General features: G+C 39.3%; 1 protein-coding gene and 1 pseudogene across 1 annotated transcript; one reads left to right on the top strand and one right to left on the bottom strand.

Moving 5' to 3' along the window:
• Window positions 1–19,260: 19,260 nt before the first annotated feature.
• Window positions 19,261–19,695, bottom strand: LOC136147869 (small ribosomal subunit protein eS26 pseudogene; annotated as a pseudogene).
• Window positions 19,696–28,688: 8,993 nt separating this feature from the next.
• On the top strand, window positions 28,689–117,878 carry EGF (epidermal growth factor). The gene is given in 32 exon segments (XM_065907230.1): window positions 28,689–28,815; window positions 47,013–47,212; window positions 49,253–49,434; window positions 49,848–50,075; window positions 50,167–50,231; window positions 52,552–52,656; window positions 52,659–52,757; window positions 63,038–63,163; window positions 64,213–64,293; window positions 64,296–64,334; window positions 72,143–72,265; window positions 73,257–73,382; window positions 74,493–74,629; window positions 78,010–78,158; window positions 83,687–83,753; window positions 83,756–83,793; window positions 84,995–85,218; window positions 89,130–89,297; window positions 89,997–90,131; window positions 90,134–90,160; window positions 93,217–93,336; window positions 99,007–99,123; window positions 100,163–100,288; window positions 102,292–102,333; window positions 102,336–102,413; window positions 103,741–103,885; window positions 108,759–108,841; window positions 108,844–108,918; window positions 111,874–112,019; window positions 115,557–115,650; window positions 115,653–115,661; window positions 117,637–117,878. Coding segments are annotated over 32 exon segments (3,723 nt in total).
• The last annotated feature ends 1,002 nt before the right edge of the window (window positions 117,879–118,880 follow it).

Genomic DNA, 118,880 nt, shown 5'->3' with positions numbered 1-118,880 from the left:
CGACTCTTCACGACCCCATGGACTGTAACCCACCTGGCTCCTCCATCCATGGGATTCTCCAGGCAAGAGCACTGGAGTGGATTGCCATTTCATTCTCCAAAGTCGTTTGATGAGAGTCACTTTAATTTTTCTTTTCCTTGATATAGGTTATAACACAGATGACTCATTCCTTAACTGTTCAGAAAAAAAGCCCAATATTTTTATGAATTAATTTGATATAATTTATAAACACAGTTAAGTCCTTACAGCAAAGCAGCAATTTTCCAATCATTGGCATTATTTTAATATACCATTTATTAAGTGTGCTAGTTTTTATCTTAAGGAATTTCCAAAGTATTTAACACTGTGACAATAGTAAGGAGTTAAATTCTTGAAGTAATTACCTAGATATTCACTGATGCTGGGTTTCTTATCATATTCTCTGTGATTCCTAGGGACAAAGAAAGAAGGGTAAAAGTACAGAAGAATTTTGAAAGAAAGCATCTCAAAAAACAAGATAGCAATCTAGGGGATAACAGTAGCCACCTGAATCCTGTTGTTTTCATGCATTCGTCCCTCAAAAGAATCTATTAGTTTAACTAAAAATTCAAAACCCCTTCATATAACCACATTTTTAGCATTAATAGGAGCTAGAGAATACCATGAAATTTGCAGTGTTTGTAAGAGAAATAAACATCAAATTCCAAAGATGTCTTGCCATTGCTGCAAGCCTGGAAAGCAAGAGAAGAAAGAGAAGGAAGGTGAGAGCCAAAGGACGCCATTTAAGAATTATAGATCAGATTTATGTTTGCTCAGTCACTTCAGTTGTGTCTGACTCTGTGACCCTACAGACTGTAGCCCTCCAGGCTCCCCCGTGCATGGGATTCTCCAGGAAGAATACTGAAGTGGGTTCTCCAGGGGAACTTCCTGACCCAGGGATCAAATGTCTCTTGTCTCCTGCATTGGCAGGTGGGTTCTTTACCACTAGCACCACTTGGAAAGCCTATAGATCAGATAGTAAAATGTTAAGCAGTGGGGGGAACAGAGAAGGCAATGGCACCCTACTCCAGTACTCCTGCCTGGAAAATCCCATGGATGGAGGAGCCTGGTAGGCTGTGGTCCACAGGGTCACTAAGAGTCGACACGACTGAGAGATTTCACTTTGACTTTTCACTTTCACGCATTGGAGAAGGAAATGGCAACCCACTCCAGTGTTCTTGCCTGGAGAATCCCAGGGACAGGGGAGCCTGGTGGGCTGCTGTCTATGGGATCACACAGAGTCAGACACGACTGAAGTGACTTAGCAGTAGTGGGGGGAAAGATTTAAAGGCAGTTTAAAAGATTCTTTAAAGGAACAAAAACAAAATGCATGCCTTCCTTAAAAAACAAGGGAAATTAAGACAAACAAAAAGGCAAGCAAGCCACCAAGTGCAGAAAGATTAAAACCATTACTCTTTAAAGACAATGAAAAACATCCTCAGGGCCTCCAAGCAAAAAAAAAAAAAAAAAAAAGAAAGAAAAAATCAAATTAGTTATAAGGTTAAGGAAATTAGGCTGCCATTGGACTTCTAAAAAGCCACATATAAAACAAACTGCAGCAGAACTGTATTTTCAGAAAATTCAAGGAAAGAAGATACAGTCTACTACTATACCATCTTGAATGCGCCCGATCTCATCTAATCTCAAATGCTAAGCAGGGTCAAGCCTGGTTAGTACTTAGACCAGAGAAAATGCAAGCCAAAACTCTTCTATACAGCTATGCTGCCTTTTAAGACTAGAAGAGATAAAAAAAAAACAAAACTGTTTTCTCTATTTCCTAAGAGGTTTAAACTTTGTGACTCGAAATTTAGTGGTTTAAAGCATTATATTTTGCACATGATTTTGTGGGTGAAGAATTTGGAAAAAGCTCTGCTGGTTGGTTCATTTCTGATCCTATGGTGTCAGCTGGGATAGATTGGTTGGATGATACACTTCAAAGATGGCTTATTCAAGCATGTCCGGTGCCTTGGTGGGAATGAGGTGTGGAAGCTGAGTCCCTTCCCTTCTCTGTGGTTTCAGGGCTCTGCACATGGTCTGTCGTGGTCAGACTCCTATGAGGTGGTTTGTCATATCAATGGTATTTGACATTTCCTAATCAATGATCTGTGATATCAGAATATTGTACATAAAGGCAATATTCACCAATTTTTATTTTCCTCAATGTTTTTATTAGAAATGAATGTTGAAATTTTTCAGAGGCTTTTTCAGAAAAATGAATGCATTAATATATTTGTATTAATAGATTTTCTAACATTGAGTCATCTTTGCATTTCTTTATAAACTCTTCTCATTTTGAGATAATTATGGATTTACATGTAGTTGTAATTGGGGAAGTGTGGGGATATCTCTGTTCAGCCCAGAAAGGGTGAAAATCCAGGGTCCCCAGTTGGTCTTTGCTGGCATGGGGCAGGGGTGGGACCCAGGTTTTTCTGTGATTTTTGTTGGAGGAGGGCACTTATTATCCAGATGATTTCCATCTTGCTAGGCTATGATTTCTAGTTCTTTGGCTAAGAGAGTCGGTTTTTGTTCTTATGTGTTTATCTATGCCTATTGAAATTTCTGGATTGCCAGCTTCTTCAGTTCCAAGTGTGGGATACAGAAGGTAAAAAGAAAACCCAGGGAACTCACCATCATGTCATTCCTTGGGTCTTCTCTCCACCTTTCAGTTTTCTTATGTTTGATTTATATGTAAAGTCCAGGGTTTTTAATTGTACTGAACAGAAGAAATAAAGATAAGTGTGTTTATCCTATCTTTCTAGAAGTGAAATTTCCCCTCAAATGTCTTTTGAATATAGCCCTTTATATATACTCTGTCTAGGGGGAGAAAATGACCCGCAAATGAATGTTGAATTCTTTTTTTTTCCCTCAGATTTGCTTTTCAGAGTATTAGAGGAGTAGCAATTCTAAAGTTATTTCTTATGAGTTGTAGGAATAAGTAAATGAGTGAATGGGTTCATATTCTTGGAAACCAGGATTTTTACTGTGCAGAAAGATACAAATACAGGATAGGGACAGGCAAGAAACAACCTTGTGAGGTGGATTAAAATTTGAAATTGAAGGTATGATCTGATTATTTCACATCTATCTATCAATATCGTCTATCTGTGTACGTATGTTTTTCCTCTCTTAGCACTATCTTTTGAATAGCTAGAAGCAATTACACTCCAGTAATAATGAGCACACCCAGCACCAAAGTCTCATTTTCTGATATTATGCCACATTCAGAGAAACCCATGTTTCCTTGGAGAAATAGCTGATTTCAAGACTGTAATGGGGAAGATGACATCTTTTAGTGCCCGAATATTAGGAGGTACTCAAAAGATAGGTCAATCTAGCTTGAAGGCTCTCCTGGCTAAAACTTGAAAAATTTAAGCAAACAGAAATAAAGACAGTGATAGTTTATAAGCCACTGAATAAAATAGAAGTCCATGAGTCATTACTGATAGTTTATAGTAGACAGTAGGTAAGTATTAGGTAGATAGATAGATAGGTAGACAGAGGTGTGAAGTGAAAACTCCTCCTTATAGCAGAAAGTTGACTGATAAATCAGGAGTCACCATTTTGTAATCATTATGGTAGAGATGGTTTGGGTGAGAATCATCAATGGGTAATAAATCCAGGGGAACTTTTTGAGGAGGATCAGGATATTTTCATGGTCTCTAAATGCCTCCCCACAGCCTGCTCACTGCTGCAATGGGAAAAAATACTATACAGTGGATGAGCAGAATCCTTTGACTGGATAGCAAAATGAATGTCACTGATGGGAGACACCAGACATAACCTGCCCCTATATCATTTCATGAGAAGGACACAATATCACTTATATAGTGTTTCTGGATGGGGATGCAATAGACTGAATCTAATCATGAGAAAATAGCAGATAAACCCCAATTGAAGAACATTCTCCAAAATAATAAGAATTATTCCAGATTAAAGGAGAACAAATAAATGCAATAAATGAATAACAACTAAATGCAATATATTATCCTGGACTGGATCCTGGACTCTGAAGAGTAAAAGTATGTAGGACATTATTGAGATAATTGATGAAACTGGGATAAGGAAGATTGATTAGGTAAAAGCAATATGTTAATATTAAATTCTCTGAATTTAATAGCTATACTAAGGTTATAAAAGAGAAAAAGGTCAATATTTGTGTTCCTTGTTTAGTAACTAAGTCATGTCTGACTCTTTTGGAGACCCCATGGACTGTAGCCCACCAGGCTCCTCTGTCCATGGGATTTTCCAGGCAAGAATACTAGAGTAGATTGCCTTTAGCTTCTCCAGGGGATCTTCTCAACCTAGGAATTGAACTCCGGTCTCCTGCATTGGCAGGCGTATCTTTGCCACTGAACTACCTAGGAAGCCCATTTGTGTTCTTAGGAGATGCGTATATACTATTGAAGAGTAGAGGAGGGTGCTGTGTTATTCTTTATGCGGGCCAGATTTCAACATTTGTTTGGAGGAAACAAGAGATTGGTAGTGCACACGTGGCAAAATGCCAGCAACTGGTGAGTGTGGACACAGGATCTTTTGGAGTTCATTTGCAACCTTTTTGTGTGTTTGAAATTGTTTCCAAAAACAAGAAAAATTATTTTTAAAAAAAGGAAAAAAAGAAATACAGGCTAGTTGATCAAAGATTAGAATGAAATAGGAAATAGAAACCCAGCTAAAGCTTCACCTCTGAATTACAGACAGAAATCTGTTATGAAACTATTTTTTCATCTTGGCAGAGCTTATGATTATCATTTTTCATACGTTCAACCTGAACTAGAAAATACACCAGAGCTTAAATGAACGTAGGCGATTAGATCAGGTTCCTAAGCTTAAGGAAAGATGAACATTTAAGGAAAAGTAGTGAACATTGACTCTGATATCAGTGCAATTAAGGTGAATCTTCAGATAGAATTCATGGTACATATATATTATTAGAATATGACTGCTTTATACAGGCATTTTTTTGGTATTTGTTTTAATATGATCTTTGCCATATGTTAGGGCCCAAACACAGCAACTGATTCTCTTTCTTCTGGACAAATGGAGTAGTTTTCTTATCCCAAGGGAATACTTACAAATTCAACATTCATTGAATTCTCTTTCCTTAGGACTGCTTCACCTCCCTTCCCACGCACCACTGCCAATCCTGATATCTTTTTACTTTTAGCAGAATCTTATTTCACTTTAGCAATTTGCACATTTGTAAAATTGGACACCTAGGGTTTTAGTGTTCAAAACATTGCTCAAGTGGTGTATCCCAGCTTCTTGACTTCTTTAAATATGCATGTGCATCTGTGTGTTCGTGCTTATGTGCATACATGATAGTCTGCTCCTAGATAAACTGGCCCTGTGCTACTCTCTTGGAATTCAAATAAAGTTCTTGATGTATGGATACAAGTTTCTTCACTGTGGTCATGTTTTAGAGGTCAAACTCTCTGAAGGAAACAACCATGTCTGTCCATTTGCCAGGCGTTTAATGAGTGTTATGATGACCAACGAAATTCTTCTGGAGAATAGTTTTGTGATTCTGATATCCACTAATATATTTACTAAGTATGAACTAGATTATTATCTTTTTCTCAATGGCAGTAAACAAAATCCTTACAAAGAATGCCTGTGTAGTGGAGTACTCAGTAGTACTGAGCAGTGGAGGGTGTGATGTATTATGATGTATGCAGTCTATTCTTCAATATATATTTCAAGAGAGCAAGAGATTAATGATGTACATGTGGCAAAATGTTAACAACTGGTGAATGTGAATAAAGACTATTTGAGGAGTTATCTCCCTGCCAAGATAATCAGGTCTCCTTACAGTCCTATAAATGGCCAAACATTTCTTTATAATTTCAATTTGAAGTAATTTTTTCCTCACTGAGATTGCACATCTGTCTATATATTTTGGTTGTCTATGTTTCTTTTGTGAATAGCTTATTATTTTGATTTTTACATTTTTCTAATGTGGATTGGTGGTCTTTGCCTTTTTAATTTGCCCAAGAATAGTTAAATATTGAAGATATTAACTGTCTATCTGCTATATGTATATATTAGAAATATTCTTACCTGGCTTTTTATATATGTCTTTTAGCTTTATTTATGGTGTTTTGCATAGAGGTTTGTCACATAGTTAAATCAGTCATATTCACACTATTTTTAAATTTCTGGCCTTATTGTGATTAAAAAGCACCCCCATCCCCAAATTGCATATATATTTTCAAACTGCTCTCCTGCACTTATTATAGCTATATTTTACTTTCAAGTTTTTAAAATTTATTTATTTTTAATTGAAGGATAGTTGCTTTACAGTGTTACGTTGGTTTCTGCCAAACATCAGCATGAATCAGCCTTAGCTATACACATGCCCCTCTCTTTAACCTCCCTCTCACCACTCGCCCCACCCACCCCTCGAGGTGTCACAGAGCCCCAGTTTATGTTCCCTGAGTCATACTGCAGATTCCCATTGGCTATCTCTTTTACACATGGTAATGTGTGTTTCCATGGTACCATCTCCATACCTCCTACCCTTTACTTCCTCCCCCTACTTTGAGTTTTTAATTTCTAGACAATTTTAATGTATGTATGATGTGAAGTAGAGAACAGATACAATACAAATTTTCAGTGAATTAATATTAATTTAGTTTTGACTGCAAGGAGATCCAACCAGTCCATCCTAAAGGAAATTAGTCCTGGGTGTTCATTGGAAGGACTGATGTTGAAGCTGAAACTCCAATATTTTGGCCACCTGATGCAAAGAACTGACTCATTTGAAAAGACCCTGATCCTGGGAAAGATTTTAGGCAGGAGGAGAAGGGGCGATAGAGGATAAGATGGTTAGATGGCATCACCGACTCAATGGACATGAGTTTGAGTAAACTCCAGGAGTTGATGATGGACAGGGAGGCCTGGCGTGCTGCCATTTCATGGGGTTGCAAAGAGTTGGACATGACTGAGCAACTGAACTGAACTGAGCTAGTTTTGAAAATTAAAAAAAACTCCTTGTAAGTTTATAATAAGAGAATCAGACTATATATGTTTGAAATATAATATATTTATAATAAAAATTAGGAGAAAAAAATATAATTGGAAAACCAAAAAATGCACTTCATCTCTGGTTATCTCTACCCCATGGGACAAGTGTGCAATATATTTTGCCATTTAGATGAAAGACATTCTATACATTTCTAAGCACTACTGGGGGTAAAGATGCAATGTTTTTTTTCCCTTCAGCAGTGTTCCCAACCTTGAATGTACATTTTTTCCCCTCTTGTTTTTTTTCTTTTCTATTTTCCAAGTTTTCTACCATAATCATATATTGCTTCTATAAGGGGATAATAATATTTATTTAAACTAATTAAAAACTCATAATGGACCTATATAAATTTGAATCAGCTGCTTTTAAATGTGCTGCTACCAGACCCCAGAGATTTTTATTTCACTGGACTGGGCCTACCTATCTGAGATTTTAAAAACTTCCTGGGTAATTTTACAATGCAAAGCTGAGGTTGAGACCACTGCCTTAGAGCTGCTAATGATGCCTAAGTGGTATTATTTGCTAAATACTTAGCTGTGATTTAACTAAAGTTGTGTCTTTTCATTTTAGTTTAAAGCCCTACATCTCTGGGTTTTAATCAGTTCAGATTACCCAGAAAAAACACTAGGACTTGTTATTGGGTTGACTGTAATCTTCATTTACTTCTAGGTGCATTATGTAGACAATGGGTTTAAGAAATTTGAGAGTGATGTGCTAAAAAGTTTTCAGAATAATTTCCCACAAAAGAGAGAATTTAGAAGCTATAAATTTACCTTAGAAGTATAACTATAGAAGCTCATCTTAGAACTATAACCTTCTACTACTACTTTCTTTTCAGATTCAAAATCAGAGACATTTGTGAGAACTTTGTAAAGTAAAACTTTGGCATAGATGTGGTCCTTTTTCATTTTCCTTTTAATAAAGTACTATGCTAACTGTGGATTTTAGAGTGACTTGGGGGGGTTCCCTGATAGCTCAGTGGTAACGAATCCATCTGCAATGCAGGAGACACAGCAGACGCAGGTTCGATCTCTGGGTCAGGAAGATCCCCTGGAGAAGGGCATGGCAACCCACTTCAGTATTCTTGCTTGCAGAATCCTGTGGACAGAGGAGCCTGAAGGGCTACAGTACATGGGGATGCAAAGAGTCGGACGCAACTGAAGTGATTGAACACACACACAGAGTGATTTTTATTTTTTATATTTGTCAAGAAGTTTTTTTATAATGAATACATATTACTTTTATCATTGAAAATATACATGCTATTTTTTAAGTTAAAATTTGCATTTATATCATACGACTGCAACTCTAAAAAAATATTCTGAAAGAATGCATTTGTTATAAGTTGTTGTCTCCAGATGGTTAGGACCTTAGGTAACTAATTTTTTTCCTTCTTGCTGTTTTTTTCCTCTTTTCCAAGTTTTCTAGCATAATCATGTATTACTTCTATAGGGGGAAAGTAATATATAAACTAATTAAAAATTCATAATGGACCTCTATAAATCAGCCAAATATTCTTAATGACTTTCATTTTGTAAAGCCAATATGGCCATTTAAGTAGTATTCTATTAAAAAGGATTTTATTTTAAAAATTTTATTTGATTTTAATTCTTCACAACTTAATAATGGCCTCTCAAGTGGAGAAAATATATTTTTCCATGTTGGTATTTTCATTCAAAGAGGTATAAAAATGAGCTCTTTAGTTGTTTTTTGTCTTTGTGTTTGTTATTTCCCTCTAAGCCTTTTCTTCAAAGGAAGAGGGGCTGCTAATGTGACTGGGGAAAGTCAGGCATCAGCTGGTCCCGGGTTCCAGCAGCAGCTTCACAAACCTGAGCCCCCATCCCTGCTCCCGTACAGCCAACCTTGTGGATTGGTCGGGACCAAACATCTCGCATGGTATCTGGTCTCCTGTGGTGGTCAGATCCAGGCTGGGACAGAAGACAGGTCTACTTGTCTGCGCTGTGGGTGCCTGGGTGGCTGCTGAGGCAGCTTGTGGTCTCCCTCTAGCTCATTCTCTTTGTGGATCCAGTTCTTTGTCTGGGTGGCTTCCAAGGCTAGAAGGGAGGAAGCATAAAGCGTCTTTTTGGCTTGAGTCCACTTGGTGTTTGCTAATCCACCTCTGCCAGGGCACCCTGTATGCTGAGATTTATTTAGCCTTGAATAGTAAGACTCACTGTTATCTCCACGTGAGACTTCCCAGGTGGTGCTAGTGGTAACTTTCTGATGGTTGCTCCTAACTGATGGCAAGTAAAGATAGCTAATGTTTGAAGGAAAAAAAAACACACATGATTTTGTTCACATTTTAAATTTTACCTCCAGTCTTATGAGTAAAACATTAGGGTTTGGACTCAATGAAAAAACTACTCATGTATGAAATGTTTAGTATGGTAACAGGACCAAGTCCATATATAAAATTCAGTTTTATCTCTATAAAAGAGCAACAAACATATATATGCATTAGTATACTGTACTGGTCTTTATCTTTCTGGCTTACTTCACTCTGTATAATGGGCTCCAGTTTCATCCATCTCATTAGAACTGATTCAAATGAATTCTTTTTAGTGGCTGAGTAATATTCCAGAACAGCATCGAAACAAGTATACTATCAAGTGTGAAACAGACCACCAGCCCAGGTTGGATGCATGAGACAAGTGCTCGGGGCTGGTGCACTGGGAAGACCCAGGGGAATGGGGTGGGAAGGGAGGCGGGAGGGGGGATCGGGATGGGGAACACACGTAAATCCATAGCTGATTCATGTCAATGTATGTCAAAAACCACTACAATATTGTAAAGTAATTAGCCTCCAACTAATAAAATAAATGAAAAAAATAATAAAATAAAAAAGAGCAACAAACAACTAGAAAATAAAATTAAAAATCTATTCATTTTTAAGAGCATTCAAAAACATGATACAAATAAATTTAACAAAATATTTGTAAAACAATCTGAAAAGTCAAAAACATTGATGAGAGACATTAAAGAAAACCCCTGAAGAAATATGTAATATTCTTAGATTGGGAGGCTTAATATTGTTCAAATGTCAGTCCGTTCCCAATTGAACTATCTATGCAGTGAATATAGATGTAGAGAAAAATAAACTTTAACCTCATATAATATACAAACAATAATAAAAATGAATCACAAACCCCAACATAAAAGCTAAAACTCTAAAAGTGCCTAGAAGAAAATAGGAGACTATATTGAGAGCTTGGAGTAGGCAATAATTGATAACACAGACAAAAATATAACCATAAAGGAAAAAATGATGAACTGGACTTCATTAAAAGTAAAATTTTTGCTCATCAAAAGATACTGTGAATCACTACCCAACTCTTCTGCGACCCCATGGATTATAGCCCACCAGGCTCCTCTGTTCATGGGATTCTCCAGGTAAGAATACTGGAGTGGGTTGGGATGTCTAGTTCTTGTAACAAAAACCAGGTAGTCATACCATCAAAAAATTTACTGTTAATTAAAGAAAAATAGACACAACTTGGTGACTAAACAACAGCAAATAACAACAAATGGTCAGCTTGGTGTGTAATCTTCCAAAATTTTTTACATTGAGAGATGCTTAACTGTACAATACCATACACAAACACACACTCCTAAAAGTACTTTTTCATTCTTATTTTGGAGAACTTTTCTATATCGCCAGGGATGCATTTGCCTCATTCTTCATTTTATTGCACTGAATTTTATTATATTTTCAGCTGTTCTTTGCTTTTAATGTTGAACAGAGTAACAGTCTTATGAAATACAGTCAGAGATGTGATTGGGGCCTTATTTTAAAAAGACTTAGGAGACTGGTGACGTAATTATGTAGACACAAGCATAATTGAAGGTGTTTGATCTGAGTTACGGAAAGATAAATGTTTTAAGATTAAAAAAAGATACTGTTAAGAAAATGAACAGATAAGACATGGACTGGGAGGAAATATGTGTAATTCAAAGGTCTGACATACATATTTACATATATGTGATACATAGATCAGATTTGCATCCAGAATATGTGTAAAGAACTACAAATCAATAAAAAATTTAAAATACAATAAAGATGGGCAAAAGATTTAAATAGACATCTCACAAAAGAAGATACGTGATCACCAATTGACATCTGAAAAGATGGTCAACATCAGGGAAAGGCAAATTAAAATTGCAATGTGGTACTATGTTACACCTACTAAAATGTTTAATATTAAAAAGACTGCCAATACCAAGTGCGCATGGGGCTGTGGAACAACTGGAACTCACATGCATTGGTTATGAGAATATAAAATGGAATAGTCACTTTGGAAACATGTTTGGCAGCTTCTTATGAAGTTAGACATATACCTAACCTGTGCCATGCCCAGTCACTTCAGCTCTGTCCAATTCTGTGCGACCCCGTGGACTGTAGCCCGCCAGGCTCCTCTGTCCATGGGATTCTCCAGACAAGAGTCCTGGAGTGGGTTGCCATTCCCTTCTCCAGGGGATCTTCCCGATCCAGAGATCAAACCTGAGTCTCTTACATCACCTGCATTGGCAGGCAGTTTCTTCACCACTAGCACCACCTGGGAAGCCCCAATATATTTACCCTATGAACCAGTACTTAGGTATTTACTGAAAAGAAATGAAAACATTCATTCAGCCAAGCCTGGAAACAATCCAAATGTCCATCAGCAGGAGAATGGATAAACAAATTTTGATCTATTCATACAAGAGAATAGTTCCTGGAGATTAAAAAAAGAAAAGAATGAACACACAACAACATGAATGAATACCAAAAGCATTATGGTGAACAAAAGAAGTCAGACATAAAAGCAAACCTAAGTTCATGAACAGACAAAACTAACCTGTGATCAAAGAAATCAGAACAATGGTTGTCTGTGGATATGGGTGGGATTGACTGGAGGGACCACAAGGGAAATTTTGGCAGTAGCAGAAACATTTTATCTTGGTTGAGGTGTTGGTTTACTGTATATATATATTTACCAAAACTCATAAGAGTTTATACTTAAAACCTGTTCACTTTTTATAAATTTTACTTTATTAAAAATAAAAAGTGAATGCCTCTCAGTGGGGAGTCAGGTTGGGTAAACCAAATGAAAGCAATTTTATTTAGTTCCTCTGGTATTTGAAGATTTAAAAATACATCTTTTACTTGGGTATTTTCTCTTCACCATCGATTTCATACATCTTTCCAATTTTAAGTTGTAAACCATGATGATTTTTACACAATTTCTGTCTGAAGGTAAAAAGGAAAGGATCAAAGATATTACTTCACAGTTTAATAAAGATAAGCATTTATATTTATTATATAATTTATATTTATATAATAAAATATATTGATTACATATAGATAATATAATATATAATGCATATAATACATATAATATATAAAATATTTTTATTTATGTAATACTTATATTTATTTATGTAATATTTTGGCCACCTGATGCAAAGAGCTGACTCATTTGAAAAGACCTTGATGCAGGGAAAGATTGAAGGCAGGAGAAGGGAATGACAGAGGATGAGATAGTTGGATGGCATCACTGACTCAATGGACATGGGTTTGGGTGGACTCCGGGAGCTGGTGATGGATAGAGAGGCCCGGCATGCTGCAGTCCATGGGATTGCAAAGAGTTGGAAACGACCGAGCGACTGAACTGAACTGAATAGATAAAAACAGAGGAAGAGCCGCAAACTATGGTTTGCATTTTCAATAGTTCCCAGAAAGTAGTTTTAATTATGTGAAATTATATGTAATTTATAGCATCTCTAGTAATGTTGTCAAGCCATCAAATGCGATGGTGCTTTCTATAGATTCAGTCAGGGAAAGATTCTACAGTTGACGCCTCATATCTGTGGATTCCACATCTGCATATTCAACCAATCCTGTATGGAAAATATTTTGAAAAAAAAATTTCAGAAAGTTCCAAAAAGCCAAACTTGAACTTCCCTCATGAAGGCAACTGTTTCCATTGTATTAGGTATTATAAGTAATCTAGATATAATTTAAGATATGGAAGAGAATGTATGTAGGTTATATGCAAACATGATGCCATTTTATATAAGGGACTGGAGCATCCTTGGCTTTTGGTATCTCAGGGGTCCTAGAACCAATCCCTTTCAGATACCTAGGGACGGCAGACCTGTGGGTGATAGAAGAGTTCTTTCCATTAACCTTTGACATTTTTAGAAGTTAAAATACCTGAGAGCAATGAAGGAGGGATTGTTGAAGGAGGTCTTCAGGAGGATGTGACCACCAGTTGACCAGAGGCTCCTTAACCCCTCCCCTGCCCTTGAAATGTTATGTTCGGCCCACCGTTCTCACAGCTGGAGCCATTTCAAGGACAGTCTTGAGAGAACAATGTACTATTTAGATCATTTGGATGGAATATGTGACTGAACTCAGTTAAGGCCTCTACATAAAAATTTAAGATTCTATGGGATAGGTGTGAAGATTTAATCATTTTGTGGACATCCAAGACAAACCTCATATCTAAGTTCGCTTATTAAACCTGCCACCTACCAGTTAAGAGTGCTCTGCCTCTTTCTTTGTCGTCTTCCTGCCCTCCGTGTTCAGAGGCCAGTTTTCGAGTTTCTCCCAGAGAACTTCCAAGGCTGCAAACCAATAAGCATGCTGAGATTATGTAATTATGCAATCTAAAAGGATATTTCTTTTTTTAATTTAAATTTTGTTGCAGCTTCATAGAATTAAGAATTATATATTGCAGATTGTTAATGCAGTTTTAAAAATAAATACCCAGTTTTGAACCGCCAATTCATTGGAAAAGACCCTTATGCTGGGAAAGATTGAAGGTGGAAGAAGAGAGTGGCAGAGGATGACATGGTTTGATAGCATCACTGACTCGATGAACATAAACTTGGGCAAACTCAGGGAGATAGTGAGGAGCAGGGAGGCCTGGAGTGTTGCAGTGCATGGGGTTGCAAAAAGTCGGATACAACTGAGTGACCGAACAACAACAATAACAACCCAGTTTCTGGGGGCTCCTTCCTCTTGGCCAGAGGAACCATTCTAGGTGACTGGAGGCAACTTAGCTGAAAGAAGGAACATGGGTAGGGCTTATCTTTTACTCCTTGTTTACCAAGTACTTTAAAAAATCTGGTTTCATTTGTTTGAAGCATGGAACTACTTAACCTGTGCATTAAGCATAGATTTACTTAATTGGATAGTGAGTCCCCTTCTTTAAAAAAAAATTAATAGACATTTTCTTAAAAGCAGGTTAAGGTTTATAAAAAAGTTGCGCAGTGTACAAAGAATGTCCACATATTGCCTTCCCTCCTCTTCCCTCAAGTGTCCCTTATTATTAATACTTTGCATTAATGTGGTTCATTTGCTACAATTAAGCCAATATTGATGCATTATTATTATCAACTAAAGCCCACCATTTACAACTCTTGTTGTACATTCTGTAGGTTGCAGTAAAGGTGTAATGACATGATCCAATTATCATATCATACAGAATAGTTTCCCTGCCCTAAAAATCCTTTGTTCTCCCCCTATTCATCTCTCCTTCATCCCAAACCCTGGAAATCACTGATCTTTTTATTATCTCCATGTTGTTTTTGTTCAGTCACTAAGTCATGTCTGACTCTTTGCGACCCCATGGACTGCAGCATGCCAAGTTCCCCTGTCCTACACTATCTCCCCAAGTTTGCTCAAATTCATGTCCACTGAGTCAGTGATGCTATCTAACCTTCTCATCCTCTGCTGCCCCTCCTCCTTTTGCCTTCAATCTTTCCCAGCATCAGGGTCTTTTCCAGTGAATTGGCTCTTCACATCAGTTGGCCAAAGTACTGGAGCTTCAGCTTCGGCATCAGTCCTTCCAATGGGTATTCAAGGTTGATTTTCTTTCGGATTGACTGGCTTGAACTTCTTGCAGTTCAAGGGACTCTCAAGAGTCTTCTCCAGCACCACAATTCGAAAGCATCAGTTCTTTAGTTCTTAGCCTTCTTTATGGTCCAGCTTTCAAATCTGTTCATGATTACTGAAAATACCATATCTTTGACTATACATTTGTTGGCGAAGTAATGTCTCTGCTTTTTAATACACTGTCTAGGTTTGTCATAGCTTTCCTTCCAAGGAGCAAGCATCTTCATGGCTACAGTCTCCAGTGATTTTAAAGCCCAAGGAAATAAAGTCTGTCACTGTTTCCACTGTTTCCATGAAGTGATGGGGCCAGATGCCATGATCTTAGTTTTTTGAAAGTCAAATTTTAAGCCAACTTTTTCACTCTCTTCTTTCACCCTCATCAAGAGACTTTTTAGTTCCTCTTCAATTTCTGCCATTAGGATGATAACTGCATATATCAGGTTATTGATATTTCTCCTGGCAATCTTGATTCCAGCTTGTGAGTCTTCCAGGGTGGCATTTTGCATAATGTACTCTGCATAGAAGTTAAATAAGCAGAGTGACAATATACAACTTGGATGTACTCCTTTCCCAATTTTGAACCAATCCATTGTTCCATGTTCAGTTCTAAATGTTGCTTCTTGACCCGCATACAAGTTTCTTAGGAGTCAGGTAAAGTGGTCTGGTATTCCCTTGTCTTTAAGAATTTTCCACAGTTTGTTGTGATCCACACAGTCAAAGACTGTAGTGTAGTCATTGAAGCAGAAGTAGATGCTTTCTGGGAATTTCCTTGCTTTTTCTATGATCCAATGGATGTTGGCAATTTGATCTCTGGTTCTTCTGTCTTTTCTAAATCCAGCTTGAATATCTGGAAATTCTCAGTTCACATACTGTTGAAGGCTAGCTTGAGGATTTTGAACACAACATTGCTAGCATGTGAAATGAGTAAAATTGTATGGTAGTTTGAACCTTCTTTGGCATTGCCCTTCTTTGGGATTGGATTGAAAACTGACCTTTCCCAAACCTGTGGTCACAGCTGTTTTCCAAATTGCTGGATATTGAGTGCAGCACTTTAGCTGCATCATCTTTTAGGATTTGAAATAACTCACTGAAATTCCATCACCTCCACTAACTTTGTTCATTGTAATGCTTCCTCAGGCATTGCCTTTTCCAGAATGCCATATAGTTAAATTCATACAGTATTTAGCCTTTCAGATTGGCTTCTTTCACTTAGCAAATGCATTTATGATTCCCTCATGCCTTTAGTGGCTTGATGTTCATTTCATTTTATTCCTGAAAGATATTTCATTGTATGCATGTACCACATTTTTTTTTTACCATGCATCTATTGAAGGTCATCTTCCAAATTTTGGAAATTATGAATAAAGCTGTAGTAAATATAAGTTTCACCTCATTTTGGTAAAATCCCAGGAGCACAACTGACCTCTTTTTTCAGCACAATTTTTATATCTGTTATTTATATCTTGATAAATTGTAATTTGCCCCCTCATAGCTCAGTTGGTAAAGAATCCGCCTACAATAGAGGAGACCCAAGTTTGATTCCTGGGTTTGGAAGATCCCCTGGAGAAGGAAATGGCAACCCACTCCAGTATTCTTGTTTAGAAGATCCCATGGACAAAGGAGCCTGGCAGGCTATAGTCCATAGGGTTGCAAGGATTGGACACGACTTAGCAACTAAACCACTCTTCATAGCTAACTCCTGTGCCTGAGGTCCTAATTTCTTTCCCTTAATACTATTTCAGTTTCTGGCATATATGTATCATTAAGAATGCAACACATGTCAACAGTTTTCTTTCTGAAAACTAAGGGAATGTTTTCAAATCTCGTGGGAACTGTCCTGATGCAATTGACCCTTATTAATAGAAATAGCCTGTGTACTCTTTCTGTGGGTGGATATTTAATAGTCATGCCTAACAAAACACATTGTCTTGTCACTTCTGGTTCTGGCAGTCATATACGTATTTCTTTTGATGATGTCCGAGCCTGATCATTCTGATCAAAAACACCATATAATGAGGAGAGAATCATGATTTCAGATTTCATATTCTTCATAAATGTGTAATTTATGAAGGAAAATTCTCAGCCTTTCTGATCTTCAGTGTCCTCACTTGTGAAATGGGGCAATAACGTCCACCTTGCAAGGTGGTGTTGAGGAATGGAAGTGATGTGAATAAAGCATCTGCGCTTCCTCTCTGCCTGACACACTGGAAGCAATCTGTTGGTGGCAATCATTGATGGCAATGATTAATAGCAGTTGTGTGTATGGCCAACATATATCCCAGGAGAATGAAATGCTTTGAGCTTCAGTAGGAAATTTTATCTGAAGAGTTGGAATGATGACTGGCATACATAAAGATGTCTCTCAGAGCCGTCTTTCACCTATTGATGCCCACTCACATTTTAAAACATTCAGAACAGTTCACTTGTCATTAACATCTAATTCTCTCAGGACGTGCCAGCAGAGTTTCCTCTTATCCAGCTGTGTCACCTCAGGATCTATAGATCTAATAAATAAGCCATTACTGACCCTGTCCTGTCCCAGTCCTGTTGTCTGCATGACCTTCCTCCTTTTCCATGCCTGTCTGAGGCTTTTAGTTACTCCAGGAAACTTTGCTGCATGTTCTGGTCCACAGAACTGGTGAAGTTCCCCTTCTTTCCTGACACCCCCAGAATACTTAGGGACTGGCCATTCATTAGCTCATTACTCATAATCTCTTCCTTTTGTAGTGTTAATCAATCTCAGCAACATCTTGAACTTAGGGAATATGACTTCCATTTCTTATATTCCATACAGCACCCTGTCATATAGAGCTCTTTAATTATCACTGAATTAGTTAATTTGATTCAGTCGCAGAAACTAAAAGGTGTTAGGCAGCTCAAACCATAAAGCTTATATAGCTTTCTAGGCAACTGTAAAAAGACATTCATTTGTCCAGGAGAGATTCAGTTTTATTTAGAAGGAAGAATGTGGATTTATTAAATATCTCTGGATGTCCTTTCTAGGTGGATTGCTCTGTCTTATGTGTTTGCCATTTGGGCAACCCTTGGCTGTCTGTGGATGAGCTGGGGTTGACTTTTAACATGAGTCACCAGTCTTCACATCTGCGCTATCCATGTTGACTCCATCTCCTAAGGAGCTTATGCTCAACATGGCAACACTAGCCCAAGTGCCATGTAATTCGGAAAGCAAGGCTTTTTACAACCAAAAGTAATATGAGAGATTCAAACTCCAAACAGAATGTAGTTGTGGATTATATTTGTGTTCATGTTATTCTCCTCTCCTCCACTAACACGCACTGTCTTCTAAGTTCCTTCTATTGCGGTGTCACCTGTGGCGACAACAATGTGTTTGTTGGATGGAAAGCTTATCAACAAGGTTAGTAACTCTTATGCATCGTATCTGCAGGACGTTCATTCAGAGTCTTGAGTTTGTGAGTCCAGAAAGCAATGGAATATTCCATGTATCCCCCGCACACAACTCCTGCTGCCCCTGGGGTCTATTTCTCATATAAAAGGTCAGAGCTACCTGGCGGAGGTTAGCTGAAATCAGAAGAATCCTGACTTTCAGAAAAGTGACCTAGTATGTGAGAAATGAGGAGGACATAATTAAATATGAGTAGAAAGACTTGGAGTCGCTCCCATTCTCTATAAGGGGTGTTCACTACTGTGACTGTTATTTTTTGACTATTGCTTCATCTATGTTTCGACTAGCACTTGGAACGCTACCTCTGGGCAACTTAAATGAAAGCTTGTTTTACAGCTTGAAGCAAATTGGCAGAAATTTCCATTGTTCATCAAATCTGTTGTAGATGATTTGCCTGAGCCAGATATTTCTGGGTCCTGGATTCGCTCCTGAAGAAATAACTGCTGTTGTTCAAAGTAGAAAGTGGTCCAGGAAACTTGGAGCTTTTATTCTCTATCACTGATCTGTGAAAAGACAGCCAAATTTGTTTGAGAAGGAAAAGCGTTTAGTAATGTTGGATTCCCAATGCTTTCCAGATTTTGTGCTTTTGGGGAAGTTAAAATGGAGGAAGTCTTGTTCAGGATTCAGACGCAGGAGAGCAGGACTCTGACCTGCCTGCACACACAGCAAGTCAGGTGGTGCCTCAGATAAGAGAGGGAGTGGGTCTTGGAAGTACCGAACCCCTGAAGATCAGGCCAACCCCTGGGGTCTAAGAAGTCTTCTGACTCGCAAGGTGAAACAAACAGCATTGTAAAATGGTTAAGGTAAAATCAGAGCTGCATTTTTGCACACAAACTGATAATGGTAACAGATTGTGACCTTTGATCTTGAGTGTTCTACACCCTTTTGATATATATTTTAAGTATAATATTCATTTTATTGTCTTTTCAGAAAAACCAGTATTTCTTCAGTCTTTAAGGACTTGGATTCATACATGGGCTTTGGTGGAGGACGTGCAGCAGCACCCGCAGGTCTAAATTGGGGTGGAGGTGTTCTGTTTTTCCAGGCTTCTGGAGAGTGATTACTGACTACGTTGCTGTGAATGGTACAACTCACACGGTAATGTAGTTTCACATACAGCTTGGGAAGCAAGTAGGCGTCAAAAACACTTGCTTCAGAAATGTCCCTGATGGCTGCGGCCTCTACCATATTCCGAACAATGAACTTCTTAATGGCCTTGTCCTTGGGCACACAGCGGGCACAGTTGGTGCAGCGAATAGGCTGCATGAAGCCGTGGCCCTTTTTGGAACCATTGTTCCTTCTTTTCCTGGTAATCTTGGAAGAAACAAGATCCCTTTGATTTATTGACATAACTTAAATCAAATTCTAATGAAGCCCTTTTGACCTCTAGCTAACTCTGGGATGCTTCAGAGAGCCCCTGTGTGTGTTAGTCACTCAGTCATGTCTGATTCTTTCCTCATGGACTTTAGCTCGCCAGGCTCCTCTACCCATGGAATTCTCCAGGCAAGAATACTGGAGTGAGTTGCCATTCCCTTCTCCAGGGGATCTTCCTGACCCAGAGATTGAACCCAGGTCTCCCGCATTGCAGGCAGACTCTTTACCACTTGAGTCAACAAGGAAGCCCTCAAACAGCCTGTAGAACATCCCAAAGAGAGATATTAAACTAGTTAGGTTCATGGGAAATATTGTTAAACGCTCCTTGGAAGGAAAACTGTGACAGACCTAGACAGTGTATTAAAAAGCAGAGACACTACTTTACCAACAAAGGTGCTTATAGTCAAAGCTATGGTCTTTCCAGTAGTCATACACAGATGTGAGAGTTAGACCATAAAGAAAGCTGAGTGTCAAAGAACTGGTGCTCTCAAATTGTGGTGCTGGAGAAGACTCTTGAGAGTCCCTTCAGCTGCAAGGAGATCAACTCAGTCAATTCTAAACGAAATCAGCCCTGCATATTCACTGGAAAGACTGATGTTGAAGCTGAAGCTCCAATACTTTGGCCACCTGATGTGAAGAGCTGACTCATTGGAAAAGACCCTGATTCTGGGAAAGATTGAAGGCAGGAGGAGAAGGGGGCCAAAGAGGATGAGATCACTGATTCAATGGACAGAAATCTGAGCAATCTTGGGGAGATGGTGAAGGACAGAGGAGTCCGGTGTGCTTCAGTTCATGGAATTGAAAAGAGTTGGACATGACTTAGTGACTGAATAGTAACAAATTGTCAAATGAGTAATAAATCTTCTCAGGTTATGTTGTATGGAATATGTTATCCATATAGATATTCTAGAAGTTATATAGATTTCATAAAGATCTGACATGCCCTGGTAAAACATTATCAGTCATAATTCTAATTGCTATCTTAAAATGTTCCATGTCACAGCAGTAACCAAGTTACTTTGTCAATTGTGTTGTAATCAGACTTTTAAAAAATAATTTTAAAAATTTATTTATTTTTGGCTGTACTGGGTCTTTGCTGCTGCTCAGGCTTTTCTTTAGTTGAAGTGGGCAGGGGCTACGCTTCATTGCACTGCACAGGCTTCTTACTGCAGAGGCTTCTTTTTCCATGGAGCACAGGATCAAGGGCGCTGAGCTTCAGTGGTTGTGGCATGTGGACTCAATTGTTGGGCTTCCCAGGGTTCAGAGCACAGGCCCAGTAGCTGCGGTACATGGGCTTGCTCTAAGCTGCTCTACGGCGTGTGAGATCTTCCTGAATGAGGGATCAAACTCTAAGTCTCCTGCATTGGTGGATGGATTCTTTACCACTGAGCCACCAGGGAAACCTCTGTAATCAGATTTTAAACATGCCTTTTAAAGCCTTTTTTGTCATTATAGAGAGCTATGGGTTTCACTCTGATGCCTTTGCAAAGATACTACCTCTTCAAGATTTATAGAAAGGATTTCTTAAGGTTAAATTAAAATTAACTAGATAAGCAAATTTCGTTATTAACAGTAAACTGGTATTGGACTGGATTTGGTTTTCTCTGTCTGTTAAGAGAAAAAAAAGTTTTCTTATCATGTGGCTTTTGATAACAGAATATATGAATTTCTTTGCCTTTAAGTGATTTATACTTGTTTTTAAAATCTTTTGGTAAATAAATATTAGTTCACAATGATCTGTGAAGTTTGGGACACACATAGATAAAGCTTCTTGTGTGTCTAAAAAAATTAACCTTCATTGTCAGACTTTTGCTATCCTGATTCCTTAGGACATGGCAAGAGTCTACTACTGAATCAAGGAATTTAAAATGGGTAAACAATAGCTGTAAATCAAACAGCCAGGGCTATAGGAAATCCAAGACTGCTTGGCTTTTCCTGGTTCACTGACAAACCTCATTTTTTATTTGATGGGATAAAGCCTTCCCTGGCTGCAGGGTAAATGTCCTCACAAAAAATTTCTGTTTCACTGAATAGTAAATTCTAGTTTTGTTAATTGAGATCTATATTGAGAAGACTCACTTCTCAGATAGTTCCTTTCTGTTATGTTTGATTACTAAAAAGTTTAATTAAATTATTCTAAAGCTCATCTCAGTAATCTATCTTTGGTTAGAGATTAGCTCCCCTGGTGGCTTAGTTGGTAAAGAATCCACCTGCAATTCAGGAGACCCAGATTCTATCCCTGGGTTGGCAAGATCCCCTGGAGAAGGAAAAGGCTACCCACTCCAATATTCTTGCCTGGGAAATGCTATAGTTAGAGAAGCCTGGCAGGCTACAGTTCATGGGGTCGCAAGAGTAGGATACAACTTAGTGACTAAAACCACCCCATGAGCTACACCCAGGGATTATAAAATTACATGTATCTATCAATGAACTATGTGCTAATTAGAGCTTATGGAAAAAATAAGACAAAACAATGTCCTTGGGTTTCTGGAATATGAAGTTTCCAGAAGTTGGAAAGACGTAAAGCAAGAGTAGTCAATTTGTCGAATTATACGCAGTATGCTAAGTAGTGTCTGTTGCTAAGTAGTGTCTGAGTCTTTGCAAACCCAAGAACTGCAGCAGGCCAGGCTTCCCTGCACTTCACTATCTCCTTGAATTTGCTCAAACTCATGACCACTGAGTCGATGATGCAATCCAACCATCTCATCTTCTTTGGCCCTCTTCTCCTTCTGCCCTCAATCTTTCCCAGCATCAGGGTCTTTTCCAATGAGTTGGCTCTTCACATCAATTAATCAAAGTATTGGATCTTCAGCTTCAACATCAGTCCTTCCAGTGAATATTCAGGGTTAATTTCCTTTGGGATTGACTGGTTTGGTGTCCTTGCTGTCCGAGGGACTCCCAAGAGTCTTCTCTAGCACCACAATTCAAAAGTGTCAACAGTATATGCATGCATGTGTGCTCAGTCACTTCAGTCATGTCCAACTCTGTGCAACTATATGGACTGTAGTCTGCCAGGCTCCTCTGTCCATGGGATCCCCCAGACAAGAATACTGGAGTGGGTTGCCATGACTTTCTCCAGGAGATCTTCCTACCCAGGAACTGAACCCATGTCTCACATCTCCTGCCTTGGCAGGCAGGTTCTTTACCACTAGTGCCACCTGGGAAACCCTGTCAACAGTAGGCTTTAAAGGAAGAAAATTTGACTGATGCATATACACAGACTCTTGGTGAGTAGCCAATGGATTGGCCAGTTGGCTTCCCCTACGGGTAAAAAATGGGGCTTCCCAGGTGGCACAGTGGTGAAGAATCTGCCTGTCAAGCAAGAGACACAAGAACTTCAGGTTTAATCCCTGCATCAGGGAGATCCCTTAGAGAAGGAAATGGCAACCCACTCCGGTATTCTTGCCTGGGAAATCGAAAGGAGATAGGAGCCTGGCAGGCTATATAGTCCATGTGGTCGCAAAGAGTCAAAGACCTAGAGTTGGATATGACTTAGTGACTATACAGCAACAACTCAACAACAACTCTTGTGAATAGATTATTCTTGGAAGCCTGCCTATAATGTGGATTGTCATTCATGCCTCAATCTTTAGGGATATGCTACAGTTAAGAGAAAAATATGAAGAGGTTTCCCAAATAGGTTTCTTCATATTTTTCTTTTACTTGTAGCATATCCCTGAAGGCTGAGGTGTGAGTGACAATCCACATTATAGTCAGGCTTCCAGGAATAATCTATCACAAGAGTTGCTGTTGTGTTGTTTGGTCACTAAATTGTGTCCAATTCTAAGTCTGAAACATGAGCCAGACCTAGACTCAGGATAATTTTGTCTTCCTAGTAGACAAGGTCTGTCCTTTCTTAACCTAGACTTTCTATGGAAAACATTTGTCTGTCTGCTAGATTACACACCACTGATAAAGATATAGCTCAAGCCCCAGACACAAATATTATTGTGCCGATTTACTTTAACACTGTACCCACCTATTGATAGACTGTGACAAGACTATTGAGGAATTGCTATGTGGACCAACTTCTTGCCTTTGGGGAAACCAACCAATCATTGTGAATGAACTATCTTCCCTAAATCCTGTAAGAATTTTTAAAAACAGCCCCTCGATTAGTATGTATCGTAACTGATAATGTAAACACAACTTCTATATATCAATTAGTAACTCCTTTTTCCAGATGTCTAGCACATTTTTTTTTAAAGTTGCTCAGTCGTGTCTGACTCTTTGCGACTGCATGAACTCTACAGTCCGTGGAATTCTCCAGGCCAGAATACTGGAGTGGGTAGCCTTTCCCTTCTCTAGGGGATCTTCCCAACCCAGGGATCGAACGCAGGTCTCCCACAGGGCAGGCAGATTCTTTACCAGCTGAACCACAAGGGAAGCCCAAGAATACTGGAGTGGGTAGCCTATCCCTTCTCCAGCGGATCTTCCTGATGCAGGAATCAAACTGGGGTCTCCTGCATTTCAGACAGATTCTTTACTAACTGAGCTATCAGGTAAGCCCAAAGGTTGGCCCACTGCTTTGGCCAGGAAATGAACCAGGGTCAACTGCTTGGAAGGCAGCTATGCTCACCATTATACCAGTAATGCTGCACAAACACATATCTAACGTATGTTGATCATTTATATTGGAGGGGGACCACTTATTACTTTCCCCCCAGGAGAACTTAGGTATTATGGACCCACATATTATTCCCTACTTTGTCTGTTCCTAATATTAGCTTCTTCTTCGAACTGTTATGTAAGATTTTGCAAGGAACCAAAGAGTTACAAAATTTCATAGGTAAACATAATCGTACCTTGATAGAACATTCTGTTGTTACTACCATTGCTGCCAATAAGTTAATGGATGTAGAAGCTGATGTACAAAAGCATACTTCTCATTCATGGTGGGACTTTTTCTTTACTAAATCCCCTACTGCTCAAAAACTGTTTTCTGCATTGTATAATTCATTACTTGCTTCTTTGATCACTTTATTTCTTTTGACTATCTGGAATTGTTATTTGACTTACAGAATTAAGACTGCCCATTTTTTTTGCCTTATTCCTATGTTATTTAACTTAAATAATCCTAAGGCCAGCTGTTAGGGAAATTAAAATGGAGGAACTCTCGTTCAGGCTTCAAAGGCAGGAGAGCAGGACTCTGACCTGCCTTGGACCTGCCTGGACATTGCCTGGATTCCATACCTGCATACATACATAGCAAGTCAGGCGGCACTTTAGATAAGAAGCAAGGGAGTGGATCTTGGAATTCTTGAGCCCCTGAAGGTCTGGCCAACCCCTGGGAACTCAGAAGTTTTGTGATTCACAAAGTGAAATATATGGTATTATAAAAGTTAAAAAAAAAAAAAACAGAGCTGCATTTTTACATGCAAACTGATAACAATATCAGATTGCAGCTTGGGTTTATAAATGGGGAGTCCCTGAAACTGCAATCTGAAGTCTCACCCATGGGGTGGATGCACCCTGGGGCCCCTTCCCAACTGGAACTCCAGATTGCTATTAATGAGAGACTTCCCAGTGCTGTCTAAGTCTGGATGTTCATCATCCCAATTTGGTGATGTATGGGCTATTACTTTTCTCTATTGTTTCTATTTCTCTTCTTTTAATGACTATATTGAAATTAAGTCAAATAATCCTCTATTACATATTGAAATTGTATATTTGTGTGTAACAAGTGATTTCTTTTGTTAACAAATCCTTTGAACCTAAAACAAAATAAAAATGTTGGCAAAACATAAACTGGCACTGTGAGCAGGATTCGTGAAACAAAATGCTACTCCTTAAAAAGAAAGAGGTTAAGACTATCCAAATTTTTATTCCCAGGTAGGAAGATTTGCCTTACTGCTCGCTGGCTACTGAATAGGGCATATCCACTGGATTGTGTGAGAGTTGGGGCCCCAAATTAGAGTGGGCCAAACTGTTAGAAGTTATTGAATGTTTGTAGCTTGTGCCACCTGAGAAAGGATCAGAATGTACTGCACTGGGTTGGAGAGGCTGGATCCTCCTCTCTGCCTACCGTAAAGTAATGAAAGTAAAACTTCCAGCAGAACAGTGCTATTAGCTTGTTTTTTTTTCCCAACACTGCTCTATGATAACAGTTCCCTCCTTTCGCTGCACTCCTGGCCCCTCATGGTGTTTTATTACAGTCCTGCTGCAAGAAAGGGTGACCATGCATACTGTAGCTCTTCATCTGGCATCAGGGATTTCCCTTTGATTTGGAAAGAATAATCTTTCAAACCTCGAATAGCCAAAGTAATCTTGAGAAAGAAGAACGGAACTGGAGGAATCAACCTGCCTGACTTCAGACTCTACTACAAAGCCACAGTCATCAAGACAGTATGGTACTGGCACAAAGACAGAAATATAGATCAATGGAACAGAATAGAAAGCCCAGAGATAAATCCACAAACCTATGGACACCTTATCTTTGACAAAGGAGGCAAGGATATACAATGGAAAAAAGACAACCTCTTCAACAAGTGGTGCTGGGAAAACTGGTCAACCACTTGTAAAAGAATGAAACTAGAACACTTTCTAACACCATACACAAAAAAAAACTTAAAATGGATTAAAGATCTAAATGTAAGACCAGAAACTATAAAACTCCTAGAGGAGAACATAGGCAAAACACTCTCCGACATAAATCACAGCAAGATCTTCTATGACCCACCTCCCAGAATATTGGAAATAAAAGCAAAAATAAACAAATGGGACCTAATGAAAATTAAAAGCTTTTGCACAACAAAGGAAACTATAAGTAAGGTGAAAAGACAGCCCTCAGATTGGGAGAAAATAATAGCAAATGAGGAAACAGACAAAGGATTAATCTCAAAAATTTACAAGCAACTCCTGAAGCTCAATTCCAGAAAAATAAATGACCCAATCAAAAAATGGGCCAAAGAACTAAACAGACATTTCTCCAAAGAAGACATACAGATGGCTAACAAACACATGAAAAGATGCTCAACATCACTCATTATCAGAGAAATGCAAATCAAAACCACAATGAGGTACCATTACACGCCAGTCAGGATGGCTGCTATCCAAAAGTCTACAAGCAATAAATGCTGGAGAGGGTGTGGAGAAAAGGGAACCCTCTTACACTGTTGGTGGGAATGCAAACTAGTACAGCCACTATGGAAAACAGTGTGGAGATTTCTTAAAAAACTGGAAATAGAACTGCCATATGACCCAGCAATACCACTTCTGGGCATACACACCGAGGAATCCAGATCTGAAAGAGACACGTGCACCCCAATGTTCATTGCAGCACTGTTTATAATAGCCAGGACATGGAAGCAACCTAGATGTTCATCAGCAGATGAATGGATAAGGAAGCTGTGGTACATATACACCATGGAATATTACTCAGCCATTAAAAAGAATTCATTTGAATCAGTTCTAATGAGATGGATGAAACTGGAGCCCATTATACAGAGTGAAGTAAGCCAGAAAGATAGAGAACATTACAGCATACTAACACATATATACGGAATTTAGAAAGATGGTAACAATGGCCCTATATGCAGGGCAGAAGAAGAGACGCAGAAGTACAGAACAGACTTTTGAACTCTGTGGGAGAAGGTGAGGGTGGGATGTTTCAAAAGAACAGCATGTATATTATCTGTGGTGAAACAGACCACCAGCCCAGGTGGGAGGCATGAGTCAAGTGTTCGGGCCTGGTGGGCTGGGAAGACCCAGAGGAATCGGGTGGAGAGGGAGGTGGGATGGGGGACCGGGATGGGGAATACGTGTAACTCTATGGCTGATTCATATCAATGTATGACAAAACCCACTGAAAAATAAAAACAAAAAGAATAATCTTTCAAATTCCGCCATAAAATATACGGGAAGGAGAAAGATAAAGCTCCAGGAATGTGCACTGGTGTTGACATTCACTCACATAATGAACCGAAGGTCAGTTTTCTTTAGTGTTGCTCAGATGAATGATCAATTGCTCTAAGTCTGCATTATCAGCAGTGCTGTTCACCACTGATTTATACGACGTGATTTAATGTTGTCTCCATCTTGCCAGATGTTTAAAACATAGCCAATATTCACAGGTACCTCCAAGACACCAGAAGCAACTCCACAGCCCTCTCATGACTCTTCCCCTGGTTTTGCCCGGAATGCTCATGGTGAACAGTCAGCTGTCTCCTTGGCAGTGGTCCCCGCTTTCCTGGAGCATGGAATTGCCTACATTCGTATTTGCAAACAGAGGCTCACTCGAGTGTTACTAAAGGAGAGGGGTGGAGCCAAAGAGGCTTTAAAAAGGAAAAGAGGAGTCATTCTACTTTTTTTTTTTTTTTCTGTGTCATGTTATTTTGTTTCCATTTATTTTTATTAGTTGGGGGCTCATTATTTTACAATATTGTAGTGGTTTTTGCCATACATTGACATGAATCAGCCATGGATTTACATGTGTTCCCCACCCTGAACCCCCCTCCCACCTCCCTCCCCATCCCATCCCTCTGGATCTTCCCAGTGCACCAGGCCCGAGCACTTGTCTCATGCATCCAACCTGGACTGGTGAAACCATGTTTGGGGAGGAATCATATGTCCTTATTTCATCAAGGGTCGTGGTTGGAACTTACCACCAATTCTTCCCTATTTTCCTTTTCCTAGCCTTGGCCTTGCAACTCTGCCTTGTCACAGTGAAGACAGCGACAGGCCTCCAGTGCATGCCTGTTCAACTCTGTGAAATGTGTCATAAGTGTGTCAGGTATATCTTACCAGCTTCCCCAAAACTGAATCTTTCCCCTCAGGCTGCATTTGGATGCTGTCTTGAGTTGAAGGAGAAGGAGCAAGAGGGTAACAGCAGAGCAACAGAGGAAAAGATACCCCAGGGCTGCAGGCCGACCCGAGTGGACACACCGGGAGTCAGACGTACCCACCTGGCCCGGGCTGTGCTCAAGCAACGTCAGCTTGTTTCCTATTGAGAGTTCAAGCCCATCAACATCATGATGCATTTCCTTGTCATTGTGTTGCTGGTAGTTCTCAAATTTAGTTTTGTTAGCCTCTCAGCCCTGCAGCACTGGAACTGTCCTGAAGGCTTTCCCTCCAGAAATGAGAATTCTACTTGTGCGGGTAAGTAATCTAATCAAAAGGAGTTCACGTGAAACGGATCACCAGCCCAGGTTGGATGCATGAGACAAGTGCTCGGGCCTGGTGCACTGGGAAGACCCAGAGGGATCGGGTGGAGAGGGAGGTGGGAGGGGGGATCGGGATGGGGAATACATGTAAGTCCATGGCTGATTCATGTCAATGTATGACAAAACCCACTGCAATGTTGTGAAGTAATTAGCCTCCAACTAATAAAAATAAATGAAAAAAAAAAAAGGAGTTCACGTCTTCCCAGAAACTACCTTCTGATACCAATTCGTTCCGTCTTATATTCTTGGTATTTGTTTCCGATTTGTCTTTGGATGTGTATATTTGCTTCCTTTTTGTTTTCAATGCATGTTTATTTCCTTATTGGCTGTTAGGACTAACTATAATAATTCAAACTATTCTTCTGTGTGTGAATGAATAGGTCTGATTTTTAACTAGTTAAACTTCTGTCTTGATTCTGACATGAGGAGTGATTAAATACTTAGTTGATCAGCTTTATATGGGAAATTGGGGAAACAGATGACTTTTAAAAAATTTTTGAAACTGTCTCTAAGCCATAAAGAAAAAAATATCATCCTTTGGATAACTTTGTGTAGGAATTAAGAGGTTGCTAAAAACCAGTGAAAAATGGGGAGGGAATTGGGAACAAATGTGATTCCTTCATTGTGAAAGTTAAGCTAAATTTCACATGAAACCTCCTTGCATTCTCCCCCACAGCTGTTTCTGAAGCTCTGATGCAGCGCCAGTTTTAGTAACAGGTGCATTGTAACTTTGGGAACTGCTAAGAAATGATAATATGCCACAACCGCTCTCATACTGAACGCGTTCTTAATCAAGAGGAAATGGGAATTCTACTGAATGCAAAATAGCAATGCTGAGTAAGAATTTATTTTAATCCTTGGTTGCTCTCCAACCTGTTGCTCAAACAAGGCAGTCATTTCCATTCACTAAAGGGCATAAACTGCCCCGATAGTCCTTTCTTGTCATTTTACCCTTTTGAGAAGAGGTCTGGCTCCCCAAAAGAGGTAGATTGAGGGAAACAGTAAATTTTCCAGAAGAGAAAGAGAAGCCTCGGGAAATTAGCACAAAGTAATGGGAATAAAGGTAACAGTTCTGAGTCACACTGCTGACATTGGTCTCCTGTCCTGGTTTTCCTGTAAAGGAAATTATGGGGATGAGGAAGTCAAGGCTCTGTCACCAGGCAGCATGCACTGGAATGGGTGAGAAGAACCGGAGGGTGTGGAAGGAAGGACTGAGTTCTAATTATCTCTGGGTCCCCAGCACCTAGAACATATCCACTGTCATAGTTTATATTCAGTAAATTCTTGCTGAATGAATGAGTATCTCTGACCTGATAATCCACGTCCTAAACAATAAAGGCAAAAAAAGAAATGACAGGGACTTTCCTGGAGGTCCAGTGGTTATTCTCTATGCTTCCACTGCAGGGGGCTCAGGTTCCACCCCTAGTCTCGTTGGGGAACTAAAATTCCACATGTTGTGCAGTGCAGCCAAAAAAAAAAAAAAAAAAAAGATGACAAAAAGCAAAAATAACCCCATGAGCTGGTGACTCAGCTGTTGGAGGCAGAGCTTTTGAGCATAGTTTTGGCGGGTGGCCTGGACCCTCTTTGGGTTGGGAGAGAGTAATTGGCAAGTGACCATAGCCAGGCATTTGCATGGATGCAGAGAGAGAGTGGGAACCAATCAAGAAGCAGAAACTGAGAGAGAAAAAATAAGATGCAAATGAACTTCTGTACATGGCTTTAGAGTCTCAAGGAACTCACTGCTAACAAGGGAACCTACACCTCATGCTTCTCACTAGTCCCTGCTGGTCGCTCAAAAGTGCCTTCACTGAGGCTGGTTGAAGAAATAAACCTGAAGCCCAGGATAGAGACAATGAGTTAGGAGGACTGTGTCACAAAATGGAAGGAACTGAGGTTTTAGATGCAAACATACTTCATTTCAAATCTATACTACCTAGTTAATACTGGAGCTATAGTGGACTATATTCTAATTCCCTGGTGGCTCAGTCAAGTAAAGGATCTATCTGCAATGCAGGAGACTGCCTGCAGCACAGGTGACCGGGGTTCGATCCCTGGGTCTGGAAGATTCCCTGGAGAAGGAAATGGCAATCCACTGCAGTATTCTTGCCTGGAGAATACCATGGACAGAGGAACCTGTGGGCTGCAGTCCATGGGATCGCAACAGTCAGAAACGACTTAGCGACTAAACCACAACCGCATAGTGGAATATTGCTGAAAAATAATAATAACCCCTTTCGGAATTGTTGTGGGGATCCCATGGGATAATATGGGAAATGCACTTACCACAGAGTCTGGCAGATTGTGCTTAATAAATATCCTCTTGGCTCCATATCCTGGCTAAATCTCCTTGATCAAATCATGTCACAAGATGCCTTATTTGAACACTGCAGTGACATGGCCCAGGCCCCATGGAGGGTGAAATGTCTGGATGCCACTTTGTGACTCTGACTCTTTGCTCCCTCATTCCTTGCAAATCAAAGGTTTAAAGCCTCTACTTGACACTCCATGTCTTATGTTAGCCAATAACTGCCCAGGTCGCACCCTATGCCCATGCATTTCAGAGGATAGTATTTCTCCTCTCTAAATAGATACGGTGCCATCATCTATTTTTCCTCTAATTAAATTCTACTTGCCTTATTCCTCACCCTTGGCATTGAGACACACCACCTGTGGCCAGCCTGACCCAGGAGGAAGAATCCCTTGTGGTCTGATTCAGGTAACTTTATGCCATGTTGTCTTGCATGTGACTATGAGCCTGATAAACCAAGCGATAACACAGACATGCGTTTTCTTTTCATTTCTCCCCTCCCCTATGCCTCCTACTGCTATTGCTTCTTCTTCTTTTATTTTAATCACTGAGTATTCTGTTAGCTTCTGTCTGGGCTACAGTGCAAAAGGAGAGCAATAAGGAAAAGGGCTGTCGAGTGGCTTTTGAACTTTCAAGCCTATTTTCCTTGGAGGAGAAATAGCAATTGAAGAGGAACTTTTCCTGTTTGATGTCTCTGCCTGCATTATTTATATGAACTTCCCTGGTAAATGGAGTGACGAAGAAGTGCAGGCCAAACCTCAGCACTAGTCAGTCATCTGGGGAGGTCATCTTTAGCAGTAAACAGTGAAATCACTGATTTCAGCACCGTCTAGGGTTTGGTCAGCTTCCTGGTCACATGCAAATCAGAGTAATTCCATGATCAAAATCTGGTTTATTTTTTCAGCTAGAGTTATGCAAAAGCTTTTTCAAAAAAAAACAAAAACAAAAACTAACTGCTCAGAAATTACAGGAGTGATCTTTTATGCATACCACATGAATAAAACCATCCCCTAAGTCCTCAGTGGTTCCCGGTCTTTGACTGGGTAGCAGAGCTTAGTGGTAAAGAGCTTCAATTTTGGAGTCTGCTGGCCTGAGTTCAGATCCCATTTCTGCTGCTTGTGAACTGTGTGTCTCATTGTCCTTGTTGTAAAATAAAGATAATTACCCCTTCCTCCCAGGACTGTTGTCAGGATTGTGTTAAAGCATTTGTTTTCAATTCTGGCTGCACGTTCAACCACCAGTGGGGTTAGCACCAGGTCAATGTGAGTCAGAGTCTCCTCTGGTGGTTTTTTTTTTTTTTTTATTACCCTCCCTTGGTGCTTCTAACAGACATAATGGACAGTCTGGGCTCAGGACCGCTCAGTTATCACATAACTGACTGAAGTGCATAAAAATGGTAAAGTGCATAAAATGGAGCCTGGCATGTAATGAGCACCCAATAAGTCTTGCGTGCATGCATGTCAAGTCACTTCAGTTGTGTCCAACTCTTTGTGACCATACGCACTGCAGCCCGCCAGGCTCCTCCGTCCATGGGATTCTCCAGGCAAGAATACTGGAGTGGGTTGCCATGCCCTCCTCTAGGGTATCTTCCTCACGCATGGATCGAACCTGTGTCTCTTGGGTCTCCTGCAATGGTAGGCAGGTTCTTTACCACTAGTGCCACCTAGGAAGCCCCTCGATAAATCTTAGCTTCTATTAATATTTTTATTGTAGTTAACATTATTTTATTGGTGGTAAGAGGAGTAGTGTTCTCTAAAGCACCAATACTCTGGCCACCTAATGTGAAGAACCAACTCATTGGTAAAGATCCTGATGCTGGGAAAGATTGAGGGCAGAAGGAAAAGGGGATGACAGAGGATGAGGTGGTTGGATGACATCATTGACTCAATGGACATGAGTTTGAGCAAATTCTGGGAGATAGTGAAGGACAGGGAAGCCTGGCGTGCTGCAGTCCACGGGGTCGCAAAGCATCAGACATGACTGAGCAACTGAACAACAACAAGTTTATAGATATGACTTAGTTTCTTCTATAATTAAATTTCTTTTATACATGGAAAAATGCCATGTTGAAAAACCTGATAATAGTTCTATGACATTACAGTTTGTATTCAAAATAATTTCAACATACGTAGCTTGTATTTTTGTGCTCAGAAGAAATGTTTGCTAAAAATCCAAAACCAAATCAAACTGGTTTGAGTGAGCGCCCTCGTGGAGGTGCAGCTCCAGCATTTGTCCTTCTGTGACATCAACTGATAAAAAGTTTCACTGAGTGCTAAGTGAGCCTGCTTGTTAGGTTTCTTAGCAGTGGTCACTTAAACAGCGGCAAAAACAAGCCACTATGTATTTAAGTCTCTTATGTATTCTTTCCTATGTTTGGAACCAATTGTTTTTAAGATTTGTAAAATTGTTGAGGGCATATAAAGAAACAATAAATTAGTTCTTTAAATGAATTTACATTTGGGAGCTTGTCATGGGCTGTCCCTTTTATTTGATATTTCAATTTAGAGGTTAGAAGGTGAGAAATATTTGCTTATTTGAGTAGAGCAAGTGCTTCCCATCAAAGGTAAATGGATCTGTAATTTGGCTTTAAATTCAAAATCTTACTTTATCATCTACAGATTTGCCTTCATGAAAATCTAGTGGCATATTTCCTTATATAGTATCAATGGTTGGGTTTTTGTTTGTTTGTTTTACCTTCCGTAACCTCCAAACTCCCTTCCATTTTAAAAAAGTTAAAATGTGGACATATGCTCCCAGTACACTTTTATTTATCACTTACATTAGTTATATACACTGATATTATGAATATTATGAAGCACGTAACATTTCTAACATTTTTTTTCCCCAGAATAATGTTCCAGTCTCTAAGTGGTGCACATCCTACTTGGGAAAGACTGTTTCAGAGAAGTAGTAGAATGATGGAATAAATGTTACATCCTTCTTTATTAGCTCAGCTCCTTTCACTTAAGCATGAAGAGAAAAGCAAAAGGACTGCTAGTTATTTTTCAAGTAAAGGGGGGTTATTTATAGTGAATACCTTTTCTCATAGTGTATCATTGTAGCAATTAAGATCTTCCCAGTTGCCTAACTCAGCGCCCCAGGATCCCTCTTGCATACGGTAGGGTTGCACTGAAATTCTGCCGTAAGGGTCAGAAGAACAGACTACATCCCTAAGAATGGACTGGCGTTTCATAAATTCCAAAGCTCTATGGCCTGCGGGGGCCATAGTATCTTAGAATTTTAAAATAAGAACAGTCTCATCTCCAGCCCCTCTCCCCTCCTCTGTCTTGGAGGATTGCTGGGCAGGGGTGGTGATGTGGAAGGAAAGGTTTGTCCCCTTGGTCCTTCCGCTGAATCACTCGTGCCTCTGTGGCTTGCTTCCTTCATGTCTTTTCTCCACTCCAGCACCTCACGCCCACATCACCCTGCTTCATTTCTTAAAAGAGCTTTGGGTTTTGAGGGTACAGACTTTAACTGAAGGCTGAGGGCAAGACACAAAGTCATGGTCACATCCTGATCCAGCGCACGAAACAACTAGAACAAAATGGTTTTCATTCTTGTACTTAAAAGTCGAGTCATTGTTTTCTGTGGAAATGACTTAGTTACCAGTCATCTCTCTTGAGTGTGACCCTCTTGCCATGTTAGCCACCCCTCTTTCGCTCTCGGTTACCCTTGCTCTACGTCTATTTCTCTCATCTTGGTCTCCTTCATCTATTTCAGATGACTTACATCCTCATGTAGAACATTGTAGATGTCTTCCCCCAACTCTGCTTTTTCTTTTTTTAACCATATCTTAGGCCTCTATTTATATGTAATCATTTTAAAACCTTAAATTACTAAATAGTACACTGAAGTGTTGTAGTAAAAATAAATCAGGTGTTTTTCAGAAGTTCTGGTCACAGATTAAACCAGTCTTGACAATTTTCTTTCCACAATGGGAGAAGGTTAAGTTTGAGGCAACAGAGGAGATCTTGGAGGCAGGACCCAGGTGTTGGGAATGCCACCTGAAGCGGAGACCTTTCCTGAACTCCTGGGCTGGAAGGGGCTGTGAGTTCCGGGGTTGGGGAGCCCTTTCTCCGGCCTGGTGGACACGTCAGAAATGAGGCAGGGCAGTGCCATGGAGGAGACCTTCAGGAGTCTGGTCTTAGCCAACCATTTTAAGGTGGGTTGTTCTTATTTTCTATTAAACCAGGGTGGTGCGTGTCTGACTGTGACTCCATGGACTGTAGCCCCCCAGGCCCTCTATTCATGGGATTTTCCAGGGAAGTACACTAGAGTGGGTTGCCATTTCCTCCTCTAAGGGGATATTCCTGACCCAGGGGTTGAACCTGAGTCTCCTGCCTTGCAGGCAGATTCTTTACTCCTGAGCCCTCAGGGAAGCCCCTTCCTATTAGTCACTAGTTTTTAAAGAAGATTTTATGAAAAGTTAGAGATTGATCTCACTTGTACTGAGGAAGACAAGAAAAGGGCTAGTCGCACATTTCAGATGAAATGGTAGAATGAGTGCAGGTAGGAGGGACTGTCTTCCACAAGCGCCGTGGCGCTCACAGAGTTACGGTCAGCGTGCAAGGAGAACGGATAAGAGTGCCAGTGGGTGAAGCTGAGAGAGGCAGGGTATTCCCTAGTCAGTGATCTACTATTAGGGGAATCAAACAGTTTGGGTTACAAAGCAATTACTATGGCTCCTCTCAAGTTTTATCATTGACTTGTAGGTTCTACTGTGCTAATTTATTTAGATTAACTTTACATATTGTCTCTTAATCCAGACAGTTAAAAAATCAAACATTATACCTCAGATGAAAGGAAACAAAAATTCCTTAACTGGAAAATAAATCTAAAATCAGTCCAACATTCTTAATATTTAGTCACTTTGATTATAGTGGAGAAAAACTGAAGAAACTAGTAATTTTCCAATATATGTAAATTGCCTAATCTATTTTAGCAGTTATTTTAATGAAGCAGTTTTGTTTGTTCTGAACAAAAAAAGACTCAATAACTAGCCTGAATAGCTAGAAAACTTTTTCAGAATGTCCAGGCCAGTATTAAAAAATGTACTTTTCTTCAAGGAATTCCTCAATATTTTTCAAGACACTCTTAAATTCCATAAAACAGCTTAGTGTTAAGTTTTAGTAATAACTCCAAATTTGAGCAATCCTAGAGCTAGGGAACAAAATGTGAGTTCCATTATGTTATAGTTTCTAATGTTAAAATTAACTTTAAGAAAGAACCAGAAACAAAAATAGTAGCAACAACAAAAACCTTGACTATCAGAGCATAATTGTCCCCACTGTCTATTTACTTCTTGCCTACAGGTCAGTACTTTCATCCAGAATGCTAATACTACTCACCATGAAGTCAATATTACCTGGATATTAGGTGAACCAGGAATGAAGATTTATTTTGTAGAGATTTTTTTTTTAACAATAGTGTTAATAAATATTAGCTTTGTACACCATCACTCCAGGCATGTCCCCAGCTGTCCCAGTTGTTGGGATCCATGACGAGAAGATGACTGAGATCTGGGCCTGGAAGGATAAGTGATGTTCTTTTCAGGTGTAGAAGAAGAAAAAATTACTTTAAATAGAAGGGACCATTATATTTCTTAAAAGGTCTTGCTGTATCAGAAAATATTTTATTTTATTTTATATGGCCAAAGTTACTAACCTCTGCAGGCAGTTGTAGACTAAAACATAAAAATGTGTTTTTCTTTAGGAGATCTTTTTCCTTAACATCATCTCTCAAAGCTCTCCTTTGATGCTGGAAATTAGTTAATGTGTAGAAATTTCAGTCTTTTTAGCTAAATACAGGGTGGGAATGTCTGTTCTCATCACCTCTTGACCTTTCTAAGCCTGGAGTTTGAATTGGTGTATGCAGCTGTCCTCACTTATGACCTTGATTTTGGTATTCTCCCAAGCCTAGCCATGCTAATGTCACTCAGCGCCTGCATTTTCCAGGATACCTGGTGCTCTGGAGTTTGTGTGAATGTGCCAGTGATTCATGGTGTGCACTGATTTAACTGCTGAGCCCCGTCCAGTGTAGAATAGATGAAGGCTTTCAGAGAAACACATTACCTGCTTCTCACTTCAGAGCTTTCTATTAGGGTGCTACAGACCAGCTTTGTGTGTAGTAAGTAGATCTCATTCATGAGGTGGTTCTTTTTGTGCAAGCCTGGTAGCTAGGATACAGACAGCCCAAACAACCTCAGAGCAGCTGTCTTATTCTTTAGCACCTGGTTTGTCAGTTGAGAAATAGTATTTTATTTCATTCATTTCAATGCTTTTCTGGTTAAAATTTCAGAAACTTGAAGAAGAATCTTTCTTCTTCTATAAACTATCCTTGAATAAACTGGTCAAAGATGGAAGATTCTTGAAACTCAACACTGTCATAATATATGACTGCTGACATCAATCCTCTGCATTTTGGGTCCTTCTCTAATGAGGTTTCAAAATATACCCAGAGGTAGAACCTACTAGGGATCTTTTGGTGTTTCTTTCCTTCCCTCTGAAGCTTACAATTATTCTGTTTACTATAGGAACTTAATTTTTTCTTGGTTTGCAAGGAAATTACAAAGTACATACAAATTACTATCATGAATGGTAATTTACCCAGTGTGTGGAAATGTATATCTTTTAAGATTCAACCAACACTGTTGAGAATTTTAAAAGCGCTAAGTGGATTAAAAGTCTTATTATGTTTTGGAAAACACACTTGAAAAAAATTCTGAATCTTTTATATTTCTTGGCTCTTCTAATCATGGCAAAAATTTCATGTAAGAGGGAAAAAAAAATAAGGTATGTGAAGAAAACTTTCCATTGTGAGCCTCAGTGCATTCAAAAAGCACCCAACAAGGTTCATGAAAGGATAACAGGAGATTGTCTTTCAACATCAAGGTGTTATCTTCTGCAACAGAAAGTAAACAGAAGCACCTTCTGCATGGATATTCCTCTTTAATGCAGATTATGTTGACACATGTGAAATGACCAGGTTTTCTGCTACTAAAAAGACAGGATAAAGTGCCATTTTCAAACAGAGGATATATTTTTGACAAAGTGAGTTTTGGTTGGTGCTTTACACAAGTGGATTGATTTTGTCCCAGGAAAAGCTGGAGCTGTTTCAGACAGGTGGTGGCTCCCGTGTCCCACTTGCTTATCGCTTTGCACTGTGTGAAGGAATCCTCTCATGCCTGGTCAGTGTACCATGCCCGGCAGGTCCTGCTAGGCCTCAACTCTTGAACTGGATAAGGTCCAATTATGTAGTTGATATGAGATGCTAATACTTAGCTTACAGGATTGTTGTGAAGACTAAATAAATTTCCATAAGGTGTTTAGAATCTTGCCTGACACACAGCGTGTTCCCACTAAATATTATCTATCGTGCTACCAAGGCATATTAGAAACACCTTTGCTTTGTGTAAGTTTTCTAATACCTGTTTCTTCAGATTTTCAACAATTCTTAGAGAAATGTGAAGTTTGTTTCTTGGCATGAGCCAGGTCCTAGCATCATCTTATTCTGGATGTTCCCTGGTAGAATATGAATAATGGAAGTGGTAACTTAGGAAATACCTAAATTTCAACACTTCTTATTTCCTTTTTATTTCTGCCTGTCTTGAAACACTCAGAATGTAGTACCTATGGGCAAATAATTGTTCAACTTTTCGATGTGGGGAATATTGTTGTAAAGGTAGGAGGAGAAGATAATTGTGTAGTTATAAATAAGACCAATATCAAATTTTTTACCTTTAATAAATTTTTACAGATTTAATCAATCAGTTAATTTTGTAGACTCCTTTAAGAGAGTTGAGCTTTTTTTTTGTCTTTTGGGGGAGGTTGTTTGTTTAAGGTTATTATTTTATTTTCTTTATCAGAGCTCATAATGACACATTATTGATTTGGTATTTGAAGTTTAGAGAAGCAGAGAGAGGAAACCTTTCACAGAAAATAGGGGTTAAGATGGATAACACCTATTTACGATTTACCACAAGCTTAGGCTTCTTTACAAAAATGCTGCAAACAGGGAAACTATTGAGTTCTGTAAGACAGGCAGGTTAGGAATTGATGTGTTAGATTAGAAAGGATCTTAAAAATCATCTAACTCAACTGCCTCATGTTACAGATGAGAGGTTCAAATCCAGAGAGATGAGGTAACTCACCAGGATCCTAAGAGAACTAGAACTCAGGACCCTCAATTCATTGTACACAATTTACCAAGAACATGCTGCCTCCCACAACTGATTGTTGAAAGCCCACCAATATAATGATTTCATTACTTCTTTCTACTGAAACGTATTAATAATGTTAATTTGGCTTAGGGAAAGTTCCTTAGTAGGTCTCTATATTGAAAGCACTTGGAAAGTAGGACTGTGTCCTCTTATAAATACACCAATTACATCAATGAATTAATTTAAATCAACTCAACAGATATTTATTAAACATCAGTTGTATGTTAGGACTGACAGTGATGACATCACTGACGATGCCCTCTATCCTGAGGGGACAGTGAGGTTCCCAGCTTAGAAGGTGAGGTGCAGGGTAGGCTACAGTTTACCTCATGACTTATGGATGTTTATCAAAGCTAACTCTTACGAAATCTAACAAGTGACTTAAAAACTCTCCTGCAAAGGAAATAAATATGGCAGATAATGCTAATAAGCCCAAGAGGATAATGAGGGAAGAACAGCACTGACCCCTTATTCCTTTTTGACTGCATAAGAGATAAAAATGTTTAGATTTGACAAAACAACAACAACAACAACAATGAGAAATTAACAAGAAGGAAGTCTTGGATTTACACTTATTATAGATATTATTAGTGATAAATCTTGAAACAAGTGAAAATTTGCCTCAAAACATTAGCTAATGAAGCCATCAAGACAAGCAAGATATTTAATAATGAGAATCCAGAAGGTGAAAATTGACTTTTTATGATTTTCACAATTATGTTCAAAATTACAATATGTAAGACTACATTTACTAAACTTACTGATAAAATGTTACAAGGTTTCATTGAGGTTCTTGACTTTATAGCAAAAATAGTAAAACCTCACACTATTAGGAAAATACTTGTTCTTCCTGCTTTCCACTATGGTAAAACATGCCTAAAATAATACATAGAAAACCACATAACAACAGATTAAATGTGTTCTTTTGTCAGCAAATACTACTGAAAGCTTCACAGAAAGCATTACTAAAATTTTAAGAAATATAATACAGTTTGAGTGAAAGTAAAAGTGTTTCTGATATATCTAGGTTATGGTGTTTTCTAGGGACTACTAGTGAACATTTACTGAGAACTTACTATAAGTAGGGGGAAATTATAAGGACTTGGCATGAATTTATTTAATCTTCATAATAACCCTATGAAGTAAATACTATTAGCATTTCCATTTCCAAGATGAAGGAACCTATGCACAGAGAGGTTAAGTAATGAACTGAAAGTCATGCGGCTATTATAGCTAATAGCAGAACCAGTAAAGACTGAACATGGGCGTTCTGTCTCCAGTGCCAGTGATCTTGGCCACGTTTGTATCACCTCTCTATTTCAGCAATGAAATGCACAAAGAGCTGAGATGACTTCTCATAAGGCAGTAAAAGAAACATGCATCAGAGAAGAAAATTTTTCAGTCGTTAGTGACTTCTTGACTTCTTTATATATTATGAAAAAAACAGTTCACCTGTACCCAGAGGCAGTAGGGCCACTCAACAAAAATTCTTGGGTGAGATACTAGTGGACCCTACAGTACAGTCTCCACAGTTTTTCAGGGAAACAGAGCAGCAAAAACACTGAAACTGGAATTGTACAAAGTGCAGTGGGATGTCACTGATGTCTTTACTCCTATAAAAGCAAGACTAAACTAGATTCTTTATAATACTTTGTATTGAATAGGGATTAACCATGAAAATGTTAATATTTGCCCTACATACTTTCTGCAGAGTATCTGGAAGTAAAGCACTCATGACAACAATCAAATATTACATATTTTTCTTTTTAAAAAGAGACAAGTATTTAAATTTTTTTTAACCTTTTCTGTGATAAGTTGATGTCAGAGGTGTGCTACTTAAAAAAATAACTAAAACAACAGAAATTTATCCCTCCAAGTTAAAGGTGACATTCTAATTGGTGAGAAAGTGATTTGCTGATTGTAGGAAATTTATGATGAAGAAAGTGGTTTGAAAACTGATGCTGGAAATGTTTTTTTTTGGTCATGTGATTTGGTTGTTGAATCAATGTCAATATGTCATTTATTAAAGACACTCATGTTGGGCACTTTTAAAATTATTCCTGTATGCAGAATTTTTCAAACTGTTTTAAAAAACTTCTAAATAAAGAATTTTTGTCCCTTTAGTTCCACTTGCTTAAAATATAAAATGCAACACCTGGTTAGTTTATATTTACTAAAGTTACAGGAAGGCAGAAATTTGCTAGTCTAATTCAATAAAATTTGTGAATAGCTGATAGATATAATTTAAAAGGCCTATTTTATGATTTTGTAAATACAGCCAATGAAGCATTTTCTTGTACTTGATATAGATATAATTGTGAAATACCTTTTTTGCCTATTACATTTATCAAAGACTAAATAGCAAAACACAATGAACTTTAAACCAAAATTTTGAATTCCTATATCATATTCACCCTGGAGGAGGGCATGTCAACCCACTCCAGTATTCTTGCCTGGAGAATCCCCATGGACAGAGGAGCCTGGTGGGCTACAGTCCATAGGGTCGCAAAGAGTCAGACACGACTGAGTTACTAAGTACATCTCATATTTAATTTTTTCAGTAGATGCAAATGAATCAGAAAGTGACACATACTCTCAATTTACAACATGCAAAAAGACTTTTGGGGCTGTGCAACATCCCCAATTGGAAATATCCAGCAGAAAATAGAAAATATAAGGGCAAAACTCAGAGAATAGGTCAAGATAATGACTTCTGAGTCTTGCTGTGTGTGTGTGTAACATCTGGAAAATTTTCTAATGCTTTAATGTTAAGGGAATGCATTTTAGTCTGGTAGCATCAATCTTTAAATAAAATTGAGCATAATTTATGCTGATGAGCTGAGGGATAAGCCTGCTTACTTAAGATGAACAATTACCTATAGTATAGGAACCTTCTAACAGTGTTCACTGTTCTTCAAAATGGCATTATTTTTAAAAATATTTATTTATTTGTTTGGCCTTGCCAGGTCTTGGTTGCGGCGCATGGGATCTTCAGTCTTTGCTGCGGCATACAGGATCTTTAGTTGCAGCATGTGGTATCTGCTTCTCTGACCAGAGACTGAACCGGGACCCCCTGCCCTGCAAGCCGCGTCTTAACCACTGGACCAGCAGGGAAGTCCCCAGAACTGCATTATCATTAGTTTTTTTAAAAAGTTATACTGAGCTGTGGTATTAGCATAGTGATAGACACAGAAATTAATGGGACGGACTAGAAAGTCCAGGGATAGACTTACATAAAAATAGTCATTTGATCTTTGACAAAGATGCCAAAGAAATTCAATAGATTCAATATGATGTTGAATCTATTAGACATCCTCAAGCAAAATAATTAACCTCAACCTAAACTACACACCTTATACAAAGGTTAACTCAAAATGGATCATAGCTCTAAATTTAAGATGTAAAAGTTTAAAGATTTTAGAAGAAAACAGAAATCTTTATGTCCTGGAATTAAAAGTTCTTAGAAATGACACACCAAAAGCATAATATATACAAAGGAAAAATTTTGTCAAATTGTATCTCATCAAAATTAAAACTTCTGCTCTACAAGAGGCAATGTCAAGAGGATGAAAACACATGCCATGTGCTGGAAGAAAACATTTGCAAAGCACGTGTCTGACAGAGGGGGGTTCCCAGGTGGCTTAGTGGTAAAGAATCTGCCTGCCAGCGCAGGAGACACAAGAGACTCAGGTTTGATTCCTTAGGCGGGAAGATCCCCTGGAGTAGGAAATGGCAATGACCTTGTTGTTTATGCATCCTATATATAATAGTTTGCATCTGCTAATCCTAAACTCCCAATCCTTCCCTCCCCACCACTCCCCCAGCACCCCACCTTGACAACTACAAGTCTGTTCTCTGGGTCTGTGACTCTGCTTCCGTTTTGTAGTTATGTTCATTTGTATTGTATTTTAGATTTCATATATAAGTGATATCATGTGGTATTTCTTTTTCTTTCCTACTTTGCTTACTATGATAATCTCTAGGTCCAACTATATTGCTACAAATGGTATTAGTTCATTCTTTTTATGACTGAGTGTATTCCATTGTATATGTGTACCACATCTTTATTCATTCATCTGTTAACAGACATTCCGTATCTTGGCTATTGTGAATAGCGCTGCTATGAATATATGGGCACATGAATCTTTTTGAATTATGGTTTTCTCTGCATATATGCCCAGGAGTAGGATTGCAGGATCACATGATGATTTTATGCTTAGTTTTCCGAGGGCCCTGCATAATCTTTTGCCATAGTGGCAGCGCCAGTTTACATTCCCAATAACAGTGTAGGAGGGCTCCCTTTTTTCTACACTCTCTTCAGCATTTGTTATTTGCAGACTTTTTAATGATGGCCATTCTGACTGGTATGAACTGATATCTTTATCCTTCCTACTTACTTTGCTTTTCTCTAATAATTAGCAATGATGAGCATCTTTTCTTGTACCTGTTGGCCATCTATATTTCTTCTCTGGAGAAATGTCTATTCAGGTCTTCTGCCCATTTTTCGATTGAGCTGTCTGGGTATTTTTGGTTATTGAGTTGTATGAGCTGTTTGTATTCAATGTATGACTTCTGAGCCACCCAGCTTCTCTCTCACCTGTCCTGAGTTTTGACCCTAATGAATAAGTTGAGAAGAAAGCTGTGATTTCCCAAAAAGTAAATGCATATCCTTTTAAGTCCTGTAATTGGTAAAAGATGAGGATAGACTTTTAGAGTGAAATAAAACTTTTGTACTTCATAAAACACAGATAATATTCAAGTCAGCTCCTTGCTGGGAAGAAACTATTCAGTCTTATCAAGAGCTTAGGCAGGAGCAGGTAGGAGTCATCAGGCTTTTTTACACCCGACCCATCAGTTTAAATCTATATTCTTTTCTCAGGGTGTCATTGAATCCTGAAGATCCAGAGCTCTATTTTCTCTTTTGTTCTGTGAGACTTCTTCAGTTTGTCTCCAGATTTAGAGCAGGAAACCTGTGATGTTGATGGCAAGAGACCTTGTGGGCCTGAGAAGATGAAGGTGTCTTGCTAATATGCTTGCAAGTATCCTTAATGTGTTCACTTGGTCCCATGAACTTTCGCCCCCAAGGCCCAAAGTAGACAGTTGATTCCTCTTCTCATTTACCTGGGTGGGGTCACTTTCCCAGGTGCAGAGCAAATGAAGGGGTGCTGGTTGTGAAATATTGCCGCCCACCCACCCCCAACCCTTTCAATCAAAACCCCGCTTTTTGTGATTAACCTCTGTGCTATGGAAGTCCCAGATCTTCAAGGTGCTCCAAACATCCTTGACTCCTTTCTAATTCCTGAAGATCTCCTACTAATCCCCAGGCTGAGAAGTCAGAATTTCCATTTGATTTCCTGGGACGTGTTTGCAGTCTTTGGGTTTGTACTGCTTAGAAGTGATTTTCTATGCGCTTTCTTCTCACTGAACTGCACCCAAAATAAACGCTGTAGGCTTTGACATGGGAAAATTTACTTGTTCAGACTTGCACACCCTGCTGACACATCCACAGATTGTACCACATACCCGTGTTACGAGTCCTTGACAGGTCTTAAAATCTGCTAACATATTTATCATTTCCAGCATAGTACAGACTAATGACTATTTCACTAGGACTAGTCTTTTAACTTTCTTTTAAATCATATTATAATTCATTTTTACAATACTCAGCCTAGGCTCTGGTTTACATAAAACAATGCTGACAATATAGGGACGGCGTTTGGAGGGGAGCAGAATTAAAAGGAGTTACTTGAGTAAAATGAAGATTGTGATGTCTTAACTCATGACAACCCAGAGTGAGGCAGGAGAGAGTGCTGGATTGGGAAGATAGTACGTGAGTTCTAAGTCTAACTCTGCCACCAACTGTTAGTGGGAATTTGGGAAGCATCGTCGAGTTTCTCATCTGAACTAGATTTATGATTTCCAAATTCAGTGGGATGAAAGAATCACCTGGATTATCTATTCAAGAAACAGATTCCTAGTCCTCAGCCCAACCTTACTGAATTGGAATCTCCAGGGAAGTGATCTGCCAAAGACATACAACACCTTATGTGATTCTTTTGAACAATTTTGGGAAACACTGAACTAGATAATGTCTAGGTCTTCTAGTTCTGAGAGCTAGGATAAAACCCTGGGTGCTAGAATTCACCCATGAATGAGAAAAATCTTAAGATAATATTTGTTATATTTAGTATTTTTATAAATATTTTTGAAAAGCTGTTAAGGTTAATGCTATGGTTTGTTTTTTATGGATTTCAGTGTTTTTTTTATATTTCTTTTTTTCTCTTTGATTCATCAAATGTAGTATATGGCCTATATAGCCCAAGTTGTTATATTAAGGGTAAATGAGATCAGGATGTGAAAGTTCATTATTATTATTGTTAGTAAAATAACTACCATAGGGTAGATTCTGCTTTTATTAATTTGATAGGTCTGCTAGTTTCTTTGACTTTGTTCCTATTGGTGAAAATATTAAAATAGAATGGAGTCACCCTGGCAGGGCAGTGAGAATATGTTGGAATTCTTTCCTAATCCCCCACTTATCTTTGTGGTTACCTGATATTGTTATCTAAAGGTACAGTGGCAGAAGCCTCCCCACACTCAGTCAGGAAAGATCAAGAAAACCAACCTTTTCTAATCCTGGCTGCAGGGATTGAAATTGTCCCCTGTCTTGGAGCATCATAGGCAAGCTCTGTGTCAAGTCAGCTAGAATTTCTGCTGAAATTTCCAGAGAAAGATATCAGATTCCCAAGCAGGTACTGAGTACGTGGGAGTCAGACTGGGTAGATGGTCATCACCTAGAACAGAACAGTCTCAGGTATGGGGTTAGGATACAGGGCAAGGCCTTGTAGAAATCAAGAAGTCCAGTGAGGTCCACTACTCAGATTTGGCAAATAAAAACATAGGCCACTCAGTTACTTGAGTTTTGAATTTCAGGTAAGCAGGGAGCAATTATTAAAGATAAAAGATGTCCCATGCAATATATATGCAATTTGAATTTAATTGGGAGTCCTAAATTTTATGTGGCAATGTTAACAGGAACAAACTATTTCAGAGCTTTCATAGATGACATTTCAGTTTTTCCTGCTTCTACTTAAGACCTCTAGGTTTCACCATGTTCTTCTCTGTCAGTAACCTGGAGGCTCTATTCATAAGGTAAGACTAGAGGAGGGAAAGATCCATTTCCCAAACAGTAATATCTGTAATTTTATTTCTGATTTACATAATTAGATTTGACACTCATACAGACCCCCTGTATAATAGAATACAGTAGGTGGTTTCTTTTTGAACATATAACATTACTAAGCTAGGGAGTGTCTTTCTCTTCAAACAGTTGTTTTTCTTTTCATAAGTTGGCAACGTTCATTTCTTACAATCAATTTGTGGAGATGATTTACAAAACTAATTGTGAACATCTACAGGAATTCTTTATCCTCTAAACAAGAGGATATTTATTTCAAGAGGTATTTATATAAAGAGGTATTTATTTAAAATATAAAATCATGACTTAAAAATTATTTCTGCTTGTATTATTTGTCATGGGGAAGTATTTTGTCTAAATCAGACAAAAGAGCTTTGAAAATATACTATTTGGTTTCTTCCCATGCAGGTCCTGTGCCCTTCTTAATTTTCTCCCATAGAAATAGTATCTTTAGGATTGACTTGGAAGGAATGAATTATGAACGATTGGTGGCAGATGCTGGCGTATCAGTGATCATGGATTTTCACTACAGTGAAGAAAGAATCAATTGGGTTGATCTACAAAGACAACTCTTGGAAACAGTCCATTTGAATGGGACAAGGCAAGAGGTAAAGTAACATTTCCTGTGTCATTTGAGGGATTTTTTTGAACAGGCTGTCAAAAATGATAAAGCAAAATTTGTAACATTCAGATAAATGAAAATTATTACAATGCAGATATGCATCCAGCATACATAGGTATTTAATCTGCATCTGTGCTATCATGTTATTGAACAAGCCCATGCATGTGGCATTGATATTCAGAAGTTCCCAAAAGAGAAAGTGAGGATGTCAATGTAATTTTGGAAAGATGTAAGTGTAATAAGCCAGATCGCCATTTTATGGTTAAGACAGATTATTTACACCATTATTTTCTATTCTAGTGGTTCTCAGCTAGTGGGAATTTTGCCTCCAGGGGACCTTTGGCAATGTCTAGAAACATTTTGGTTGTCACAGCTATAATGGGGAGAAGAGAGAAAGTGTTAAGGGGCCAGAGGCACTGCCAACCATCCTACACTATTTGGACAGTCCCCCAAACAGAGAATTATCAGGCCCTAAACATCAGTTGTGTCAAGGTTGAGAAGCCCTGTTTTATCTGTTTAAAATCTGTCATGGGTTTTTGCACCTGAAATTTAGGAAGAAATTTTTTTCTTCTCAAGGTGTTTGCATCCTGGAAAAAAATAATAAAACAGGTGATGTATAGCAAAATATTTTGGTTCAAGCACATACAAAAGATCTTTAATCTTTCTTCTTAATTAGTAAAATTCTTAAATGAGTCCCAATAGGAATGTTTTCTCCTGGGAGGTGAATTATAGAGAGCAGGTGGCTTCACCTTCAGTATTTATCCCCAACACAAAGTACCTACTGTTTGCTTTTGTGTTTTTGTTTAATTTTTGTTTTTAAGCAAAATTTTCACCCTCCTAAAGCCTTCAATTAGGTGCTAATTTGTTTTACCACATCTCTAATTCTTGCTAATCTCACTTTTAACAAAATGGCTACTCATTATTCTCCAGCTATCCATAGACTAGTTTCAAAATCTTGAGTTTAAGAATCTGGAGCATTTACTGTCAGAGAACTGGAAAAAAGCATTAGATAGTTGGGAATTTGTGGCAAATCATTAGGAACAGATTGGCCTGAAGCCTAGAATTCACTAGTATTTGTCCCTCCTTTGGGTTAAAACATTGTTTATAGAAGACAACCATTAAAAAGCAAATAGTTTACCTGCATGAATTAATATATTAGCAATTGATTAAATGGATTGGCTAGATTACTTCGTATGAAATGTAGGAATAGCACAGATTCTGGAGACTGATTTCTGCCCAACTCTGTTCAGTGACTTCATGTTGGTAGTTGGAAAAAACCCAGAGATTGTGGGGCTGTTTCCACCACGGAAATTTGCTGTGGTGCAAACCAGGGCTTCCTCCTGTGTCTCACCCTCCACCTGGTTAGAGGACTGGTTTACTTGCACAGCATGAAATTAGAAGAGGTTTGGTTAAGTTGTTTTTATCATGAGAAAGCGTAAAGAAAAGCCCTGCTATGAGGATCCTGGGGTCACAGCCGGAAGGGTGAGGACTTGTAGAAAGAGCAGGACCTGGTGGAGGAGGTACTAGAAGAAAAGTGGGGGCCCTAATGTGAAATCTACTTCATGACCCTCTGCACAAACCCCAAGGCATTCTTGCTAGAATTTGGCAAAGCTTGAAATTGGATTCAGGCGAGAATCTGGGAAATTCCACTGGCAAATGGAGTTGAATAAGCTAACTGTAACGTAAAATTGAAATTCTGCCATTACTGTAGTTAAAATTATTCACACATTATGACTGACTGCCTAATTTACATAAATAGAGAGTAAATTTTCATTTCAAAGCTGTGATATAAATTCAATGCCCAGAAATATTCACATGGGAGAATGAATATTGCAACATCTGAACAATGGCACAGTATCTACAAATAGTTTATCATTTAAATAATTTTGGGAAAGTACAAAAATGACAATTACTTAAAACAATAAACTTTGTTATATAAAAATAAACATAAATATACATAAAATACATAAAAATTTTATTGTGAATGGAGAAATACTAATAACAATTTAAAATTTTGATTTTACAGAAAGTATGCGATATAGATAAAAATGTTTCAGGAATGGCAATAAATTGGATCAATGAAGAACTTATTTGGTCAAATCAACAGGAAGGGATCATTACAGTAACTGATATGAAAGGAAACAATTCCCGGGTTCTCTTAAGTGCCTTAAAATATCCTGCAAATATAGCAGTTGATCCAGTAGCAAGGTAAATTCTGTTGGCTTTGGACATTGAAATATATTTCAAAATCTAATGAAAAGTCAAGGAATCATAACATTTTGACTCAAAGGGGCCTCCTGATTGAGACAAAGACCCTCTTTTATGGTGCACAAACCCCATTTTCAATAAGGCATTTGCCGGGATTTGAACCGAAGCGGGCTCCCTCTAACAATAGCATTTTGACTACCAAGGTTTCCCACTAGAGAAGCAAAATTCTCCTTCTAACTTGAAATCACATGGAATTGCAGTAACAGGGCAGTAAATATTTGTTGAATTGAATTTTCATTCAAATAGTCGAACCCATTCTGTGCAGACCTCTGGGGTTACTGGAACACTGAGAGAGTCAACCATTTAAGTGACCCGACACTCACTGGAGTGTCTCGTGATATATTTGCCCTCAGGTTCATGTTTTGGTCTTCAGAGGTGGCTGGTAGGCTTCACAGAGCAGATCTTGGTGGTGTAGAAGTGGAGCTTCTGTTGGAGACATCAGAGAAAATTGCAGCTCTATCACTGGATGTGCTTGATAAACGGCTCTTTTGGACTCAGTACCATAGAGAAGGAGGTGATCCTCGTATTTGTTCCTGTAATTATGACGGCGGTTCTGTCCTTTTTAGCAAATATCTCCTGCAGTAAGTTTTGCTTTTGGTGTAAAATAAAACACTTGCCATTTGGAGTTTGTGTGATAAATGAATTTTACTTTTGTCAGCTAAACTGGTGTAGTGGTTTAGCACAGATTTGGGGGTCCAAAAGACTTGAGTTCAAGTCCCAGATATATTATTTATTAGGTGAGTGACTTAGGTAGGTTACATGACTTCTCTCATCCTGCTTCCTTTAATGTGGTGTTGGAGAATGGAGGGAACAGGAAGTGCCCACTGAATTGAAAAAGTATCTTGAGATTGAAAAAGAAGGCAGGCCGCTCCATACAGTCAGTGGATCAGTATATTTTTGGGTAATTTACAGGCTGGGATCAGGTTGACAATGATCTGAAAGCATTTGTAGCTGCACTTCATACTGTGAAGGAGCCACTGAGACAAGTCTAGAGTTAACCTAGGGTCTAGGAGTACACCCTTGGAAACAGGAAGTCCTAAGTCAAGAGTCGTGAATGAGTAACTTAGTCTTGTGGGTGCTGGAAATACAACAGTGAAGGTCCTCATCACTTTTTGGTGACGAACAGAGCCTAGAGGCTACTCGATCCTAATGATTATTAAACCATATCTGTTGATTACAAGATGCACTGGAGAAGGAAATGGCAACCCACTCCAATATTCTTGCCTGGGAAATCCCATTGACAGAGGAGCCTGACAGGCTACGGCCCACGGGGTTGCAAAGAGTTGGACATGACTTAGTGACTGAACAACAACAACAATTAATTACAAAGCCTTTGACAACAGAAGTTATTTGCTGCACAGTACAGTCCTGAGTAGGGTAGGGTCAGTGGAAAGACAGGAGAAACTATACAGGCCTGATATGTTATCAATTATGCTGACAGCCATATAGTGGGGATAATTTGTTGTTTCCCAGTTGCTAAGTCATATCCAACTCTTTGTGACCCCATGGGCTATGTTCCCACTCTCTCCTAGAGTTTGCTCAAATTCATGTTCATTGAGTTGGTGATGCTATCTAACCATCTCATCCTCTACTGCCCCCTTCTCCTTTTGCCTGTACTTTTCCCCAGCATCAGGGTCTTTTCCAATGAGTCACCTCTTCACATAAGGTGGCCGAAGTATTGGAGCTTCAACATCAGTCCTTTCAGTGAATATTCAGTGTTGATTTCCTTTAGGATGGACTGGTTTAATCTCCTTGCAGTCCAAGGAACTCTCAAGAGTCTTCTCCAGCACTACAGTTTTAAAAGTATCAATTCTTCAGCACTCAGCCTTCTTTATGTTCCAACTCTCATATTCGTACATGACTCCTGGGAAAACCATGACTTTGACTATACAGACATTTGTGGGCAAAGTAATAGGTTTGCTTTTTAATATGCTATCTAAATCTGTCATACCTTTCCTTCCAAGGAGCAAACAACTTGTAGTTTCATGGCTGCAGTCATCATCTGCAGTGATTTTGGAGCCCCCCAAAATAAAGTCTGTCCCTGCCTCCACATTTTCCCCTTCTATTTGCCTCAAAGTGATGAGACCAGAAGCCATGATCTTAGTTCTTTGAATGCTGAGTTTCAAGCCAACTTTTTCACTCTCATCCTTCACCCTCATTAAGAGGCTCTTTAGTTCCTCTTCACTTTCTGCCTTTACAGTAGTATCTGTGTATCTCAGGTTGTTGATATTTCTCCCAGCAATCTTGATTCTAGTTTGTGATTCATCCAGGCTGGTGTTTCACAAGATGTACTATGCATAAAAGTTAAATAGGCAGAGTGACAATATACAGCCTTGTTGTACTCCTTTCCCAATTTTGAACCAATCAATTGTTCTATGTCTGGTTCTAACTGTTGCTTCTTGACCCACATACAGGATTCACAGGAAGCAGGTAAGGTGGTCTGGTACTCCTATCTCTTTAAGAATTTTCCAGTTTGTTGTGATTCATTCAGTCAAAATCTTTACCATAGTCAATGAGGCAGAAGGTTTTCAGTGGGAATAATAGTAGCACCTATTTCTTGAGATTATTGTGAAGATTAAGTAAATAAATAAATAAAAATAATAGAGTATTTGGCTTATAGTTTTCACATGCTGATCAGTTTTTTAAAAATTATTATGTCCTGTGCTTTGTAAAACATCTATGTTTCTTTTGATTTGCTATCTTGCCAGCAACTAATTTCACTCACTGCCTTTAGTGAGAGCAGAAATTAGGCATGTGAAAGTGATGAAACCAGCAATCCACTCTTATCCTGTGTCTATTTTCTTCTTTATTTTATTTTCACCACAATTACATGCTAAGTAGCAAAAACAAAAATGAGACAATGGATCTGAAACTAAAAATATACCCTATTAATTCAGATTATGACTATATAAATACAAATTTAAACTTAATGTTTGTTTCTAACCCTAAATGAGAAACGTAGGTGATTAAAATTCAGAGCATAAGTTGAAGTGAAACTTTAAGAAGTCCAGGAAGAAATATTCTGCCATTCTTTATGCTTTTCTCCTGTTGTTTCAGGCACAGTCTGTCTGCTTGCAGCATCCTTCTTTGGTGATCATATCTTCTATTCAACATGGAAAAAGAAGACAGTTTGGGTAGCTAACAAGCACACGGGGAAGAATATGTTAAAATCACCCTCAGCTCATCATCTGTGCCACCCAGTGAAATTAAAGAGGTTCATCCACTCGTACAGCCCAGGGCAGGGGGTGATGCTTGGGCATCTGGTGAGTCATCTTTGACCTCAAACAGGGTCCGGCATGTAGCCCCCACTTATCCACTTACTCAAGACAGACATTTAGGAGTCATCCCTGATTTCTCCCACTACCTTACCCCGATTTCCAGCTACTGCCAAATCCTTTCCATTCTACATTCTAATGCATCTCAAATGTCCACTTCTCTCTTCCTTTGCCACCACCATAGTCCAAACAGTCAGCATGTCTTGTCTGGCCTGTTGGAACAGCCACTTAATCTTTTCATTTTCTCCTCTTGCTTATAAACAGTAAATCTGGTGGGTTAACTCCTCTACTTAAATTCCTTCAAAAGCTTTCCTTTGCAATTAGATTGTAATTTAACATTTAGCCAGGCCTATCAATATTTGACCAACTTGATTTAGCATTCTTTCCTCCTCCCCTCATTGGACTCTAACACAAAGCTCCATGTAGTTGCCAGACATGCCAAGCAAGGGGGCACAGCGGATGTACATATTCAGGCTCAGGTCACCTTTTCCTCTCACGGCTCATGTTTATCTGCTTTCTGAGCATTTCTACTTGGATTTCTTGAAGTGCTTCAGGCACAGAAGGAATAACTGACTCACTCACTTCCCCTTCCCTTCTGCCCAGCTCTTCTCCCTCCAGTGTCTGGTTGGAGACCTCCAGGTGTAGGCCTCGGTCAGTGGCATTTTATCTCCATATCCCCAGGCACAGGTCCATCCCCGTGAGATCACCCTCCAACTCCTAGCAGTTCCAGCACCTACCGTCTCGTGCCCCTCTCGGGAGCTCTCCATCCCTGGGGTCCAGTTCATTGGTGTCCCTGACTCCCTCTGCCATGCTGCAGGGAGCATCACCCTTCAAAAAGGAGAACCCAATCTTGTCATTCCTGGGTTAAAACACTCTCAATTGCCAATAATAAAACCAGCCTTTTTTTTTTATTGAACTGGTTCATAGCGGCTCTGTCTGTTTCTCAGTATCCTCTCTTACTATTCACTATAGTCAGGGCTGCAGTCATTCTCAAAGTTTTGATTTTGTCTTACCCTAGGAAGCACGCTTGCTCTCTCCTCCAGCCTTTCAGCATGATTGGGAACATGGTTTCTCTCTCTCTCTTTTATTTTTTTGGCTGCACAGCTTGCAGGATCTCACTTGACCAGGGATTGAACCCAGGCCTGAGACAGTGAAAGCCGTGAATCCTAATCACTGTTCCTTGGTGGCTCAGATGGTAAGGAATCCGCCTGCAATGCAGGAGACCTAGGTTCAATCCCTGGGTCAGGAAGATCCCCTGGAGTAGGAAATGGCAACCTATTCCAGTGTTCTTGCCTGAGAAATCCCATGGAGAGAGAGCCTGGAAGGCTATAGTCCATGGGGGTCACAAAGAGTTGGACATGACTGAGCAATGAACAATTTCTTTCACTTTCTTTCAGGCTACCAGGGAACTCCCTGGGAACACTCTCTAATTCACAGCAGTGACTTACTCTTCATCCTATAAGAAATATTAATAGCTCCAATATCTCTTCTTTCAGGAACCCCTTCCCTGACCAGCTCACTGGAGCCTCAGTAGCTCTTTTTAGAAAGTAGCAGATTTCCCATCACAGAGCACTTATCATGGTTTGGTGTAACTGTCTGACTTCCTCAGCTTCCTTAGTCCTGTGAGGACAGAGAATACAACACTCCGTTGTATTTCCAGTGCCTAGAGGACATTTAATAAACTGTAGTAGGGAAAAAAAAAAGAACTAAAAAACACCCTTTGACACCTTCTCCCCTAAATAATACCATAAGGAACAAGTTCTAAAGATATTTAATGTCTGAGTACATGCTGCCTCCCTTACATGTTATAAGCCCTACATCCACCCTTGGCCAGATAGTCTGCAGGGGGCTGCTCCCTTTTGTATGTTATGAATGAATCCCAGTGCTTTAAATCATTTTTCCTGCAACAGATCTTTGCAGCTCAGCTCTGCGCTGTGCTTGAGTCACTCAGCTGTGTCTGACTCTTTGGACCTCATGGACTGTATAGCCTACCAGGCTCCTCTGTCCACGGGATTCTCCTGGCAAGAACATTGGAGTGGGTTGCCATGCCCTCCTCCAGGGGATCTTCCCTGGAGGGTTTGAACCCAGGTCTCCCTCATTGCAGGCAGATTTTTTACCGTCTGAGCCACTAGGGAAGCTCTAGTGAGAGTCTTTTTCAATCTTTTAGACTCTTTAGTGCTTCAGAGACTTTTTTTTTTTTTAATTCCTTAGTTAATTGGTCTAGGTTTCAGGGAAAAGATTTGGGCTCAGAATAATAGATTTGGGGATCACATAGGCCTCTGAATAGGAGATAGAATAGAAAAATGGCACAGGGTATAGTGTTCTTAGAAATAATAATAATAGTCATGACTATTGAATGGGTGCAGAATGATCTGCTCTGGGCTATGTTATCTCATTTAATCTTAACCACCCTACAAATCATGTGATTATTAGTACCATTTTATAGGTTAGAAGCTGAGGTTCAGCAATGTCACAAATGGTTGTTTAAGGTCACACTGGGGTAGAACTGGGGTTTGAACCCAGGCAGACTGACACCATTTCTGCCTCTTCAGCTTTTCTCTCACTATTGTCTATAATTTCATCTCTTAGATTTGCCTTACTTGTTTTGGGAAAACCTGAAATTTGGCATATTCTTGTCTATCCATGGCATGCTGGTGGTTAAAAGCTTCAGTGTGCATATATCAATGGGACCCAAATCTTATTTTTTCTTTTAAAAATGTTTATTACAGGAACTCAGAAAATCAACCTCTCTCTCTCTCTCTCTCTCTCTCTCTTCTCCTCTGGCTCTCTGAAAAGAGACTGACTCGATCTCACATTTTTGCATTTTTGTTGTCATGATTAAACTTATGAGGCAACAGTGCTCTTGTGCCTGCCCTGACAGGTGTATACAGCCTTCCCTCTGTACCCATGGGAGTTTGTTCTAGGATTCTCGCCAATACCAAATCCAAGGCTGCAATAGTCCCTTATATAAAACAGAATAGTACTTGCGTATTACCTAACATCCTTATACTTTAAATTATCTCAAGATTACTTATCATACATAGCACAATGTAAATACTATGTAAATAGCTGTAAATGCAATGTAAATACTATGCAAACCATTGCAGGTGCAAGGCAAATTCAAATTTTGCTTTTTGAAACTTTATAGAATTTTTTTAAAGAATATTATCGATCCATGGTTGGTTGAATCTACAGATGTGGAATGCACAAATATGAAAGGCAGATTATATATGAATCTCAGAGCCAGTGTGGGAACTTTGTACATAATGTTAATGACATTATTTCAAGTTCAACATTTGGGGAATTTGCAACTAAAGTTTTGCTGCTCACAGATGTTCTTTTGTAAAAGGCGCAAATAATTCTGCATTCTTCTATAATTCTTTAAAATGTTGATTCCAGTTTAAAATTCATAAGAGAATTTCAAGAGCATATTCTTTAGAAAATATAGGACATCTATCATCAACACTATTTAAAATGCTTTGCATTCATTTCATGCACAGAAATATTGCTGAATGTCATTAATTCTGAGAGGAGAATTGCTTCTGCCTAAAAGTGTACCTGTTTATGAAAGTAGCTAGTGTAGCTAAAGCTGTTCAGGTGCAACTCTGGTTCATTTTGATTATGTCATTGCTAGGGTTTCTACTATAAAACCTTGGGGTTTTTGTAAAACTTCTAGAAAAGAATCATCCTAGATATAAATATGAGCATTTTTTTCATGTAGTTTTTCTGAAATGTAAAAATTATGGTAAAATACATATAAAACTTATCATCTTAGGCTTTCTTTTTTTACTGTGCTGTGTGGCATGCAGGATCTTGGTTCCCTAACCAGGGACTGAACCCATACCCTCTGCAGTGGAGTACAGAGTCTTAACCACTGGGTCACAAGGGATGTCCCTCATCTTAGCCATTTTTAAGTTAAGTTGGCAGTAAGTTTATTTATGGTTTGTGTGTGTGTGTATGCAGCCATCACCACCATTCATCTCTGTAAATGTTATCATCTTGTAAAACTGAAACTCTCCGCCCATTAAATAACAACTCCCCATTTCTACCTCTCCTCAGTTCTTGGCTCCCACCATTCTATTGTTCTTTCCATTTCAAGGATTTTGTCTCCTACTCTAAGTACCTCCTATAAGTGTAATCATGCAGTATTTCTCTTTTTGTGACTAGTTTATTTTACTCAGCACGATGTCCTGAAGATGCATCTGTTTTGTAGCATGTGTTAGAACTTTTTTTCCTTTTTAAGCCTGAATAATACCCCATTGCATGTATATATTCCACTTTACTTACCCATTTATCCACTGATTAATAATTGGGTTTCTTCCACCTTTTAGTTATTGGGAATAATGCCACTAAAAATGTGGATATACAAATTTCTTTTTGAGACCCTGCTTTTAATTCTTATGAACATATCGTCAGTCGCAAATTATTGGATCACGTGGTAATTCTATTTTCAGTTTTTTGGAGGCACATGACACTGCTTTCCACAGTGACTACATCGTTTTACATTCCCACTGACAGAGCACAGGGTTTCCAGTTTCTCCATATCCTCACCTACACTTGTATTCTCTGTTTTCATGTAGTTTAAATTATCAGTTTGAGTACCCAAATCTGTTATTTCTTCTAGAAATCTCAGCAAATTATGGATTTCTATATCTTTCTAACATTTATAGGTAGTTATAGATATTTGCCTAATGATAAGGATCACATTTACAAAGATTACATACCACTGGGGCAAGAATAGGACTGATTTGAGTGAGGCAAAGCTAGGTTTTTAATGCAAGTTTGCCCTGACACCAAATGGCTGCCGTTTGAAGTGCCTTTTAAATATTTTGAATAGCTCTTTATCATTTTTCTATCTTTCTTGCTGTTGTCTCTTCTCGGTGGTTTCCATATGCCTCGCTGTGGCCTCTGTTTATTCTCTGAGGCTTTTCCCTGCCATTTGTTTGTTGAGGAATCCAGATCTTGTCCCTTAGAATTCCCCACATTCTGGACTTTGCAGATTCTATCCCCATGGTATCATTTAACATGATTGTGTATAAACTGGTTCCTCTGGCCTAGAAGCCTGATCAGATTCAGATTTTTTGCAAGAGTACTTTATAGGTGGTCGCGCAGGTAAGAGGACCAGAGGGCATGTAGTGAGTGGGTCTCCATTCTCCTTGTGATGTTCAAAGATTGGCCAGTGATTTAGGTGTTACCAGCCTGGTCAGTCCGTTGTAGAGTTTCCTCTCAGCCTTTCATATAACGGCTTTACAAGCTATTGATTATCATTGTCTAGAGCCATTTTCATTAAAGTATTGAAGTAATGACATTCTAATTCTATCACTGCCTTATTAGTTGAAGAACTTTTGCAATCAGGTATATGATTTCCCTGAGGAGCATCTTTTATTAAAAAGGGTAAATTAAATGCTTGATTTAATCTTTCCCTTACTTTATCTGTGTTCAGAATAAAGTGTTAGTGTATCCTCCAGAGGTGACCTTTTTATTTATTTATTTTTCTAAAGCATCTTTATAAATTCAAGGATGTAAAAAATATTTGACGTTTTTATCCATTGCAGGTATCATTTTCACACTCAAAATTTCACACTCTAAATTATGCCATCTTTCTTTAAGAAGAGTCATGGCATGAGGCATCTAGTGGTGGGAAAAGTGACCAGTAACTAACCCTTAAGGTCTGCAGTGCTGGGCCGAGGCTGTGTTTGGGCTCAGCAAGAAAGAACTCTGGAATCATGTAGCCAGCCTGCCTTGGGTGGAGAGGAGTGAGGAGTGGTGGGGAGGAGATGGGTGGAGGCCTGCACACCATCATCATGTTGTGGGCTGGCCAAGCTCCTCGGAAACAGGTCTAAAATACACAAAGACTGAGTGGGCCTTTGGTTAAGGCTCCTCTGTGAGTGAAAGGCATTTATTTTTTAACTGCTCAGAGGCTGTTGATTTGTTTACTTTCTGATTCTTAGGTTTAGATGGATAATGATACCAAGTAGCTAAATTCTGGCTAAGTGATTTTCTACTATAATTAAGAATTGCAATAGCACAGAATAACCTTTCTTGTTTCTTCCTCTTTCTTTTCTATTAACAAAAAACTCCTATATTATACTGTTTGGGAGGTTTTTTGAGCAAGGTGAGTGAGCCATTGATTCAGGAAACTCACTAACGAAATAGACAATAAATAAATAAAACAAAAATAACGAACATTTATGGAAAAATATACTATGTACTATTAATTTACATATTATATAAAAATATAGTATAACATCTGTTAATATGCTAATAACTGATATATATCAGTAAATAATATCACTAATATGAATGTGTTTTTCTATAAAACCCATTGTTCTACACACATACACATAAGTATACATATATACATGTACACATACATACATGTTATCTGTATTAAAGAGATGGGGTGTATCACAGAAGACTGGAATTCAAGTCCCAGTCCTACCCCTTATTATCTATATGTGATCCTTAAGATACTATTTCATAATCTGTAAAATGAAGACAATAATTGCTCTACACAGCTCAAGGACTTGTTATGAAAACATTATTCAAATTTTGTAACCATTGGGGTTGCTAAATATTTAGTTACAAGAATGACTCAAGTGAATTGTTTCAGATGGAAAAGACTGGAAAGGCTTTGTTGATGACGTGAATCTGACACCGAATTTGAGGTTGAGAAAAAGGTGTGATCAGTGGAAAGAAGCAGGCTCGGGAATCCCACGTGTGTTGTTTCAGAACTGGGCCAAGGTAAAAATCTATAGTTTGCTTGGCTGTAGCAAAGCTCATGAGGGCTTGTGTGCTGGGCAGTTATTGAAGGCGCAGTTGGGGGTGGACATTAAATTCCATGATTAAGGAGCTTTAATTTGATCTCAAAGGTAATCAGGCCGCACTGCTGAGCTCTGGGAGAGGTGATATCTGAGGTCAGCAGCAGCATTCTGAGTGCTGGCTTCAACCTAATTTGAGGCTAAAGAACAGCAGAAGATTAAGGAGATTAAGCAAAATACAGCTCTCAATCCTCTGTTTTGCCACTTCCTAAAACGGCTTTTAGGTGTTGAGTGTCTGAATTCAGGTCACATCATTAGCACAACTATTCAGAGTAGAATAGTGATTGCTTTTCTAGTATGTTCACCACTGAATGATAATGTATATTGTTAATAAGTATCAGTAAAACCATCAGCATTGTGGTATAGTAAAAAGAGTGCTGTTTGAGTTCTAACTCTGAGGTTGACTGGATATTCAAGGAGAAACCAAAGAAGGGAGTTAAAGCAGGTTTCACTAGCACTGATTTTTGTGCATGTATTCCAGATATTTATGGCACCCCTGTGTGGTAAAAGGCACCAGGTTAGGTGCTACTTGGACTATATATGTGAATGGGATACATGCCATATCTTCAAAAGCTTATTGATTAATGAAAAAGAGATACATATATGCACATATATATACATATATAATTGTGATGATAATGGCAATGTCAGTGATGATAAGAACACGTAGGAGAGCAGGTAAGAGAGAATAGAAAAGTAGAAGAAAAAAAGAGAAAAATAATAATGGATCTAGATGAAAGAGCAATTTCCTGTATCCTAGACACTCACTGTTTTCTTCATAAGACAGTTTTAATATCCCTTAACATTTATAAGCAGTAATTGAAGTTTGAGAATGTTTAAAGATGTAAACTTAGAGGAATTTACAGCAAACATCTGATTATGGTATAGAACCACAATGTTTTTTTCAGTGAGAGATTTCAGGGGCTATCTATGGAAACTGAAGTCAAAGAGATAAAGCGATTTTAAGTAAAAGCAGAACTGAGACAGAACTCAGTTTTCCCAACTCTTAAGTGCAGTGGTCATCTATCTTGCTTGGTTTGGAAAGATTTTTATAAAAGATATTTACAGGAAGCATGATCCCTCAATTTTTTGTTACCTCAAGAAAGTGGTAGCACTTCGGTGCTATTAAAAGGCTGAATCAGACCTTGCTGGATTTTTGTTGAATTTCACTTGTAAATATTATAAAAAGTACAGTTAAAACAATCACATGCTCTTTTTTAGAAATTGAAGTAGGTACATTTTGTCTCTAATACGTCCTCGAGTTTCTGACTTTAGTCACTTACTTAAAAAACTGGGGTCATTTGGTTCTTAATTTTCTTAATTAAAATGTTGATATGTGAAGCATATAGGATCATGAAGAACAATGTAACTAAATGTGTAATTGGCATAAAAACTGTGGACAAGAAACAAAAATTTTGGAATCAATATCCAAAACTATTCTGTGTAAATCTTACCTGACTTAGTAGGCAGTATTGCAGTAGTATTAAATAATCAGAAATATTGTGCATTTAATTCTATCAAGAGATCTGAGTAAACAAGTTTAAAATAACCAAAGAAATAACACAGATTAGCTAAAAAGAGGTGTCGGTAACCTAGGTGAAAGTGGGGTGTTCCCTTAGCATATTAGGCCAGTGTTTCTTAAAGTGTGCTGTGAAGACTCCTACCTTCAGAGTTGTTCTAGATTCTGGTGAAGATGATCCTTTCCCTTCATTTATCAGGTCAGAATCTCTAGAAGGTGACATGCCCCCCACGAGACCTCGATGTACATTAGAAACATTTTCAAGTGGACAAGACTATGTTTTCAACGTGTGATGCTTTGGGCTTCTCAAGTGGCTCAGGGGTAAAGAACCTGCCTGTCCATACAGGAGACCTGAGTTCCATGCACGGGTTGGCAAGATCCTCTGGAGAAGGAAATGACAACCCACTCCGGTACTCTTGCCTGAAGAATCCCATGGTCAGAGGAGCCTGGCAGGCTACAGTCTGTGGGGTTGCAAGGAGTTGGACACAGCTTAGTGACATATGCATGTGTGATGGCTTGTTGGTCAAGGAATGTGTTTAGTAACTTGAAGTAGAAGGAAAGGGGCAGAGTCAGAGTTAGGTGCCATCATTCTAAATACTAATCGATGAACAGACCAAGGAAACAAACCTACACGGAGGACAGCTTAGGCCTCACACTGCCAAGCATAGGCTCTCGCTGACTTGTTTCTTTGGCTTGTTTCTTTCACAGAAGGCTGGGTTTTCAGTGGTCCTTTTCGTAGGTCCTTGGCTCCTCACATTACTCAGGCTGTCACTGATCTCAATTATACCAGGACTCCTGGTCCATGGCCCAAATCCTCTTCCCCTGCCGTCACCTATTACCAGAGCTTTGGCCTCCAAAATGCACCTTGAGAGCTGCCCTCTAACTCAAACTTATCCCATAGTATTTCATAAAGTCATTGCAATTGGCAGGAAAAAAAATGAGCAAATTGTGAATAGGGATATATGTGTTGCCAGTTTAGCCCATGACTCTGATAACCAAAGGTACCAAGTGGGCCATTTGTTGTTCAGTGTATTTGGCTAATTTAACCCAAGCACCTACCTCACTGAGCACATTTTACTACTCACCCTGGGCTATTTTATGAAACAAGGAATGCTGGCAGTTATAAACGCAGAAATTTGAGGATATGACGTATGGCAATGGAATATATTGTCTGAAAGATGCTGTTCTTTACATTATGACCCTAAAAATAGATATAGATCTGACCTGTAAATATTATACTTAAGAAAATGTGTTCTTAACTTTGTAGCTTTTGTGCTTCTTAAACAGATAACTTCATTTTCAGCATTTTCAATAAGAAATAGCATCAGAAAAACAAAAACACTTGTTTTTTGCCTTGTTTTTAAAAATAAATACATAAATACATATTTTCACAAAAGAAGGTCAAAAAGTTAAAGCTATTAAGTTGTGCTTAGTGTTTATAACCCAAGGAATGATATTTCCATTTAATTGTATGTCCTAACCTGAGAACTAGGACTTCCCTGTTTGCTCAGACAGTAAAGAATCTGTCTGCAATGCAGGAAACCTGGGTTCAGTCCTTGGGTCAGGAAGATCCCCTCAAGAAGGACATTGCAACCCACTTGTGCTTGCCTGGAGAATTCCATGGACAGAGCAGCCTGGCAGGCTACAGTCCACGGGGTTGCAAAGAGCCAGACATGCCTGAGCTACTAACGATTTCACTTTGTTCATCCTGAGAGCTACTATAGGAGGAGTACAATTAGAGAAATAAATGAGCTTTGGAATGCTGAGTAATCTGGGCTGTGGTTTGACCCTAGAGCAGCGCCACCACTGTGAAACAACACTCCTGCTGACATCGCAGGAAGATTAGAGTTCTTAAGAACCAGGCAGGGATCATGTAGTATTCCTGTCAAAACATACCTCTGCTCCAAATTAACTGTCTTCTCTTTTAGATCAGAAACTCTGCAAACTGAAGAAAGGTAACTACAGCGGCAGCATGTGTGAGCAAGAGCCTATGTCCCAAGTGTGCACGTGAGCAGAGGGATACACTTTAAGCCAAGATGGAAGGAACTGTGAAGGTAATCTGTGATGAGCAAGTTCAGCTCAGCTTAGCCAGTGGCTGGTCTTCAGTGGGTCATCAAGATCCTCAATGTGAAACCAAACTCAAATTTTCTCCTACTTTTCCCCCCAGAAAAGGAATGTTATTCCCCCCTCCCAATTTTAAAGCCTTTGTAGCACTTTCAGTTTTCCTTTATATCTTCTGTTCCTAGATCAAATACTTTCAGAGGCTACTCAGGCATGAATATAAGGCAGGAATTCTCTGAGTGGACCTCCGTGGGTTTGGTTTGACGATGTGCAAAATGTCAGTATTGTCAAGTTTTTTAGTTCTCGTAAGAGATCCTCAGAGTACGTGATTCCCACATCTCATCGTGTAACCGTTTGGTCGGAATCTTGAGAGGCTGTACCGGGGCCGGTTATACTAGGCTTTTCCTGTTTTGAGACTCCAGACCCAATGTGATGAACCTAGGGAGAAATACTGTGTGTGTCCCTTCTCAGAGGGCCAGCAAAGTACTGACAAAAAGCATTCGGTGGAATTAGTTGGGATGAGACTTCAGGTAAACCTGGGGTCTGCCTGTTAATTGTGGCCCCCTGCTTACATGGGACCAGTAGATGACAGCCATTGTGTAGATCGGTGATCTGGAAGGCTGGATTTTGGCCAGAATAGAACTGCTGGGGAATGTTCCCACGTTCAGGTAAAGGGCCCCTGTCAGTATTGAGAGGCTGAAGAGCAGAGCATGGGATGTCTTGTCCTTGTCAAGAACTTTCCATGGTCCTTTCTTAAATGGCTATATCTTTTCAGGAGAACTAGTGCTACTTTATCCCAAGAGTAATTCTAACATGAAAATCTATATTTGAAAGAATAAACTGTGAGAGTTTAAAGGGTGGCTTTCAGGATAATTGAACTGACTTTCTTTCACCCCTTGTTAGGGTAGGAAAAACTGTCTTGCTACAGTCAGTCAGAGCAGATAGAGGTGTGAGATACCCTATTTATTGCTGACATATTAATGATACTACAATTTATTTTCAAAAATTACCTTCTGACTGTTTCACTGTTGTCGTGGTGTAGATGTCAATGAGTGTGCTTTTCAGAATCATGGCTGCACAGAGGGCTGTGAAAGTATCCCTGGATCCTGTTACTGCACATGTCCTAGGGGTATGGTCTGCTTCCTGATGGGAAACGGTGTCACCGTAAGTCACAAGTGTTAACTGCTTTATTTCCTCCATTTTCACTGTTTATAATATGGCTATGGTTTGGGTTGGTGGCCCTTGATCAATAGTATATTTCAGAATTAACTTGGGGCTTTATTTTGGTTTGTTTTTTTAAAACATAAGTGACCAGACACTACCTGGTCTGTTAAATCAAAACCTCCATTAAGCATGTACTTATATATTTTACTGTTTGTTTATCTATATTTTATTATATTTCATTATATATCGCTAAAAGATAAGCATGTTAAAAATATAATCATAGTACACTATTACATCTAAAACACTGCTTTCAAGTTATCTTAAAAAGATTTTTTAAGTAGTTGATTTGTTTGGCTAAATATGCAGACAAGTTCCTTGTGCTGTGTTAGGTTAATACCTCTCTCTCTTTTACCCTACAGATTCTTTCTCTTCTTTTTTCCCCCTTGCAAGTATTTACTGAAGAAACTATTTTTTTCCTGCAGAATTTCTCATACTCTAGATTTTACTGAACATACTTCTATGATGTCTCTGTCCTTCTGAACACTTGTAGCTAGATCTGCAGTCTTGATCAGGTTAGACTTTGCAATTTTGACAATAATGCTTCATTGGTATATTTACACTTCCATCAGGAGACACATAACATCTGGTTGTTTCTCTTTTTCGCATTTGTTCTAAACTCTGGACAGTTTTACTGAAGAAAAAATATGCACAATTTACTTTGCACCAGTTCATTCTGGCATTCTTCTAGTGATATCAGAATCACCTGGGTCAATAATAACCAGCGTGCATGTTGTCAACCCTTTTCAGTCAGTCCCCACAAAAGTCCTCCTGCCCAGCATCACTAATGTCAATAGAAAGAGACCTAGTTTGGTTCAGCAGGTTTCCTTGGTGGCTCAGAGGTTAAAAGCTTCTGCTTCCAATGCGGGAGACTTGGGTTCGATCCCTGGGTCAGGAAGATCCCCTGGAGAAGGAAATGGCAACTCACTCCAGTATTCTTGCCTGGAGAATCCCATGGACAGAGGAGCCTGGTAGACCCCAGTCCATGGGGTTGCAAAGAGTCAGACACCACTGAGCGACTTCACTATCACTATCTGTCTAGTTTGGTTCAGCAGCAAAGGAAAGCCTTATTTGATCAGAGATTAGAGAAATGTGAGCCTCACCTGCCTAGTACCGACTCCCCCAATAGGCAGGGCTGCTTTATAGGGTTCTCAATAGCAGGGTAGGGGGTAGAGTTTCCATTGGGCCCCCTGGCTGGTATAGTGCTCCCACTCCAGCTCTCTCTGCTGGTCTTAGGGTCTGTGTACACGGCCTGTCTCTACCATGTTGAATTGAGATGTTGAACACAGTGCTTCTGCATGTGGTCCCCTGCAGTCCAGGGAGCTGCAGTGTCAGGCACAGTAGTTCTTCACTGGGAACCCTAATGTCATGTGTTGTGCACAAGGACCCCTACAGGCAACTGAAAAAAAAAAAAAAACCAGCTCAAAGAAGAGGTTGTGTTTGTGCTCATTTGCTAAGTCATGCCTGGCTCTTTGCAACCCCATGAACTGTAGTATGCCAGGTTCCTCTGTCCGTGGGATTTTCCAGGCAAGAAAACTGGAGTGCATTGCCATTGCCTTCTCCAGGACATCTTCCCAAACCAGGGATCGAACCCACATCTCTTGCTTGGCAGGTAGATTCTTTACCACTGTTCCATCTGATAAACCCAAAGAAGAGGTTAGACCTTATTACCTAGATTCTATCTTATCCCCGCCCCCAGCACCTCCAAGGACCCCTGTGGGCTTTGCCGGTGACATACATACTGTAGATTTTCAGCATGCTGTTCCCAATTCATTATCATTGCCACGGGAGTGGTAGCCACCAGTCTTGACCAATATGGTGCAGTACTCTATTTCAGATTTCCATCTGTTTTGGGCATTTGGCATTTGTTGGTGAGGATGACTGATTTCTTCTTACCTTATCTGAACATTTTCAGAGTCTGCTTGTATCTGCAGCACCTACTTTCCACTTTTTATAACAAGTGGGAGCCTAGAACTGATCGACTTCAGGAACTTTTTTGTCTTCTTTTGGACCACTATTTTTCTGCCATTGGTGTGGGACTGCCTCCAACCAAGAGCAGCTGCCACATGGCTGGGAGCAAGAAAGAGCCTAGTCATCTTTCAGGGAATGATTGTAGCAGCCATGAACACTCATTTCCTGGACCCGTTATTTCATCAAGGAATTGATGAAATAGTGATATCTAGTTCTTATATTTCTTTTAAATTATTTATTATAATACTTTTATAAAGAAAATGTACTCTCATTATCTATTTGGTTACTTCAAGTTATGATTCTTATAGTTGAGGCAGTATAAGTCTTGAATTTTTTTCTTTATTTAGAATAATGGGTTGGTCCTTTAACACCTTTCAAAGGTGGCTGATAGGTTTTTTAATTTTATTTTTTATTGAAGTATAGTTGGTTTGCAATATTGTTTAGTTACAGGTGTTTAACTAAGTGATTCTCTTATACATATATATGTATATGGGTTTCCCTGGTAGCTCAGACAGTAAAGAATCCGCTTACAATGTGGAGACCTGAGCTTGATCCCTGAGTTGGGAAGATCCCTGGAGGAGGGCATGGCAACCCACTCCAGTATTCTTGCCTGGAGAATTCCATGGACAGAGGAGCCTGGGATCCCAAAGAGTTGGATACGACTGAGTGACTAAGCACATATATGTATATATCTACATTACTTTTTTAAAAATGCTTTTCTATTATTGTTTCTTGTGTATTGACATATGAAATACAATTCTCTATACTTTCTGTTTATCTATTTTATATATGGTGGTGTGTGTCTGTTAATCCCATGTTCCCAGTTTATCCCTACCCGCCCTCCCCCTTTGGTAACCCTAAGTTGTTTTCTATGTCTGTGAATCTGTTTCTGTTTTTTAAATAAAATCATTTGTACTAGTTTTTAGATTCCATATATAAGTGATATCACATATTTGTCTTTGTCTGAATTACTTAGTATGATAATCTCTAGGTCCATCCATGTTGCTAAAAATTGCATTATTTCATTCTTTTTTATGGCTGAGTAAAGGTCAGTTTTCATTCCAATCCCCAAGAATGCTCAAACTACTGCACATTGCACTCATCTCACACACTAGTAAAGTAATGCTCAAAATTCTCGAAACCGGGCTTCAGCATTATGTGAACTGTGAACCTCCAGATGTTCAAGCTGATTTTAGAAAAGGCAGAGGAACCAGAGATCAAATTGCCAACATCCGCTGGATCATTGAAAAAGCAAGAGAGTTCCAGAAGAACATCTATTTATGTTTTACTGACTATGCCAAAGTCGTTGACTGTGTGGCTCACAATAAACTGTGGAAAATTCTGAAAGAGATGGTAATACCAGATCACCTGACCTGCCTCTTGAGAAACCTATATACAGGTCAGAAAGCAACAGTTAGAACTGGACATGGAACACAGACTGGCTCCAAATAGGAAAAGGAGTATGTCAAGGCTGTATATTGTCACCCTGCTTATTTAACTTATATGCAGAGTACATCATGAGAAATGCTGGGCTGGATGAAGCATAAGCTGGAATCAAGATTGCTGGGGGAAATATTAATAACCTCAGATATGCAAATGACACCACCCTTATGGCAGAAAGTGAAGAACTAAAAAGCCTCTTGATGAAAGTGAAAGAGGAGAGTGAAAAAGTTTTCTTAAACCTCAACATTCAGAAAACTAAGATCATGGCATCTGGTCCCATCACTTCATGGGAAATAGATGGGGAAATAGTGGAAACAGTGGCTGACTTTATTATTTTGGGCTCCAAAATCACTGCAGATGGTGACTGCATCCATGAAATTAAAAGATGCTTACTTCTTGGAAGGAAAGTTATGACCAACCTAGATAGCATATTAAAAAACAGAGACATTACTTTGCCAACAAAGGTCTGTCTAGTCAAGGCTATGGTTTTTCCAGTGGTCATGTATGGATGTGAGAGTTGGACTGTGAAGAAAGCTGACAAGAATTGATGCTTTTGAACTGTGGTGTTGGAGAAGACTCTTGAGAGTCCCTTGGACTGCAAGGAGATCCAACCAGTCCATCCTAAAGGAGATCAGTCCTGGGAGTTCATTGGAAGGAGTGATGCTGAAGCTGAAACTTCAATGCTTTGGCCACCTGATGGGAAGAGCTTACTCATTGGAAAAGAGCCTGATGCTGGGAGGGACTGGGGGCAGAAGGAGAAGGGGAAGACAGAAGATGAGATGGCTGGATGGCATCACCAACTTGATGGACATGAGTTTGAGTAAACTCTGGGAGTTGGTGATGGACAGGGAGGCCTGGCGTGCTGCGATTCATGGGGTCTCAAAGAGTCGGACACGACTGAGCGACTGAACTGAACTGAATATTCAATTGTATACACATCTCGCATCTTCTTCATTCATTCATCTGTTACTGGACGCTTAGATTGCTTCCATTTTTCAGTTATTGCAAATAGTGCTGCTATGAACATTGGAGTGCATGTGTCTTTTTGAATCAGAGCTTTTGGTTTTTCTGGATATACATCCTGTAGTGGAGTTGTTGAATCATATGGTAACTTTACCATCTGAGCCATGCAAAGAGTTGGACACAACTGAACGTCTAAGCACACACACACACACACACACACACACACACACACGGTAACTCTAGTTTTCACTTCTTAAGGAACCTCCATACTGGCTGCATCAATTTATATCCTTACCAGCAATGCTTGTTGTCTTTTGGTTTTGTTTATGGTATCCTTTGCTGTGTAAAACTTGTAAGTTTAATTAGGCCCAATTTGTTTATTTTTGCCTTTATTTCTTTTGCCTTAGGAGATTGACCTAAGAAAACATTGATGCAATTTATGTCAGAGAATGTTTTTGCTATGTTCCCTTCTAGGAGTTTTGTAATGTCATGTCTTATATTTAAGTCTTTATGTTGTTTTTATCTTTGTGTGTGGTGTGAGGGAGTGTTCTGGCTTCACTGATTTACACGTGAACACCACTTGCTGAAAAAACTGTCTTGTCTCCATTGTACGTTCTTGCTTCCTTTGTGAAAGACTAATTGACCACGGGTATGTGGGTGTATTTCTGGGCTCTATTCTGCACCAGTGACCCATGTCTGTTTTTGTGCTAATACCACATTGTTTTGATTACTGTAGCTTTGTAGTATTTTGTCTAAAATCTGGAGGGATTGTGCCTTCTGCTTTGTTCTTTTCCCTCAGGACTGCTTTGTCAATTCTGGGTCTTCTGTGTTTCCAAGTAAATTTTAGGATTATTTGTTCTAGTTCTATGAAAACCACCATGGGTAATTTGATAGAGATCACAGTAAATCTGTAGATTACTTTCAGTAGATTGGACATTTTAACAATATTGTTAAAATTTTTCCAATCTAAGATCATGGGGTATCTTTCCATTTCCTTGAATCACCTTTGGTCTTCTTTGCTAATGTTTTATTATTCTCAGCAAATAAGTCTTTCACCTTCTTGCTTAGGTTTATTCCTACATATTTTTTTTCTGATGTAATTATAAATGGTATTGATTTTTTAAACTTTCTCTTTCTGATATTTCATCATTAGTATAAACAAATGGAAGAGATTTCTGTATATTAGTCTTGTAACAAATTTATTTATTGGTTCTAATAGCTTTTGTGTGGTGTCTTTAGGGTTTCCTATATAAAGTATCGTGCTATCTGCATATATTGACAGTTTTACCTCTATACTCCCAATTCAGATACCTTTTATTTCTTGTCTGATTGTTGTGGCTAGGACTTCCGATACTGTGTTGACTAGAAGTGGTGAGAGTGGACATCCTCTTGTTCCATATTTTAATGGGAAGGCTTTCAGCTCTTCACCACTATACTGGCTGTGCTTTGTCATGTCTATTGCGATATGTTCCTTCTATATCCACTTTTTACAAGAGTTTTTATCATGAATGGATATTGAATTTTATCTAATGCTTTTTCTGCATCATATAATTTTAGTGCTTTCTTTTGATGATGTGGTGTATCACATCTATTGATTTATATATTCTAAACCATCCTTGTGACCCTGAAATGAATCCAACTTGATCATGGTGACCAACTTGATCATCTTTTGTGTGTGTTGTGGGATTCAGCTTGCTAATACTTTCTTGAAGAGTTTTGCATCTATATCCATCAAAGATACTGTCCTGTAACTCTTTTTTGGTAGTGTCTTTGTCTGGTTTTGGCATCAGGGTGATAGTGTCTTCGTAGAAGGACTTTGGGAATTTTTTTGTAAGTATCATTATGAACTCCTGAATTTTTAACATTTTTTATATGTTTCAATTCAATGCAGTTGTTATGCTTACCAGTGAGCAAATTGTTTCCTCTTGGCTGATGGGAGACTCTTCAAATGGATTCCAGATTCCAGCAATCTTTGATAGTTTTCTCTTACCTGGCAGGACATATTTTCCTGTCTTGTCTTATATGTGTTATGTTTTAGACCTAGAATCAGCAATCTCTCAAGGCTACAGCTTCCTTTTAACAAGAAATTGTTTTAAATAACATAATTCGCTACAAAGTTAGTTATTGTTTTGAGGGTTTTGGGGGCATCAAAATTAGGAAAGCACTTTTTAAAAAGAGAAATATGAGTTTATATGGATATTCTCAATTCAAGTTTAGGATTACATATTCAAATAACTTCTTATAGGTTTCTTGTTGAATCTGCTAACATAGCTAAGTAGAAACAAAGGTTTAAAATTATGTGGGAATTCCCTGGTGGTCCAGTGGTAAGGGACTTCGTGCCTCTATTGCCACAGGGCCTGATTTGGCCCTGTTTTCTGGCAACTAAGGTCTTAAAAGTCAGTGTATCAAAAAAAAAATACTGCTTCACAGATGTTTAAGTGTCATATGTCTTATCAAATGAGGTACAGAATAATGGATGAATGGTAATGAATTTCTTGGAAATTACCTGCCACCTTTGTGATTGTTTATGGAACTCGCCCTTCTTCTAACGCCGTATGGTTTACCCGTGAGCAGCTGTACTTAAGTGCATGATGTTAATATGTTACAGAGTTCTTTATATGCCAAACAGGACACACATGATCTCACTTGATTGTCCAAACTTCTAGAACTTCTATGGTATATATTTTACATTTTAATGTTTGATTTACTTAGAATTCATGTTGATGTGTGGTGTAGTACAGGGATTTAATTTTTGCCCCATATCATTACTCATTTATTTACCATTTACTGGATGATATTCCATATGCTCAGTGACTTAGAATAACTCTATCACATACTATATTATTATCTGTACTTGAGTCTTTTCTAAGGTGAACTTTCTATCTGATTCTATTATCCTCATGATCTATTTTTACACATTACCAACTGTTTTAATTATTGTACCTTTATGATACATTTTGATATTTATTTACGGCCTCTCATTCTCTTCTTTCATCTAATGATAGTCACATGATGTTTTTATTTTTCATAGCCATATGATTTGTTTTCTAGGTGAACTTGAGAATCATTTGCCCAAGTTCTATCTAAAATATTTTGGAATTTTAATGACTAATAACTTAAAAATAATATTTGACAGAAGAGAAACTTGGAGGAAACAAGACATTTTTCCAAAATCAGAAGTCTTTTGTTAATTTGCTTTAGATTTGGAATTTTTTCTTTATTTTTATATTTCCATTACCATAACAACTCATAAACGTTCAGTCTTTATTTAACTTATTCTTTTCAGGAGATCATTTTTTTGTTAGCAACTGATTTTACTGAATTTCCATAAATCTGATTTAACATTAATTTTGATCTTATTTTTCATTCATTAGAGTTAATTTCCTGCCCAAGCAATGTGTCTGAATGCAGTCATGACTGTGTTCTGACATCAGACGGTCCCATACGTTTCTGTCCTGAAGGCTCAGTGCTTGACACAGATGGAAAAACATGCAGTGGTAAGCTTGTTTAGCTATTGTTTGTTTGAAAACATTTATTTTCTAACTGATACCTAAAAATCACAACTACTGACAAAGGAAAACAGATTTCCCAACATTATACATTGAAATATATTTACATAATGGATTAACATATGAATTAACTAAGATTTCTGTCTGTTTCTTGTTTTTAGAGAGCATAGTGTAGTAGCTATAAGCCAGAGCTTTGACGCTAGACAGCTCTGAGGCAGTGTTATCAGATACTAGCAGTACCGTTCTGGACTAGTTTCTTGCCTTCTTTTGGTCTCCGTTTGCTCATCTGTAGAGGTAAATGATACCTGCCTTCTGGATTTGTGGCCAGCATTAAACAAGATGGTGGATATGGAGTGCTTTGCCCGTTGTGTGTACCTAGGACTATCTCCTACTTTCATCTTCATAGAGACTTAAGTATGTAGAGCGAAGGTTATAACTCAAAGTTAGCAGATGAGTTACGTGTAACGTTTTTTAAACAAAAAGGGCAAAAGAAGTCAAGAGTCCAAAAATGTGAGGGAGAAAAAATTATGTTAATCAGTATTCTTGCCTGGAGAACCCCATGGACAGTGGAGCCTGGCAGGCTACAGTCCATATAGTCTCAAAGAGTTGGACATGACTGAAGTGACTTAGCGTACATGCCAGAAGAATTAGACCAGCTGCCAAACTCATCAAAACATACTACTTATTCCAGTCAGCTACTAGAGTACTTGTTCACAAACTCAGTGATAGAGCAAGAAGGCAAGGGTCACTGGGATGTGAAGGTTTAACAGTCACAGTGTCAGGTTATAGGGAAATAGGGTACAATGACATTTTCCTCCTAATCTCTGAAAAATAAACTTGATTGTAACAGTATGAATGACTGTTACAATGGAAATGGTCTTAAAAATCAACGTATATTTGGTTCACCTCAATATTTTGAGGAAAAATTGATGTATTCTTGAGTGACATAGCATCATTACCAAGGAGTTGCTTTTTGTAGGCTATTCATCACCTGATAACGGTGGATGTAGCCAGCTCTGCACCCCTCTCAGCCCAGTATCCTGGAAATGTGGCTGCCTTCCTGGGTATGACCTACAGCTGGACAAAAAGAGCTGTAGACCTTCAGGTTAGTGCTGTGAACATTCAAAAGTGTGTCTCTGCAAGAAGGTTATGTGAAAAACGCCATTTAGTTTAGAAAGTGTTAAATTGCTTTTGACTTCTGCATAGGCAGTTGAATTTTTTTTTTATTTTTGGAAATTGAAAACAGATCACATAAGTATAAATAACATAAGTTATTATTGCATAAATAATAATTATGTGTTTGAGAAACATTTTGAAGTTAATTAACTTTAAGCAAAGATTTGCTATAACATCAAGTATGGCATTCCAGTATATATGAAAGTCATAACCAGAATAAGAGCAGTCTTAAAATGCTTTATAGTTAAGAGGCATTTAATAAATTTTTGTTGATTGATTTGATTTTCATCTCTCCCGTAAATGTAATAATCATAATACTTTGACAAGTTCTGTCCTTTCCATGACAACATTAAATATGAAGTTGTGTGGCCCAGCTATTTTTTCATCTTCTAATATTACACCCCTCATGTCCTTCAATAGCCTTGGAAATCCTGGATTTATCCCAAATTGACATAATCTCTCCTGAGGTTCATTATGCCTGTAATCTGGGGTAACGTAAATGATGAACCTGCAGAGCTTGCCTTACTCAGACTCCAATAGTCTTAACTTCTCAGTTAATATAGCATAACCTGAGCTCTGAAATTATGAAGGGTCTTGTAATTAACTCACACAGTGTTACCTCCATTTAAAAAGTGTCCAGTCTAGAGAAGGGAATTTATTTGGACATGAATCAATACAATCTGATAATATTAATGTTTCAATATGTGTGAATCAAGGAGATTACAGCATAAGACTTGCATCATTTAGCTGAGATATTTGTTACTTAATACTGTGTCTGTGTCTTTCTAGAAGTAATTTGCATTTGAAAAGCAGACACATAGGCAGGGAGGAATCCAGTGATAAAATTCTGACCATATGTCAACTCATGGAAAAGGCAGTCCTTTTGCCTGTCTTAAGGTACCACAACGCTGGTGGGAAATGAAGAAAACAAGTACTGCAGGAATTAAGGAAGAGGGCACAATGAATGGGAGGAGTCCGAAGTGCCTTGTGGGTTCCAAGGCTTATTTTAAATGTTGCCATATTCAAATTTGGTTATTAGGACCACCGCCGTTTTTGCTGTTTGCCAATTATCAAGATATTCGATACATGCATTTTGATGGAACAGATTATGGAACCCTGCTCCACCAACAAATAGGAATGCTTTTTGCCTTTGATCATGACTCTGTGGAAAATAAGGTATGATTTTGCTACTTGAACAGCTGTGCTTTAAGGATAGAATAGAGGATTTTTATCATAAAAGATTACTTGGGCTACTTGAAAATCCACTACAAAGCTTGGAATGATTAGGCAAAGAAAAATTTAAATGATCTTTGAAAATCACTTGAGAAAATTTTAAAGGTGATTCTGTTACCATAAACTGTGTAGCTCAGTTAGTAAGGAATCTCCCTGCAATGCAGGAGACCCAGGTTTGATTCTTAGGTTGGGAATCTATCTGCCCAGGAGAAGGAACCCAGTCCAGTATTCTTGCCTGGAGAATCGCATGGGCACAGGAGCCTGGCAGGCTATAGTCCCTGGGGTTGCAAGAGTCAGACATGACTTAGCAACTAAACAAGCAACCAACCCTGGTCCTTACTATGATTCAGCTTTGGGGATGATTTAAACAGAATCTGGGGTTTAGCTTCCTCTTTGGAGGTGAGAATAGGAAGCTAGCACAGTACCGTACACACCAGAGGAGTGCCATAAATAGGTTTTGATTTATTTATGTTTTGGGAGAAGTAGGAGGTTGGGATACAGCATAGTAAGTATGGATTACTAATTTGCATTTAGTACATGGCCTTAAGGGAAGGAGGGCTTCCCTGGTGGCTCAGATGGTAAAGAATCTGCCTGCAATGCAGAAGGCCCAGGTCCTATCCCTGGGTGGGGAAGATCCACTGTAGAAGGAAATGGCTACCCACTCCAGTATTCTTGCCTGGAGAATTCCATGGACAGAGGAGCCTGGCAGGCTACAGTCCATGGAGTCACAAAGAGTCAGACATGATTGAGTCACTAACACTCATCAGGGAAGGAATTTGGTGACCTGATTATGAAAATCAAGAAACGTAAGTCCTACAGTCCATGTGTGAATGGCAATCTAAGATGTTATTTGCATAATTTTAAACATTAGAAGTTCTAAATTATCAACCCAATCAGCTACTTGGTCTTTAATTTCTTAGTTATCTTTGTGCTAGATTAGAATGTGCTTGAAACAACATGTTAGAGTGTGTTTTTTGAAAATTAATCACTCAATATTGATGAAGTTATACAGTTATTAACCTCTCTCCATAATGATTTAGTTATTACTAGATGGTGCTTTTGTTCCTAGAATTTTTTAACTTTGTGCTTCTGTTTTTTTCTGATCTGAAGCATTCTAGTAAGCAGCCAAAAGAGACAGAGTGAAGTAAATTGATTCTGTGTTTAATCGATATGAATTGGTAGCCAAATATAACTATTTTTGCAAATAGAAGTATAGTGATTTAACACTAGCAAATAATTATTTCTTTTCTATGAACTGAATCTATGTAACTCCATAGAATAATTATATTAACAGGAAAAAAATTCATAGAATCAGCTCAAGATTCATTTATTATCAAATTATTTTTTTTCACACAATCAGTAATTTTTACAATGAGGTGAACAAGAAAACCTAAAATGAACTCTAAATCATATGAATTATGCATGTTTTTTCATTTCTTTGATAATGGTCCCATCTTCTTGCTTCTCAAACTGTGGTCCTTGGACCAGTGACCTCAACATGACCTGGAGCTTTTTAGAAGTGCAGATTCTCAGGCTCCACCCCTGACCACTGAATCAGAATCTGCATTTTAACAAGATTCCCCAGATGATACATGTACACACTTAAGCCGGTGAAGCAGAGCACTAGAATTATTTTTTAATATAAGAAGTACCCATTTTTGAATTGTGGAATAGAACCTTTTCTATTTTATTCAGAAAGATGATAGCTCATTATTTAATTATTTTATGAATATTCTCATTATTGATGATGAGTTTATGTACATATATGTACTCACAGTTAATATTCTACATATGCTATCATTAAATTGTCAGCCACTCATAGCAACTTTTTATTCTTGTACCTGTTTGATAATTTGCATACTAAACTGAAAAGGAACTTTGTACTTGCAGGGTATGTTCTGTTGAACAAAACTGATTATTTAAAATGAAATTATATATTGTTAGAGATGAAAGGAACTTTAGCAAATATCTTGTCTGATTTTGTCATTTTTATAGTTGAGAAAATTGAGATTAAATGACTTAAATGAACCATGCACACTGTTATTGGGGATGTAAATTGGTACAACCACTGTGGAAAACAGTATGGAGAGTTCTCAATAAACTAAAACTAAACCCAGCAATATAACCCAGCAATTCCACTCCTGGCTATATATCAGAAAAAACCAAAAACACTGATTCAAAAAGATACATGCACCCCAATATTCATTGCACCATTATTTGCAATTGTCAGGATATGGAAGCAAATAAGTATCCATCAACAGATGAATGAATAAAGATGTGGTATAAATAAATAAAACCATGTAATACTAATAAGCCATAAAAAATGAGAATTTGCTATTTGCAACCACATGGATGGATATGGAGGGTATGATGCTAAGTAAAATAAGCCAGACAGGGGAAGAAAAATACTATATGATATAACTTATATTTGGAATCTAAAAATATACAACAAGCTAGTGAAAATAACAAAGAAGAAGCAAGCTCACAGATATAGAACAACAAACTAGTGATTACGAGTAGGGAGAGGGAAGCGGGGAGGGGCAATATAGGGGAAGAGGACTAAGAGGTTTAGACTATTATGTAGCAAGTGAAATAAGCTACAGGATATACTGGACAGCACAGGGAATATAGCCAATATTTTATAATAACTCTGAGTGGAACATAAACTTTAAAATGGTGAATCACTGTATTATATACCTGCAACATATAACATCATACATCAGCTATACTTCAATTTTAAAAATATATAAATAAGTAAAATGATTTAACCAAGGTGATGCAACAAATAAATGCCAAGCAGGGAGATGAAGCTGTGTGCCCTGACTTGCAGTGAAGTGGAGTCCTGTGGATGAAGCACTGGAAGATAAAGCTCAGCTTACAGCCCCCATTAAACTGCTCGTTTTTGCTCCCTTTCAGGCTGTTGAAGTCATTAGAGTTTAAATATGATGGCTTTGTTATTGACCAGTGATCAAAGATGAGCAAATTACTTGCAATAGAAATATGTGCCAGGCACAAGGCTAAGGATATATGTGTGTGTGTGTGTGTGTGTGTGTGTGTGTGTATATATAATTAATGCACTTGATAGCATTATTCCCATTTTGCCAATAAGGAAGCTGAGCTTCTGAGACATGGAGTAATTTGCTTAAGTTTATACACATCTTGGAAGCTGCAGAGAGAGAGTTCAGTTCCAGGTACGTCTGTCTCCAAAGCCAAGCTCTGAATAATTATACTGTATGATACAAAGATTTACTAATCCTGTTTGTATATATTCCACATTTAGTTTTTAAACAAATCAGCCTATATGCCTGTGTTCTTTTCTGTAGATATACTTTGCCCATACAGTCCTGAAGTGGATAGAAAGAGCTAAAATAGATGGTTCCCAGTGAGAAAGACTTCTCGAAGGAGAAGTAGGTTTACCGGAAGGTCTTGCTGTTGACTGGATTGGCCATAAACTCTACTGGACAGACAGAGGGCGTGTGTCCTCTTTCGTTGTTAAGTCACATGGGGTGGGAGTGGTGGGACATGTAATACAGTTGGCCTCATCCTTCACTTGGAGAACAGGAAGATATTGCTGGTCCCCTGACCGGCATCAGAGGAAGATGCCCCAGTGCTGCCCACAGTCCCTCCCGCCTCCCCACCACCAAGCAGGACCTTCCTCCTTTCATCAAAGATTGTATCTTTCATTAAGGGTGAATAGAGGACCAAGAAAGCAGCGTGTGTTTTTGCACTTCAGGCTGTTGATATCAGAGAAATGCAAAACCTGTCTGGATACAACCCACACGCTTTTTCTGAGGCTCTGCTGTGGGTCAGCTGTTACCCAGGTGGCATGGAAGATACACAGGAGCATGGGGAGCTCCATGTTTCTGGTCAGCTTAGTGTAGCCAGGGAGACAAAGTGCATATACACAGGAAAACTCATGCAAACACTTGGTCTGAATCTCAGTACAAAAAAGATCATAAGGTCATGCATAAATAATTGCCAAATGAAGGTGGGTGCTCCCAGAGGGGGCTCTGGAAGGGGCTTCAGCCATCAACTTCCCCTTCATTTTACAGGTTGGGAGGGGGTGGAAACTAAAGCTCATAAGGGCTAAGTGATTTATTCAAAGTTGTACAACATTCAAATGACAAGTCATGCTGGAACCTACATGTTGGCTCTTTTGAATGAGCGTGAAGGAGTGAGCAAGCGCTTCATGCTGGAGTTGTGAGGAAAGTCCTCTTCAGGGGGGAGAGATGGTGTGTTTTCTCTTTGCAGGGAGACAGCAGGACCAGAGAGAAGTTGTGGTGTGTCTGCCCTCTGGGCACACTGCTCTTGGGGCTGCAGGAAGCACCGCTGCACGTGTGTGTGTGTGTGTGTGTGTGTGTGTGTGTGTGTGTGTGTCCGTCCTGTGTGAGCCCCAGGAACAGTTGGGGTGGGGAGGAGGGAGAGGAAAGAGGGGGCTGCGTCTCTTGTGTTTGCTAATGAGAGCCCACTTCCTGCTTCTGAGTGAGAAAGAGTCAATCACAATCCCTCATGGGGGAGGCTTAGAGACTCTATGCTCTGCGACACTGTCTCAGAGGATCTTAAAGCCATGCAGCGACCTGGTGGCCAACTCAAACCTCTGGCACCTCTGCAACCACGTTAAAGTAAAAGAGAGAATGAACTGGCATTTCACCTCTGAAATCAGTGGTCCCCACACAGAGGAGGAAGTCCCAGGGAGTGGGTTTAAATGCTTCAGGGCAGGTTGTCTATGTCCCAGAAAACCTCTTTTGGCCTGGATAATCCATGGGAAACAAACGGGCTTTTAAAAATGAGCCAGATGTATGATGTGGTGCTCAGTTATGAATAATACAGTATTTCTCTGTCCAGACCGAGTATATTTTAATTAAATCATCTGTTCATTTATTTGCTTATTCATTTAGCCATACCTTCATCCCATTTCTTTATTCCTTTTGTATTTATTCATTTATTGAATAACTGAAATGCACCAGATACTGCACTAAGAGCTTTGTATCCATATTGACATCCCAAAAGGTAAGTTTTCATATCCACAGCTTAAAAATAAAATAAAAAAATGAGAATCAAAGAGGCAAAACAACTTTCCCAAGGTCAAGCAGCCAGCAAGTATTGGATCTGGAATTTGAACTCAAGGGCGACCGTTTCCAAAACTTATGTTTTTAATAATCATAGGTATATGCTGCCTCCAACAACCACGGTTGATTAAATGTGCTCGACCCAGAGTCATATAACAAGGGAAAATCAACTTCAGTTGTAATAGTGATAAAAATCATAATAATGGTCTTCTCTGTTTTGAACCTACTTAAAAGGACATTTAAAATGTTACCTGTGCATAATGATAGAGCTTCTACACTGCTGTTCTCAGAAACGCTGATCAGGACAGCAGATGTCAGCCACTTTTGGACTCTCCAAGGATGCTGGGTCTCCTCACATTTCTCACATTCGCATGGCACCTCTAATTTTACGTGTTTGATTAATAGTGGTGTGGTACCCACTGCCAAGGCAGTGCCTCCAGGAGATGGACAAGCGCCACCCTATCCTGGAGTGTCAGACCTCAAATCCCCTAGTTCATTGACTTGAGTAATAACAAGCCCTTCTCAAGTCCTCTTCCCTCTAAAGGCAGCTGCTAAGAGAAAACCTTTAATTTGTCTGGAAATGAGAGGTTTATAGTTTGAAAACCTTGATAATAGCTAGAAATTTGATTTAAATAACTGGGATTCCTGGCTTGTGATATTAGATTATATAGTAACTCTTAACCAAGTTAAAAAAAAAAAAAAAGCAGAATGGATGCTTATGGTTTATATTGGCTTAGGAGAAGACAGATTCATATTAACATCTAACTGTAGGGAGGAAGGAAGTTGGTAATTCCCCTGGCAACGTTATTATTTAGTGATAAGGGGACCCGATACCTAAAGTCAGATCCTTAGTAAGAAGAATCAGGAAGAAAACAGAGTATCCGTTTGCTCATCCTTTTGAGGTGACGAAAACCACTATAAGGTAAGAAAATCACTCTTCTTGAGTTCTGGATAGACAGCTTTTGCCCTGGAAATAGGGTGGATTTAGGTCAGCATCCCCAACCTTTTTGGTACCAAGGATCCGTTTCGTAGAAGACAATTTTTCCATGGACCAGGGGTGGAAGGATGCTTTTGGAATGATTCAAGTACATTATATTTATTGTGCACTTTATTTCTGTTACTATTAGATCAGCTCTGCCCCAGATCATCAGGCAGTAGATCCTAAAGGTTAGGGACCTTTGGTTTAGCGGATCCCAGTGGTGGCATTGAGACCAATTAGATAAAAAGAAAGATGTTCCACTTGATTGAGGGTTATGCTTGAACTCATGTGAACCCAAACATTCGTCCTTGTCTTTGCTTTCTCATGACCCACACTGGCATGCAAGACGTGCTTTCTGGCTGAATCAAGCAGAAGTGTGTTTTGGGTGACCCACTTGGGGAGCTTTGAAAGCAAATGCCAGCTGCCCTGCCTGAAACAGCTCCAGAGTCAGGAGCTTACATCTGTATCAACTCTCATCCCCTCAGCCCCACTCAAAACAGTGAGAATTTAGAGATGATATAACAACGAGATCAGAACTGACAGTTGTATCTCCTCTGGTCACAAGCAAGTGGCTTCAGAATTCCTTGCCTCCTACCAAGGGCATAGGCACAGTGACAGCTGTGACTGAGTGAAGTTGACACATTGAGTTCAAAAATGCCTTCTGCCTAGCAGTACCCTTCCTACAACCTCTTCATCTAGGAATTAAGTGGCACTGCAGTGCAAATAATTTCCAGTTAGCCACTGCCCTAAGTTGGTAGTTTGCAAAGTGTGCTTGCCCCAGCCCAGGCCCTGAGCCCGTGTTACCTTTGTCTCCCTCCTGCATATGGCATGTGAGGAAGAAGAAATCAAGCCCTTTCCCCTGTCTAGAAAGGGCCCTTGAGCTAGCCACCTGAGAAGATCTCCTTAGCGTCTGTTCTGTAGGACAGGGAGGAGGGAATGGTCCTGCCCTGTATTTCTGGGCAGGTCTGTTGTGTGCACACACTGCCTGGAAAAACAAGGGCTAGGCCTTTCCAGATGTTTATTGAATGAAATATAAGCTGTACTTTCTAGGTTGCTGTGGGGAGACTGGGCAAGCAGGCCTCACATTGAAGAGAAAAGAGGTTCTTTTTTATCCCCTCTGTTTGTGATCCTGCCTATTGCGGGGAGCTGCTGGGGCCCATGGTGCACTCCAAGCCATGCCCTGAATCTGCCAGTTGCATTCTTTTTTGTCTGCTTGTTTTATTTTTAATTGTAGAATAATTGCTTTACAATGTTACATTGGTTTCTGCCACAAAGCAGCATGAATCAGCCATACACGTACACATGTCCCCTCCCTCTTGAGACTCCCTCCCACCTCCCACCCCACCCCACCCTTCTAGGTTGTCACAGAGCACCAGGCTGAGTTCCCTTTGCTATATAGCAACATCCCACTAGCTATCTATTTTACACATGTTAACGATGTTGAAGCTGAAACGCCAATACTTTGGCCACCTGATGTGAAGAGCTGACTCATTTGAAAAGACCCTGATGCTGGGAAAGATTGAAGGCAGGAGGAGAAGGGGACGGCAGAGGATGAGATGGTTGGATGGCATCACCGACTCAATGGACATGGGTTTGGGTGGACTCCGGGAGTTGGTGATGGACAGGAAGGCCTGGTGTGTTGTGGTCCATGGAGTCACAGAGAGTCAGACATGACTGAACTGAACTGAATGTATGCGTGGCAATGTCACTGTCTTGATGTGACCCACCCTCTCCTGCCCCCTCTTTGTCCACACATCTATTCTCTATGTCTGTGCCTCTGTTCTTTCCCTGCATACAGGTTCATCAGTACCATCTTTCTAGACTCCATATATATGCATTAATATACGATATTTGGGCTTCCTTGCTGACTCAGATGGTAAAGACTCTGCCTGCAATGCGGGAGACTTGGGTTTGATCCCTAGATTGGAAACATCCCCTGAAGAAGGGCATGGCAACTCACTCCAGTATTCTTGCCTGAAGAATCCCCATGAGCAGAGGAGCCTGGCGTGCTGCAGTCCATGGGGTCGCAAAAAGTCGGACACAAGTGAGCAACTAAGCAGTGTATGATATTTGCTTTTCTCTTTCTGACTTACTTCCCTCTGTGTCAGTTGCGTTCTTACACATTCCGTATATAATTCCCTCTTCCTCTCTTTCTCCTCTCTCCTGCCCTCCCTCCTGGCCCTCTCCCTCCCTCTCACTCTTCTGTGGATCTTTAAGCTCTTTAAGGACAGAGCTGGGGTTTGTATATTACTATGTCTCCAATGCTTAGGGCAATCCCTGACACACATTAGGTGCTTCGTAAATATTTATATGATAATAAAGACTTGTTTGGCAAAGGGAAAAACTTAGAAAACAAAAGTTATCTCCCCAGCCAGATTCCAAAGAGTTGTTATCATTTTTTAATGTGAAGGGTAGCAAATAATTTTCGATTCTCCCATTTGTCTTAGAATCACACGGAAGAAAATGAAAGTCAATATAGCGCTCCCCTTCCCGTTCTGTGTTGGCTGACTCTGTGGCCCCGAGAGGTCTGCTGTCCTGCTCCCTGTGACCTGTGGCCAGAGGCTGGTGGTTCCTCTGGCTCTTACTGGTGCCAGCAGGAGCTGGGAGGTTGTGAAGAGAAAGGAATGGTGGTATTTATTTACACATCCTGGCTTTAACCCTGTCAGGCCATGGACATAGCCCCTCTTACCTTACCTTTCACTGCGTATTTTAATTACTTGGGTTAAATGCTGAGAAACTAATTAAAACATTGTGTTTAAAAAAAAAACAAACCAGACTATGAGCGTGTCACTCCTGACTTGTGTGTGAGGGTGTGTATGTGTTTGTGCACATGTGTGACGGGGTGGTTTAGAATGCCTGTTTTGCTCTTCAATAAGCAACAGAGAAAGTCAGTATTTTTGTTTAAAAAGTAAAGTTGGTGTAACAAGTCCCTTTATACCACATGCATTTTAGGAAATCTCTCATTGAAGGGAGTGATTGAAATGGAAAGTATCATGAAATAATCATTAAAGAGGATATTTCTCTCAGCCACGAGGAATTGCTGTTCATCCAAAGGCCAAGTAAGTAATTGTGAAAATCAGGCCGTTTTTGCAGACATCATAGAACACTTCATGTTTGACGTGCTAGGGTCCAAAATTTGTCTTAAGGTCTCAGGTAATCAGTGGAATCAGAAACCAAGAAAACCCATGAGATTTGTTCAAATGTTTGGAAATTATATGGCTAGCATGACTTCCTCCTCCTTTTAATGTCTTTTGATTTACTTGTATAAAATTTTATTGTTTAGAAAACCCTTCATTTTAAGCAAATTCAATTTCTTTTTGAAAAGAAATGAGTTGTGATTCATTGATCAATGTGGCGTAAGCCCACTACACTGTGCTTTCTTTAGAAACTATACTATTCCCTGAGAGGGTGCTATTTGGATTGCATGGCTTATGAATTCTCTTTAGAAAAATCATGAGTTGCAGTGATAGGTCGAGCCTAGATTTAGAGAAGAGGAAAGAGAAATTGTGAAACATTAGAAGGCTCTAGTTGTTAATTGTGAATTGGTGACAAATGCTGGTTTATGTTTAGAGAATTGAGAGAGTAAACAATCCTTCCTAGTTAAAAATTGAAGATAAAAACCAACACTATTTTATCTACAATGAGAATGTTATGATGGTCTATGGGAAATAATAAACTGATGGAAAATATATCATTAATTTGGAGCTAGCCATGTGACTAGAACAGTGAAAAGATATTGAACTCAAAAAACTCTCAGCACCTGACTCACAGAACTTAAAACTGACCAAGTTAACCAAGTTTACCATATAAAACTGGATAATAGATAAATATGCACTTCCCTTTATGTTGTAACTTTGCATAACCAGTGAATTTTACATATGTATAGCCAAGGGACAGACTAGCAAGAGTCCATTGTCTTTTGCAGTGTAAAATGCTAATAAGAATATGCACTCAAAAACATCTGATGTATTTGTATATTTGTAATATATAATATACTACATTTTTAAAACCTAATAATTCCTCTTTATCTAATGATCAGAGTTTAAATTCAGCATTTTCTGTCCGAGTTGTTGTACATAGAGAAGATAATTTTTTGATTTTGAAAATTATTTGTCCAGCATACAGTGCTATGTTTTCTGTATTCCTTGGTGTATCACTTTAGTTTACCCTAAAGCGATTTACATTGATGTTTTTAATAATAAAAGAGTAAAAGAATTTTTTCCTTGCAAATTTATTTGTTATATGTTTTCTTGATTAAAGGAGATTATTCTGGACTGATATGGGAATTAATCCACGAATTGAAAGTTCTTCTCTTCAAGGCAGTAGCCGACTGATTATAGCTAGCTTGGATCTGGTGTGGCCCAGTGGAATAGTAATTAATTACTTAACTGACAAGTTGTATTGGTGTGATGCCAAGCAGTCTGTGATAGAAATGTCCTATTTGAATGTTTCAAAACGTCAGAGACTTGCCCAGAAGGATGTAGGTAAGGCTTTGATTATATTTTTGCCAGTATGCATGCATGCATGCTAAGTCACTTCAGTTGTATCTGACTCTGCATCCCCATGGACTGTAACCCGCCAGGTTCCTCTGTCCATGGGATTCTCCAGGCAAGAATCCTGGAGTGGGTTCCCATGCCCTCCTCCAGGGATTCTTCTGACCCAGGGATTGAACCTGTGTTTCCTGTGACTTCTGCATTACAGGTGGATTCTTTACCACTGAGCCACCAAGGAAGCCCTCGTAAGACTTTGAAATGGGTGATTTCTTTAACTTGATTGAGTGTTGATGGGTGTTAACACCCACACACACTCACATACACTCACCACCCCCACACCCACACACATACCTTTAAACACATGGTGAGAAAGGAATAGAAACAAACAGGCTAACAGATTTCTCCAGGGGCTCATAAACTATGAAGATTATTTTAACATTGGAATATTAGATTAAAAAAACAGTGCTGCATTATCATCTCTTTGCCAAGATTTCTTAAAAGCAGAATGAAAAAATTAAACACTTTAAAACTTTTTAAAGAACTTCTTCAGTTGTTATCATTTCCTATGTTTTATAAAATGTCATTTTCACAAGTGATAACATTCCCTTCAGCCATTCTGTGCAAAGATTAATAAATTTTCCCTTCTATTATATTTTCAGCTTTTGCATAGGGTGTCATGTATTTTCATAAATAGTTTTGAAACACGGTAGATTATACTATCTGTTAGAAGTACAGATGGGTATGAGATGATGTAACGGTGGGAGATTCATTTTGACAGTATTTGAACTGGACCATGCAGTAAATAAATGCTGATAAAACATTATTATTTGAAATAAGCCTGCAAAATTTGGTCTTTATATGTTAGTCCTGCCAGAATACATTAACTGAAATTCATTCAGAATGTACTGGAGAGCCATTGCATAATTCTTGAGCAGGAACTGTATCTGATAAAATTGGTATATCAGGATAGCCACTTAGGTAACAGTACAAGAGTTGGATTGGAATTTGGAGAGAAAGGAGTGAGTTAGGAGGTTACAACAGTTGTTCAGTCAATAGTTAATAGAAGCCTGAACTAGAACATTGCCATTTAAAAATAGAATGGAGGATTAGAGTATTAAAAAAAAAAACACTGTGAATGAAAAACAGATTTAGTAACAGATTGGATGTCAGAATAAAGGCCAGGGAGATGTTAAAGATGCTTCAGGAATTTAGAAACTGGTTGGTTGAGAAGGTGAGAAAACATGGTCTCTCTCCTAGGAAAAAGCTAACAAAACTAATAATTTGTATAAGGTTTTAATTTTGCTCTTTGATAATGAATTTCTAGATTTGTACTATACATTAAACAGATCAAGATAAATATAATTTAAAATTCTACCTACTTCCAAGCTTCTTAAAAATGGACATACTTCACATGTATGTAGTCATAGGCTTTATCATCCATACGCCCAACAGATATTTATAGAATCTTGTAGGAAGTAGAGATACAGTGGAGGGTTCAATATGGTTTCTATGAAGTCACCAATTCTAGTAAGGAGACACACATTGTTAAAAAATGAATCTCCAAATAAATGTAAAATTACAGCTTTGATATATAAAAGGATTTGAAAATTCCTAAATAGAATGTAAAGATACCATATTCTAAGTCAAAAAGTATAGCAGATATTTTTATAAATAATTTGCATTGCTCTAATCTATGACCAATGCAACTTCCTATTAAATACATTCACAAATACAAATAATTTGGTATGAAAATATCTAAATAAACATTCTCATCATTATAGTGCCACCTGCCGGTATAAAAATGGTAGTATCTCAATAATTCAGGGCTTTTCATTTAAAGATTGAAGGAATTCATTCTTAATTTAACACACAATTGTGGCTCTCCTGTAGACAATAAATAAGGACGATTATATCTAGTTTGGGGTTTGTGATAAAAAAACTATAGCTAATTCTGACACATACTACAACATAAACCTTGAGGTTGTTTAATTGCTAAGTCGTGTCCAATTCTTGCAACCCTATGGACTGTAGCCGGCCAGGCTCCTCTGCCCGTGGGATTCTCCAGGCAAGAATACTGGAGTGGGTTGCCATTTCCTTGAGGACATTTGGCTAAATGAAATAAGCCAGTTACAAAAGACAAACATTGTATGATTTGACTTAACTTAAGGTATTTATTTGGAGAAGGCACTGGCAACCCACTCCAGTACTCTTGTCTGGAAAATCCCATGGACGGAGGAGCCTGGTAGGCTGCAGTCCATGGGGTCGCTAAGAGTCAGACACGACTGGGCGACTTCACTTTCACTTTTCACTTTCACGCATTGGAGAAGGAAATGGCACCCCACTCCAGTGTCCTTGCCTGGAGAATCCCAGGGACGGGGGAGCCTGGTGGGCTGCGTCTATGGGGTCGCACAGAGTCGGACGCGACTGAAGCGATTTTTATCTCAGTAAGTAAAACAAAACAAAAGTTATGTAAAAAGTTCCTTTCCTGCATTAATGGCTTTAATTTGGAGCAAAGGCTAGATATCAAAATGAATCTTAAGGGCCCCCATCAATAATGATGGGCGGAGACTGATTTCACCGGGACAAAGCATTTGTGTTTGCTGCCACTAGAGGGAGACATTCATCCTAGTCCACCAAATCCATTGCTCATTTGCAAAAAGACTGACTTGGGAAATGTGACTGTATGTGCAGTGATAAAAAGCTTCCAAACCTAGGGGTCGTTAGCCGTAGCCTCTAACCACCTGAGATAGTATATTAAAACATCTCCCAGCTTACTAAACACTGGAATATTTGATCAGAGCAGTTTCAGTGGCATGGAGAGGTGGGTTTAGTTGAGGTAAGATGGGAAGAGCCTGCTTGGAGGTTGATTAGAGCCATGAATATGGAAGCAGCAAATGATAAATGACTTCCAAGGAACTTGGGTCCAAAGGGTAGGAGAGAGACGAAAAGAAGAGCGGTCAAAGGGATGAGGGAATTAAGATAGAAGAGACCTGGAGATATTAATCAGCTAAAGGAAAGAAGCTGGAGAGAAGAGAGTGAATAAATGAAAGGGGTAATTGACAGAACGAGGTCCTAGAGTAGGAAAGGAGGTAGGGGTTTAGTGCATGGAAATGTGTTGGAGATGGGAATTTGAGGAGACCGTTATTCAGTTACCTTAGATTTTTAAAAACTTTTACAAAAACCTAAGAATTTAGTCTACTACTTACTACTGCCATTCAAAAGACAAGGAACCTAAAAAAATTTTTTTTAAAAGAAAATAAAAATGCCTTATTACTTTATATTACTTTTTGTAAACCATATCTTCCCATTTCAGCTCCAGTTAAGAGTCAAAATACTTCTCACAATATTGCAAAGGGAAAGTTGGCTTCCAGTTCCATAACTTAGCTTAAGAAGAATGTATTTTCACAGAGTAGGCAAATATATAGTCCTAAGAGCAACTTCTTCTTTATTAAAAGGAGTGCCAGTTTTAAATCACACTGGTCGTTATGTAAATCAGTAAAAAAAAAAAAAATTCTGGAAAAAAAAAAGACAAGGAACCTACAACTAACAGGAAGAAAATAACTTACACAGTCAAGTTGTTTAGCCTAAAAATAGTGATAAAATCACTGAACACGGAAACATTCCTTTCCAGGTCTCCTTCTTGGTGGTATTATGTCAATCACCCACATTCTCTCACTTTCTAAATGCTGAGTGACAACAGACTTTGCTAGGACTTCATACCACCAGGCTCCCCTTCTAACAGATTTCCTCATCGCGTGGGTTCTCCTTGATGTAGGTGGCTCATTACATTGCTTAGCAGCTTATTAAAGAATTGATTTAGTGTAGGAATTGGGTATTCTTTGTCCTTTGAAAAATACTTATGATAAAAACAAGATGTTTGTGATGGATTTGACTGCTCCCAGGTCACCCATTTGCTGTAGCTGTGTTTGAGGATCACGTGTGGTTCTCTGATTGGACTATGCCATCGCTAACAAGGATGAACAAGAGGACTGGCAAAAATAGTGTATATCTCCGAGGCAGCATGCTGAAGCCCTCGTCTCTGGTTGTAGTTCATCCACTGGCAAAACCAGGTACACTGGTCTTTCTTTGGCATCTGCAACTGTTTAAATTGCTTGATGGCAGGGCAGGGAGGGGGGGGGGGTTGCAATTCTCACTAATTTGGGTAGATGTTAAGATTTCCTGAGACTTGAATTTTGTTTAAACTAAGACAGTCTAGTAATGAATTTGGGCTTTATTCCTTCAAACTCATGTTTTCTTCTAATTAGTGTTTACTTACTTGCTCCTTTTCAAGGACTCAGGTTAAAGGCGCAAAGTCCAGGAGCAGCGATGGTGGGGGAGCAGTTTAGAAACCGGAAGTGGAAGCTTCTACCTGCTTTGGGCCTCTCCCCACCTCCTGAGAATGCCAGTGAGCAAGCTTCAGCCCGCAGTAGGTAAAGCGAAATGCAAAGGCCACTTGGTTTCCATTGTAACTCTTCTCTCTGAATCACCCTTTGTCAGTTCCACTGGATGATGAGTCAGGAAATAGGATTCCTATCTTCCCAAATAGCTTCTCGAACAAAAGTACTGGCTAAATTCAATAAATACTCATAAGGTAATAACTTTCTGAGCTTATCTGAGAACCAGTGGCTCTTTATGGGAACTCTCCTGAAATAGCTCTTGATATAAACCACTTACAGTGACTCTCCCCCAAGCTGTATGCTGTAGTTTGCATCAGCGGCAACCTTTTCATCTGCAAGCCCATCTGTGAATGCACGCCTTCTCCCTCCTAGGAGCAGATCCCTGCTTCCATCGAAATGGAGGCTGTGAACATATTTGCAAAGAGAGGTTTGGAACTTGCCAATGCCTGTGTCGTGCAGGTTTTGTGAAAGCTCCGGATGGAAAAACGTGTCTGGCTCTCTACGGCCATGGATATTGACAGATAGTGTGACAACCTGTGCAGCCGAATTATCTCACTTTGGCTCAGGAATATTATGCTATATTGATTCCTGAGCTTGTGCTCATTTTTAACATTTTGTGTTATTAAAAGCTCCCTTACTTTTAGGGATGCCAACTGTCTTTTTTTTTTTTTTTCCTGTCTCTCTCTGATGAGTTTGGGCTCCTCATCACAAATTAAATTCAACTGGCCTCCCTTCCCTGATGATTCAGACTGTAGCAGACCCGAATTCAGTCCCTGGGTCTGGAAGATTCCCCGGGAGGAAGGCATGGCAACCCACTCCAGTCTTCTTGCCTGGAGAATCCCATGGACAGAGGAGCCTGGTGGACTATAGTCCATGGGGTCACAAAGAGTTAGACACACCTAAGTGGTTTTAACTTTCACTTTCAACTGTAAAATTAATGAACATAAGTAACATTCAAAGTCTTCCAATGCTTCAGCCCCCCATTTATGATGTAAGAGACCGAGGTTCGATCTCTGGGTCTACAAGATCCCCTGGAGTAGGAAATGACATCCCACTCCAATATTCTTGCCTGGGAAATCCCAAGGACAGAGGAGTCTGGTGGGCTACAGTCCCTGGGGTCACAAAGAATTGGACACGACTGATCAGGTACACACACACAGCTTACTCTTGGAAATAAACGCCAGGATTTTACCAACTCAGGGAATGTTCAAAGACATTTTGTCCAGAAATTTTATGGCCTCTATTTTAAAGGCAGTCATATTCAACTCTCCCCCACATGACTGTCTTAATATGAAAAGAAAAGTCCTTTATAATAAATAAATTGAGGATACCAAACAAGTATATCTTGTCAATCCAGACTGACAAGACTTGTGATTCACATTTTAAAAAACTAAACATGACTTCAAGGAAGAATAGATCTGATATGACATGTAACCAGAGATTCTAATTTACTTCCCTTGAATGTGCATCCAGACAAGTAAGGTGTATTTGGATTCATCTCTTGACAGACATCTAATAAGAGAGAACCTAAATTTTATTTTAGATGTTTATAAAATTCATATTAATCCAATAAGCATGATAAATGTTAGATGACAGATTGACAGCAAATGGATTAACTTATCCATGGACCAGAACTGGATATTTTGGATTTTCAGATCTATTAATTGTTGCCTTAGGATAACAATTCTCAATCTTTTTGATTTCAGGACCTTTTTATGCTTTTAAAATGATTAAAAACTGAAGGTTTTTTGTGTGGGTTTTATCTGTTAAGATTTATGACATTAGACATTAAAACTAAAAATCTAATATCTATTAAAGTTACAGTAATCTATTATATGTGAACATGTTTTATGAAAAGGAAATCTCAATTTTTCAAAACAAAAATATGTAGTGAGAAGCATGGCATTGTTTTATATTTTTAATGTCTGACTTAATAGAGGGCAGCCAGATTCTCCCATCTGCCTCTCTGTTAAAGCTGTTGCTGTGTTGTTTTGGTTGGAGTCTATGAAGAAAATCTGGCCTCAGACAGACATGGAGCTGGAAAAGGAAAGATTGCTTGATAGCCTTTTCAGATGCCCTTTTGGTGTATCTTCTTTTGATATTATTTCAGAACTAGACAGATGGTAGTTTCTTAGAGCCTGTTGCAATGTTGAATCTGAAGTCATATCAGTGAACTTCTTGTCCTCTGCTATATTAAAACCCAGTATTCCTGTTTTATATTTTGCATGAATCTTTTGCTATGCATGATTTTGTTGTGTTTTGGTCGTTTAAAAATGTTGATTGATTGAGTTATGCAGATCTTCTGAATGTCATACTAGTATACCTACAATAATGCTCATGAGTTATTATCATCAAACTCATCAGAAAAGTTTTTGAGTGTCTGGATTTTGTCAAAAACTTTTTGTGGAAAATTTTGTAAAATTGTACTTTTCACTTGAAAACTCCAATCTTATTATTGGCAACAAGCACTGTGAGCTAATTTTCCTTGAAGAGACAGCGTCGCTTCATTCATTTTTGAAAAATTGCCAAATCCTCAAGTGTTACTGACAGTTTATCAAACATTCTTTCAGGTAAAAATCATGTTCAGTGGAAAAAAGAGGCTAGTTTCAGCTCAAACATCTGAGTTCACAGATAGACATCATGAGTCCAGTGTATGCTGTCTTTTATGTGTGCTTCCCATTTCATTATACAGGGTATTAAACAGCAAGTAGTCCATAGTCAAGATTTTTAAAAATTAATAATTTTACTGCTCCATCATGGTTTTTTAAAGGTGAAACTGGAGTGTGTGTACGCGTGCATGTGTGTGTATGTGGCAGTAAAGAACATGACCACAGTAGAGATGCCACCAGAAGCATGACTTGATTCACGCTAAGGCAGCACACTTTTCACCCATCATTGCTTTTGCCCCATTGGTCAACACAGTGAAAATAATAATGGAGTTATCTGCCTTTTATGAAAACAGTTTTGACCTTCTAGGTGGCATGCAATGAGAACCCAGGGATCCATGGACCACACTTAGAGAACACACAGTGTTTTAGGGGATCCATTTCTCCTGTGTTCTGGGGAGTTGCTTAGTTCCCATGCCTATGTTACGTTATGGTTAATATATGCTCTTCAAAAAAAAAAAAAAAAAAAAATATATATATATATATATATATATATATGCTCTTCCACATTTCCAAATACTGGCAAAGTCAGGCTAAAATAAATGTCTAAAGCAGCCTGAAGGAGAAAGTGTATATATGAAGGCAGGTTGGGGAGGTCATTGTGTCCTCAATAATGGCAAACAGTGATTATGACCTGATTCTGTGCATGAGGATTTTAGTATGCTACTTTTACCGTTTATGCCAGTACCTAAGAGTCCTGTCTTTCTTCCTGGCTCTCCCCACCCTCAATTGCATGGAGGGAAGCTGAGAGGGTGTGGTATGGTGGGGAAGGTCTTCTAAGCTAGATCCTGTGAGTTTCTCTGAATCCTCCTACTCTTAAGTATGAGTCTGAACTCATGGCCAATAAGCAGCCATAAATATAAATTAACTCAAACATTTCTTAAATCACAGATGGTAAATTAGCTGGGTCTATTGGCCTTCCATAGGTAGTGGAGCAAATCGGAGTAATAGAGTCACACCATTGGACATCTTAGCCAGCAGCAGAGAGCTTGAAGGTAACATGACAGAGTCTCAACTCCTGCTAGTGGCTGAAATCATGGTGTCAGGTATGAATCAGGAGATCTTGGATACAACTTTGGTTGACACAGTTTCCTCCTACTCATTCAAACTTCTGAATGATCTCTCTAACTTAATGTTGACTAAATCTATGCAAAGTGAGTGATGCCAGACTTTGGACTCAAACTTTGGTCCTTCTCTTCCCAATGGTTTTCCATATTACATGGCTCCATATTAGACTGGACATGAACTTTACTTGATGAGAGCTGATGAACTTCTTTTTTTAAAAGAAATCTAACTTGGAGGCAAAAGTGAAAAATAGGCCAGAACAGATTTGAGTGGATCCCCATCCATGCCTAGTATTTTTGGTATTTGACCCATTTAGGTTTACTTCCATCATTGTGAAAAGCAGATGGTTCAGTTCAGTTCAGTTCAGTTGCTCAGTGGTGTCCGACTCTTTGCAACCCCATGAATCACAGCTCGCCAGGCCTCCCTGTCCATCACCAACTCCCGGAGTTTACTCAAACTCATGTCCATTGAGTTGGTGATGCCATCCATCACCTCATCCTCTGTCGTCCCCTTCTCCTCCTGCCCCCAGTCCCTCCCAGCATCAGGCTCTTTTCCAATGAATCAGCTCGTCACATGAGGTGGCCAAAGTATTGGAGTTTCAGCTTCAGCATCAGTCCTTCCAATGAACACCCAGGACTGATCTCCTTTAGGATGGACTGGTTGGATCTGCTTGCAGTCCAAGGGACTCTCAAGAATCTTCTCCAACACCACAGTTCAAAAGCATCAATTTTTCAGTGCTCAGCTTTCTTCACAGTCCAACTCTCACATCCATACGTGACCGCTGGAAAAACCATAGCCCTGACTAGATGGACCTTTGTTGGCAAAGTAATGTCTCTGCTTTTTAATATGCTGTCTAGGTTGGTCATAACTTTTCTTTCAAGGAGTAAGCTTCTTTTAATTTCATGGATGCAGTCACCATCTCCAGTGATTTTGGAGCCCCCCAAAAATAGAGTCTAACACTGTTTCCACTGTTTCCCCATCTATTTGCCATGAAGTGATGGGACCAGATGCCATGATCTTAGTTTTCTGAATGTTAAGCTTTAAGCCAATATAATTAACCTGATTTTGGTGTCAACCATCTGGTGATGTCCATGTTAGTCTTCTCTTGTGTTGTTGGAAGAGGGTGTTTGCTATGACCAGTGCATTCTCTCGGCAGAACTCTATTAGCCTTTGCCCTGCTTCATTCTGTACTCTAAGGCCAAAATTGCCTGTTACTCCAGGTGTTTCGACTTCTTACTTTTGCATTCCAGTCCCCTGTAATGAAAAGGACATCTTTTTTGGTTGTTAGTTCTAAAAGTTCTGGTAGGGCTTCATAGAACCATTCAACTTCAGCTTCTTCAGCGTTACAGGCTGGGGCACAGCCTTAGATTACTGTGATATTGAATGGTTTGCCTTGGAAACGAACAGAGATCATTCTGTTGTTTTTGAGATTGGATCCAAGTACTGCATTTTGAACTTTTTTGTTGACCATGATTGCTACTCCATTTCTTCTAAGGGATTCCTGCCCACAGTAATAGATATAATGATCATCTGAGTTAAATTCACCCATTCCAGTCGATTTTAGTTCTCTGATTTGTAGTGTCGACGTTCACTCTTGCCATCTCCTATTTGACCACTTCCAATTTGCCTTGATTCATGGACCTAACATTCCAGGTTCCCATGCAATATTGCTATTTACAGCATTGGATCTTGCTTCAATCACCAGTCATATCCACAACTGGGTATTGTTTTTGCTTTGGCTCCAGCCCTTCATTCTTTCTGGAGTTATTTCTCCACTGATCTCCAGTAGCATATTGGGCACCTACCAACCTGGGGAGTTTCTCTTTCAGTGTCCTATCATTTTGCCTTTTCATACTGTTCATGGGGTTCTGAAGGCAAGCATACTGAAGTGGTTTGCCATTCCCTTCTCCAGTGGGCCACATTCTGTCAGACCTCTCCACCATGACCCGTCCGTCTTGGGTGGCCCCACACAGCATGGCTTAGTTTCATTGAGTTAGATAAGACTGTGGTCCTGTGATCAGATTGGCTAGTTTTCTGTGATTGTGGTTTCAGTGTGCCTGCCCTCTGATGCCCTCTCACAACACCTACCGTCTTACTTGGGTTTCTCTTACCTTGGACGTGGGGTATCTCTTCACGGCTGCTCCAGCAAAGCGCAGCCGCTGCTCCTTACCTTGGACGAGGGGTTTCCTCTCATGCCCCTCCTGACCTTGGACGTGGGGTTGCTTCTCTCGACCACCGCCCCTGACCTCGGGCATGGTAGGTTGGTTGCTTCAGCTGCTCCAGGAAGTCCACAAACAACAAATGTTAGATTTTATTCTTCTCTATTGTACACTTATCACCAAGATGCTAAAGAATATGTTCAATATGTAACAACTTTAGGGAACCTAATTCTTTTATACTCTGTTCACTCATGATGCTAGTGGTTTTCAAACAGGGCTTAGCTCAGCCCTAAAGCTCCTGTAAACCCCACCTCTTCTTCATGCTAGGTCTCCGCCATCCAGTCAGTGCAGCTCTGCTTTGAAACACATTATGTATTTGTATTTCTGAGTAAGTCTTAATTTTAACACAGTATGTGTCTTAAAAATCAATTGGAGAACTCCATATTAGGACCTCATATACACTCAACCACAACTTTTGTGGTTGGCAAACTATAGTTAACAAGGCCCTGGAACCTCTTATCCCTCTTTATAGGAATTTATCAGTGTGATTTTTTATATAATACAAAGAGGTGAATATTTTTAGTAACAATTTTTTTCAGAGCTCTAGAGTTTATCAGATCCTTTAAATGTATTCTCTAATTTGACCCTTATCACAGTCTATCATTTTACAGATTTGAAAACTGAACCTAAGCTATATTATTAAGTTAATGACTTGACCAAAGATTTTAAAAATTATGACTGAGTAGTTATCAGTAATTCATGTCAAGAAAAGAAGTACTAGAAACATAGTTATGTTAGGAATATTACTCATCTGGTGTCTATTTATTTGCCATATGCTGTGCTGTATGCTGGTGATAGCATGCTGAGCTAAATGTAGCCCCAGCCTCCAAAGTCACAGTCTGCTACAGAGACAAACAATATAAGAGGATAAAACAGTAAAGATAATAAATATTAGCAGTATAGAGAACCTTCCTCTAAGTTGATAGAAGATATTTTGAAAGCCTAATGTTTAGGGGACTCGAAAACCAAGGTGAATGACAGATGGTAAACTAGGCCACATGGGTGGAATGAGTGAGTGACAAAATGGCCAGAGATTTGGAATACACATATAATAGGCTACGTTTGGCTTCTTACCTGGAGACTGTACTTTGCCTCCTGCAGAATGAATGAAATTGTCCTGGTGAATTGCCTCATCTTTCCTTCCCTGGATTGTATTCTATTTTGCCTTAACCTGTGAAGTTTTAGTTGTACCTTTGAGAGGTTAAGAGGTCTTACTTATGTTTTGTAGTGAAATTTTCATTTCAAGCAAGTAGTTATAATAAAAAGAGCTTGAAAACTTTATATTAGATTTTAGGTCAATATGTTTTTATTCCCCAAAGACACATAATGATATGTGGCAAGTAGATCTGTGTACCACATGGCAAAGCGATTCAATCATAGAAAGTTTCATTGTCAAATTTATTAAAATCACAAATTCTTCTAAATTCCTGACTAAAATGTGAAATTCTTAATGTATCCTGTTGAGCCCTAGGGAAACTAACTTGTATCCACCTCATCAGCCTTAGTCTGTGCCCTTCTCTCCCCCCTTTCGACGCCTTCTTCCATTACATGGGCCTTGCTGTAACGTGCAGCTGTTGTTTTCCTGACTTACAGTGCTCTTTCTAACCCCCTCCCCACCAAGTCCTGTGAATCCTTCATATCTCAGCATAATATGCTCTTTCTCAGAAAGACTTCCCTAGTCTCCTGACCAGGCAATACGAGAGCTGTTTCAGCCCTCTTGGAACCCAGTATTATTTTTGATTGTGCTCATTACACATATACTTCAGTAATTAATCATGTAAGAAAGCAGAACTCTTGTCTATATCCTCCACCACTGTATTTTTGGCCCTCATGAGGATCTGACACATAGTAGGCATTTTGGAATGAATTAATTTTGCTAGTTTTACTAACTGACCACAGAGTCTTTTCTAGTGTGATAAGGCTAATTCTGATACAGGCCACCACAATGCTCTTCTCCTTTATCATCCTTATCTAGATATGTATATTTCAAAATTCTCAAAAGTTTTTTTTTTTTTTAAATCACTTTTTCTTCAAATTCTTAAAACAACCATGTGAAGTAGACTGGACAGAAACTGTCGTTCTATTTTCGAGAGGAGGCACGTGGAGCATAGGCATTCGCTCCTTCTGGAGCCAGTGGGTGGCAAAAAGAACTTTGGCTATGGCCTACCCCCCAACTGCAAACGCATGTCGATTGCTTTTCATTGCCTGGGGGATTGCAAGTTATCAAATAATTCCTGAATCATATTCTAATTCCACTAGTGACTTAAAATGTCTTGGGTAATTGGATGCTGTCCACCATACATTCTGAACAGCCTTGTGATTTGGGAGCTGGTCTTCCAAATAAATGCTGAATCCAATGGATAATTGATTTAGGCTGAACTTATCCATTTCAAAGAGTCACGAGTGACAGGAGGTGACCAAGCAAGCATGAAAGGCATGTGTTCGCACAAAAGAAATCTTTTTGCTCAAATAGCTAAGCAAGTCAAATGCAATTACCCGAGTCTGCATTCACATGGGGCTTGAGTCCTACTTAGATCATTTAACTTTCTTTAATTTATTTGCCACTTTGGAGGGTTTCTTGACCTCTTCTATACTCAGATGAGCAAGTTTACCAGTGAAAAGACAGAAGATAGTTTATATCCTGCTGTGCTATGTCAGATACCCCCAACTACAACAGAGAGGAGGCATTTGGAGAATGATTTCATACATAAGTAGCTAAAGGAAAAAAAACCAAAAAACTTGCTCATGTTTATGGTTCAACAGGCAACTCTGTTCCCTGGGGCATTTGCATTTCAATGGAGTATGAAATGAAATGATCCATTTACAGCATTTAGTTTGTACGGTTCATGACTCTGTAAAAGCGCCTAGAGGTTTGCAAGTCACGGCGTAAATCTTGATAGTAAAATGTACATTTTGACATACATGTTCTATTATATATGAAACATAATTTTAGTAAATTGACAGTAAATCTTTTTATGATCAAATCTCTTTGCTATGTTGGTACATAGACCTACTTGCTACATATTATCTTTGGGAGATAAGAATATATTGACCCCTTCATGATGGTTGGGAATTTTCAAATAAAGCAATACAATTTTAAAAATTTGAGTCCATTTACTCCTAGAAATGTTATAGTTCAAATTTGCAAATTCTTTAAAAAATTATAAATAAGTTCACAGAAGGGTTTTGAACACCATATAATTCTTTAAGACTAAAGATTTGTTGACAGCATGTAAATAGAAACATATGGCTTGTGGATCCTTTGATATAGATACAGATTACAAATCAACATGGTGTTTCTGTTTGGAGGCTAACCTGCCCCAGAACTTGACAAAGGAAGTTCTAGAATGTTCTGTATAATGCAAAGCATTAAAGTCCACTTTTTTTCTCTGAGATCTGAAAATAATCTAATAGGGTTCTCTCTGTTTGCAGATAATGAAGACTGTGATGCCACTGGATTCAGTACACAAGCTGAGTGCATTTCAGAGGGAGAGGATGTCACATGTCAGTGTTTGAAAGGATTTGCCGGAGATGGAAAACAATGTTCTGGTAAGAGCAAAATCCAAATACACATATCTGGAAAATAGTGAATAAAAAAGATTCTCTCAGACTGTATTGACTCTAAATCTCCAGAAGGATTATGTTATCCTCAGGTGTGAGTAGATTATTTGATATTAGCTAAAAGGTAGTGGATATATGAATAGAAAAATGAAACATAAAGTATATGCTCTAATACATTGAGTTTATATTAGAATTCCATAATATATATAGTTGATATTAAGGAGAAGAGTTTATAATTAGCTTTAGAAGCATGAATGTGAGTTCAAGTCAAATTTATAAACTCCCCAATTCCAATAAAAACAACTTTCCCTCTCAAAGGCTTAGATCATAAGTTTTAATTTATTAAATAGGTTTTGCTGGATAGGTTTCTTTTTCTAATTTTTAATTTTATGTTGGAGTGTAGCCAGCTGAAAGTGTTGTGATAGTTCTAGGGGCACAGCTGCTGAGAAACTCAGCCATGCATATATACGTGTCCATTCTCCCCCAAACTCCCCTCCCACCCAGGCTATACAGGTTTCTCTCTCATTTTGACGGCCATTGTAAATGTTCTTATGGTTTGAAACTCTGGCACTAAGTGATTTACTTACACATACTTAGCTAGTCAGACACTGAGAAATCTGTGAAATCTGTGAAAATTGATTCAGAAATGAACTTTATGTCCAAAGGCAAGGCTTGCATTATGTTTGCAAACAGTACCTGTCATTGGCTAGATGCGTGTATGTAAGATTATGCCATTCTTTTCTACTGTGGGCTTCCCTGGGTGGCTCAGACAGTAAAGAATCTGCCTGCAATACAGGAGACCCGGGTTCGATCACCGGGTTGAAAAGATCCCCTGGAGAAGGGAATGGCTACCCACTCCAGTATTCTTGCGTGGAGAATTCCATAGACAGAGGAGCCTGGCGGGCTACAGTCCATGGGCTCACAAAGAGCCAGACACAACTGAGCGACTAACGCGTTCACTTTGCTACTATAGTCATTTATACCAGGATCGCGTACATATTTCACTAGCTCATCGTTTTGCCCACAGATGTAGATGAATGTGAGGTGGGTCTCTCAGTTTGCCCTCCCACGTCCTCCAACTGTGTCAATACAGAAGGTGGCTAAGTCTGCTGGTGCTCAGAAGGCTACCAGGGAGATGGAATCCACTGTCTGGGTAAGAAAGCTGTGTGTGGAGGGAAGTGGGCAGGGGTAAGCCTTGGAGAATCACTGAATGCTGGGTGTGGTGGTTTGAGAAAAGACAGGATATAACTGCGGTGATACATTTAAGTCTAAAAGGGGAGTTGTGTGATCTGTTCACACTGACATATTTCAGTTCTTGGTAAATAGTCAAGTCCGTGCCCTTTGGCCATGACCGCACGACTTAGCGCCTACACTCTGCAGAGGTTGTTTTCCCCTCTGCCTTTCTAGTTCTTTCTCTGGGGATTGAGTGACATCAGTACCTGATCAATACTCCGTACTTTGAGCCATCGGGGGCGGGGATGGGGGGGAACCGGGCAACATTTTCTTTGTCACTGAATTTGGCAGCTGAACTGTGGTGAACTTCAGAGCTGACATGGGTTTGTTGGAGGTCACTGCTGTGTGTGAAGATTCTATGAAAGGATTCACTGGCTGGCTCTTGATAAGGTCAAGCCACTGACATTTAAATATAAGCAACAAATGATTAAGACCTCTGTCATAATCGCTATCCTCTGCCAAGGTCTGGGTGTGACTGGTTGGGCTGGGAGTTCACTTACTGGATGTCATTTACCATTCCAAGTGTCAGTAGCACAGCATCACTGTACAAGTGAAGACCTGACTTGAAGCCATCCTGGCCCAGTAAAATAGTTATCTCAGGTTTTATGGAGCTTTAAAACGTCTCTTCCAGTGTTTTCTTTTCCTTCTGAAAACATGAAAATCTTTTCACGGTGAGGGGCAGATGTCCTGATAACAAACTGAAATGGCATTGCTTTCTCCCCACATGTTGAGGTTAAAGATGAAGTATCAGTCATAACTACCAATTTTCTGGATCTGGTTGATTTAAATCAGACCTTTATCAGATTAGTTTTGTGGAGTCCACAAACATCTGTAAATGCTCTTTTAAGCACATATTTGGCTGTCAGTCAGGAAAATGTCACTGCTCTAATTAAACAGGCTCATAGATAATTTAGACAAACAGGCATTATATTTCATTTACTTTGAAGAAAAAGGAAGGTACACTTTCTTGGATGTTTAAAGTCAGTATACTCTGGATTCCCACTCTATTACTCACATACCTCCTTTCATGTAGCAGAGCATTATGGCCCAGCCTGCCTGATTGGCATGGAGTCCTCAGGCCACATAGAAACGCTGAGCTTGTTCTTGTTCTCTGCACTGTCCCCCACCTTTAGAATATAATCTAAAATCAATGCAGCTGTGATAAGTAGTGAAGAAAGATGTGCATCATAAGAGAACCAGAAATGAATTGGGAGTTTAGAGTAGGTAGGAATACATGTTTGAAGTATTGGGAAGGACTTCATGGAGGAAGTATTATTTTGGGTGAACCTGGGGGCATGAGTACGTTTTATTAGGCATTTGAGTCAGTGGTGCAATGATGGGAGATGTGGTTGGGGAAGATCAATGTGGCACTGATGTTTAGGAGAGGAGTGGAGGAGAGATGGGACGGGGAATGTAGGGAGGCTACTCCTCTTACACCAATGGAAAATTGAAGAGAGTAAGGATCTAAAGGTTACGGTGGTGATAACTGAGAATAGAAAAGATGGGTAGTTGGGAAAGAAAGAGATGATTTCATTTATGTCTGTGTTAAAAAAGCAAAAATGTTTTATTTAATAGGATCTGAACTTGTAAACGTTTACCTAGAGATAGTTTACCATCTCCAACTTTCCCACAGAGCTATTTGTGCTGGGAAGTTTCCTTTCCTTCCAAACAGTAGGGAAGCTTCCAGCCTGACATCAGGAGTTTACCTGCCTGGGTATGCACCCCAGGGACCCAGTTCATCTCTCTTTCCAACATGGATAATATAATTTTTGAATCTAAAGATGTACAGGGCTCTGATAACATGCATCATGACACAAATTGAAGATGCTTCTTTTCCAGAATGTTGGGTTTTTCAGTTACTACATGAGCCTCTGATCTCCTCTGCACCTCACTTTTCTCTTTCCTACTCCTTTTTCCTGGCAGATATTGATGTGTGCCGCCTGGGCGTGCACAGCTGTGGGGAAAATGCACCTGCACAAATATGGAGGGAAACTACACTTGCACGTGTGCTGGCAACTTGTCTGAGCCTGGACAGATTTGCCCTCGTAGGTTGGTGTGTGGTTTGGATCCAAGGGGAGGGACTTGATTCCAAAAAAAAATCTCTACTTGACTGTGTTTTCATTAGAGCTTCGAGAAATCATTTGGTTCAATCAGGCTGGTGAGTTTCCTTTCCTGATTAGATTGATGATGGGGTTGAGAATGAAATGGTCCAAGTTTTCTTAATTTAATAGCATCTGGAATAAATCCTTTATTATTATTCACAATGCAATGTAGGTGAGAACACAGGTGGTTCTCTTTAACTCTTCAGCTAATGTCCTGATTGTAATGTTGATTTTGGGGGCCGCTGGGAGAACTTGGCAGGGCGAGACAGGTTGGGGAGGATGTCTGGACTTCTGGCATTTTGAATCACTTTCAAGGATTTTAAAGTATTACTTTAAAAAGTCAGTATTTCTTGAGCTGAATGAGAATTTTTAAAATTGTTAATTATAGTCCATTTCTGCTTCCCGAACCCCCCTGCAAGAGCAGTATCTTCTCACTATCAGCATTCCAGCATGGGGAGGGGTGGTAGGAGGGTGGCGGGGGAGTTGGCTTCATAGACACCAAAAGCCAGAATCACCTGACTCACTGCCAGTCATTTACCCATCTCAGCTCTGCAAGCAGAAAACATCCTGAAAAAGGAGAATTCAGCACTTGTTTGGGGCTCTGGTCTTTTAGTATATTATTTTCTCAAACAATTTGCTCTTCTTAGAGGTATTGAAAGACTCCTAATATTTATATAGTCAGCTACACACTCTAATGTTTTTCTTTTAAAGAACAGTGAACCATTCAACAAAAGGGACTTTTCCACTTGGGCATCCCCTCTGTTATGGTAACATTTCCTCTCTGTCAAAGTTGCTAGTCCTGTCTTTGAGGGCTCCCCTGAAAGTTAAATTGCTTTCAGAAGCAAGTATCCTGTGGGATAAAATTTTGAGACTCCCAGGGAACTGGGGGTAATGGACTGTATAGTGGTGGGTGGTTTATAAACCATGAAGAGAGATAGTTGTTCAGTGAGACCCTCTTAAGCTAGCTGTTGTTTTACATGGTGTGTTTTTATGGATGACAGATGGCTTTTATAATGAGATCTGTACTCAGGGTTCATGCGGTCTTAGGAGTGACCATTCTCTTTCTTGCCTCCAAAATATACTTCATGTCAAATAATGCTGAAACTCAAGCAAAATGGCTGACTCCGTAGCAAATTCCATAAAGTCTGGTTAAGAGAGTGAAATTATTGTTCCATGTGACAAATTGTTCACAGAAACTAGTTCCTGATGTTGATATCTGAAAGACTCCAGTCACTTCAGAAAGTAAAAGAAATGCCTTTGATTCTTCTAGACTCTACTCCGCCGTCTCACCTTGGGAAGAATGGACACAATTTTCTGAAAAATCGTTTCCCTGAATGTTCCCCAAATTATGAAGGGTACTGCCTCAATGGTGGTCTCTGTATATATTTTGGCACTGACGCCCTGTTCGCCTGCCAGTAAGTCAAACTGTTTTTCTGCAGAGATGTGATATTGCAGCCCATAACTTTTAGTGAATTCAGAAAATTTATATTGAGATTTTTCTATAATTAAACTTTTCCATAATGAAAAATATATGTAATTTATGTATGTAAATCTGGGCTTCCCACATGGTGCAGAGATAAAGAATCCGCCTGCCAGTGCAGGAGATGTAGGAAACTCGGATTCCGTGCCTGTGTCCGGGAAGAGCCTCTGGAGGAAGAAGTAGCAACCCACTCCAGTTTTCTTTCCTGGAGATGGACAGAGGAGCCTCGTGGGCTTACAGTCCATGGGGTCGCAAAGAGTCTGACATGACTGAGCACACACGCATATATGTAAATCTGTATTTGCATATATATATATATGTAAAATGTGTGTATTACACTCTTTCTGAATATTTCACACACACCCCAGCTGTCAGTGGTAAATATAAAATTTAAGGAATTGGGTGATTTTCCCTCTGACTTTAATAACTTGATGTTACTACTGGTACAGTCTGGGAATTAAACTGAGAGAATTTCTTAAAACTTGTATTTTTTGCCAAATAGATGGGGAGCATCAATGTTCTGTTTCTAAATTTTAAAAAATGTTACATATAGTCACTCTGGGCTTCCACTTCTCTCCCTCTACATCCTAATAGTTGGTATTTACATTTTTGTTGTTGACAACTGATAAAGGCAGCCCCGGCTGCCTTTGCTCTGCCTCTGTCCCCATGAGGGTTTGGGTGGGTTATGTGTCAACCTGAAGAGGGTGTTCAAGGACGCCCTGGAACTCGGAGGTGCTCCCACCACACTCGCTCAGAACCCGTTCCCTTCAGCCTTTGGTAAAACCCCACCCAGAAGATCTAGTTCTGTATCCAATCTTACTTTTAGTAACTTTTATAATCTGAAGGCAATCTGAGGGGATGGGTAGATACTGAAAAATAAATAGGTCTCTTCTGGCTGGCCTCCTGAGTCAGTGATAATTTTCTCTGTGCCTAATGATGGAGAGAATACTTTGATCCTCATGAGTAGATGCTATCAGCTTAAAAGCTTTGATTATTATTAATAATTAGTAGAAACATAATCTAAATTACTAGAATAAATTATATTCTGTGATGAAGAATATGGCCTTGCATTAGAAATCACGTCATCCTGACAAAAATAGTGGAAAATGTTTGTGAATATTAGCAAAAATGACTCAGTCCTAGTAGAAATCTGTTTGCATATTTCCTGCTGTGGTTTTCTAACCTAAGATAAATTTAGTACTTGATGATAATCATTCTTGATTTTGATAATAAGTATCAAATTGTTTTCATCTGTTCATGGCTTTTTATTATTCCCAAAAATGAAATTATGAAAACAATTATCCTAGCAATGCTTTATGTTTCTTTCTGACACTTTAACTTTGGATTATTAAAGACATTATAAGAAGAAGGGTATTGCAGAATTATGTATTGTAGCTAGCACATTAATTTCACTTGGAACTGATAGCTCCAATTCATTAAATGACTTGTGAACTCCTTAGCACACTACTTTTGTTTCTGTCATTAAAACCTGATGAAAATATCATATTCCTCTAGTAATATTTTAAATACTAGTTGCTACAAAATGACAAACTGGATCTAACACTTAAATTTAAGCACCTTTAATCAAAAGCAATATTTAAAATATCGCCAGAATTCCCATTAATCTGGATCATAACTTTGGTTTTGAATTCTATATCTAATAAAAACATGGATTTATCAGATGTCCAACCCTTCTGTCCTTCCATGCTCCAATGACCTCACCTTGTATTTTTTTAATTCCATAAAAAGAAAACATCTCTAGGGAGTGCTTCCCATCCCAGAGGTTATTAGCAGCATCTTACAGGCATCATCCTGCACATGTATGCATGAGTGCTACGATACCTCAGTCACGTTCAACTGTGGGCGACCCTATGGACCATAGCCCACCAAGCTCCTCTGTCCATGGGATTCTTCAGGCGAGAATACCAGAATGCTTGCCATGCCTTCCTCCAGGGGCTCTTCCCGACCCAGGGACTGAGCCCAGGTCGTCTGCATCTCCTGCATTGGCAGGGGAAATCTCTACCACTAGCGCCACCAGGGAAGCCCAGAGACTGTTCACAAAGTTGTGAGCAGGCTAGTAAAGGAACTTTCTTCCTCCCTTGCTTGGAGGCAATGGAAGCTCCCCTCCCACATCTAGGAACTCCCAGCTGCCCTGGGGATGCAGAGGATTTGAGAACTGGAAGTCTCCACACCCACAGGCCTCCTCAGAGGGCCCCTGCTCAGGGGGTTCTCAGAGGACTCCAAACCGCTTGAGCACAGAAGAGGTCCTCATTTATTCTGGTTTGGCTCTGAACCAACCCACAGCCTCTAGGGCAGGTCTTCTTCAGCCCAAGTTGCCAGAACTATGATGCTGTGAAATGTTTCATGAGAAAAGGATTGAGTGGCCAAGTTTAAGAAATGCTGCATTCGCTAGCTTTCAATTCTTGATTCATGATCACCACAACATGTGAAAAAGTCTTGTTGACCTTTGTTTAGTTCAGAACTTGAAATTGTTTGACCATGGAACCAAACTTATTCGGCTAGGAAATTTTCTGTTTAATGTAAGATAAAAATTAATCAAAACCTAAAAAAATTAGTGATGTGTGGCCTGCCCTTGTGAAATGCCGGCTGATTGCTCTGGGCCTTATAAGGCTGAAAGGCTTTGATATTACAGCCTGCTAGGCTCTCCAGACCTCTTATCATGTGCGTGACTTATTTCTTGAGACTTTACGACCTCTGGGAGGATCAGAGGTGTGGCCTGTTAATATCCACCAGTTTAAAAATGACTGCTAGGTGTTAATAGTAAATGTGTATAACCAAGGACAGCTAGAATTAAAACAGCATCAGGAAAGCCAGGAATAACTGGATGGTCCTCCGTGGGTCCTATACTCAGATCATGCATTCTCTTGCAGAGTCAGTTCTAGAAGAACAGAGGTGCATGGAACTTAAAACTCTTTTTGGATGTGGCCCAATGTAGTAGAAAGAATACAGGCTTTGAAATCAGAGAACCACTTGAATCAAAACTGCCATTCACTAGCTGTGTGACCTGGTACAAATTGTGTAACTCCTCTGCATCTTACTTTCCTCATCTGTAAAATGGAAATCTACCATTGAGAACAAAACAAAAGTGCCCAGTGTCCAGTTGCCAAGTCGTGTCTGACTCTTTGCAACCCCGTGGACACTAGCACACCAGGCTCCCCTGTCCTACACTATCTCCTGGAGTTTGTTCAAATTCATGCCCCTTGAGTTGGTGATGCTATCGTTTAACTATCCCAGTATCAGAAACATAAATTATATAATAAAAGCTAGTTTCTTTCTCTTCTGTCTCTGAAAGTGACTTGCCAAAGCTCCTATGACTAACTCAAGGTACAGCTAGGACTAGACTTGTGATCTCTTCTGGGGCTTCATCCATGCAGTAGATGCATGATTCATCTAAAGCTTGTCCCTTGCTGCCTCTTCCCATCATGGGGACTGATGTCAGTACTCTGTGTATTCATTCCTTCATCTCCTTCTGGAATAAAATGGGGGCATGGGTATATAGTTAGCAGATCCAGGGCCTAGGGGAAGCAATGCCTAACAAGTGAGCATCACAGAATGTTTAACAGACTATTTTTAAAGTTTATGCTCTTTCAAAGAATAAATTCTACTCAAGATCCTGAGAGTTTCTGGAAGCATGCATTCCCAGTAGATGGCAGCATCGCTTCATTTACTTCCACATAAAAGTTCACAGCATGTGTTGGTTGCTGATAGTGTTATTCACTCTGTCACGTCTTGTGTCTTGGACTTCTTGAGACCCCATGGACGGTAGCCCACCAGGCTTCTCTGTCCATGGGAATCCCTAGGCAAGAATACTGGAGTAGGCAGCCATTCCCTTCTTCAAGGTATCTTCCCAACCCAGGGATCGAACCCAGGTCTCCATTGTAGGCAGACACTTTACCTACTGTCTGAGCACCAGGGAAGTCCCATACGAACAATAACCCAGTAACAATTTCACTAATAAACAGTAGGATGTTGGTGAATGCCTCTTTTCCCTGCTCTTAAGTTTTTCTCTCTTGAAGAAAGTAAGTGCTTCTTGTTACCACTGAGACCTTTTGGATCTATGACTTTTAAGAAAAAAAGTAAGAAAAATGGTTTCCTCTGCTTCCTGTTCAGAGGCTACTCACATTCTTTTATAACCTGGTCTCAAGTAAAAGACTCTGCTTTCAAATTCTTCCTTCCTTTGACTTATATTGATTGCAACCTGGCCAAACATTTGTTTGAAAACTCCCTTTGCTCCTAGGGCAGGGTTGCTTTGTGTTGGTCTTAGAGAGAGGCAGTTGTTCTTTTAACAGAAATTGATCTTGAATCAGTGTTCTGCAGTGCCTTATAGAGGTGGTATGCAAATAACCGCGAGTCAATCCCAGGGCCGACAGACCAATGGGGAAGTCTATGCTGCATTAACTTGTAAATCAGAGTGCTTTCAACTGACCCGTTTGGCTTCCCTGGCGTCTCAGTGGTAAAGAAACCGCCTGCCAGTGCAGGAGACACGGTTCGATCCCTGGGTCGGGCAGATGCCCTGAAGAAGGAAATGGCAACCCATTCTAGTATTTCTTGCCTGGAACATCCCATGGACAGAGGAGCCTGGTGGGCTACAGTCCATGGGGTTGCAAGAGTGGGACACAGCTGAGTGACTGAACACAGCAGCAACTGACCCTTGATGGATTTTCCATATTCTTCCCAAAATATGAGGCTGAAGTGTAGAGGCTGAGAGATGATTGGATAGTGAGTACAAAAATATGAGCGTTTTTGGCCATGGCTCACTGCTGACTTCTGTTTGTGTGTTGTCAGAGCTGTCCCATAGGCTACACCGGCAAGTGGTGTGAGTACACAGCCTGCGGTGGGTGGGATCTGCACCATGTCGGCCGTGGGCAGCAGCGAGCATCAGCCCGGGGGCTGTCTGCGTGGTGGTGCTGGCTTTCCTGCTGCTCCTGGGGCTGTGCGGAGCTCACTGCCACAGGTGATTTTGCTTCCACTGGAACTTTCTGCCTCCTTCGAGCTCCTCGCGGGGCCTCTTGGAGATGAGCTTCTTCTACATACTTATTTCACTTAAAAACTGGAAGAACAGTAAAAAGAAAAGAAAATAAAACAAAAATGACCCAGCAGTTTGCTGCTCTAAAACATCAGTGGTTTTATTGTTCCTTTCCAGTCTTTGAACACAGACCGATGTAGTTTGTTGGGTGGTCATTTAACAGCATACATTTTTATGTTCCACTTTTTCTTTTAGCATCACAGCCTTCCCCTTACCCCATCCCCAGCCTGCATAACTATAATTTTTCATAAGTCCTGTCCATTGAGTTGATTTCCCACAAAATACTAACTTCTATTCAAGAAAATCAGTATCTTCCCTAAATTGGAAGGAAGTTTCTGGTTCTTGGAGTTTATGTTTTTAATCATTTCCAATTAAAAGCTTAGAACTGTGGAATAATAGTATTTACATATTTATTACAAAAAAAAAAAAAAGAAACCAACCCATTACATTGGGCATCACATTGTTTGCTTATTTTCCACTTTCTTAAAAAGTAGGCCAGTGTCATCTACTGTCCTCAATATTGAAAAGCATTTTATGCACTATTGTAGCTTGTCTGGCTAATTTAGGGCTTAATAAATGCTTTCTGTTCTTATTGTTATGATTTTCCAAGAATCGTAAGCTTCCCCACGGAGTCCCACATTCCAAACCCTTTTCTATCTTGAGACACAGGATTCATGGGGAAAAACTTGACATTTTAATTCAGTGATCCGTCAGTAAACTTTGTACTTTTTAGCCTAGTGTTCAATCAATATGTTGGATGTTTGTAGACAGAATATTGAATAATCAGCTGTTCATCCATTAGACAGAATGTCAAAAGAAAAGCAGATGTTTGGCAAATACTGGTTAAAAAAAAATGGAAGGAAGAAACTTAAGTCCACATTTACTATAATTATTAAGTTGGTTTTTTTTTCCTTATTCTGTGGACTATAACATAGTAAGATTCTCCTGGGATCAAATTAAAATTGCCAACTTAAATTTTGCCACATCACTGATGTATACCAGTAAATACAACTCCAGCACTGAGTTTGTCAGTTAGGTGTGTTAAGCAATATTCTTTAAAGAGATGAAATCAGTTATTCCTCCCTTTGTATCAGTCTTACCTGTCTTATTTAGATTAGCTGTCCAAACACTATTTGTTTTGTGTATCTCTGAAAAGGCTATTTGTGAAACTAAATAATTTTTAAAAGTATGGTAATGTAATTACTTCATGAAACTTGATTTCTTGAAAGGCCTGCTTTATAAGAAAATCAACAGGAAGGAGTATGTTCCACAAACTATACCTTGAAACTTTGGAACTGTGTATATTAATCATTTCAATTGTTCTCCTTGATATCTTTGACTAAAAATAATAACCCACACCATTTCCCAGTGGGTTCCATCTGTTACATGGAATTCACAGCTCCTGGGATGGGCTTCCAGAGCAGCCCTTATCTTCCTATTGCCCTTCCTCAGATGGGCAGATGGGAAGATCGCCTGGAGAAGGGAAAGGCTCCCCACTCCAGTATTCTGGCCTGGAGAATTGCATGGACTCTAAAGTCCATGGGGTCGCCAAGAGTTGGACACGACTGAGCAGCTTTCACTTTCAGATGGGCAGACAGGCCTGTGTGGCTGAGGGTTGCACTCCCAAAGGGAACTGAGCTGCCATCTGCCTTGAGGTAGTTGCGCTGTTTGGGAATCTCGAGGCTGGCTGGAGTCTTCCCCACCACCTTTCCTTCATTGCCTCCCCTTAGGTGGCTGCTCAGATGTGATGTACCTGTCTCTCTCCCTCTTGAGGGTGGGCTCTGAGGACAGGGGTCCCTGTTAGATCTCCTTTCCTTTTACCCCCTCCCCTAGGGCATGACACCATGCCTAGCATAGACCTGGACAGAGCCTAGGCTTTATATCTGTTGATTGAAAGCAAAACAAAGCAAGGCACAAGAGGAGAGTTATGAGTTGAGTTTTATCTGGAGCAAAATGAAGATTACAGCTCAGGAAACAGCAGTTCAGATAGCTCTGAGAAACTGCTCCAAAGAGGTAGCGGGGAACGTCAGAATACATGTGACTTTGGTGAAGGTGGGGGGAGTATGTGTGATCAAGCACCTATTTTTTGCAGAAGGTTATTGCTAGTCATGAGGAGCAAACATCACCATGAAGAATTTTAATAATTTTCTAGGTACAAGGAGATGCAAGAATTTGGTTCATAAAATCTTTTCCTGAAAAAATTTTTAACTCTCTGAAGATGTGTCCTGCCAGATTTTCCCAGAGCACAGAGTGCTTCACTTCTGCTCTTCACCCTGAACTCCTTTCAGGGGGTGTTGAAGGTCAGCAGTTTCAGCAGCTCGTGACTTAATCCTTATAGAGGTAGATGGCACGTGCCCCTGTGTAGTTGGCCCATCACTGTGACCTAGCCCCTGGGCTGCCCTTGGTAGCCATGTGCCTTGGGTACATCACTACTATCTTCCAACCGCACTGGCTTCAGTAGTAAAATGGAGCTAATAGTGTGTATGTCACACAATTGCTGTGATAGTGTTTCTAAAATAGGCACTCCCCTCTCTACAAATTCAAAGTCCATTGAAGCAGAGATTTTGTTGTTTTTCCATTGCTATGTCTCCAGTACTAGGACAAGGCCTAGGATGTAGTTAGTACTCAGTCGATATATCCATGAATGCATGCATGACTTCCCCTGCCTCCCATGCCCTCCTCCTCCCTTCTCACAGTACCTTGGAAACAGTGAAACATAATCTGTAAAATAATGCAGGAAAGAAGGCTTTAAAACCCGAAGTTATGCTCCTAGTTTCCTTAATGCTTCTCTTCTCTCATGCATCTTAGGTACCTAAATTTCAGTAACAAAAGTAATTGTCTGACCATCACTGAATGAGCTAGTGTTTTGTTTTGAGATCGTCTCACATTTTGGCTTTATTGCAGGACTCAGAAGCGGCTATTGAAAAATCCGAAGAATCCTTGTGAAGAACCGAGCAGAGATGTGATCCGTAGCAGGCCTGCAGATGGCGAGGTTGGGATGCCTTCTTGCCCCCAACCTTGGGTAATGTAACCAAAGTACATGAAGCAAGAAATTGGCTTTATATTAACCCCAGTTCATTTTTTCTCATTCTTTGCTGAGTTGAGAGAGACTGGAACCTATTATAACTTCCAGCTGGTGTTAATATTACCCAACACCACAACAACTGGGAGGTCCTGGGTGGGCAGTGGGGCTGGGGGAACTGTGTCCTAAATTAATCAGACAAGCTAAACTAGTGCCATAATGTAAAGGCACAAGATATTTATGGGATCCTTTTTTCTATCATGTACTTTCTTGCTATAACTTAGCTTTTTATGTGTTTGTGAAAAGTCTTTCCCAATTTTTAGGTGATCCCTTTCAGATGGATGTCTTACAAACTGAAGATTATGCTCCTAATTTTCTTAAAACTTCTTTTCTTACACATATTTTAAGTCCTTAACCTTCAGCAGCAAAAGAGTTTGCCAGCTTTAGCAAATAAAAATACAGAACACCTAGCTAAATTCGTACTAATACTGAAAGTTCAATTTTAAATTCAAATATTCCTAGGTATCCTGTATTTTGTCTGATAACCCTGTATATTTTCCAAAAAGCATAGTAACTGCAAAGTTCAAAATGCTTCATAGATCATCCTCTTCAGTCACTGATCTTAGAACACTAGAGGGCAGAGATGGGATAAGATCTCTTGCAATGGTTGGGATTTCCGTTTCCAGGATCCTTTCAGAGACACATGTGTGTTGTTGGTATCATTTGTGGTATATATTGTGGAAGAAGCTGGATATGGCAGGCCCATGGGGAAGTGAAACCTGTGGGCACATAGAGACAAGCTTATTAAGGGGGTTTGGAGGGTCAAAGGCATTACTTGGAGTCCTTCCCATATCGCATCTTCCTGCCTCTACCTCATATGTATTTCAGAGAATAGCTTTCCTGTGGCTGTGCTTTTGACCGACAAGCAACTGTCTGTCTTTGCCCATTGTTGGCATTCAATGTGTACTTATTTTTTGGTTGAACTTGAGTACAGAAATGCAATAAGAAATGAGAATTCTGACTATACTGTTCTACCAATTGGCTCATTTTCAGCAAATCACTTAACCCCTGTTTCCTCATCAGGACTCCAAGGCGTTTGGATTACATGGTCTGTAAGGTCCCTTCTGTTTCTAGTGATTCCCTAAATGTGTGGTTCTGAGTGAATCTAGTTACAGAAATGTCCTCAGATCTTTGAAGCTTCATGACTCGTGGAATCCTTAATTACCCTGATTTCATTGTTAGTCTATATGGTACTTTCTTCAGGTTTTAGGTAGCAAGTTTAGTTCATTTTGTTTAAATCATAGGAGAGAAGGAAAAATGCAATCTGTGTGTATCTTCTTTTTATTTTTTTTTTTCAAGGAACATGGCTGCAATGACAATAGCTGATTTCTTTTTCTTTCTTTTTTTTCCCATTTATTTTTATTAGTTGGAGGCTAATTACTTTACAATATTGTAATGGTTTTTGTCATACACTGACATGAATCAGCCATGGATTTACATGTGTTCCCCATCCCGATCCCCACTCCCGCCTCCCTCCCCATCCCATCCCTCTGGGTCTTCCCAGTGCACCAGCCCCAGCCGTAGCTCAGCTCAGCGGTTCCTTCTACTTCATCGTATTTTTAAAAACTCAGAGACACTTGCCGCTGTGAGCAGCGTTCGGACACAGGGCCATGGTGAGAGGCTGATCCACAGTGGTCAGAACCATCTTGATACCAACTGCTGCTGCCGGCATCAGTGAGCACGGGAGGGAGCACCCGAACGAGGAGGAGAAGCAGCAGAAACAAATCTGGTTCCATCAGCTGCCTTCCCCAACCCAGGCCAGAATCCGGGAACCTATGTTCTTCTAGCAGAGAGGCATGAGGTTGGAAAATTTGCAGTGCAGAGGGCTGAAGTCTGGCTTGAGCCAGGCAACCGAGTGTCATTTCTGCTTTGGCCCAGCCTCTTCATTCATTCATTTCTCCACTCTTCCCCAGTAGCATATTGGACACTTCCTGACCTGGGGGGCTCATCTTCTGGTGTCATATCTTTTTGCCTTTTTGCACTGTTAATGGGGTTCTCATGGCAAGAATACTGGAGTGGTTTGCCATTCCTTTCTCCAGTTAGAAAAATGGGCATGTGCCCTTAAACAGTGGGTCATGTATTAATTTTGCATTGTGTTACTGCAGGAGACTATTGATGAGGAGGAGATGGCAAGGATGCTTAGAGTTGTGGAAAATAAGAAGATGAAAATGTGTTCAGGGGATTCACCATTCTCTCACCAACATTTTTTTCCCTTATCAACCATTCATTATTTTTCCTATACTTTTCTAAAAAGGAAATATGATCAAGGAAACTTTTTTTTCTTTTCTTCACTACATTTCTGAGTTAGGGGCTCATTATGTAGCGGGCCCGTTTCTGAACCAATGGAGCATAATCAACCAGAGTCTTAGGGGCATCCTCTCTGCTGGGTTACTGATTGGCAAGGAAGGATTTGACCAAACTGCATCCTTCATCCTGGGGCATGGGGTAACTTCTTTTCTTTCCTTTTATCTTTGACCTATTAATACTTTAATCTCTAATCTATCTTGTGTGAAAGTGAAAGTCGCTCAGTCGTGCCTGACTCTTTGCAACTCCGCTGACTATATGGTCCATGGAATTCTCCAGGCCAGAATACTGGAGTGGGTAGCTGTTCCCTTCTCCAAGGGATCTTCCCAACCCAGGGATGAAACCCAGGTCTTCCGCATTGCAGGCGGATTCTTTACCACCTGAGCCACCAGGGAAGCCCAAGTATACTGGAGTGGGGAGCCTATCCCTTCTCCAGCAGATCTCCCTGGCCCAGGAATTGGACTGGGGTCTCCTGCATTGCAGGTTGATTCATCTCTTGTGAATGTGAGCCAATTAACTCTGGTCAGCCTGCATTGCAAGTCCCAATCAAATGCGGACAGTACAAACAATGACAGAAATGATAATTCTGTTGACCAAAGAGAAATAATGTTGTTTTCTGGACCTGTCTTTTAGAATTTTGGTTCCCAAGCTGTTCAAGCATAAGAAGACATTTCATGGATCCTTGAAAAATAGTAGCTGCATTTATGAGTTCTTATTAGTCACTAATGAGCCCAAATTATTCAAACCTTAGTATATTTAGGTGAATTTTATTAACTAAGCACCTACACATATATTTGGAAAGTTGGAGCAGAAACATGTAAGAGGCGTTATTTATCTGGTCTATGGGCAACTCTTAGACCTCTTGTAGATTTATGGGTTGCTTATGGGAAAAAGTAGTCCCTTGGGATCCATGGCCTAAAAGTTGGGATTCCAGAATTAGAATAGATTCTTCAATAAAGGTATTAGTAGTGCCTAGTTGCTTTAATAGAGAGTAACATAAGGCTTCTCACTGAAAACTGAACCCTTCACTAGCCAGAGAAACAAAGTTGATAGGGCTTTCCTTTTGGCTTTCCCCTCCTATAGGATGAACATTACAAAGCCATAGACTTAATGTATGTTGAGATAATTTATGAATTTTGACAGTGTTTTTTCTCTCCCTTTTGTTCTCTGCAGTTCGTGGTTGTAAAGGAACATCAAAACCTCGGGAATGGGAGTCCACCCGAGGCCCTCACGGAAGGCCTGGCAGCGGGTATTGGCCAGTTTTCCCCCCGGATCCTGGTGAATGAGTATCTTTATCTGGATCTTGACATTTCCCTGAGTGTGGAAAATCTCATCTATGCACAGAAGCAATAGTGAAATTGTATAAGCTATGTGAGCAACTGGCTGTATTGGAATGCCATAGAGCTTAGAGAAATATATTTGGACCAGATTCCTGTCTTATGTGAGGTTACCACATTCACTCAAAACTCTGGCCACAGAGCAGCCTGCTAGATCCTTCTAAGCAAGCACACAGTGAGTGCCTCCTTATTCTGAATTACACTGGAGTTTGAGGTCATCCTTGGGGTTAGGATCTATACTGGCTGTTGTCAGTAGGGCTCCAGCGAAATTGCAAATGGCCCCAAGAAAATGTGTTTCATGTTCTAGAATAAAGGGTTCTTGTGAATTTAACTTGATCTGTGGACTGTCCTAGGGATTGAGGGATCTGGGGATTCTCCTAGGGATTGAGGACTATATAAGTCTTATTAGGGTCTAGCCCTCAGCCAGATGCCTGGCTTCTGTGAAATCCAGTCAGATCCCTAGAAGAAGGGCCATAAAATCAACTCACATTTTTAGGCTGTTGTGGAGTTCAATCTGCTTCAGGTAGAAATGGAGTTAGATATGATTTGACATAATACTTTTACCAAGAGTTGCATTATGATTAGCTTCTTGGGCTTGGTTCTTAGATATATATCATAGTCGTATTTCCTAACTCACAGGACAAGGTTGAATATACTTTGTATCGTAAACCTTTAGAAAGTTCAGAATAAACTTTGAGACAATAGTTTCTCTGCTCATGAGAGGCACTTCAGCCCCACTTATGTTTTCTGATATTTGCCCTTTATAAATACACTGAAGTTCTCCTCCTAGAACTTCCTTGTACAGAGAACACTGGATTCTTGTTTTGAAAAACTCACTCCAAACCCCCCTCTCATTCATGTTGCCATGTAACCCAGATTCAGGATGACTTTATTTCCTAATTTGAGGAAGGCTCTGGATACTAAAGTATACTTCAGAATTGAACATTAAAACTACAGTCAATATTTTACCTATTATACACATATATTAATAACATATAAAATATATACTATATATAATATTTATTGTAGTTTTAATATGTGTTGTTAAACCTGGATAATGAAAATATTTGGCATTTTCAAAAGTTGCTTAGGGTTTTGTTATTTTTGAAAGTAGTGGAGTACCTCACGTAGTACTTTTTCTTGAGGAGCTAAAAGCAAATAATGTTTTGGTATGAAAGTCATCTTCTTTAGAGGTACATATAATGTAATTTTGCAAATGAAAGAGTATGGTTAAGCCCAGAAAACACTGAGGACTCAGTTAGCTGAGTATTTTCAGGAATAAGTTAGAGTCTCTCTCTCTTTGTTCATTCTGATACAAACAGTTTGACCTATTCTGTATAAGCCACTCATATACCTGTCTCCCAATATGAGTCATCACATCCCCAATCATGTCTAGCCAGCCCATAAATGTTTAATATCTGTTATGAAAGAGCATGTAGAGATTGGAGGTGGGGAGGTAGAGTGGAAAATGAGATAAAAGCTCAAGTTTGGCTCTGAACCAATTCTTTCTATACTCCTGGAAAACCCATTAAACCACAAGCTAAACTAGTAGTGCCTCCAAAGTTACTTATTCACTGACCTAAACCAGTGCAGGTTAGGGTAGAATACCATGTCAGGAAATAGGAATGCAACTGCATTTAAAACCCAAGCTCTGTTTTCAAGTCATTTATGGGCCAAATGGAAAGAGAGAAAGTTCACAGAGAAAGCTAAATAGCAATGTCAGGTAGCACAGTCCTTTGAATCATCTTAACTAACCAAAACTATTTTAATTTTTTAAAAATTGGGTTCAGAATGGCTTGAAAATAGGTTTATTTGTATCTCATATTTCAGGTCTACTCTCCAACCACTGTTAGGGTCTTGTTTGCTGGACACTGTAAGTGATGGGAATACTGAAATGTCTTTTTTCTGTTGTATAGCGTCCTTGGAACAATCATCATGGAGAATGGAGCCCCAGATGTATGTGGGCACAGAGCAAGGAAGCTGTGCTGCATCATCCAACGATAAAGGCTCTGGCGACCTGGGGATGAAGTGTAGATTTCATCTTCTCTCTGAGAGGGCACGGCCCATTGCTGAGGGGGTTGAGAAATCCTGTCCTCTCCCATCAGCTTACCCTTTGTGGCAACAAAGGTTTGCACACCAAATGGAGCTGACTCAGTGAAAACTTGAGTTAAAAGTAAGATCATGAGGAATAAACTGTATTGATGGACGGTAATACTTCATTTTAAAAGTAGAGGAAAAATACAGTTTTTCCATCTATTATCTCTACAACCTACTCAGTGTTGAAGGCAAATATATATTGCGGTTTTGATTCTTCCTTCAAGTAGTCTTACTGCAGACTTTCAAGTAAAGTAACCTGGAGAATTATTTGGTATTTCATTAGACACCAAAATGGGGAAAATAGTGCTTTATAAATTGTGTTCAAGTGTTCAATAATCAATACAAATTTTTTTCCTGCCCAGAAGAAATCTGGGGTTAAAGTAATCAATTATACTGGTTTGGTCAGTTATAATTTCTTTTATTTGGACAGAACATTTAGCTCAATCTTATGAAGTGGCTAGAATATTAAAATTATTGTTATAATACATCATAGTCATTTAACTTATAATTGGCATGGTCCATGGTGGTAATTTTGCAGAATGAATTTTGATAAATTAATGAAAAATCTACTAACTTAGAACCTTATTTCTTCAAAATTACATGGTTTATTTTTTCTATTTTAAAATCTTTGAAGGAAAACTTTTAAACCATTACCCAAGAGATTTCTCTGTTTCTGTTGTTACTATCATTTTCCCCACAGAAATGAAAATGGTAAATTCCCCCTCTGTATGTTTGCACAGAATTTTTACTTATTTTCAAAATATGAGATTGTAAGCAAATTGCCTGATTTATTTTTATTTTGGACAGCAATCAATTTTTAAATAAAACCAATGCGTAACATAAACATCTTATTGCATACCTGGTTAAGTAATAAATTATAGTTTAAGGGGATGTTAGAGTTAAAGCAAAGTGGTTTGACCAGCTTGCTATTGTTACTTTAAGCAAAACATATTTGAAATCTTTCTCTCTGTTATAAAATTTCACAAGGTATTACAATTAAAGATCATTCTTGGAGTTAAGACATTGTTATTACAAATTACAAAACTTAATACAGTTATCTGTG

The sequence above is a fragment of the Muntiacus reevesi genome, chromosome 16, assembly GCF_963930625.1.
Source record: "Muntiacus reevesi chromosome 16, mMunRee1.1, whole genome shotgun sequence".
NCBI classification, from domain to species: Eukaryota; Metazoa; Chordata; class Mammalia; order Artiodactyla; family Cervidae; genus Muntiacus; species Muntiacus reevesi.
Note: the sequence above shows the minus strand (reverse complement) of the source record. Positions and strands in the feature narration are given on the sequence as shown.